Below are 144,179 nucleotides of genomic sequence, written 5' to 3'. Positions count from 1 at the left end.
AAATATATGTTAAAATGCGCCTGATTTCATGAACATGTTGCGCATTAATCAGCTGTTGAGCCCGCTCTTGAGCCTTCTGCTCTGTGCCAGCAGCACACTGCTGGGCAGCCTCTATGAGAAATCCCTGTTGAGGTTTGAGCCTTTGTCTATGGAGGTAAGCAGTGAGAAAGTAGAGCCCTGATTGGAACACACCAAAATACGTCACTTCCAGTAAGTTTGCGATCCCTTGAGCTGAGGGATCGCAAACATCCCTCAGCTCAAGTCGTCAGTGGTCAAGGATCTTGCAAAGCAGGCTGCTCTGTGAGGACTACCTGCAGCACACAGTGCTGGCTTTTGTACAGTAATTTTGATTTTTAAAGACTTTTAAATGCAGCTGGACATTTTTTGTTGGACTCTTGTTCAACCGAGGAGAGATTTATGCCTGCATCACGACCCACCCCTGCTTCAGCAGTGATCATTCAGTTAGAACAGTCATCTTGCCGTGGTTTCTGGGGTTTGTTATTTCAGAGCGCTTCGCATCAGCTCTTTTCACATGTTGGAGTACTGCGTTTTATACATTGAGGGCCGGATTTATCAAGATCCAATTTTGCGTGCATTAATTTGCACTCGCAAACTGGAATTTTGCGCGAGGGGCTGAACCATAATTTAACAAGAGATTCTTGAGTTTATTTTCCATTTTGTGTTATATTTAAGCTGTGTTGCTTTTTTGTGTTGCTCTCTGTCGCCCCCTTGTGTAATTCTCCTTTCCCCTCGGCTCCCTTTTAGTTACTTCTATCCACACCTGCTCCATGTTGGCCCATTAGCCCATTCTTTGTTCTGTCCCCCACATATACATCTCCTCATTGATGGTTTTTTGTTTTTACTTAGCTCTTCATATGTGCTTCCTCCTGACATCTCCTGGTTTTTGGTTTCCTACATTTTGGTTTTTGGATTTTTCGTTTCCGTTGCCTTTTTTTTTATTAACCAGCAAACCATCTCTGCCTCCTCTTCTCTGCTTTTGGGTCCTCAACCAACCTCCACCCAACTTGACATACCGAGCCTCCCCTGTTTCAGAGAGCAGCAGGGACCGATGGATAGCACACATTAATCATTCTACATCTTATACATGGAAACAGGTAGATACAACAGCACACTTTGAATGGAATTTAACACAAATGGATGAGTAAATAATTTAAATAAAACATATTAAAATTGAACAGGGGTGCATTTAGGAAGAGCATTTTGAAATGGAGACATAATTACCAAAATAAGACACCTTTTTGTATTTAGTTCAAAAGGGATAAGGATAATCTGTAATTAAAAAAACCAAACAGTTATAAATACATAAATAATAATAAACTGTTATAACAATAAATCATATTTAAAGCTACACAAAGATAAAAGAAAAAGATTTAGAAATTCAAGTTACCAAGGAGTGCTAATAGTAGAAAAAGTAAAGATTAAGCAAATTTTTTCTATCATCCGCATCAGTTTTTATAGTCGTTCAACACGATTGCCCCCATCTGCATGACTCCTATGTGTGCTAACTGCTTTGTAAATCCAAAGCAAATAGAAACAAATAGCAAAAGGCAAACCATTATAAACAAAAGTACTTAATGAATTTCCCCTTGCTTTTTTTTTTAATAGGCTGAGCTTAACTTTTTGAATTTAATCCCCAAAATCAAACATTCTTTTGATAATAATTTAATTTATCAAGATGCATCTATAATTAATCAGCTGAAACATAACCTAGCTGATGAATAACATGACCTAGTTGTTTGAAACAGGGTGCTTATGTGGTTTATTAGTGATTAATCAAATATCTGGATTCAAACAAAGGCTCAACATCCAACATTTACATCAAATGACAGCAGATTCTTTGATTGAACGATACCATCCTTCAGCAGCAGTCTGCATGTTATCGGGGCTTGATGCTGGGAAAAGCACCTGCGTGGTTGTCAAACAAGGCAAATGAGGGCAAAAAGAATCTCAGCTTACTTTAGGTGTTCCACTTTCTGTGTGGGTTTCCTTTTGTGACAGCCCGACACATTACTGTGGAAAATAACAGCAGGCATCATGGATGAACCTGATTTATTGTTTTTGTTGTGTTTTGCACCTCAGGCTGATGCTTGTCCAGCATGGCTGCCACTGTTACAGTTAAAGTTACAGTATGCCACTGATACCTTCATGCAGCATTAGGTGGAAGACATGAGGTATAAAAATATAGAATAAAAAAAACAACAACCTTCTGTTTAAGTTGACAGTTTGGGCTGAAACACATAGAATGACTCATAATATTTTCCCCTTTTATACAGCCTGAGATACATAAAACTCTGCCGACATTTTTAAATAATACGGTGCTAAAAAAAAGAACATAAGACGCATAATAACATTTAAATGATTTCAGGAGTTCAAATCTGTGTGGGTCAAAATTTCTTTGTACAGGTTAAAATATTTACATACACTTGCCCTAGTATTTCGATAAATGCAGGGCAACAACTTTCTGTCAAAATTCTGAATAAACAATAAATCTCTTCTCCTGGATTAATTTATAAACGCAAATCGCCAGGTGTCCAGATTATAGACAAAAATAAATTCTTAATATGCCTGAGCTCAATCAAGGACTTACAGTATCCTGTGTTTTTTTCAGTGTTGGGAGTTTAATATCAACTTGTACTGTGAAGGTTTCAATCGAAGCATGAAGCTCCTGCTCCATTATGTACATCTTAATGGTATAGTGGAGGATTTTTGCCAATATTGAAAAAGACCTCTTTACTTGAAAAAAATGCACATGCACAACCATGTACTCGCTACTGAGAGGGAACACTTATTAAATGTGCACGAGAGCATGAACAAGCCCATTTCTCCTTGAGGAGGTACGAGGAAACAATGATAAAACAGTCGTACGGATGGATTTCATCTAACCCATGTTTATATATAAAAAGTTTCCCTGCAAATAAGACTACTGGAACAGTAAAAAATTCATGACCTGTTTGTATGTGTGTATGCTACAGTGGATATCTGGACATGTTTGCAGGGTAAAAACGGATATGTCGCCAACATATAACTACTAACAATGCAAAATACAAAATAAATAAACTTATCTTCCCTGGAAAATTACAATATAGAGGTAGATAACTTTTACTAGTGGTGATGTGAAATTGATTTCTCCAAATAGCATGCCAAACTTTACATGTCCAGTAGAAACTTTGCACAGATTGGGCTTTACCCCTCATGGGAAACCCGACCTGTGCTTTCAGTGTACTCCATCGCGTGAAAGAATCTCCGCAAAACTGTCTGGTCTTGTTTCTCTCTTCTGAGGCCTTTTTCTTATTCTCATAAACTTAGTAGACACTTTTGCTCTCACGGCCATTTTCAAAGAACTGTGGTGAGAAAGGTGAGCTTCAGTGACTGGCTGAAAACGTAGCTAAGCACATAAAGTGTGCATGATCAGAAAAAGATAGCAAACTGAGGAGGAGCACTTACAGTAGGACGGCCTTGCGTAAGCATATCACCAGAATTATTGACAATTAGATGGACCAATTTATTTAGATGATCCATCCAGAAAATAAAAAATCCTCCACTATACCTTTAAGCTTACAATGATAAAAAGAGTCAAGATGTTTGTCACATGGAGGGCTTAATTTTTCATGTTACAGTTTAAGAACAAGTAAGTATTTTGTTTTTCTGATCAACTTCTGTTTATATTCATTTTTTGTCATTTTTCTTGAGTCTGCCTTCCTTTTGCTTAAGCCTCTAGTATTACCCCTTAAGCCAGGTTTACAGCTTAAACCGGTGGTCTTTGATCGTTCACTGTGACAGTCGCACCGACCGCTGCTTCAGCCCTCTCCCTACTAAAGCCAACCTACAACAAATATCAAGCTGTGTCATATTTCTAGGCAAATAATGCAGCGTGACTGCTGCTTTGATAAATGACTGGTTCCTGTCCCTTTTTGTGCAATCACCAGTGTTTCTACTGATGCCTCCTTTTCCTCCTCCTCCTCTCCCTCCCTTTTTTATTCAGCAAACTCTAATTTAGAGCACATGAGCATAATAATTTGCATTTATTGCTGGACTGATTTTTTCAGTTTGAACTGTCAAAGGCAATTTTGACACAACAACAAAGTCCTGTCCATTGTGACATATTTTAATTGCATCTTTAATTTTTTGTAATTGCACAGTGTAATTAGTCCCACTCTACAGTGTTTAAACTATTTGCTTTATCAGCTCCTCACAAGATTCCCCTGTTTTGTAATTTCCTATTGTATTCTTTCTCTCTTGTTTCCTGGTGCTGCTACTTTGTAGGTTTGCTGTTGTTAGTTTCTTAATATCTCCTCCTTTCCTTGCTTATGCCTGCTCCCTCCTGTGTTTAAGTCCCTAAAGGGCTGGTTATACTCCTGCAGCAGTGTGTCGCAGTGAGCTTGACGCAGACATTTTTTATTTATGCCCAGTATTGAAGAGTGCTCTGCGCTACACGCTGTTGGTCTACACAGCCGAGGCGGTGAGGAAGTGGGGGTAAGTTTGTCCGACAACTGAGGGACATGAGGGTGAAAAAGAGCGGGGATGCAGGTGGAAAAAGGATCCCAGCGTTCTCGCGCACCTCGCTCTTCTAGCTGGTCCAACTTCAACCGTTGTTTTCCACAATTTCGGTTATAAAAAGAAAACAAGCCGGTCTCCTGTCTGCGGCACTGTCTGCGGTCAGTTACAATTTGGGAGATGTGCAGTGGAGTGTCTGCGGAGGGGGCGGGGACATCTTTTTGATCACTGCGACACCTACGCAGACGACCTTGTTTCGAAGTATAAATCAGCCTTTAGGCTTTAGGACCTAAGAATGCACTACCTGCTATTATGGAGGGAATACAATGTATGTTTTTTTCCTTTTTTGGGCCTATTTTCCAGTCGTGCGAGAATTCTTTGGACCGGGCCAAGTTTCAATTCAATTTAGTTTATTTATATAGCGCAAATTCACAACACATGTCACCTCAAGGCACTTTACAGTTCAGTCACTGTAAGCCACTTTTCAGTCTCATTGTGCGTCCTGCATCATGTAGTATACTGTACAGGGGGTAACCAGGGGCGATCAGCCTCTCATGACCACCTTCCTATCAGGAATTGTAAGGTTGGGAGAAAGTCAAACTTGTTTGAAATTCAGTCAGCCCTCATGAGGTGTCCGTGAGCAACTCCTGCTTTTGAAGCAGAGCTAAGAACGTCTACGAGCCGATTTACCAGAACCTCACACTCTGTACATGTGCAAACAAGGGAGTTCTTCTTCTTCCAGAGTCCGACCAGCGTCATCTCTTGGCTCTCAGTCTGACGTGAGGTTTTTGGACGTACAGTGTGGGCAGGTAGAGCATTGGAGTAAGAGTAAGAACATAAATCACGAGCTGTGAACTTGCGATTTCATCATATATTTGAGCTGTAGCTGAGTATATAAACTGTACAATATTGAAAATATTGTACAGTTGTTATGTACAGTTGTTATGTTACAGTTGTTATGCCGGCTAAAAGCAGGCCAGCATTAAGTTTTTATGGAATGACCTGAGTCCTATTGAAGATTCAGAACTATAGAATAAAGGTCAGGTGTTGGGATCTGGAGCTGTACCACCTTCCTCCAGCAGAGTGCGCCGTGGGTCCTCCTGAGCTGAGCCTCCAACACACCTGTGGCCCATCTCTTCTTCAGAGGATTCACCACTATTTAACCTGCCTTCAGACCTTGCCTCAACGCCGCAGTGTTGATCTAGTTTGGTTAGCAACCTGAGCCTAGTAAACCTGAGAATCTTTGCTATCTCTAGTTGAGATAAGATTCTAACTCTACCTTGTTTTTGCCTCACAGGAATCCTGTCTCTTCGTGAAGCTCTGGATGAGCTTAACCTGCCGAGCCTGCCCTCGTGAGCCAAACCTGAAGACTCTTCTCTGGATTCCCCTGCAGCTCTTGGTTAAGAGCTGGAAACCCAAATCAAGGTCTGCCCTCAAAGTCAGACGTAAGACGCTGAAGCAGTTATTGGACTCTGCTGAACAAACAGTCTCTGGATCCAACTGTAACCTCTCTCAAAGAGAAACCCGGACTCCTTCAAGGTATTCTTCAGCAAACTCTAAGTCTCATAACTCATCAGTCCCTGAGCTAACTTAACTATCATCCCTGCAGACTCCAGTGAACCTGCCCCCAGGCCTGAACCAGTTCCAGTTGCATATTCATGTGCTTGTGTAACAATAAACCTTGTTAAACTTTTCATCAGCCTCCATTTGTGTTCTGCATTATTGGGTTTACTCTGTAACCAATCATGACATCAGGTTCATGTCAGGAAACCAACCAGTTTCAAGTGGACCTTCCTATCGAACAAGAGTTATCCAGAATGTTGCAGGAAAATCATATACATATTTACTTATGGAAAATAAACATTCATCACACAAAATCACGTAAAATATTTACATTTTTAATTATTATGGCTTACAAATAATTAGTGTTTAAGAAAATTATATTACAAAATGTCCATTAAAAGGGTACTTTTAAACAGAAGTATTAGGTCTCTAAATAGTATGCTCATTCAGCTCACATCTTGCTTAGGCCATTGCATAAATTACTGCATCAATGCAGCGTGGCTTGCAGGCAAGCTTTGCTGCGGTTGTGCTGAGGTGTAATGAAAGTCCAGGTTGCTTTGATAGCAGTCTTCAGATCATCTGGTGTCCCCTTAAATATGCTCCAGGGATTCTCTGTGGGTTTCAGGTCAGGCCAGTTTACCAAGTAATAACACAGAGCGGTGGTCAGTGAACAGCCGTTTGGGCCATTTTATTACCTTTAAGCCAGGATTATCAAAGTAATAAGTACTAAGGCTTAAGATATTTTACATTTATCAATCATTATATGTAACAAATTCCTCTTTTTCACATAATTCAACATTTTTTAAGATGTACTCATAAGTTAGAATATATAAGAGAACTTCTCAAAAGAATAAGAGAACTTCTCAGACAGTTGTGTGCTGCCATCCCAATTCAGGCTTTAAAGAAATAACGATTCAAATGCATCCTCAAACACGTAAAAATTAACTTTTCTTCAAATCCTCTGATTGTTTATTACAGCAAACAAATGGAAAGCTTGATGTGAAAAAATAAAAAATAATCCCCACAGGGCAACAAAAGACACAAGCTTTTTTTAAAAGTACATCTTTATGTTATGAATTTCTAGCAGGATAAGTTACAAAAAAATAAGGCCTTGGTTTGTAAATTATTCTTTTCTCACTTCTGTGTTTATGATTACATGAATTTCCACCAGACACTGTTATGAGGATCGGCTTCATATGAGCTGCAAGCATCTTGTGTTTTCAATAAAACATAAGCTCATAGTGTTCTGAAAGGTATTATAATAAATTTCCAGTTATTACAGTGTTTCTTGCTCTCTTTAGCATTGCAGAACGTGGTCAAAGGACAGGGTTGCCTTTGCCTTATGGGAGCAACGACTCCAACAAAAACAGGCAGTTGGCTGTAAGACAAACATCTGCTAAGGATGGCCTTTAATGTTTTACATCCAGTCTGTTCGTAACTGCCACCATAAATGTATTCTTTGGGGATTTTATGCAACAGACCACCATTCATGATTCTGCAACGGAAGTTAATGGTAGCTGGTTTTATTTTTTCGTTGAGTGTAGCATTCATTTTTATTTAATGTCTCCAAGTCAATCATTTGTAGAAATGCTTCATTCTGCAACTCAAGTACATTTCAGCCAAATATGAATACAAATTATTTCTCAGATAAAGTTTTTGACCTTGGCTAAGCCATTTTAACACAGAGTGCAGTGGATCTAAGCAAAACCATGGAAGCTCTTGCTGTATGTTTAGAGTTGTCATCATTTTGGAGAGCCTATTACAGCTTTTCTTCAGTACTGCCCTGTATCTCCACCCTTACTTCCATTTACTCTGACTAGCTTCCATGTCCCTGCTAAGGAAAATTGTCTTCAAAATATGATAATCAACATCAACTTTTTTGGGGTTCAATGTGCTCCATCCGTTTGGCAATCACTTCCTACCAGGGTTGCTGTCCTTCCTGATGTAAAGCATCCCCACAGTATGGTTCTGCCAATACCAAGCTTTACCATAAAAATGTGTTAAAGGTTAATAAGCATTATGCTTTTAAAAATACATATAATAAATACTGTTACTAAGGAAAGGTTAACTTGTCTTCTTTTCTTCTTTTTAGTTCAGTCTGACCTTCAAGATGTAAATTCAAGCAGGAATTTCAGAAAAAAAAACTGTCAGAACTCCAAAAAGTTACTGAAGCAAATTGACTTTAGAGCCTGACCTTCAAAGCTTCTCTTAGCCTTTATCTTTTGTTCATATTTCAAAAAACATCTCCCTGCAATCAGATATAGCAGAGTGCATTCTGGAGATATGCAGATTTTTCTAGAGGCTATTAGAAACATATTTTTCTTTTGAGTTACCATTGCATCAAGGATAATCACAGGCATAGCAGTGCCTAACATCGATGGCTAAGGTTAATTGCCTCCTGCAGTCTAGTCCTGCTAGGATTAATCATTGGATTGTCATATGGGGTAGGGTAATCCTGTCATATCCCGTGGTGTCTGTTTGAATTTGAGACATATGAGAGCTCTTTCCAGCTTCTCAAAACAAAGATATGCCATTCGTGCCACCTCTAAGAACTCTAATTTCTTCCCTCAATACCCAGTCTGTAAGTCTACCAGCTCTAGTAATGTAAAATTCAGTCTTGAATAGTCCCACCTCATCTGAATAAAATGTTCTCCCCCCTGATGTTGCCGATACTAACAAACCGAAGTTTCCTGATTTTCAGTTACTGATAGTCTGGCTTTAAAAAATATCCTTTTTACCTATCAAAATCTGCATGTGGGTTAAAATGTTTCCATGAGTATCAGAAGATCCCATTAGATGTCAAGAGGCATCATAGATCCATGGGGGCTTTTTGGGAAAAAACCCTGTATACAGTTGGTTTGTTACAACGTTTTAAGTTTTGTGACATTTTAGACGGTTTTAATATAAAATTTAATAAATGTTAAGTTTTGAAGTCATGTTGTCAGACTCAGTATCAAACATTTTAATGCTCCATTGTTTTCCACAAAAGATGAGAATCTAGTTGGTTCCTCTCATTAGAGGCTTCTTCAAGTATGTCTAATTGCAGCCTTTTGTTCTCTTCTATAAATACAGCTTTAACGCCACTTTCAAGGAGAGCAAAAAAAAACTGCATGCCAAAAATCGGAAACATGGCATCACAGCTAAGAGAAGTCAACTGCTATACCAAGGAGAAAGAAAAAAGACTTTTGAAGAGTCAAATGAGAGTGTAGCAAGGCCTTGTGAAACACTGGGAATTGGATCGGTTTCGTTAAAAGTCGAATCAGTCAGACGAGGAATGATGACACCATCAAAGGATCAATACACACAGCTTTGTTCACAGGGATTTAAGAAGAAAACTTTATCACAGAGGCATCATCGGCTAAATAAAGAACACAAGGATCCAATCAGCAAAAAGTCCTGTCACAAGAAAGCTGTCTCACATTGTTCTCAGGGGATAGGCTACAACTTTAATCTATTTCCCAGGAGAGAAGACAGAGCCAAATGTCTGGGAAAAAGTTACAAAGTAACAATAACTTCAGCCTAAGAATTGAAAGAACAACACAAGAGTCTGTGGAAAAAGAGAGTCCATGTTTCAAAGCCACGGTAAAACAGTGGTTTTTGAGGTGTTTTTGCTTCTCTAAAACTGGACATAAGGCTCAAATAACCCCTCTACCTTGACTAAGAGGGCTAACACTTCTTTTCTCATGACACAATCCACCCTCTGGGTTGCCTTGCAGTGGGATAATGAGCTGTAGCTTGTCTCAGAGTTGTGGGAAAATGGTTTTAACACTGAGGAAGACCAAGAAGCTCAGAAAGTCACACTGACGGACCCCACCCACCTCAAAAATATAATACTGCAGCTTAAAAAACTGAGAGTAACATCTAAAATATAGACCAAGTACTAAATTGCTACTGGAGTTGTAAAAAAAATCTGTCACTCCACTCTTTGGTAAATCTGTGGCAGAAAAAAGATGCTATCCAGGCAATCTCTGTGTACCAGATGTAAAAAAATAAAAAATAATAAAATAAAAAGATATTTCTTCATATTTGTACAAATTAGAGTCAAAGCATCAAAACTTTCCAAAAATCACCCACTTATCCTTTTCTCTCCACAAGAATAATGTCTCTTTCTTTAAACAGAAGCCTGTCAAGCTAGATTTGTTTTTTCAAAAATCACTGTCACAACTCGCATCTGTACAGTCATCCTGGAGTCACCAAAACTACTCAAGTTGTACAGACCCGGTTTTGATAGCCAACTCTAATCTCTGACATCAAGAAGGTCATTGCAGCCAGTACCCAGTAGCCTGGGTGCCATTCCGAACTTAGTCCCGCCCACAAAGTTTGAGGTCGGGGAAGTTCGGTCTGGCTCTGCTCCATAGTAGCGCGAGTATTATCGCCCACTGTCAGGCGATCCAATCAAATTGTCAGGGCGGGCTTTATACGATGATGGACAGATGAGCAACAGTAACGTAATCAACCACGTGACCAAAGCGCGCTTGGGTGACAACAATAATGGCTGCTGCCGGAGAGTTGAGGTGAGTAGATTCTGCTATTAGGTCTGTTCTAGAAGATATCGACAGCAAATTAATTTTAAAAGAGGAACAGAGAAACGCGATCAAGTCTCATCTTCTTATTATAGGCGTGCAACTGCACGCTTTGATTTTTGTTGACAACAACTATGCCTCGCTTAACATACGTCACGCACTCCGTTGCTCTTATTGGTTGTAGGTCTATCCAATTGAGTGCAGAGGCATTTTTTTTCCTGGTCCGTTCGAAACACGCTCCATAATCACAGCTCTATGGAGCAGTATCTGACTCATATTCTGACTAGAATTGAGTCGGACTACGTCAGGCTAAGTACCTAGTGCAATCAAGCCAAATCCTGTTGATGGCCTCCCTCTGGCTGTGCAAAACGAAATGTGATTTTGTAGAGTTTTCAGACAGTAAAGGATCAGCAGCTTAGCAGTGAGATGAACATTTCCATTTCATAAAGTGCAGCAGTGATCAAATAATTAAATGGGATAAAAAGAAAAGTGTGCAAAACGCATTGATATGGAAGTTAAGAGCAGAAATATATATGGTGTAAAAATGCGGTGGGAAAACATTTTTTGATTTGAGTTCTTTTTGGTTTGGTGTTATCAGTGTGATGCAGAGTCTGTGAATTAATTTAGAGGTTTTTTTGAACAGTTCAGCTGTCTGATGGCAGGGGGGAAAAGCTGTTGCAGAATCTGCTGTATCTGCTGCAGATGCTGCGAAGCCTCTTTCCAGAGGGTAGCAAGGAGAACAGTCCATGGTGGGGGTGTGAGGAATCACTGATGATGGGATGAAATTTCTTTGATGGAGGGAAGGGGGGCCCCAATGATAGTCTCTGCTGTTCTCACCATTCTTTTCAACTTCTTCCAGTCTGAGGCGCTGCAGCCTTCCCACCACACAGTGAGTTAGCTGCTCAGAACGCACTTTGTGGTGCTTCTGTAGAAGGTCATAAGAATGGGCAGGGGTAGGTGCACTCTCTCCATCCTCTGCAGGAAGTACAAAAGCTTCAGTGCCCTCTGACCCGTTAAGTGGTCTTTATAGTCCAGGTGAGGTTGTCTTGGATGTGCACCCCCAGGAATTTGGTGCTGCTGACCACCTCTACAGCTGAGGTGCCGCCAATTGTTGCCTACCAGCACCACAAAACCCATTAGTTCAGAAGGTGTGGCTCTCCACCCGGGACCTGCCACTACAGGAGAGAGCAGGAAGTTGGCACCTTGTTTTATTAGCCCTTTCCCAATCTCCATGTTGGTGAACCCGGTGGCTGCTCCGTTGGACCATGAGGGTTCATCCTACGTTTTACCTGTCCTGGGTCAAACCACTCAAAAATTGTGAGAAGGTTGGTGACCAAATTTTCAGTGACTTTTTATACCTTCCAAAGTCTCTACATCCAGTTGTTCCTATCCCAGGCGCTGGTGATTCCTCCTCAACCTGCAGCAGTTTACATTCAAGTAAGTTTTACACTCTCTGATCTCGCCTGGCTGATGCGTCCTCTGTTTACATTCATAACAATGGCCACCATTTACCTACCTCAGGCAGTATTAACCCTGTCTTTAGGTAGCACCCACCTTGACTGAGTACAGTAATTTCTGCTTACAGATGGGATGACGTGGCTTTTTTAGTACCCAATCTGCATAGTGATATATCTTGTTAGAGCTAATAAGGGCTGTAAAACCTTTTTCACAGATGTAGCTTTTTTATTAAAGGTAAGTGTCTTTCTTCTAAGTTGGAAGAGAACAACTAATATTTCCATAGAAAAGCCTGTAGTAAAAACATAAAGAGCATGATCTATGACCTTTAAGATGTTTGTGGGTGCTGAACATGCATAAGAATGAGCTTTTATGTGTTTTGCTAATTCTGAAAACAAACTACGGTAGGTGTCAAGTGTCTCTATGCACTGACTATTTGCGTCCATGTATAAATTAAAACAAAGAGGAAACCTGCATAACCGGCACTGCACCTCTATGTGGCTACATGTGATCTTTGTTCTGAAAAAAAATTTGACTATATATTGTAGTCAAGATGCAAAAATGTAAGACTCTCATTAGATATGATCTATATAGATAATTTATAAATAAGATGTTAATTTAATATACACCATGGAGTGCTGTTTATACAAAAAAAAATTTTCCTTCAGAACCATGCACTTCTTTACCATGACCTTTTTTCTACCTTAGAGTTACATTCACTGACTTTCCATTTGCAAATCTTCCAGCACTACCAGTGCATGAATTGCACAATCGTATTTAAATGTTTACACTAATCAGTATGATTATTTCACACCTCATCACAATTTTAGTGTGAGCAGAATCTGATGGTGGGAAAATGTTTCAGTGTTGTCTCGAGTTTGATTTTGACTTTTTATATATATAGGCTATGTGAGAGATCCTTGTGTCTAGTTATGGCTCAACATTGAAGCCATATTGTACAAGATTTTTTAAAATAGAGTTCTTCTAATCCGATATTGCTTTTATCTGCAATGTTTTAGCAAGTAATGTGTATAGCAAGATAAAAGATTAAATCGTGTATTTACTCATTGCAAAAAATGGTTCAGTTACAATTATTAGAAGCCTCTAACCAAAGCAGGGGGGTTTACTGATGGTGCCTGAGGGTAATTTTTTTCTTTTACTTTGCCCCCCACATTTTAATGTTAAAATAGGGCAGCATGTTATGTATTGCAATGTCAATCCAATGTAACAACAAACTAAACATGGGGAACAAAGGGGTTTCAAAATCTGAGTATGAAGTCATGCAGGAATTCACCCCAACATTTTGATATCCATTATACTGAGAAACCTTGATCTTACTAAGCTGTGCAAACATTTTCTGATAATGTTTGTTATGTAACCTGCTTTATCTTTATTCACATGAATTAAATCTTCCTCTGCTCACTTTGCACAAAAATGTACTGAACACAGTAAAATGCTAATCAAATGAATCGTCGGGGGGCATCTGTATTCTGGAGGTGTTTGGTCAAAAACACCTCAAGGGCGAATATAAAAATGTGATAGTTGTAGTGAATTAGAAACTACACATTTGCCAAAGTCATTAGTCTTCATTTGGTTAGTAATATGAATATCTGTGCAGCATGCTGGAGCACAGGCATTTCATAAAAAAAAAAGAAAGGATGAAATGAATGGAGGAAAGGGGAAGAAGAGGGAAGCTAAAAAAAATGCAGACTCTGTAAACCACTGCAGCCCGTCCGGTGTAAAAGGTCACAATTCATTATTTTTTCCCTATAATCATCCTAATAATCAGAAAGAATGTGCAAAAAATTGTTTTTTCTTAAGGTTTTCTTTGGAGTAAAACTTATAGATGACTAAAGCCAGAAATCAGTGTTAAAAAGTACCACAAGTAAAGTTAGTAACTTTTAATTATAGAATAGAATAGAATAGAATAGAATAGAATAGAATAGAATAGAATAGAATAGAATAGAATAGAATAGAATAGAAAATCCCTTTCCCAATGGGAAATTTCTGGTGTTTACAGCAGCAAAAAAGATCATAGAAAAAATTATCACACAAATGTGGACCTTAAAAAAATATATAACCATAATTTATACCAATGATAAGTTAAAAGATAAACAATAAAATACTATACTGTAAAGTGTTTTAGCAATATAAAATATACCATATAATATAGAGATATAATATAATATAAGTAGAAATCTTCATATTTTTATAATCTATATATATTATTTGGAAATATGCAGTACACTGTTTTCACTTCTTAAAGAAACCAATGTTTTTGCCTGGTATAGTTTGCTAAACTGGAACGACATTTTCTTTTTTTTATTTCTTCTAATTACTGTTGGCAAGTTTGGTTTTATATGATCAAAGTGTTGCAAAATTGTGATCTTGCTTTATTCTTGCCATCTAACATTTTCAGCTAAGACTGGCTGAGAAGAAAGGAGCTTTCAGAAAATTAGGGGGAAAAAATCCATAAGGTTGATTTTTTTGGAGGCTGCGAAAAAAAAAGAGTTTATGAAATCAAATATGTCGCTGAGTCCTTTGATTTTGCTTCATTTGGAGAGCGGGACCTCATTTGTGAAATAAAGGCTTCCATGGATACATCTCACACAATCAGAGTGCATTATTTCAGAACTATTCCAGCAGCCACAAAAGGAAGAAGGTTCTGACGGTTTGGGAGCTTTTCTGAAATTTTCTACAACAAAATCTTCTCACGACTTGAAAATATTCAGTCTATTAAATTTAGTTTAAGCTGAATTTGTTCCAGTTGTGGCTCCAATGTAATTGATATTTAGCAGTTCATTTGGTTTTTCACCAGGGATTCTGTTCTCTAATTACAGCAAGGCCTGAACCATAGTAAAAAAAAATTACATTTTATATTTGAACTAAATCATATTCACCCTGAAAAAGAAGAAAGTTTGCACATTGGTAAACTTTAATTTTTTTTATTGGAAATGTGTGATAGTATATCACAAAGAAGCATTTTAATGAGAACTGGATGAAAACTGTCCAAACATTTTGAATTTATCTAATTTTTGCTTGCCTTTACTCTTTAGCCCCCCAAAAGTCTTACAGAACATTCATACCTCACCTAAATAGTCGAGCCCACATGGGATTAAGATGATCTAAACATTAATCAAGCTGTTCAGTAAAGCCATCATTAAATTAAGTTGGAGAACATTAGCTTTATAAAGACAGGATAGATAGATGGATGATGGACAAAATCGAAGAATTACCCTGATTCTAGAGTAAAATCTGATGATGGCAGCATCATGCTTTGGATATTCATGAGGGATAGATCTATTGCTCAGAGTATATGGAAAGATAGATGGAGTTCAAAGAATAAAAAAAAAACTTAAAGAGACTGCAGAAGACTTGTTAGTGGTGCAGAGGTGTTTTTATAGTTCAAATCATGATGTATAGAAGTGTTAAACTGGTCCAGCCTAAGTCCAGACCTGAAATAAATTAGGAATCTTCAGCAAATCTTAAAATCTCTACTTGTACAAAGCTAGTTTAGGCATGGTTCTAAAAGTCTCCTGGCTGGTTTTGCAATAAGTTTATTTTAATGCATGGGTCCTTTCTTCCCCATCTTATAATTAATGCATTGCATTGTGTTGATCTAAAATCCCAATAAAGCACAGGGATCGTTTATAGATGATGCATGAAAAAGAAAATTTAAACTCAAAGTAAAATTTATTAAAACAAACTAACAGCAGAAGCAGTAAAAACTATATCCAAGTTCTTTGACCACTCTCATGGTAAGGTGAAAAAAGATGATTCCAGTCCAGTCCAGTGTTCATAAAGCAGTCACCCACAGATAAACAGTAAACAGGTGCCGGGCATCCAATTCAGCCTCTCTGATTCTCTGTTTGACCGTGAGTGAAAGAAAGTAAGAGAAAGATTCTGAGAAACCCATTGTGAAATAGACTGAGGCAGATGGAAAAAAGGAAAAGGTGAGCATGCACGCTTCAGTGTTTCTATGAGGCTGAAATGAGAGAAAAAGAAAGAGAGCTTGAAGGCAGCAAGGTGTATTAAAGTAATAAGGACTGAAAAGAATACTTGTTGAAAAGAAAGAACTGAGAGTAAAAAAAAGAAGCTTCCATTGAGACCAACTCTTGCACAACAACTGGTTAATCTATGTGTATGATCGTGGGTGTGTGTGTACGCTGGTGTGTGTGTGTTGGTCTTTAACAAAACCATTATTTGTGTAGCAGGAGGCAAAGACTTGGGGCTGTAAAAGTGATAATGCTGCATTTATATTGCAATATTTAAAAACCTCTTCTGGTTTGGAAAGAGGCATAATTTGCATGTCTTTTCAGTTTTGGGGAGTTTGCTGGGTATTCATTTTATTTCAGCATTTTCTGTCTGCAGCAGTTTGATCTATTTTTAAATAGGATAATCTTACCAAAATTTGAAGCTGTAATGTTAAAAGGTTTTCAACCAAAAAAAAAAACAAAACAAAAGAAACAAACAAAAAAAATTATTATAGAGTTGTAAAGAATTTTTTATATAATATAGTTTAGTTTATAATATAGTTTAAAATGATTTGCAGCAGCAACATCAGTTGCTGCAGCCCACGACAGCAACGCCCTGGTCTCCCATCGGCTCTCATCATTGCTGGGAATGAGGAAAATTTCCTTGCCATCAACTGTCCACATGTGGCTGAAGCACACACAAGAACTGCATCTACAAAGGCACAAACAGCGAGAGGGAGAAGCAGAGGAAGAATGTCCTGCGGGGTGACAGAATGAAAGAGAGAAATAAAAAATGAAGGCATACGGCAGACTCCAAAAAGCATTTTTCAAACAAAGGATTCACACCTCCGAAAAGAGCCTAGAGCTACGCTCGAAAATCCTCTCTACTCATCAAAACAACTCTGACATTAAGATTTGCATAATTCATTACAGGTGTTTCAGACTCAGTGGTAGATAAACAATAATTTGATCCATAATCTGCAGGTGGATGGATAGATAGATAGATAGATAGATAGATAGATAGATAGATAGATAGATAGATAGATAGATAGATAGATAGATAGATAGATAGATAGATAGATAGATAGATAGATAGATAGATAGATAGATAGATAGATAGATCGATAGATAGATAGATAGATCGATAGACAGACAGACAGACAGACAGACAGACAGACAGACAGACAGACAGACAGACAGACAGACAGACAGACAGATAGACAGATAGATAGATAGATAGATAGATAGATAGATAGATAGATAGATAGATAGATAGATAGATAGATAGATAGATAGATAGATAGATAGATAGATAGATAGATAGATAGATAGATAGATAGATAGATAGATAGATAGATAGATAGATAGATAGATAGTGGCAGTATCATGCTATGAAAATGTTTTCTTTCAGCAAAGACAAAGAAATCCCTAAATTAGTAGATAAAGCCCACCTGTTCGACACTTTAAACCCAGTCTTTCGTTTTCTATTTATTATAAAGTTGTGCACTACATCCTATTGGTTTATTCAAAAGGTTTTTGGTTGTAATGCGGTAAAATATTTTTGCAAGGTGCTGTAAATAGATAGATGCAATCTCCTCTCTCTGCAGGGGAGAACAAGGAGCATTTCTTTCTGGTTCATCATTCATCATTTCAGCCTCAAAGAGCATTACATTGCACACTATACTAAACAACGGAAGTTGGTATGCTGGGGTTGGAGTGAGATAGCACCACAAAGACTGCCTTTGTCAAATACAGAAGAATAACTGCAATGCCTGGGAAGCTGTTACACCTTGTAACAGCTTGTAGATTTTCAGCTCACAATTCATTCTGCACGGTGCAAATTATGCTTGCAAACTGCCACAAATACAAATAGGAAGGAGGACGGGGCACAATTACTACATAGTGTCTAGTGCTGCAGGTTTTTCTAGGACCACCTCACATTTTTAGACAATCTCTACTTTATTTCTGGATGTCAACATAAAGTTTCATAAAAGTTTCAGAGAAATGATATTAGCTGTTTGAGGATCAAATGATTTTGTGTTCAACCTGTGATACACAAAAATAGGACGATGCTATGTTAATATATTTTCTCATTTGCCTAACACATTATGTGACTTATAAAGCAAGTTTTAGCTTAATTTGAGCTATAATAAATGATTTATCAGGTCAGTGTACAGCACTTGCCCTGCACTAGCTCGTTTTTAGAGGGCTTTAGTCTCTGTTTTGATCATCCATGTGCATTTCCATCTCGTACTGACATCCATAAGAAAAATGGCTATTAGGATTCGGCACAACAGTGTTTTCACTATTGATCCCACAAAAGTTGAAGCAACAGGAGCAAAAGCTTGCCAGTAAGGAATCCCATAACATGGAGAGCGGCTGTTTAACATTATCTGGGTGGGCCCCATATGAAGTACTACAACCTATCCACCCCCGCCGCTACCCTAGACAACCGACCCGAAATGTGCCCCATACATACACACTTCATCATTTCATCATTCTTCACCTTCACTAGACATGGATATACTTTAGTATATTCTGCTGTAAGATCAGTCTTATCGGGCTACCTTGAGCTTCACTGCTCCCCTCCTCACCCACGCTTTCTCCATTCATCTCCTGGTTGCAATCTTTACTCACTGTAGCAGCAACGTCCTCCTCTCCCTCTTCGGTTCTTTGAAATAACATGTTTATTTTGGGAAGCTTTTTCCGTTCTTCCAGCAATACTCAAGTACATTGTTCTTTTAAGATCTTTATTGCGGTTTGAAATATATTATATGAGTGTTTTTTTGACAAACAGTCGAACTATACCCAGTTATTAACATAGTAATTAAAAGTACCACTGTCTGCTTTGCTATTGGTGTTGTGTTTAAACGGCTTACCATCATGTTGAAATCTGCCATGTGTTAGGGTATAAATAATAATCAACTTACTTTTAGGTGGGTTTAAGAGGAATTTTTTGCACCATTACATCTGCAAAGAGACATCCTAGACCACAAGTGTGTAGGGGGCCAACCAGGTGTCAGTGACGGGGCCCCTAAGAGGTCGGGGGCCCGTAAGCAACTGCAGTCTCTGCTTACCGATAGTCACGCTGTTGGTATAGGCTGCGTTCAAATGTCTGCCCTAATTGCTATAATGGGCACTATATAGTAGTTACACCGTTTTAGATGAGTATCTTAAGTCTAGTGGATGAAAAAGTAGTGGACTTGAATTTTCCCACAATGCACCTTGAGAAGCAGTGATCTTCCATGGTCAGTAGATGAGCAGATATATCCCGGAATGCTTTGCGCAGAGAGCTCCTTTTAAAGCATGATGGAATTTGTTGTCACAGTGGCAGGCTGTTGCCTACGGCTGTGCTACCCGATAGTGGCGACAAATAACAAAGATGGCGCATCAGTACTTTTTCTTAAAAGGTAAAGTGGAGGATGTTCTTTTTCCAGGTGGATCATCAAAATAAGCGGTCCTCCTAATTGTCAATCATTCTGGTGATATGTTTATGTAAGGCCGTCCTACGTGCTCGTACCAATTTTCACTTACCTGTGGTGAGTCTGACTTAGTGGAAAAGTTGCTTATCTTTTATGGGACAGTAAGCTTGTGTGAGCGATGCAAACAGCAACTTTTAAACAGAGCGTGCATGAGGAGAAATGGGCTGGTGCACACTCTCGCACGTGTTTAATAGGTGTTCTCTCTTGTAACATAGTTAGCTTAAATGCTCTCCATACATGGTACATTTTAATGAAAAGTGTCATATTTTTAAAAGTATAAAATCCAGTTGTATCATGTTTCCAAGCAACATAGAAAAACAAAAATATTTTCTTCTCATATTTCCTTAAGTGGAATTTACTGGATTTAACTGTATATTTTTGCAAAAAGTTCATAAATGTGAACATAAACATTTTTTATGTTTTTTTTATTCATAAACATGAGTAAAATTGCATCACTACTGTATCATAAAAAGCATCTTGGATGAGAAGTTAAATGCAATCCTATCAAAGGAATACAAAATGTTCTTAGAGTGCAATACAACACACAAAATGGCCAAATCTCAAATCATTTAAAATCAAAATTGGGCAAAATTTTCAAACTAACCCCAGAAGAGTCAATAACTGATCTGTTTTGTATACCTTAGTAAATGCCAGAGGGTTTCCTGCCCCTTTCTCAAAATGTGAACTCTTGACAAGCATCAACATGCTCACTACAAAGGGTGATAATAGAGTAGCCAGCAATGTGTATGTTTTTGTATATTGTGAGAAGACCAGAATACAAGAGGAGAGCTTATAAACACACAATTAGAACGTGCTATCTCTTCACATAAAGCCCTACCCTGGGATTTAAACCTTCTTGCTGTTAAGCAGCCCTAACATTAACTCCACCTATCAGTTCTATGAAAATTAACAGCTTGTGGTTATGTGATTAGGAGTGGTGATTCGATTAGTTGGGTATGAGAGCAATATTATACACATAATATAATATAGAAAAATAATATGCATACATAAATACTCTTAAATTGTTACCATGTGTCAGACTAAACCAGGGTTTTCAATTTAAGGACATCTGCATTAAAGCATATGTTGCCACCAAACGTATATACATATTGTTGAACAGTAATGGAGCCTCCACAGATGTCCAAGTCACTGATGCCATATGTACCATTGCAGCCATAGCGCAGATGCTGGTTTTTAAATTTAGTAAGCATACAGTAACAAGCCATATGGTGCTTCCCCTTCTTAACCCGAAGGACACAGCAGAGTCCATGACTTTGAAAACAAATTTCAATTTTGAGACATCAGACCACAGGGCAGTTTTCCATTTCACCTCAGACCATCAAAAATGAGCTTGAACCCTTTGAAGGCTGCAGCGTTTTCCCATCTGATTTTCCTGTCTCTCTTCCTCTCTCGTGCACAGTCGAGTTTTAACTTGTATTTGTGGACTGTGTTCACTAACAATGGTTTTTCAGAATTGATCCGGAGCCCATGCGGGGATTTTCACTGTTGAATCATCTCTGTTTTGGAAAATTGCACCCATTCAGAGTTGGTTTGTGGCTTTGTTCTGCACCATACAGTTATTTCTTTTGGCACTCTGTGTATATTTGGACACTTCGTTCTGTGAACGGCAAAATCATTGAAATAGCTTTATTCATCCATGTCTGAACCATTTATCTACACTCACTGTTTATCGCTGTGCAGCATGTGTCCCATTTTCTTTACTAAGAATGTTCTTATCTGTTGTCTTATCTTGTCCAAGTTTTGCATTCTTTTGCCTAAATTTCATAAAAATCTCCAACTGTGAGCTTCTCTAGAATTGAGATTTTTGTTGTTGCTTGTTTTGATGCACTTAACTGTATATTTGAATCATCCAGACATAAAAATGTTTCTAAACCTAAGAGATGAACATACTCAGTGCTCTGTCTCACAATGCCAGACAACTTAGCTGCAAACTGATCTTAGACAAAATTTATTCACAATTTGTTTATGAGTAATTCAAAATACCAGAGGTAATGGAGTTTTACAGGTGAAAAAATTCTAATACACATCAGCTGTTTTCTAAAACACTCTTAGCTGAACGCCTGGGCACAGAGTAGATGAAAAGTGAGGCATCGCTTAGGTGTTGTATCAGGTCATTGCCAAATTTCTTTTTGTAAAAGGTTCTCCTCTTAAAGACTATTCAGCCAATTGATGTTGTTTTTAGGCCTAACATTTATTATTTGTCCTCCACTAGTCCATGGTTCCTGCTTTAAGGCTCAACCTCAGCTTAGTGTACTGATGGGACAGAAAATGGGTTTTAAATGTCAAAAACAATGTTAAAAAAATAGAAGTCTTAGATGATCTGGCACCACTGTCATTATCTTGGGCTGATGGCTTGCTTGATTGCTCATTTCATTCACCTTTCTAGCTCTGCCCTGTTTCTCATCACTGCTCATCTGATCCACCTGCTCCTGCTTCCATTTAAACTCATTGGCCCCAGCCATTAGAGCCAGATTATTCTTGAGCCTTTGGTGTCAGAGTTTTCATTACTAATAGTCTTCTGTTTGACTGATTCTGACCTGTTTCTCTATACAGACTTTTAATCCAGCTTGCCCCTGTCTGATCCGTTTGCCTGGCCTTCGGACTCCTGTTGGATTCTTCTATGGACTGAACCTGGATCTGCTTCTTGACTTTGCCCTGTGGATTATCCTGCCTTTCTTTGTCTGCCCAGATCAGTTCTCCTGTCAGTTCTGCAGCCTTCTAGACTTCAGCATCTGAATCTCTTTGGCAGCGTCCACTGTGACTTGTCAGCCGCCAGGCGGTAATCATCCTTATTCTCTGGGCACGGACTGAACTGTCTCACCAGGTTAGTGACTCACGCGTTCCTGATCATCCTCCATTAGGTTATCATGGTCACTAGCCTGTGTTTCTCTCCCGTAGAGGTTCCTGTGATAGACGCCCTAGCCCCTGCTTCTGCAGACCTGCTCGTTTTAATAAACGCTTTTAAGTTATTCCACTATCTGTCTTGCCTGAACTCTGGGTCCTCTGTTCTGATGCCTGGGCAGCTACAAGACAAATCCAATGCAACAAATCACTGCAGGAGCCACCTGATGAGTTAATTTTTATCCTATATGAGATTTCATGGAACTCTAAACCCTACTAATCTGTTAAGGCTTTAGTGAACATCAGGGATCAAATCTGTTTTTTTTTTGTTTTTTTTTTTATTGAAGAAAAGGCATCCTTGCAGTTTGCTTCAAACCATGGGAAAGATGTAGCAAAACATCTTCTCTGGTCAGGGAAATCAATCTTCATACAGAAAACACAAGGTGAAATATAACGTGGTATATTAACCTGAACACATCATCTGGTAGAATTATGCTTTGGGGCTGCTTTTCTTCTAGTCAGTCTTAAAGTGGGATCAGAGTTGATGTAAATATTTATGGGGCTGAATTCACCCTGTAAGGGAATGCAAAAGATTTGATAAAACATCTGAGATGGAGGTTCACATTCCAGAAGGACATGGACTCTAATACGTAGCCTCAAACATGACAGAATGGACCAGACCTAAAATAACTGATTATCCGTGATTATCATTGCTATTCATACAACCATATCAAAATCAAACTATGTTGCAGATAATAAAGGGAAAGTCAGTATAGAAATTGTTTTAGCTGTAGCAGAAGGCAGTTCTACAAACTGGCTTTTATTTAGGGGAATCAATGTAAGAAGGGGGTTATGTACAAACATAGTATAGCTTCTAATCAAAATCATTATTAAGTGTTATACAGAATTTTCTAATGGCCTTTCCCGTTAAAATCACACATAAAATAGCCAACACTATTTTAGTGGTATGAGGTGAAGTTGTTTTCAAAAAGTTTAGGGACAAGAAGACATTTGCAATGCATCTGATAAAGAAGTGTGCAGTGACTTCAGACTTTTGGACAGCACTGTGTGCACAACGCATTAGTAAACGTCTTTGATTTTAGTAATTTCATTTCTGCTGGAGGATTCGGAGGGAGTTAAAGAGAATTCCTCTTTCTTAGCCCTCAGAGAAAGCATTAAATAGATTCCACTGAACACTATAATTGGAAAAATAATTATCATGACAAACAATGCTTGATTATTAAGAAAAGAAAAAAAAAGAGGCTGCCTGACAAACACAGCATTTAATGTCAAGGTTTTAAAAATTCAATCAGGGATGTAATGAAGTTATCAAATTAAATTGATGATGTTTGCGAGTTAATTGTTGGGGAAGCCTTAGTAGCCTGAGGAGGAAATGTGTCCCAAAGCAGCAGCAGCAGCACTGAGTCACATAACAACTGCCTGGTGAACTGTGAACACTCCCAGCCGCTGGGTTGTGTTTGCTATTGTGGCCCCCTGATCCCACTGTCCCGGCGTTGTTAATGATAATGTCAGCAGTGATGGCAGTGCGAGGTGTGCTGTTTGCAGAGTGCTGAAGCCTTTGTGTGGATATCAGCTCACAGCCTTGGTGTATGTGTGACCCAGAGGTGACCCCAGCGGTGTCCCTACTGGTCCAGAGCGGGGATAACACCCTCTGGAGGCAACGCTCATTAATCATCCCATTCAAACACACAAAACGCAATCCGTCCTCCCATCTTCTCCTCCTCCTACTCCTCCTTCTCTCGCCTCCTCTTTCTTCGCCGCTCGGCAACACCGGCACCCTGTAATGGGGTCAGCGCACCCATTTAACAGAGACAGACAGAGTGGAGAGAATAGGGGGAAAAAATGAGGAGTGGATATGTGTGGAGGTGGGGTGGGGGTAAAAATTAAGTAAGATTAAATAAGAAGTAACAAAGGGGGAAGGACAGCGAAGGTGGAGGATATAATAAAACTAGGGGGAAGCTGGGGAAGGAAATAATTACAGAGGGAGGTGTTTGAAAGTCTGAGCGATTAAGAGGAGAGGGAGATGTAATAGCATCAGGGTGAGAGTAAAGAGAGTGGGGGGGGGGGGGGGGGGTATGATGGCCGGAAAGCAGAAAGTTTTAATGCGTGCTCTTTGAAAACATGACAAGAATCATTGGAAAATGCGGTTAATTATGTGACTCGAAGTGTGTGATTCACTCTGGTGCTGCAGGACAAGCGTGTGTACATAACCATCACACAGAGAGGCAGAAAAGCTGGCAGAGGCACCCAGGCGCTCTCAGACACGCACAAGCTGTGGCGAGCAATGCCAGGGGGACGTCTGCAGAACTGAGTTCCTCCTCCTGCTGCATTATTCTCTTTGGAATGTTGTTTTTATTTCCTGGTTTCAAACTGTGGCACACCAAACCCACCACCCACCCCCCGCTGGTTATCCAATACTGCGCATTACGCACACATGCTTCACCAGTCCTCGTTGTCCCACTACGACTTTCGAGAAAACAGTCTGTGACAGATGCCCCAAAACAAAATCAGAACTCAGAGGCTAAAAAAGAAAACATCTGACAAAAAGTCTGGCTTTGGGTTGCTTTGTGTGTCCCCAATGTTGGAGGAAGAAGGCCTCCTTAAGAGTTGAACTTGAAACAATTTTTTGGAGAGTAGTGCTGCTTTATCCAGAGGTTGTAAACATTAGTGAAAAAAAAAACAGCATTATGAAGCAGCATAAAGGCCCTCGTGGCAATTCTGGAGGAGTTACAGAGACTGGGTTGAAAGTTTGGCCTTTTTGAAAGAAAGTGTGAAATAAAAAGTTCAATTTGCAATATGCTGAATGTAGACATCCTCAGCCTACCTACCAAAGGTAAACCCTGGAAGCGGCAGCATCACGCTGTGGGTGTGTCTTTGTAGCAAGGACATGGTCATTATTCAGGAGAAGATTATTTGAGCTGAATACAAAGACACCCTGTTAGAAAATCAGGTAGTAAATAAGGCAAAGGATCAGCTTCCATCTGTAGAGCTGGCCAACAAATACATCCATAACTACTGTGGAATAATCTAGATTACAGCCTATTAATCTGCTGGAATGACACATCATCAAGACCTAAATCCAATTAACAATCTGTGGCAAGATTTTAAGACTAATGATTAGAGTGGGGATATAAGAGCAGTAAAGTGACGGATGCCTAAAAGAAAATCAGAAAGCAGAGGAAGAAAAAAAAACTGCCAAGGAGTACTGCTTTAATTAGCTGTGGAAAAGAACAAAAGCCCCCCAAAAAATTGAATTTAAATTGCCACTGCTGTTGAACCAGCCTTTATTTTTTTGACATATTTCGTTGACAGCCCCTCTTTTTATGCTTTTCTTTGGAGCAAATAAGAAACAACCAACTGACTTTATGCATCATTTTCAAATTCTGCCTAGCAACACCCCTTCAATAAAGTATCTTAGCATGCAATGCTTTATCCAATATGTGAGAAGGGCTTCAGTGAGGCATTATGGAAAGTAAAGAGGGAGAAAAGTGGAGATACTATGTGAGGTGGAAGGGACAGATGCATGTCAGTGCACTGATAACAGTTTGAAATTATTATGGCTTGGCCCGCTGATTTGGCCTGCTTATCAACACAGTGAGCAGCTGGAGCGGAAGCAGAGGCTGTGACACACAGCTCACAGCAGCAACCGAGGTAGCCTATTTTAAACCCTTTGTGCAGCACCTGCTTAACAAGGTTTTATCAGGAATACCTGCCTTCACAGGGTCATACGGTACATCAGTCCTATATTTGATATACATTGCTATAAGTACTGATTGTTACCAAAACCAGGAAGAACAAAAATGGGAATATAAAAGATTCAATCTAACGTTGAGAACACCTGTCTCACACTTGCATTCATATTCATACATATTTCCATTCTGAATAACCAGGAAACATAGATGTGAACATATTTGTTATGTAAAAAGACTATGTAAAAAGATTATGTAAATAAATTAATGCCTAAATGTCAAAAAATAAAGGATACACGCATTTTTAGTGGTGAAAAAAAGCTCCACATTAGAAATAATCATTAAATATATGGAAGTTTGGCTTAAACACGAAACATGATCACCATTCATGAAATACATTTTCTAAATTGGCAGAAACTTTGCTCTCAAAAACAGAAATTGAAAGAATCTGTCCTTATGTTGTTTGAAATCAAATGCATGAAGTGCATTAATTTGAAACTGAATTCAACACTTTAAAAACTGATTTTGATTTTAACTTTGAAAGCATATTTTGTTGCACAAATTCATTCTTTCTTTTTTAGTTTTAGTTCTATATTTAATTTTAGTTCAAAAAGTCTGTCTATTTGGACAGACATTCCATAAGTCACAGAGTCATCAAACATATTCACAGTTTAAGATTTTACATCAAGTCAAATGTATTTTTACTAAATGCACTGGAGCATTTATGATCTTAGAGTTAAATGCCATGTCATTTGTATCCATTAGTAAAGACAGAACAAGTGACACCAGCGGCATACCATGCTAATTTACTGTAGCATTTTAAGCTATTAGCTACAGGTGTTATGGTTTGCCCCAGCCTATCTTTTTAATTTTCCTCTAACATGACACTTCTTACACCTGATCATTTGACATGGTTAAGACATCTAAGCTCCCCTGCTGCAGCTGGAAGGGGCATATAGTACCTTTAACCTACTGTAAATCAGTGAATCTGTGTTTGATCACTCTTTGGCTCAATGTAGAGATTGTCTGACACACACAAAAAAAATTACAAACTGAAATTAATTAATAGAACTTTATAAAAAAAAAATACAAATTGAAATTTCAATGTGATCAAATTCATTTTCAAAACAAACACATTCAGTTTCAAAGCATTAGTTTCAGTTTCGATTAAGTGGGATTCATTTTCAGATCAATGCATTGATATCACATAACATGAATGCAGATTCACTCAAAATGATTAAAGTTCAGTTTCTAATGGAACACGTTTCTTCCCATGAATGGTCAGAGGTCCCTCTCTAATGTGAGTCCTTGTGTTTAACCTTGTAAAATGCTAGACGTGAAGGAAAGGTCCTTTCCTGTTGGCAAATACAAGTTGTAAAGATTAAGAACAGGAGTCTCACTTTTGCATAATGAATTTACTTAACTTTAAGTTTTTAATTTTTTTTTTTAGCTTGAGATTCTAACATTGCACTAAAACACAAATCACACATATTTTCCTGTAGATCCTTGTGTTCCAGAGCTAAACTGAATGATCTGCTTAGGGAACCAATCCAAAAACAAATCAACTCACAGAAAATAAATACAAGAGATGGTTATATATTTTCATTTTTATGTTACTTACTTCTTCATTTACACAAAACTAGGCAAGGCTGCTTGTTCTAGATTTATAATATAAAAGTGGAGGAAATGTTTTCTGTTTCTTGGCTGTTAAAGCTTATTTTGTCATATTTCTTGTTATAACTGCTACCTGCAGTTTATTACTGGGTCCACTCAAAGAGGTCTAGGTTGTAGTTAGTCCAGATTACAGTCATTTTTTTAAAATGGGGGAAAAAATTCTTTGAATAATTACTCAATTTGTTTTCTTCATCCAGAAACCCCCCTTATCTTATGTGCTTCTGTTGACATAAACAGTGTAGATTGTTTATCTCAGCTGCTTGATGAGATCCTTGTGATTGCAGCCACAGCACTGGTGGGACATCCACACTCCCAGGACCCTGACATGCTGCCACCATGATAATGGACCACCACTATCTCATTACAGAAGTCTTTGGCAAAGCTTGGGGAAATCTCACAGTTAATTACACATAATGATGTGTGCACTGAGTTCACAATGCACCCCAGAGTACCTTTTCGAGAACTTACATAGACCTTCCAGGTTCTGGTTGATTGAGTCTTAGTGTGAAAGGAGTCCTGTCGATGCGTTTTGTCATTGCAATATCAGTTGATATTCAACTTTTAGCACAACGTTTCATTCATGAACGCAGAAAAGCCAATAAGATTGATAAAATCCCGTCAATCATCCACATTAAGATTTATGTATCTGGTTTGCATTGAAATAGTGTGAGAAGAAAGAGCAATTCAAGGTGAAGAAAAAGGATTTCTAATTATTTTTTAAATAAGTTAGAACAGTTCTCTGCCCACTCAGAGAATACGTGTATTTCCCTGAAGGTCTATTGTTTTTCTGCTGGCCAAAGAAAAGATCATGGCTGTTTCGTGTAATGGTGGTAATTTCCCCCAACTGAGTGTATAGAGGTCTGGGCATCTGGTGTCGAAACAGAAAGCTCTGTCTGCCAGATACGAGGAAGCTAATTTATATAAGAATGGGATGGAGATTAAGACCTCTGAGGGTATTATGGATTTGGGGAATTAAGTATAATGGATTTCATGTCGGGCTTTCTTTTACGAGTCCCCCTTTGGAGAGAGGTGCCCAGTCTTTTAGAGAGCAGATCTGATTCATTTTACGACTTTAGCAGTGGCATTGAGTGCAACGCATGTACACCCGCACATAAACACACATGCATTCGTTATGGCCAAATTAATTCAGTCAGCAGCAGCTCCATAATGAAATATGGCTCAGAGTGGTTGAATTAAAATGCATTTTGTCATCCCGAAGAGCATATTTATAAGATATGATTTTTTTATTTTGTATTTCAGTTTGAAATTCCCCAAAAACTACAAACAAACCCTCTGCAGGATGTGACAAATGTGCAAATGTGAGACTAAGTGATGCAGCCAGACGCAAAACCAGGCAATGGTGTTATCAAACAGACTGAATATTGGCTCCCATGTTCATATTTCCCCAGCTGACTTTTAAAAAACCATGAGCAGATGGATTAAATACAGCTCAATTGTCATGCAAAAAAACCAACAACAAAAAAAACACAACAACATGATTTCAATAGCATTAACTGTCAAGGTGTAGCATATTAATGAGGTTCTGAATGCTTCAATTAGTTTATGCTTTTGGTTATACTCAAACTCCAGTGACATTTTTGGATGATGAATACTAATGAATGTAGGTCTGCCTCTCTTCATCACACGCACATAAATATTAAGTAAAAGAAAACTTTATGGATATTTATGGGGCTAATTCAATTGCTAGGTTTTTCTTAATTAGTTTAAAATGTTTCGCTCAAAATTTCTCTTATGCTTAAAGCCATTTTCATTTTTCTTTTCTTTCTGGCCACCTGTCAGGCCAATGTCTGCATGTATTACACTGATATACAATAATAAGCTGCAGGGCCAGATGATTCATCTGCATTAGGTTTTCTTGCCTGATAAAACCTTAATAAACTGGGAATGACCTGATAGTTTTAAGATACATGAGCGGGGTACAACAGGTTTTAATTAACCACATCATCTCATTCTTTGAAAGATATGTACTTTATCAAATCTGACTCTGAGGAACCCAACACAGTTAACTTTGCATTAAATCCTTCACCCATTCATACACACATTTACACACTAATGGTGGCAAGCTACACAACATACTGGCCGGTAACATCTAGATAAGAGGAAACTAATTTCAGGGGGAAAAAAGAAAACAATAGCGAGACAATAAACAAATTACTTTACCAAAACAATTACACAATGCTGTTAGCCACTGAGCTGCTAGGTATTTGGTTTTACACTACCTCATTATAAGGAATCTGTGTGTTCAAAGTGGTTAAACGTAACCCTGTGATTCTCTATGAATCTATTTATGAAGCTTTTATTCTTGCTGTAGCAACACAGAAAAACAGGCAGTTTTAATGTTCCTGTTGAAGACATCTTTAGAACTGATGTGACTGCTAATGCAAGATCACTGAAATGCAAGCCAGGGTTAGCATATCTCCGACAAACTTGGGATAGTTTTAACCGCGACATAGTGAAGCACAGCGTTGCCTCCTGAGGCATTTAATATCAATTTTTGCTTGATTAGCAAACTTGAAGACATGACAACAGGCGGCATTTTTTTCAGTAAAGTTATTTCAAGTTATTGAAAGAAAGAATCAACATTAACAGAGAGAAATGCTGATATTTTACATACACTCCATTTTCATTTTTGGAATATAATTATCTGTGTTCCTTGCTGTGGATATTTCGGTGTGTGTCTGAGTTGCATGCTTCCCACCTTTATCATTTTATTAAATGTTTTTTTTTATGAAATTCCAAGTTCTGCTATGCCTTTAAATGAAAATTCTTCAAAAAAAACTGACAGAGAGAAAGAGGAAGTTAGGCTAATCCTGCAGGGAAAGACTGTTTCACTTCAGAACAAATCGGGATGGCTGATTGGTCAGTTGCTTATGAGCCTTAAAGACTGATTGACAGGTGGAGTTATGGTAATTGACAAACAAAACAAAGCATAAATTATTTAAACCTGGACTGGAGTGTGAGCCCCAGCCCCATAGTTTCAATGAAATTACCCAGAACTAATGCTTAGTGTTTCCGCAAACAAACCCAATCAGTGTCATTTCATGCTCCTAACTGAGTGAAATCAGTTTGTAGTTTGCCCCAACTTGAACCAGCAAACCGTAATTACGATGTGGAAGAATCTTACCTGGCCTGAGCCAAAAACAAAAAATTAAGGAATTAGCATGAAAACTGCAAATCACATCTTATCATACAACATCAGTATTTAACCCCGAAAAATATAATTAAAATCCATAAACAAAGCCTAAACCCCTTCTTAACATTCATCTGTATGAGAGGACACACAATTAAATATATTTGGCATTAGATTATGTGACTGTGGATTACTAATAAGAAGTAATTTTGATTTACAGGAACTAAAATTAGAACTTATTTCTTGCACACTGTCTACACTAATAAATTCAGTTTCTAATCTGTGAAACTTTTATTCTAATTGCATAAACAAAAAAGTGGATTCAGAGCTTTCCATAAAATATTATACAAATATTCCAGATGTAGCGATAAAGCCATGCAATTAAATTCATGAGATGGATGCTGTCACAAGACGAGCTTGTATTATAATAGCATTAAAGTGAGCCTCAGTGAAATATTAAAAATCTGCCCTGAAATAGAGGCGCTTATCAGCTTCTCAGTAACTCAGCAGTCAGCAGGAAAAAGTATTTTCGTCATTATGGCCAAGAAAAAAAAATAAAGTTACCCTTTAAAGAAATGCATATAAATTGGCACATGTAAACTTCCTGACATTCACAGGTTGCAAAAACTAGTCTCATTGATAACACAATAACAATTAGAATGGGAAAAAAAACATTGAGCTGTGGTTTGAATTTAAATCAAGAGACACTAAAATAACCTAGAAAATAATAGAGAGAAACTTTTTAGCCAATCAGAGTATTTAACCTGCAAAGCATACAATAAGATGATTCCTCAGGAAAAAGAGCTTATCCACATGTTTAAGAGTGAACTGAACTGAGCTGGCGACATTCATGGGATTTATCTTCCCAAACAGTAGAAGATACTCCAGACTGCAGAATATGAGCAGAAGAATAGCCTACAAAAAACATAAAACATTCAGACATTAACGTTTGAAAACCAGGCATTAAGTTTTCACAGATAAGTTAATCAAATTCTGCTGATAAAATCCCGTCAATCATCCACCTGTCCATGAATTGGTATAAATTGATAATTCTGTCTCTTTCTTACAACCATAAAGCGTTATTTGTTGTTGACAAAAAAAAGTATTAGCAGGCATGTCTTCAATACCTATTCATGACTCTTATGTCTTCTTTACTGTTGGTGGGCGGGAGGGTCACAGCTCTTGGCGGAGTCAATTGTAACAATATGATGAATAGGTTGACCAAACAGCTGTAGTCCCCGCAGTGCTTTCACTGTTTGGTTTCTATGAGTAACATTGAGTCATCAAACCCATTGTGCAGATTTGTTTTTTTTTAATTCAAGGATGAGAGGATTAAAGTGTTTGCCCATGAATGGCTGAGATGATTGTATTACACTATGGTGGAAATATGCAAGCTCTGTTTTATTTTTTTTTCCATAACCTACTTTGTTGCCAAACCAAGAAAATTAATGCAAAAAAGCAACTCAGAATAAGTTAAGTTTGAACCTGATTGAGTAAAAACAGGATTCATTACCTTGCTTTGATAAAAACACTGTGCCTCGCTTTTAAATCTCAATATGCAGAAAAAGTGTTTGGTCTTCCTTCATCTTTGCAGATGCAGCATTCTGACTTTGTTCTCATTAGATCTGCATCATGAGGATTTCTCTGCAGCAAGGCTTTTTTTTAACCGATAAAGTAACAGGTTGCGGGAATTTAGATCCTCTAACACTGCACTGGAAAAAAAAGAAAATTTAATGCCCTGTTCCTGAAACCTACCCACCGCACAGGGCTAATAAATTTCTGCTATGGCCGTGCACCCAGACACATATAGGTAGTGGTGCACCTAGTTTCAGAGAAGCACCATGAGGGACAGGGAGATATCCAGAGTTATCTTTGTATACGGGTGCCTTCCCTTGGCTCACGCTCCACTCTTGGCTTCCCTGTAAGATAAACATGTTGTTCCAAACACTGGTTCTACATGCAGCATCAGGCAAAGATTAAGACCGACTTAAGTTTATCATAAATGAATTGCAAAGTCGACAGTTGTGTGGCCCACTGCCTCTCAGTTCTAAAGCCTCCAGCTGTGGTATTTTGGAGGTGATGGGAGCTGTGCTAAAGAAGCCACGAGGCATTCCAGTGCTGAGGTGGGCTGTAATCCTCTGCTCCTGGCTCGCTACCGACAGAGAAGAAAGCAGCAGGGGAACATTCGCAAATCAGAATTTATGGTGCCCTCAACACTGCCACAAAGCTGTTTCAGGGAGATGGGGATTCTATGCAAGGTGTAGAATTTCTTACACATCTCAATCCAGCATTAAAGAGCATACAGGCTGCAGATCTACTGTTAAACTGCATTTGGTTAATTATTTATCCTCCTTTGAAAAGAAATGGCACAACTAAAAAAGGTAAAAAAGAATTAGCCATCCACCTAATCTGGCAGAATGGCTCCCGTGAGAAAATCATGCAAAATCCTTCTGGAGGACAATTAAAACTAAAGCTGCACATAGACCTCAGTAGAGCATCCACACAGTGAAACATGGCAGTGGAAGGATCGCGCTTGGGGCATTTTTTTTCTGCAACAGATACTGGGAAGTTACGGTAGTCAAACTTGGTTGAAAAATGGTTGGAGATGACACATTTTTAAAAGCTTCAAAAGACCTGTGAGGGCGAGTGCAACAATCCTAAACTTACAGCCAGAGATGCCATGGTTAAGATCAAAGCATATGAATTTCCCAGCCCAGTCATAGCTCAGCCCAACACCTAATTGAGAGGATTTGGCAAAATTAACAAAAAGCTTTGCTCAGACACTCTCGGACAAATCTGGCTGTGTTGATGTGGATTTCTCCCAGAGAAACAAAAGTTGTGCAACGCTATCAGAGATATACCCCAAAAGATTTGTGGCAACAAAACGTAGTTTTACCATGTTCTGATTCTAGAGAGCTAAATAAAAATTTACACCAAATGCCATAGCAGAGAAAGGAAGCAGAATGAAATAGGTGTTCTTGCCAAATAAGACTACTTTAAACTTTTTTGTCTAACAGACATGTTTTGTATAGCAGAGAACTAATACTGGACTCAGTTCCATAAAACTTCTCCCTTAGGGCTTCCCTAAGCATTGTCTGACTCGCATATCAGGGGTTTTATTGGTGCAAGTATTTTCTGAATTTGGAAAGATGAATCTCAAAAATCATTGGATTAAAATGCTAGCTGCAGAGAATAATCATCATGCTTTCCTGTCCATAACACGCTCCAACCTTAAAACCCATAGAGACATGTGCACTGAACACATAGCAGACACCTAAGCACTGTGCATGTAAAGCTCATTTGACGTTTTTCAGTCTCAACCAGACTGGTTCCTGCCATCTTAGTGTCTTTTCACCAGCTTACTGCAGCAGCAGACTGACATAGTAACAGGCACATATCAGCTTACTATAATAACACCTAACCAACACGCCAAGTAATCTGCCATTTTGCCTCTGCGCTCCGTAAATAAGTATTGTCATGCTGCTCTGCAGGCAACCAAATCTCCATCTTTTAACTGTAACCGTTTGGCAGACGTGGAGCTGAGCTCCAAGCCTTGGCAAAGATCATGCGGGTTGACATTGCGTGTCTGAGAACAGAGACAAATATACAGAATCTTACTCCATTCACACACTCCTAGACCCCTTGAATGAACAAAGTCCTCCAGCAGCCTTAAGCCTGGAATCACCTGCTTGCTGATCTCTCACACCTTCTTTTCATCTCCTCCCATCCTCTCTTAAATCTCCCTCTGTCCTCTTTAGTCCCTCTCTCCCTCCCTGTACCTTCTCATCATGCTCTTCCTGCTGTCTCTTGCTCAATGCACTTCAAGTCTCTCGCTCTCCTGCTAAGTATTCCCCATGCTGATGTAGTCTATTGAGAGCCGGCGATTCTCTTTGGGCGAAAGCAGAGAAAGAGTGGGGCAGATCACTGCAATGCAGAGCAACATTGCACAGCAGCGGACTCTGCATGCCTGTGTGGACAGTTTATGTACATATTTAACTGTACTTTGTTTGCTCTCGAACTTTGTGTTTGCAAATGGAGGAGAGTGTGCACATTTGCAGTGGCGTTAACGCCGTTTACGCGTGTCCCTCTGTGTGTGTTTGTGAAGGATGACCGGCTCAGCCGTAACTATTTATCATGGCCGAACACCAAAGCCTCTGCAAGCTATGCACCATGACTTTTAAACAGATCTCTTTTCACTCACATCAAACCATGCCCAACTGTGCATTTTTAATACACGGCATGTTTATGCAGAGAAGAATATGGTTTTTATGCCTTCACATAAACACTCATGAGGGATCCGCCTATTGCTGCTCCGGCAAAATCTATCACAAGAAATGGCATTGTTTTAATCAGGCTAATTGTCCCGCTCCTCAACACGTCTCTGCCATCTCTACTTAACTGACGCCCCAGCCTCATTATTTTATTTATTTCTTAGGAATAAATGACACGATGGAGAAAGAGCAAGAGGCAATCTAAGCCGCAGAGGCCCACAGGCGTTTGAAGTCTAAAGACTCTTTCATCCTTGACTGTGGGAAATGTATAATTTTTTTTTCTACATAGTGATGGGACAGTTCTGACAGGACCCAAACACATGAATCATGGCAAAGCTGTAAGACAGGGAAAACACACATGCATAATACAAATACGAAAAAAAAAATAAAGCGTGCAAAGAAAACATTCACCTCGCTGGAGCCAGTCCAGAGCAGAACAGTAGTGTAAAAAATGAGATGCCACAGGCGAGGAAGTGAGAAGGAAAACTTTAAACGTGAGAGGAGGAAAAAAAAGTGTGAAAAGGATAGAGAACGGTGCTTTAATTAGCCGTTTGTTACTTTAACTGGCATTTAGTTTTAACTGCACTTCTTTTGTCTGAGGACACAATGGGGCTGATGTGCAATGAGTAAACTACACAGTTTAAAGGATTAAGGCTGGACTGAGGCTTTGCTCACAAAAAAACAGAAGACTGCAGAAACTTCACACACTTTCCTTAAGCACACACACCCACACCTACAAAGAACCCCCCCCCCCCCCCCCCTTCAAAGCACAAACACACCCAGAGTCCCTAGTGTGTGTTATTTGTGCAACAGAGTTCTGAACGCTGAGAGTGAGGAGGCATCTGAAGAACGATGCTCATGGCCCAAGAGAGAAACACACACACACATATATATTTTCAGTGGGAGCTACCTGTGCGCTGAGCTGCATATAGAGCAGAATCTCTCTATGTCCGCCCAGTGAGGCTAAGATGACAGCCGGAGCGTTGAGAGGGAAGGGGAAATAGAGGAGAGGGGAAAGAACAAAAGCAAAGGTGAGCAGCAGAATAAAGAGGCGAGGAAATGGAGAAAGATAGGGAGGGGAACAAATCAGACGGAGAGATGAAAGAAGAGGAGAGATCTTTGGGAGAGACACACAGGCTGGAGAAAGGGATGGCGCAATGTGGCACCTCTGCCCCCAGGCCACCAGCCTTACATGTCCTCATTTCACAAATAGATTGTATTGATTTCATACAGTTAATGTGGAAGATTTGCCTCTATTAGCTTCTCTCCCCAGCCTTTAATGTGTGAGGAACCCTGCAGGCCATTACCTTTGCCCAGCTTTCATCTGATCTCTCTAACACCCTGCATGGACAAGCTTAGCAGACCCCAGGCTGCTTTATTCATGCACTATTAAAGGAAAAGTTCAGGATTCTTGCAGTAAGGATCTTCAAAATGTTATAAGCAGTAGATCACTCTCTTGGCTTTTTCATTTAGGAAAAATCAAGGCAAGTTAGTCCTGGAGGCTAGAGCTAGCAGCTAGTCCAAGAAGATCAAGGCTCAGCCTTCTTTTTGTCCAATTTTATCTCAGTTTAAATAATTTCTACTGACACATTACAAACATCCAATGAATATATTTTATTGTTTAATTAAGATATTTAATTATAATTGAATTCATAAATTGACCTCAGCCTATTGTTTTGAAGCTTAATGTTTTAGAAGATACGTAAATTTGTTTAAATCCATCAAACATTCTGTTAGTTAGTTCAAGCGCTGATATTTCAAAAACCAGCTGTTGTATATGGTAGCAAACATGCCATCAGAAATGTAAAATGCTCTTATTACTGTGTCAGAAATTAACAATGATATTTACATTTATAGCTAAATATTCCAAGCAAATTCCAAGATTTTGTTTTGTTTTTGATTTGAATTTGTTTTATTGTGACTGTCCTAAAATAGGAGCAGCCTATAACTATACAGTTATTAAAGACTTTTTTATTAGTTACTAAAGGCAGAACATTTCTTAAAATGTGTTGTTTTGAAATGTTCCTGAGGTTTTTCTAAAACTTTTCAATTTAAAGACATTTACTCAGGTTTCAGATAGCAATTTTTTCATTGGTTTTAATCCAAAAAGGGACAACAATTACCAGAATTTTCAGGAATTTTAGCTTTAAAAACATGACAGATATCTTAATCTTTTATTAATAGGGTATTTTTGTAGCATGTAAGTTCTTGTACTGTTTGCTTTGATTTGCAAACATTTTTCTAAATTATGTGTTTTAGCATAGAGCTAAATATTGTTTACTTCTACTTCCTTAAAAAAACTTCCATCTCAAAAATATCAAGGTAGTATTCGCAAATGATATTTTGAGTCTTTCAACCATTATCATGTGAGTCAGTTATCTATCTATTAGCATAATACTTTGTTTGAAATGATAAAAGTTATTCATACAGGAAAAAGACATTTAAGGCGGTACACCACCAGTGATCTTCCTATCGCAAACAGATATAAAGACTCTCAGGACATCTAAGGCACTTTTGCTCAAGTTAAATTATTATAAAGAGAAAATAATTATAGAGGTTAAAGGGAACACTATTTTATAGATTTTATCACAAGTTACTTTTTTGCAATGAAGTGTAATGAATTGCAAATGACATACATGACTGTATAAATAAGCAGTCATATACACTACAATGATGCTTGTGGAGACTGGTGTTATTTTACGATAGTAGAATTTCACTTTAGTCTTTGCTCTGCTTACACTAGCCATTAACTTCACCATCCAGGACAAACTATTGTGAAAGTATGGATCTGTCTCTTTGCATCGCAAGTCAGATTTTAAAAGTTTCTAATCAAGAATATAACAAGATCAAGAATATACATCTTCTGTAGAAATTTAACAAAATAGGATTCACCAAACAGCCTGGAGTTAAATGCCAGAAAATCTGGCAGTAGCACTTACCAAATGTCATGTATCTTTAAACTAGTGAAACCCAAAGCATTGTGTAAGCAATTTAGTGTTTGAACATATAAAAATCCGAAAAATACACCACTGGTTCATTTAGCAATTAGCAAGTAATGCATAAAAAAACACAAAACACATAGAAAATCCTTTTAACCTACACCAAAATGGTGTACTATCCCTTTAAGGCAAAGGAGATGGAGAGAGTGAGTGCCTACAGTACTATATGGGTCAGTTTATGTGAGAAGTGTGTATGAATCTGTAACATAAAACTTGTCAGGGAGAGTCTTTTTTTATGTAGCACCCTTTATTGTACTTGGTGGGTCGACGGTAAGAAGGCTGAACCAGATGCAGAATCATCCTATACATTAATATAACATGATCCCTTGCAGGAGAGCTTCAACACGCAAAAACTAAGAATAAATATATTCACAACTGCCTCTACTATTGTTTGGAGACTGAAAGCATAAAAAGTATCTCCATAAAAGATATTAACCAGTAGTTGATAGAAGTGTCTTTTTTTTGTAACCGCAAAAAAAAAAAATGTCTCAGCACACCCCTCGTTTTTTTTTGTCCTTTGTCTTTGTTGTTCAATTTTTCCTCTGAGAAATACTTTAAAGAAACAAAACAATACAATAACCTCTGCGCCTTAGTCGGATGAAATAAAACATGATACAGAGGTCCTTGTGGCCCCGTTAAGTCTGACAGATAAAGAAATCCAAAATGCATCCATTGGCTCAATGTCCTTCTGTGGTTCTGCCTTCCTTGGATTTGTTTTCCATTAAAATGATAATAACAATAATAAGGTCCTCCACATCCAAAATTTCACTCTGCAGAAGACAATTCCAAATTAGTTGCCATCATAGCCCTGTAAGGAATTCCAGATAAGCAAACTAAGTTTAACTGAATGAGATGAAGAAAATGAACAGAACTGCAAACAAACGACTCCAATATTGACTGGGTAGGGACTTATTTTTGGCTCATCCAGGGAATGCAATTACTCTTCAGGTTTTCAGTTAGTCTCAGTTGTCCATCAGCGTCCCGCCCATTGTTAGTCAAACCTCTTTGTTTAGATAAATAGATCTGTATTTATAGAAAAATAAGCATCGACCATACTGCTGGCTGTTCATTGCTAAGGCACTTGGCTATTTTCATTCTTCTTGGGTTTTCTTGGCCATTTCTCTATCTCCACGTGCAAACCCAACTCGCTCCACGCCTTTAGGCTGTCCTGGTTCACGACTCTTGTGTTTGATGTTGTTAAACACATTTTTGTTTTTTTGTTTTTTATCCGTACAGGTCCTTCGAGAGTGATAAAGTGAACGTCAGCGCCTACAGCCGTGCTGCATTCTGCTAATTGTGGCATTTTGGTGGAGAAACTGAGCCGTTACATGTTTAGTATGATTGTGGAGAAAAAAATAAAATGCTGTTGTATGCAGCTGAAGTGTGGCCCCCAGGCAGAGATCCTGGTTCAGCTAATCCTTGCCAAATACTAACCTATGTGCCAGTACTGGTGAAAAATACAAAAACGGATCTCAAGTCCAGGAATAAACATGGTTTGTAGTGTATCCAACTCTCCCACAGGCTTCTCTGAAAACCGACCTCTGTACAAGAGTCAGGGTTACTGGGTGATTCATCAGCAGAAAGATAGAGAGATGACGAGGAGACTAGAGAAAAATGGTATTTGGAAGGAGAGTGTTAAAGGGAGGAGGAGTTTTAAAACTGATAAGAGCGGTCCAGAACCTCCATGTAGTCTGGCGTTGTCCTCAGTCTGGGTCTCTGCTCTCCATCTCCCTGCTCACTCTGGCTGCCGTGGCCACCTCCTGCTGAGGAGCCGGGAGTGGTGACCACAAGCGTTTGCTCAGGTCTCACTTCTTGCTTGGAGTCTTGGGTGTGGGGGTAACGGGGTGGAGGCCTCCCGTACCTGTCAGGCAGATCTCTGAATTCAGGGGTTGGGAGTCGGAAGAGGCAGTCTACGAGCTCCACCTTAGGAGTGGGGCCTTGGCTGTCGATGACTGTGGGACACAAAATGCCGTTCCCGTGGAGTCCGGCGAGCGCTCCCATTGCTCCTGTGATGGTGTTAATGGGGGATGAGGACACCTCTAGGGCCCAGTCCTTCTCCTTCTCTGGTGTGGGGCAGTATCCCCCTTTGCAGTCTGTTGAAGATGGAAATGTCTGTTGCTGCTGCTGAATTTGATGGTTCACCTCTGCATCCTGTTGGTCTTTGAACAGCGGGTTGCTACACATGTGCGAGGCAGCAGCAGGGTCGACTCCTTTAGCCGCAGCCTCTCGGGGCAAGATGGTGTCATAGACATGGTTGTGTTCCGGCAGAGGTAAAGGGGGCTTTTCTGGGAGGCCATGGTGAAGGTGGTGGTGGTGATGTGTCTGCTCGGTGAAGATTCCACACTCCATCTGGATACCAGCCAAATCTACCTCTCCCTGGCGACGGAACGGCAGCTTTTCCCTAATCCTCAGGGCGTAGGCGATTAGTGCTGCTGCTGCAAAGAAGGCAGAGACAAACAGCACCAGCAGGCTGAGCACCAACACTGACAAAGGGATTGAATCTATCCATGGAGGGCTGAGGGGTCCCAGCCCGGGGGTAGGGTAGCCAACCGATGCACCTCCTCCCGCATCTGTGGAGTTTGCTGTCTGCTCCTCTTGCTCCCGTTCCTCCTGGGGCTCCAGCTCAGGACATAGTAGCTCCATGGAGAGGGAGCGTAGGTCTACGCCTTTGGTCTTCTCAGGCGAGTGACAGACCGCCTCCCCCATAAAAATCACCGTACTGAGCCCCTCGAGCCAACGCTTCAGCGGAGCTGCTTCACAGTTGCACTCCCATGGGTTTTGCTGCAGATCCACCTGGAGAAACACATCACACCACAGCACACTGTCATCATGCAATAGTGAAATAATTACTGATCTTCAATGCAAGGGAAATTCATGAATAATTCTAGTATATATAGATAACGATATATAACTTAGAAGCAGCCATAAAAAAAAAAGTATTAGTAATCTTAACAAATATATCAAGATGCAAGCTGGAGGGAAGTGCTTTTGAGATGAACAAGGAAGAATGATGTTTTCTAAATTTATTTCTTTTTTTTTTGTATCAATATGATCTATACAGGGCCTTAAGACAATATCAAAATCCCCTGAATTTTTCAACTATATTTCAACATTAAAACCACAAACAGAGACCAACACAAATGAGAACTTAGAGTGAACTCATGCATGCTTTCTTATTTATTTATTCTACAATGTGAAATCGTATCTAATATAGCCCTCATTAGTGAATGCTTTGCAGAATCTCATAGAACCAGACTCGTTAGTTTTCCCAATACATGTTCTTTTTTGTTTTCTTTTTAACATGTTGGGCTGAAACAAAACAGCTTTGGGTTGTTTTTTTTAACATTTGGGTGCCTCTTTTAAGCATTTGGCTAAAGTAGTGTTTTCAGTTAGACAAATATTTAATTTATCTTAAAACAGAGGATCTGTCAAACATGACATCATTCATCAGTGAGGGTTATTTGTTAATCAGGTGTAACTTTGAAATAATATTGGTCAATTGTTCACACCGAAGATCCTGCCAAGAGTTCATCAAAGACAAACTGAGGTGCAGCCTTTACTGTGTAAAATGTTAAATAAATGATGAGGGACAGCATCAGGCTGAAGGGGGAAAATACAAAAGAAAGTCCAGAAAGTCCCAGCGGATGAGTCCAAAGTTTGTTACCAGTATTATAATGTAAAAATCAGAGCAAGAATAAATACACACAAAAAAAACTATAAGTCCTGTTGTGTTCAAACTGAACCTTTTGCTCATCATAATGGCCAGAAGCATTTTAGGTGGCAGGCGCTGAAGCCAAAAATAAGTCACACATTGCCAAAAAATATTTATAAAATTAAAATAGACGGATCTATTTATGTGTTTGTGTCCTCTCTTTTTCAGTGTTATGCTGTCAAGTTTGTAAATGAGTTACCTCAATGTTAAGGTGTGCATAATAACCGGCAGTGATTTATTGAATCTCCATAAAGCTAAGAGTACTTATGTGTTTTGCAATAGTTTTCTGACAGAGCTGAATCACTGGCCAAGCAATACACCATAACCAATATTAAAATAGCTTAATAGACTGTCATGGAGGTCAATTTAACATCTACCTTAATATTTTTGCTTTTTTTGTCTCACAAAAAAAAGAAATCTAAATAAGTCTTTTTTCTAAAAATAAGTGAATTTTTTCTTGAATGGAGGAGGTGAGAGAGACACTTTGCCAATGGAACAATACAATTTACATAAAAAAAAAAAAATGCATTGTCTTATTTCTAGTGCATATTGTCTAATTATCTTATTGTAAAAATACTAATTCCATTGGCAAATCATTCTATTTAACTTAACTCAAATTTAACTCAAATTAAGGGTAAATACACTTGATTTAAGTAATGTTTACTCATTTCTAGATTGTTTTCGCGGTGTACCCTATATCATAGAACATTATATGTAACCCCCTACACCAATTAATTTGTATAGTTAATTACGAGCACAGCAATGCTTCAGCTGTTGAAATATAAATGCAAAGAACTCCTTGACTAAACAAATCTTCTTGTTCAGTAAGCAGAGTTTGGGGTAGGATGCTCTAATTATAAAATGTTAAATGTTTGTTTCTATTTCCAGCTCTTTATTATAAGAACTGTTTCTCATTCTCATGTAAAATGATCGTGGCTACTGTTCTTTTTTTTTTTCTTCAAACTTTTATATCAAAGCATTAATGAATTTAATTTAAACACATTTAGTGAAGTGGGTCCAATTTCATGAACATGGGAGTTCAAATTATGTAGACTATATGTTATATACCTATGGAAGAAAAGAAGCAAGGTAATGTTTTCAGCAGTGCTACATATAATGTTAGGCATTGTGGTTAATTTTGCATCCACCATTGTTGAGGATTCTACAAAATCTGTCATTACCTTTCCAGGATTGCGGATCTTGTGGTTTGCCCCCCGGTGTTTAAAATGAGAAGAAGGAGGAGGGAGGGAAGGAGGAGGGAGGAAGGGCTAAGATGAGCGTTTGTGCTGTGACTGAGAAATGCTTCCACAGCCTCACACCTGGATAACAACAGCATTGCATTCCATGGCTGACAGAACAAATAGATGCTATATTTATATTTTTTTGTTGTAGAGTATTTACAAAGAACCACAAGAGATGAATCGCTACGACGAATTCAGCAAAACTTTACTTCTCCGACAAAGTTGAAAGACTTGAGTTCTGATCCTTGTCCTCCCGTTACCAGTTTTGTATATCTAGAGATTATTTTACCTTATTCATCCTTGAAAAATAGATCAAACTCTATTATGTTGGATAAGGAGTATCTGTTTACATTTATCACCGCAGATTTTGGATCAACTTGGTTGTGAACTTTGACTAGGCCATTCTGGCAAAACCCCTTTGATCCTGGTGGCATGTTAAGGCTTTTTTTATCCTGTTTAAAGGTAAAGGAAATTAAATATGTTTAAAGGTCATAACTTTTTGATCTCATTATTTTTTTTCAAAATTAAGACAAAATTTTACTGAAAAAGTGGTTAAAAGATAATAATTTAACACATTTTGACGGGTCCAAACAATATAAATATAACAACTGGTTACAATGGCAATGTTGACATGAAAGGATCCTGCATCATTAAGCAGGTTAATGTGACCTAATGAAGCAAAGCGGCTCAGATGTTATACAGAGGTTGCTACTTTCTTTCCGGGCTGATAGGTTAAATGTCGGCTAGTGCTAACCAGAGGTTACCATAACATTTGTTTACCTCTGCTGTGGATCTACCCTGGCCTCCTCTGGCTTCACCCCTTTATGCTCACCATACCTGGCCTGTAAATTCAGGTTCTCAACCATGTGAGCCATGATTTTTAAGTTTCATACATCTTCAATTTTTTGATTATCAATTGGGCAGTGAGATCTGATGTTATAAAACCTGTCCTAGCTTTAAAGGATAGGCCTGTGTGTTTTACAGCTTTTATAAACCTGCTGTCGTTTTTGTTAAGAGAAAGTTACACATACAGTAGGTGCACTTATTAAAAAGCGTTTGGTTGCAGTACATTTTATTAATGTATATCAAAGTCATGGGGGATGAATTCAAAGGTGGCCTTCACTTTACAGATTTTAAAGAAAATTGTAAAAAAAAAAAATATTTGTTTTGTTTTCTACTCTAGCCGGGTGGTTCCTATTGGTCCACAAGTACGCCTGTCCTGCATGTTTTATCCTTGCTGCCACACACCTGACTTATATGAATAAGTGACTAACAGGCTTCAGTACTTTATGACTGCAGAGGAGGTCATCCAATCATTTAAATCAGGTGTGCTGGAACACGGAGATTTAAAACCTGCAGGGCGGGCTCTGAAAAGATCAGAGCTGGGAACCACTAATCTAGCCTTTCATGAAGAGCAACCATGTAAATTAATTTAAAGGATGTAGCTTAATTTGAAAAAAAAATTTATAAATAAATTATATATATGTATATATATATATATATATATATATATATATATACTGTACATATATATATTAAGGGTCATGCAAAAGTAAATTACCAGTTTTCATTTTTTGGAATGAATTTTTTGGGGGAATTTAGTTTACTTTACAGAAACCCAGGCTTTACATAGGGGCCCTTGCAAAAAACCTTCCAGTTAGACGAACATGCAAGACCATCACTGTGTCTGTCTGTAACAATAGGCATGATGTAATGTAACTCTCTCCTGTACCATAATCCAATAGGTATGCTCACAAATCTATTTTCTGCCTCCCAGCTATTGACTGCAGGTGCTAAAACAAACTCAAATATTCACTTTGAAACACTTTGAAAAAAGCTAAAGCAGATTATGCACAAAGGGAATCACATCATGTTGTATTGTCTGTAGGACTGATCTGTTCCGTGTCTTTAGCAGCGACACAGGCAGTGAAAGCAGATATTCTCTCTGTCACATTTCCAAGGAGCTCACACAAATGTTGTCACGCTAATTTGGTTAGGCCATCTCCCTGGCTTGCAGAGATAGATGGATGATTTTTTTGTCTTTTTAAAGAGATGATTCAGCATTGCTGTTGTGGGAGCCGCTCCTTCCCCGGTGCCTCGCGTTCAACAGCAGGATGCTTTCTTTTTTTTTTCCCGTTCATTGGCGTCGGTCCACTGTGGGCTTTCACAATGATAGCTAGAACTGATGGGTGACTAGAAACAACACCAGGCTGCAGTTCCAAATCAGTTTCAACACACTCCCGCTAAATCCAAATTTCCCTGAAAAACGATTTTTACAGTTTCTTCAGTCTTGCAAAACATCTAGCAAATGATTTAGCATGAATGAGCCAAATGACACGGAGCTATGTGGCTTGTTTTTTCTCTCGGCTTCATAACTTCCATGGTAATGATCTCACATCTGTCTGAAACTCTTGGAGCATTTTATTGCATCCTTTCATTCAAATCCCTGGAACTCTGTCACCCATCTCTTTTTCAAGCATCTGTCCAACGTAACCAAGAGTGTTTACCGTTTACAAGCCTGTTCACAAGGTGTATGATTTTCTGTCAACATGTCAATCAAATCACAACTGTGATAAGAAATTATAGACCTCACTTATCAAAGACAGGTGGTTCTAGTATATCAGAGCGTGTGCTTTTGTTAAAATAGAGGTCTGTTTATGTCAGTTATGTTTTATGTTTTTAATCTGGGCTGCCTTTCATAATATATATATCTATTCAGACAACTCTTATAAAAAAAAAATTAAGGTTTAATAGATTATATGCACACATGAAATATCAGCTGTGTTGCTGCCATCAACACCTTTTTTATAGATATTTGAGCTCAGCCTGTTGGATGGCTGGATGTGCTCTCTTTGTAATTTTACGTGGGGACTTCCTCGGAGCTCGTCTGCCTGGCTGTGTGTTTCCTGGACGGGGGGCAGCCTGTGGAGCTGATTGACAGCTGCCTTTTGTATCTCTACTTCTTTCTGTATGTCCGCTTCTGTCTCCTTGAACCCCAGTCGGCCTCAGAAGATGGCCGCTCACACTGAGCCTGGTTCTGCTGGAGGTTTTTCCTCTCCACTGTCGCTACAAGCATGCTTGGTTTGAGTTGATGCAAACAACTGGTTTTCCTCAGATAGAAAACTTTTAATCAATTTGAGTGTATGACCTGGTTGAACTATAAAGGGCCTTCAGATGATCTGTTGTGAATTGGTGCTACACAAATAAATTGAATTGAATTGATTCATGCTATTAATAATCAATCTCAATACGTTAATGTTTAGTTTGTAGGTTTCTCTGGCTGTTCAGTAACTGCCTTCAGGGGGAATATGTAATGGGAGAAACCTGGAGAGATACTTTTGAAAGCAGCATTATTTATTATATCTAATTCTTTTTATCAACAAACTTTTTGATCATAGACAAAAGTTCCGGTGCAGGGGTCAGCAGGTCACTGCTAAATATTCCCCCACTGGAGAACTGTTAATAGGTTATCTATTCATTCTCCCTTTGCATGATCTCACATTATGTATCGAAGGACTTAGTATCAGTAAAGGTATAAACCTGTTTCTGAATCCGAGAATGTGCTCTGTGCTTTTTGTCAGAATAAAACCCAGGAATGCTGAAGATGTATCATTCATTTGGATGGGCTCTTAGGGATTTTTAAAATTTGTTGAATCACATAAAGTGAACCTGTCTGCAATGAAAGAGTCCATTTATTCCCTGTTACTGGCCTTCTCATTAACACCAAGATCATAGATCAAGCAATAATTATCCCGGATTTATTAAAAAGGCATCAAATTTCCCACCAGTGGAGAAATTCTCAACTTTCTCAGCAAATCGTGTGCCTTCTAATTGATCGGTTTGCTCAAACAATATTATTTTGTCAGGTTTGTTATGAATAATGCTTCTAGAAGTTAAGTTGATATGAAACATGTTTTAAAGATTTTGGCACAAGGGTTTAACAGAAGTCTCTGGGGATCAGATCTTCTTTCAATGCTATGATAAATAACTTCCATTGTTTTATGAATAATAAGACCAAAAATAATTCTGTAGAGAAATTTTATCACCATTGATTTAAGATGATCTTATTCTACATTACTTAATTGATCTCTCACATCATCATTGAAGGACCCGAGGCTATTTTTTCTTTACAGGCATTCATGAACACCCATTGATATGCAAAATCCCATTACTTTGACTGTGCTATAGTGTAAACTTTGAATTTGTTCACAATCTGCTGTTATCTTATAGAAGATTATCTTATTGGATACTAGCACAAATTCTGCGGTCAACATATCCCAAAGTAACATTTCTGATGATAATTTTTGTCTTTGAGCTCAGGCTCCCTTATGTTTCCCTGCAGGACAACAATCTGAAACACATTAGTGACTCTACCTCTAAAAAACTTTACAAAAATGAAGGTCTGAGAATGGTTATTTGAAGTCTGGACTTCAATTTCCTTAAGATGTTGTAGCATGTACCTGCACAGGTGGTTCATCCTTGAAATTCCTCCAGTTGGGCAGAAATAAAACAATCCAGCAAAGATTTGTAAAAGGTTTTGCAATAATGCCAACAGTAAAAGCCATTGCCGCCTATGGCAGTTGTTGCTGCCAGTTGTGGAACAGCCATTTATTAGAATAAGGGGCCAATTCATGCTGGGCCAAGTTTGGCTGGACAGTATTTCTTCCATAATAAGAAAGATTTTTATTTGAAAATAAAGGTTTATATTCAATTAAGTTATTTTGGCCCTCAGATGTAGTTTTTTTGATATTATGAAACATTTAAATGTGACCAAGCTAAAGCTAAAAAGAAATGTTTGCAGATATGTTGTTTTTCATTTATTGAAAACCTTTTTTATTATCACTATCCAGATATAAAGTAAAAATATCTTCAGAAGCAATCTTACATTTACAAAGTCAAAGAACCATGTCAAATCAATTTCCTCTTTGAAAGTCTACACCCAAACAGTTCGATTTTAGGAGTTTTGTGATCACAGCACATCCCAGGGAATTTTCGTCTTTGCTGCGGTATTGTTATCAACTTTCATCATGTATTCAAGCACGTTTGCTTATTCCCCTGAGCAGTTTCCCCAACACCCCCCAGAGGAACGCCATGAACTTGTTCTTTGCAGCCGTTTGCCGTTTCTTGTAGACACAGCACAAGCGGATGTAATAGCAAAGAGTGAAAGTTTCTGGTCCATTGAGGCCGCTGTTGGAACAAGAACAGGCGCCTCTGCCTCTGTGTGATCACTAAACATCCCTGCAACATGCTGAGTCTGGAAAGAATCCTCTGATCTTTTATTCCGTGGGAAAACAAATACAGACTTTTAATGTTGCAGTTTCACATCAGTTTGGATATTTGCAACTGGAATGTGTTGTTAACTCTTCAGTTGCATTGAAGTGCGCTCATTCTTACTGGTCCTGGTTTTAAAAAACGGCAAAGAAATGTGTTCAAGGGCACCACCATGTCGCTATGAAGTCATGTTAACGCTAAAATAATACTATGATAATTAGCCTACATTAATTATGTCCTGGCATATTATCCACCCTTGCACATAATTAAATAGCAATGGTTGTTAACAGTGAATTACTCTTATCTCTATGGTTAGAAAATGCTGTCTTTATTTAACAAGAGAAAAAATTTATTACTGAAGTTAAAAGAGCTTTATTGGTATGTAATGTGAAATCTGAGACTGAGACCCATCTTGTCTCCAGAAATAGGAAATGCACGCAAGTATTGTGGTCAAACTTCCCAGCACATAAAACCTATAATGACAGGGGCTTTCTGCTGAGCTACACAATTTAGGTTTAAAACACCTATAGAGCTGCGTTTTATGCTGTGCTGCACACTTTAAAGTAAAGAAAACTGGTTCATGTTACAAGAGGATCTAACTTATTTTCAGCTACTTTTATTCTGCTGATAAAATTAGACACACAGGATATGCAACCACGTAAAAGATGCTACCAATTACTCTTTGTATTACCTTTGTATTGATTGTTTTTGTTTGAGGGTCTCAACTTAACATCAGCTACAGTACTTCCCATCCAATACAGAGTCATACGGTGTGGAGCTTCTTAACAGACCATCACATTGACATCTTAATAGGAGATATAAGTTCACACACACTTATAATCTAGGATATTTTAGGTTGAGATGCACCGATCCAGTTTTTTTACGATCCAATTTAATACCAATACTTGGACTGAGCGTTTCGGCCGATATCTAATATCGATCTGATTCAACTGTTGAATGAATGAGCCATCTTGTAATTTGATTCAAAGCTTTAGCTGTGATATAAACATTGTTTAAAAAAGGCAACAACTTAAAACAGATATAAATGTACTTTATATTTTTTATTAACAAATAAGCAGCAAAATGAAAGAAATAACAGTTCCATGTAAAGTGCACTGGATTAGATCTTTGACATCCAATATGAAATCACTGATATCAGATCTAGCTAATTACATGATATCAGAGCCGATCAAAGTTTTGGATCAGTGCATCTCTAATTTTAGGTACCAGCTGTCATACCATGTGGTAAGAAAGAGAAGCACCAGTGCCAAGCAACCATACAACATAAACATCTACATGGCTGACTTCACCAGGCTTTCCAAAACTTAATTCCAACCCAAACTTTGAAGTATTCTATCTGCAGTTTTACAATTTTAACAGTGTAAAATTTTATCTGCAGGGCAACTTTTAACAGTTATCAACTGTTTATGCGACTGCCTTAACTTGGCAACCCCTAAAACATCTTTTATAGGTTGCAAAGGAATAACGTCTGAGCGGGAGGTTCACCTTACATGACAACAACAACCCCATACTCAAATCCAGTCATAAATCCATATAGCAATTTTTCCCAAGAATTACAATTCACATTCATCTTCACTCTACTTTAATTATTACTTCCATTATTTTTGTAAAAAAAGAGTAGGAAAGAATTTTGAAAACATAAGCTGTGTTTCATTTTTAATTTGTGCACTATTTACAATATACACATGAAATAATAATTTCAACAGGCCAAACTAGTCCTTCTTTTCTAAATTCAACAACTACAATTACACTTATTGTAAAAAACTGATCAAAGACATATCAGGGGTGTTTTTTTAGCTGTCAAAACCACTAATGTTGCTAACCAGCAGCTGACCACACAAACCACTCTAACCTTTGTTTTGTTTACATTTACCAGCAAAACAGTACCATGTTGCTCTTTTCATTTTATATTTAGTCTTAAGAAGCAACCTGACAGCCAGCTTAGCCAGTCATTGCTAACTTAAAAGGTCATGCTGTTAGATATCACACAATCTGTTTGTAATGCAAAGTTTCGACCAGAAGGTTCTAGGAAAATACATCTGGACTCAAAGACTATCTTTCTTTTCTTAAATTTATGTGTTTACATAAATATGTTAAAACAAGACTGGAAACATATTTTTGGTTTAAACCCCATTTCATGTGACGCACTATGAAAGATAGTGAAAGAAGATGGATGAAAAAATGGAAAACGATGGTACATGATGTTTCATTATTTTTAACTGTACTGTCAAAAATCATTTTCCTAGTATGATATTTTCAATTTTTCATTCATTGCTTCAGTTTAAGGCTTCACAATAGCCCAGTTTGTAGCACTATTATGTTGCAGCAAGAACATCCTGGGTTTAAATCCTAGCCTAGTATCTTTCTGCATTAAGTATGCATGGTAGCCCTGTGCAAGTAAAGGTTCCCCAGCTTCCTCCTGCAGTAAAAAAACAAACAAAAAAACATGGCTGTTAGGTTTAATGGTGTCTCTAAATTGTTGTGTGTCTCCATGTTGTCTTATGGACAACCAACCTATCCAGGGTTTACCCTTCTTTTTGCATAAAGACTTAAAAATATGGAGGCACCAGATTCTTGCAACCCCCGAAGGACAAGTGCTAAAGGATGGAAGGTTCCAGTTTTAACAATTAATAGCCTTATTTTATATACTTTAAAATTACACATTTATGTCTCAAGTACTATTTTCAAATTTGTTGTATTTATTCATTAGTGCTTGAATGATGTGCTAAAGCTAAAAATGTAATTATAATACTGGAGTGCTTAATCATGGTTAATGGTGTAGCACGTTTATATAGCTTCTTATCTATTATGTAATATTCTTATATTTAAATAGTATTTACACATGGAAAGACATTACAGTACTGCCATGTATTACAAGTTTTTTTATTTATCTCCAATTATCTTTAATCTATAAAATTTTAAAGTTATTATATAGATTATGCTATAAGTAATCATAATAGGTCAGTTGGTAGTTAGTTTGTCAGTTGCTCTCAATGCTAAATAACCACCCTCTTGTTGGAGGAACAGGAGAAAAACAGCAGAGATCTCTTCTTAAGCAGAGTTTTTGATTAACAGCTTTGTTTACTCCGTAAAGCTTTAGAGTCGCTCATGAGTGAATGTCAGTTTGGCAAAAAAAATTCTCCTTATATCAACAAACTTTTGAATCCTGAACAATAAGCCAAGCTCACTCGAGGGCAGGTCATTAGTACAACATAATAATAGCCCCTGTATTCTATCCATGCTCTCTATGAACAATCTCACTGACAAATTGCCAAGATTTGACAACAGTAAAGGGTATAAATTTCTGCATCTTAATCCATAGATCTGGTTTTTGTCTTTTCCTGATTTTTTGTTAGAGCCTGACAGGGTTTTTTTTTTTCCAATCATGCTTCCATATGGTCTTTTTTTAATAACAGTAACCTTGAATTCCAACCATTTCTGGCTTTCTCTGCAAAGCTAACACATGAACTGGCTTTAAAATCATGCTCAGTGGAAATTCATTACCCTTATAACCCACAATATCAAGTTTTGACAGAGAGTGAAATTCTCAACAGGAACAGGGGCCCTGATAACACTGGCACCAGGATATACTGTATGTGAATAATTCAGCAGCATTTACAGTGAATACCTTCCCTTTAATCTGTCAGAAAACCTCCCACATTGCTTCACTATCATTTTTGTACGATCAGTCTTTGTCTCAACTTTCCACACTGGGGCATAATTGGTTCCTTGTTGTGCCAGTTGCATCAAGCTTTTCAGACAGAGATACGTTTCACTAAAAGCCAAACCTGGCCACAGGCAAGTTTCTTGATTAATGCTGGCAATGACAAGCAAGTGTCTTCCTGAAACCCGTCATGTTCTTAGCACGTACTGACAAAGACATATGTGTTCCTGGGCTGTCTTTATTTTTGGCCTCCATTCAAATGCGGCTTCGCATAAGTTGATTTTATTATATATTTATGTTTCATTGCTTTAAGGCTCAGTTGCTTTACTGCTGGCATTAATTTTCCAGATGAGAAATTGCACACACCACAATGATTTTAATTTTCTCTTTAACGTCAGACTAATATTTATTTTTTTCTAACACTACGCTGAGGGAAATATTTTTTATATCAGTTAAGTGGCTGTGACTGCACAATCTTGCTCTTGACGACGCCGCTGCCTGTAAGCTTTATGTGCTGCTGCTTTATCAGAATTGCTTTTTTTGTTTGCTTGTTGTTTTTTTTAGCAGCTCTGAGCTAAATCCTGCTTCCAACAATGTTAGCCTTTGATTTTACAGTGCAAACTCTGTCTCTGAAACACACAGCAGCACCCACTGAAGCCCACGCCCCAAGCTTCAAACAGCCCACCAGTAACCCAACAGGTTATATCACTATCATGTTGTTCTCTGCAACCAACGGGTAGCACTAATATGGCTTTGTTAGGGAAATAACAACCCCAATAAATGAATGGATTCAGTTACTGTGGCACAGATTTCCAGCACTATAATGGTAAAACAGCTGGGCTCCATGAATACGGCCCACTGTGTGCATCCAATTTGTGAAAGCTTGAATTCTCTTGAACATAAGAGCATTGCACAATAGACACAATGCATTTATTTGTATGTGCATGGTTCCTCCAGCCTGTCCCCTTTATGAGAAAATAGTTCGAAATTGCTGCTAAACTGCCAGTCTCACCCACACAAACCTGGAATCGAGGACTTTATGATTTTCTTTCCTTTTTTACATCGAGCTAAATAAGAACAGATATTCACAATGACATTCAGGCTAATCTACACCCACTTTAGCTCATTCTGCTCTAGCTGTCTAAGAAAAGCTTACATTAAATTTGCTGAAGCCTTATGAGGCTGGTTGAAAGGATTTAATATGTGTCCTTATCTGTGTGTTGCGTGCTGCAACCACTCACTTGAAGCTGTGGTTAAATGTGAAGAAAACATAAAACAAAAACAAGCTGCATTTCATACCGTTTATTTACTGTAAGTTGCATTAATTGAAACCATGCTTAAACACCTCAAGGTTTCAGCTTCCTGCAGTTTAGCTTTTGATTTATTAAGACCACTTATGCAAATGGAGTCAATCGCAATTTTCCGATTGGAATACCTGCGGCACAACCAGAGTCCCAGATGCTACAGCAGAGCTCTCAAAACAACAGATGATGGGAAAAAACTCCAGCTGTTTCAGAGGCCAGCAGATCAGGGGCTGCCAGAAGTTTAAAAATACAGCAGGGGCTTGTCAACTCTTGATTCATTAAGATGTAATAACACCAAACACTGCTTCTTTAGAGTATATTAGATCTTTGTCTTGAAACAGATTAATCATACTTTTGTTAAGTGAAGCAAAGGGTGTGACAGAGTTACGCTGGCTTGGTTCTACCACTGTCAAATAACAATTCCTCAGTGAATTTGGCCAAAATCCGTTTGCAGACCAATGCAAGGTCATGCACTGTATGTAATTAATTTATCTATGTAGAAGGTACAATTTTAAGTTGCCCAATAAGGCCAAACTTCGATTTATTTTATAATAAGATAGAAGTATACAGACTTTACTTATTTTGTTTAATTAATACAAAAAAAGGAAAATATCAGCAGTTTTTTTCTTTTTCAACCCCAATGTGTTTATTTTCTAGAACCACCTGCAGATGCATTTGCAACACCAAGTATTTTAGGTTATGTTTCTACCAGTATGTGAAATTTAAAGACTGATATATTTTGCTCATCTATGATAGCAAAATAGATCTAAATCTCAAATCTTGGCTCTAACATTTGCATGTGATTTTGTTTTGAGTCTCAAAGAATGTGAAATTTCATCCCCCTGTCTAAACTAAGCAACAAACCTCTGAGGCCTTCACTGAACAGCTTTAAAACTGAGATCACATTGGATAGACTTATTTGATGAGGTAACTACTTGTAATGACTTAATGAGTAAAGAGGAGATTCAAATAAATGTGAACCCTATACTCAATTCAATATAGCGCCAATTCACAACACATTTCATACAACTTTTATCTGGAAAAAATGTTAAAAACAATGGATGTTGTTGAGTGTGATCTCTACTGCCATCATCCGCTGGGGTATTAGCATCAAAGCAAATGACAAGCAAAAGAGGGCCGACTCTTCTAGAAACTCCTCTAGAGATTCTAGAGTTTATTTCACATAGAGTGATTCGAGAAGTGAAGAAGATCAAAGTAAACAGGGAGCATCCTCTTCAGAAGATTTTTAAGCAACAACAAAGTGTACTCAGTCAGAAACTTCTCCAAATGCGGTGCAAGACGGACCGTTACAGAAGATCGTTTCTGCCTATCAACACCTACAACACCTGGATAAAAAATATACTATGAGTTAATGCAACCTTTAAATTCCCTTTGGGATTAATAAAGTGTTTTTAATTGAGGTGAATCTTTCTCCTTTAATTCATCACAAAACATCATTGCTGTTCTATCATATCATTTAAAGACACTGCATTTTGTAGTTGATGAAAAGATGTGATAAAGCTCTCCGAATACTTCTCCAAGGCACTATAGCAGCTAGAGCAAACCCCCCCCCCCCCCCCCCCCCCCACTGCAGAAAACAGTGTTTAGAAGAAGTGAATTATGGGTAAACACCAACCTGAACCAATCCTCTGAGGTGTTCCAGCACACCCTCCATGGGAAGATGCTGGAAGAAATTGTTTCTCAGGTTAAGACGGGACAGATTGACTCCGGAGAACACGCCAACAGGGAGGCTCCGCAAGATGTTGGAGTTGAGAAACAACAACTGCAGGGATGGCATAGAGTCAAAGGTGCCGGGATCTACAACACGGATGTAGTTGTACTCCAGGTAAAGGAACCTAAAATCAGGAAACAAAGAGGTGGATACAATCAGTGTTTACAACAAAAAAGACAAATAAAATGGGCCACAGTATTATAACATAATATAAAAAAAAATCCAAGCTACGGGTTGTGGAGCCCTCTTTTATCTCTCCATGACAAATACACTGCTGAATATTCATGTTTCAGTATCATAGCAGGAATTTAATTTAATCTCCTCTCTGCCTGTTCACAAACTGATCAACATCAAATGATGTCAAATTTCACACAGAAGTCTGTTTATCAATTTTTTTTTTTTACAACACTGCTGGTTTGTGTTGTTTGTTTGTTTGTTTTTAATTAGTAGAAATATATGGGATATACTTTACTATGCCAGTCTGGGATTTAGCACTCTTTCGTTTCTGAAGAATCCACTGAAATAAAAACACATCTCTTAGAGAAAAGAAGTGTGTTCAAGAAAAAACCTGCAACACTTTGTTTATATAAGCATCCACAATCTGCTTATACTTTGTTCAACCACCCTTTGTTTCATTTGTAGCATTCAGTTTTCTCAGGAACACATCTGCAGTTATACAGCATCTGATTACCTATTACTGAAGCTCAACCATCCCAGCTGGACTTTTGTTGCATTTGTTTATTTGCATACTATAGTTAACTCAGAAATTCCAAGGGATCAAGAGCTATCTTAAACAAAAGTATGAGACAGGGAAGAACAGTAATAGTGCAAAAATTGGATGCTTCTCCATAAGGGATAAAAACACAAGACAGATTGGTGAAGGTGGCTGCCAAAAGCCTAAACTATAAGAATAGCAGGAATCATCTAGTCAGGTACTAAAAGATGCTTTTCTTCTAAACAAAATATCTCCAGCTCGCTAGAATCTCCCTAAATCTACTTTTCAGGAAACAAAGAGGCTAAGTTTTAGGTTTGGTTGGGAGCACATTTCTTAGCCAGATGTATATACTGAAAGCATTTAAAGAAGGCAATGTATGGAATGTCTGCATTTCCTCAGGAGGAGCAACATTGCAGAGTTACCTGAACAAAATTACACCAAACTTAAAAGGTTGAGCCATAGATCCAATTGCTATTTTGCATCTTAAAGCAACACTGCAGCGCTCCATGCCTACAGTGGTGGTACTCTGAGGAGCCATTTTCTTGGTTTGGACCTCGACTTTTTAATAAGGTATGACAAGTCACAAGAAACAAAATAGTTCTGATAATTTTGACCACCTAAAGAAGGCTGTGGATAGGAGTCGTCCTTACAGCCTGACAGATATTGAAAACCTCTTCAAGGTAGAATGGGCAAATACAGAAGATTGAAGTCATTTTTAGGATTTCATTTTAAATTGACAGAAACCAAGCATTTTAAAGAGGGTGTGAAGACTTTCTATATCCACTGTAGACCCAGTTCAAAATACTCATAGTGCTCTGTCACCATTTAGCACTTAACAAAGGCTAACGAGAGGTTAAGAGGAAGACATTTCCCATGTCCGCAGAGGATCTTTATTATTGATTAATAGTCAGATTAATGGCTGCAGATTTTCTTAAACCTGTCTGGAAATATAAAGACGCTACTGCTGAGATCTGAAGCTTGAATGACTTATCATTCTTTAGATAGAAAGTGTATGAGTTCTGTTCTGTTGTCCATATTAATGTTTAATGCACTTACCGAAAGTAGATATGCATTATGTACGGATGAATCATCTCTTTGAGCTTAATCTGACAATTATATACATATGCATCGATGTGACAAGCCTTTTCCTAAACACAAAATCCTGCCATCATCCTGACACCTTGCTGTCTTATCAACACCTCTGTATCCAAATACCAAAAAACATTAATTTTCACATTGTCACTCAGAACCAGGCTTACAACTCAACTGGAGCATTGCATCAGACAGCGTGACTAAGTAATGACAAACATGGTGGGGAATGGGAAACCTTTATTTCAATCAAACTCCAGCATTATAGTAATCAAGGTTTTCAGCTCTTCAATTCAACTCTTTTAACAAACAAATCTCTAAGTACCTTAAGCTGACGTGTGGCATTGGTTTAAGAATTTTGTTTGAAGTGCAAAGAGGGGAAGGGTGTGTTTGAAATGCTGAGCGATGCAAATCTTTCTCACCTTAGGCTCTGCAGGCCTAGGAACATGTGGGGACTCAACCGATCCAAGTTATTTCCATTCAGGAAGAGGGTCCTCAGGTTCATTAGAGTGGAGAAGGCCCCCTCCTGGAGGTAACTGATGCGGTTGTTTCCAAGGTTAAGCAGGTCAAGGCTGGAGAAGTTCCAGAAGTCCATACGATAGAGCTTTTGGATTAAGTTCCCCCCAAGGAAGAGCTTCCGGCCATTGAGGGGCCGAGGTATGAGCTCAGACATGTTACGGAATCCGCTCTCTTTGCAGTTCAGTGTTAGACCCAGATCTGCGATGTGAAGGTTGCAGGTGCAACGGATGGGGCAGATGATGGGTATGGGGGGTCGTGTTTGGTAGCCTGCAATAGGGGGGTTCTGGTTAGGCATCAAACTGCGAGCTGTAGGGGGAACCCTGGAGGGCCGAGGCCTTTTAGTCGGCCGTGGCTGCCTCTCTCTTTCCTTACGCTCTGATGAAGAAGAGGATGATGAAGTGGAGGACGTGTGAGTGCTCTGTCGGGAGCCATGCACCATAGATGATGGCTTTGTCGGCCTGACCCTCCCCGCATGGGAGTTGTGTTTAGAGTTTGGGGGCAGAGGCTGGGGCTGGGATCCCTCTGATGGAGTGCCTCTCTCTCCTTGCAGCTCTTTATCCGGCAGGTCAGCACACAGCTCTTTGCGGGGGATTTCCCTCAGGTCCTTTCCATGCAGATGAAACGGGTATTCACAGGTAACATCCCCGACTACAGCCGTGTAGGGGATCTGACCCAACCACTGCAGTAGCTGCACTGCCTCGCAGCTACAGTTCCAGGGATTCTCCTCCAGCTGTAGCTCCATCAGGGATCGGCCAATGTACTCCAGCGTCCCAGCATATGCCAAGCTCTTCAGACGATTTCCCCGCAGGTCCAGATGAGTCAGAGACACAGATCTGGAGTAGGAGGGAGAGGATGAATAAGATTAAAGGACAAACTGCAATAAAGAAAATTCAGTTTTTATTGGATAATGAATTCATCTGCTGTGATGTGACATATAGCGCAGTGCAAAAGCATTCATATCTTTTGTGCTTTTTCACATTCTTTCGCATCACGACTGCAAAATTGTATTTTAGTTGAATTTTATTTGATAGACCATCACAAACAAAAGTAGTAATATTATTGGAGGAAAAATACAGTCTTCAATATTTTTGCAAATGAAAATCTGAAAATGCAGAATGTATTTATGCTCAGGAATCAATACTTCCAAAATCCTTTAATTTTGTCTGGGCGTAATGTTTAGTTTAGGATAATCGACATGCAGGTAGGTTAACTTGGCTCAGGTTAAACTCTGTTGCAGTATCTGAAAAAAAATCTTCTTTTCTATAATAACCTGTTATTGAGGTCCAGTTTTTTATTTCAACTCATACCAATTTCTTTACCTGTCCCTGGTAAGAAAAAAAAAATCCCCTGCATGATGTTGGTGCCACCATGTTCCAAATGATAAGTAGGGTGTTTAAAGTGATTGCAGTGTTAGTTTTCCTGCAAGACAATTTTGGATTGAAAAGCTATATTTTGACCTCATCTCACAAAAACACTTTCTCTCACACATTTGTCATGTCCTCTATATGGACTGTAGCAAATTGGACTTCTTATGGCTTTCCTCTTGCCACTTTTTCTTAAAGGAAAAGTGAAATGCAAGTCTTATGGTTGATGTGCCAGCCCCACTTAATATTGTTTGAGAACCTAACCTATCTGTTTGTGCTTAAAAAAAAACAACAGCTGAATTTATATAGAGAATAAATCCCACTCAGATGGACTTTGTTACCTGTTTCTGAAGACATCAGTAAAAGGTCAGAACATTTTTTTATATTCTTATCTATAAATCTTCAGAAAACCAAGTGTCTTTCCACTTGAATAATGAAGCACTTTACATTGGTCAATCACATTAGAGCAGTTCCAATATAGCATGTTAAAGTTTGTGGTCGTGACTAATTGTGAAAAGGTTCAAGGGATATGAGTGCTTTTGCAAGGCGCTGTGTATGCTCTAGAATAACCCTGCCTCAGCAGAACTCTGACTAACCGTGCCTGGCAGTGATATTTCTACAGATCGGTCCTTGCAAAATTAAAAAGCTTCGGAGTAAAATAATCAGAATGTAACCTGAACAGATGAGCAGGCAGGATGGGAATCAGATTATCATTCAGTATGAGAACCCGAAGCTTGTAGAGAAACCTTAGAGCGCCGCTGTCGATTCGTTTGATCACATTGTAGTCGGCCTACAGGAAAGAAAAAAGAAATTAAGCAATTTGGACAAAGCTGCCATTGCTGCTGACCAGGACTTAAGGACTCTGTATTTCAAACTTACACCTAAACATTCTTTTACCCTGTTTCAACCAGACCCCCTGCCGATTCATGTCTTTTTCTGGCATGAAAATGAATTGTACTCTTGGGCAGACTTATCAATAATAAAGTCAATCACGGATAATTAGGACTGATTGTGTCCTCAAGCCTACCTGGAGGTATTCCAGAGCCTCTAGGCCAGCGAACGTGTCATTTCTGAAGACCTCCAGCTTGTTCTCATGGAGGTACAGGCGCCTCAGTTTGGCTAACCCGTTAAAAGCCCCCACTCGGATATCCTGAAGTCCATTGTTGCCAAGGTTCATCGAGACTGCGTTGCCAAGGTGCTGAAACCCGTTGCTATAGAGACGTCTGAAAGAGTTCCTCTGGAGGTTGAGTTTGAAAGGGCGGATCCATGACTGTGACACCTGGATGATTAATTACAGCTCTGATTACTTAGTTTATTAATTATGGGAGGGGAACAATAAGAACAAGCCATAAGACACAACAAAGGCAATATATTAGCAATGGAGATTCGGCATTTTAACAAGATTAATGACACTGTTGTGAAGCCTGTGATAAATGAGGACAAAAGGGGTACCTGGCTGGCATTGGTGAAGCCCCGCCCATCACAGTGCACGTGCAGCACGCCCTCTTTGACTTCGCATGTGCACGGCTCGAAACACGGCTCGTCCACTTCCTCCTCAGAGTTGTCCACCAGAGGGGTGTGAGTGGAGGTGGGGGTAGGGGTGGGGCCGTGCGACGCCTGGGACAGGCACACACACCCCAGGGCCACCGCCAGAGTGACCCACTGCATCCTACTGCTTCTCCCTTTCAGCTCAGCAGCCTGGGGCTACGACGCGGCATCAGGGCCTTTATCTCACTGCCAGACCAGGGAAACATGCATACATTTCAATGAGACGCACACACACAGGATCAGGAAAGGACAAACAAACAGGGAAGTAGAAGGAGAAGTAATTTCAGGATGAATCAGATTGGTGATACATCATAAGCATATTCAAGCAGGCTGGAAATAAATGTTAAATCACCCAGGCTGTTGAGCCATGCATGGGGAAAACTTTCCTTATATAGAAATAATGATGTATAGACCCGCTGCCGGCTATAGTTCGCCATGACATGAGTCAAACTAGAGGAAACATACGGTGCCATGCAAAAACATTTGCATCCCATGATATTCTTTACCCTATCTCCTATTCCAACCAGAAACCTCACCCTATTTTATGTGATACACCTACACAAAATGCTTCCTATTTGTAAAATGGAAAAATACTGAAGCATGGTTTGAGAAATATTTTACACATCAAAACCTGAAAACATTTAGCATGCATTTGAATCCAGTCCCCAGGAAGCAATCATTCCTTCAACCATGGTTCTGCCCTCAGTGGTATTAACATTGATAAGCAGAGAGACACTCCTTGGCAACGTGTGTTGCAATAATAACTGACAAACAAATGTGCATTCAGATACATTCATAATGTAAACATTCATTACAAAATAGACATAAGCAGATGCTATAACAAGTGGGCAATAAAAGAGATGCTTTTCATCTCATGCCTCAAAAGCAAATGGAAACAATAACATATATTAGATTATAGTAAATATATGCAATAGCATAAGTTTCGTAACTGTAAAATAAACAAAACATTCAAAAGAGAAATGTAGCCTATATAAGTTTTACATGGCTTGACCAAAAACTACTCTGCATGTTTGCTGTTAACAAAATCTCCCAGTACAAATGACAAATTACTCATAAACTAGAGCTTCATAAAGAGATTAGTTCAGAATAGGTTAATAACTCAGAGTATTTAAACATGGTGATTTAATTGAAGTAACAAACTAATGGAAAGAAGTGGATTGTGCAGCATTAATTCTTTAGTCTCTTATAAAGTACCAATTGTGAAAAACGACATGATTCAATCATTTTTGAATTTTCACTGTAGATGAAAGCCATCTAAGAGAGAGTTTGGCTTTGTTATATGAAACACATCCATTGGTTGTTATTCAGGCTGCTTTTGCTGCAATATTTAGAAAACAAATCTCCAATCAACGCGGGGGATTTAAGAAGTGCACAGTCTATTTTCTGGACAATCTTTACAACTTTAAAAATTCTGGATCTGGTGAAAGAGATTTGTGAAACAGCGTGGCAGATCAGAATGACCTTGCTTTAACATCAGGATTGCTGGTGACTCAAAGCAAACGCTCTCCATGGTGCTGAAATGTGATGACTTGTAGGTTGAAATGTTAAGAATTTGACCTAACCGTTTTAAGTTTTTCTGCAAAAGAGCAACCTGTGTGTGGAAAGGAATTTCTTATGGCCCATACATAAAAATTTAAATGACAGGAATTTTTTTGATTCACTTAATTTTGTGTTAAATTCTTAATTCAGATGTATTCTTGTTATTGGATCTTCAACAGAAACGTTCTTTTTTGTTGTTTTTACAGAAAAGCTAGCCTTGGTTCTGATAGCCCATGCATTGAAAAATAACCTTTTTAGGTGTCTTAATGGTCCTGCTCTGAAGGCCTCAAAAGTTAATGCCTATGGATCATTAGGCCATGAAGCTGAATAAGCGGCTTGATGACCAAAGGTTTTGCATACATCATACAACATTATAGAGATTTAAATGTCTAGGATCCATAACATAACAGCTAGTAAATGTATATTGATTAGGATGAACGCACTAACAATTTGTCATGGTGTGTTCCATAATGTACCATGTTATTACCTTTTAATACAAAAAAGAGCAGCTGCTGCGATTTTTAATAGCAGCCACAAAAATTAACCGCGCTACTACGTAATGCAGGAGAAACTTAAAAAAATTGTGTTCATGGATTTTATTACTTTTTTCAGAGGTTATATTGAAATGAAGATTAAATGTTATTTCATTAGTTTATGAAACAGGATCTATGCCATCATTACATAATGCGGCAGAGCACTACCTCTTTGGCAAATTTTATTATATGTCAGCTCAACTGCCTTGGACATTTAGGCTGAAATTTAAAACACTTGCCTGTTTTCTGTGCAAAAATATTTTTGAGATATCAGACAGTAGAAGAAAGAAAAATAAAAAAATATAAAAGACAAATATAAAATATAAGACTAAAATATAGTCTAACAGAAGCTTCATTATTGGTTTTAGACCTGGACTTTGACTGAGTAACTGTAACACATGAATAGGCTTGGACATAAACCATCAGGATCGAGCTCTCATTGGAAGGTCAACTTTTACTTTTACATCCTGCAACAGGTTGTCTTTACACCATCTTCTATTTTCTTGCTAAAGAAGCGTAAACCCCTAGCATGATGCTGCCACTTTGTATTATCTCTGAGGTTTTTCACAGAATGGCTGTATTTAGATTAAGCATGTTAAGATTTAAATCACACTTGACTAATTAGTTGATTTTTTAAAGCTCTTTAGTATCAGAATTCAGTTTTTTTTATAAGCAAATATAAAAGCATGTAGTGTTTGATGGCACTTTAGCGTGATGTGCTACTTTGTAATTATCTAAGGAAAGAAACAAAAGAGAATTACCTTTTTAGGTGGTGATTTGACAAAATGTAGAAAATTTGAGCAGTTTAATATTTTTTTGACAGCTAAGACTAATCCACCAACAATGCTTTGGTGTCCAGGTGATGCAATGAAAGCCATTATATTGCCAATTCAAATACTGGCATTGTAAATGCAAAACTAAAACACGGACACATGGGCTAGCTCACTTGAGAATCACATTCTACCATGTTCAGGATGGCTTTTTGGGACAAATAGGGGACGAAAAACAAAATAACAGCTGTGATGAATATATTCATCTGTATTCTCAAATGGCCGGCAAAGCTGAAATGTCACGCGAGTGTTGTTTTAATGTATGCAATATGAATATGAGTAAATGCAAATCAGATTCATAATGCCTCAGTCTAATGAACTGCTCCATTTAATAGGATGAATGGCAATCAGGGAACACAGAGGGGGTGAGGCTCAAACTACCCGAGATTATCAATCAGCAAAAATATGTTGGGTTATCAACAGCCATCGGGACCTGTCATAGTCATTACTGTGATAATGACAGTGGAGCTGGAGCACTGCTGCAAATCAAAACTCTTCAAAATTTTTCAAAAGCGGGTTGATGTGGAGGCAGCATGTTGACAGGCTGAAGCATGGACCAATACTGATAGTGGGGGTGATGTAATAGGAGCAGGATTACTGCATGTTTTTCAAGGCCAAATCCAGTACTTTACCACAGTCAGATTAGAAGATTTCTCCATTAACGAATGGATGGATGGATGGATGGATGGATGGATGGATGGATGGATGGATGGATGGATGGATGGATGGATTGGTTGATTGATTGATTGATTGATTGATTGATTGATTGATTGATTGATTGATTGATTGATTGATGGACAGTGAATTTCTCAATGCTCTGTTTTCTTATTCCTTCTTTCTCCAGACCTGGCAAACAAATCAAATTCCCGACCCATACAGTCTGTGTTTAAACACTATAAAAGGGAATGCATGATTTTGCAAAAGAAAGCAGAAAACAGCTGAGATGCAGAGTTTTGCATTAGTATATTTCCTCTCAAGCCTTAACGAGATCTAAATTGGATAAAGCATCTCGATCTGCTCATAGAGTGTTGAACACTGGCACACGGAATGCAATAATGATCATGATGGTTTGGTAGCTGTAATCATCCTGCAATAATCTGGCATCGGCGGGTTAGACAAGAAGGCTGCAGTGAAAACATCACCGCCTGGGAGAGGAAGAGCAATCACAGAGGTGATTATAATGGGGGGAGAGAGATGAAGGGAAGAGTGAAAACCAGAGGAGGAGGCAAAAACGGGAAAAAAGGTGAAGGAATGGAGAATTAGACAGACCAGACAGATAAGGAGAGAGTAATGGGTTATAGAGTGGGTGCAAAAGGAGGAGGAAAGGAGTGGGATTGCATAAGCAGTAAGAAGTCAGTCAAGTCTGCCACTCAGGATGAGAGCTCACAGTGAAACAGCTGAAATCTGATATTGATTACATCAAAGCCCTCCTTCTGCTCTGCACACAATGTACGCCCGCCTCAGAGAGAAGCAGCTCCTGAGCCAAGTTTCTCACACCCGTGTGTTTGCGTGTGCAGGAAAACAATGCAAGAAAGGTCAAACCATATCCAAAAAGTATGCTTTTAAAGCCAGCCAGGGAACAGAAACAGGTGGCGGGCACACGTGTGGATTGAGTGTGAGCTTTCGTAATGCTGCAAGACGTGCTGGAAGGCCTCAGGACGGAGAAAACTCACAAATCTAGACCAATGTGCTCAGTATACTGTCAAACAAACAGTGATGCAACTCAGTCGACTCGCAGTTGGTCATCTTTATCTGAGGGGTTGTCTTGTTGTTCTTTTGTTTTCTGGGCAAAAAGAAAAACAAACCCACCCCACCTCCTATATAAGGAAGATCAATACTCAGTCCAGATAGACCACTGGGATCCCTCCTGTTAGACTCTGCCTTGATGGGAAGCAACATAGTCAACACTCAAGCCTCCTTCTCAGATCAGCCAAGTGAAGTAGTCAGCAGTCAGCATAGCTCTGCATCATTATGGGAGCACGAAATGACTCTGGCTGAGTGTGATTGTGCATAAGTCTCTTGCTCTTTTATTTATAAGACAGTCCTGGCACAGGTGTGGCTTTCCTCCTTGTCTCTCTTGACTCTTTTATTCCTCCCTTTTTTTTCCTCTTTTGCACACACACACACCCACACACACACACTGACGCAAGCCAGCCAGAGATGACGGTCACTGCTTCTCCTTCCCCATATTATTCATGTCACATATTTTCACTGTCTGCCTCTGTGTCCTCTTTGGCGGTCAGAAAACACACTCACAGTTTTTTTCCCCCTCTATTTTATTTTAGGGCCCCTGCTCCAGGCAAAGCAAAGCACAGACCCCGCACTATATCAGGCAAGCAGCATCACAGATCAAATACATGAGAAGCTATAACTCACAGCCACTCCAGTTTAGACATTGCAATAGTTAGTTGGGGGGAAAAAAGCATGAGCAGTTTAGTCACTATTAAGAGGAGCATGTTAAAGCATTTACCAGGCTAGGTATGGAAATCCTTGGCAGAGTAACGCAATCCAGTTGCATTCCTCATTGTCTCCCCCTCTCTCTCTTTCTCCCCCCCAACAGATCCACGCAGCGATGATCGGCACAGCTCGGATGCAGGAACTACTCACTCTGTCCGCCTGCAAAAGGAACACTTTAGTGGCTGACTGTCGACATGTCGTAAAGGTCCAGCCGCACTCTTCTCTCTCTGTCTCTCTCTCCTCTCCTGTAGCGGCCGAGGCGGATGAGGAGGATGAGGGAGGGTTGGGGATGGTGGGGGGGACGTGATAAGACTGCAATGAGGTAGAGGATGAAAACCGTGTGAAGGAGAGAGAGAGAGGCGAGAAAGAGGGAAGGACTTAAAAAATAAATAAATAAATAAATTTGGCTTTAGGGTGTAGGGTCCGCTTCTCCACAGTGCAGCCCGTGGGAGCTGCGGCAGGGAGCGCGCAGAGCCGGCGGTCGTGCGCTGCGCGGAGTTGGAGGCTGCGTAACGATGGAGGAGCCTCTCTTCATCTCTAATACAACTGGGTAATTCACAGAGGAGGAGAGGAGATGAGAAAGGAAGAGAGATAGAGAGAGAGGGAGGGAGGGGGGGCACGGAATTAATCATGCAATTTAAACCTTCCCTGTTTTTAGTTCATAAACAGATTACAGGAGAGTCACACGGCAGTGGGGGCCCCTAGAAACTTTTCCCTCACGGTACCAGAGTGAGCGGCGTGCTAAAAAAAAAGAGAGAGAGAGAGAGAGAGAGAGAAAACTGTTCCGCTATACCGACAATAATTTATAATCTCATTATTCATTTCTTCTCTTGCCCTTAAGCACCTATACGGATTGCGCTTAAAAATGGAAAGAAATAACGGTTTGTGTTACCATGGCGACTTGGTGCCAGCTGTCTTTGGCTGCGGAGGAAACGGTGATGACTTTTTAGTAGGAAGAAGTGTTTACAGAAAGGCCCGAAAGTCTGCGCTAACTTCCTCTGAATGGTTTTTGAAGTAGAGCAACAGATGGAGCACTAACCCAGGAGCCACCAAAGCTTGTTTAGGGGTCCCTGCAGAATGTTGTTGGGGTTTTTTTTAGTATTAAAGCTACAGTGTGTAATAATTACAGGCATATAAATTCAGAAATTTAATATATTATACATAACTATGTTATTTATCATCACCTATGAGCTCAGCCTTTTAACCATAACATTTGCGTTGCCTTAGAATTCGTTATTTATAATTACATAGGAGCGGGTCTCGCAGCCATGGAGGCTGACATCTTTGCGCTACGGCAGCGCAGAGGCAACAAACTAGCGATTGCGAGATCTCCCATGACGCTCGAAAATAACTACGGCAAGTTGAGAGAGATGAACTGAGACGGTACTGAACAGTAGATGGCAGTATTATGCCTGAGAAGCGTTTAGTCTGCCTGAAACCAAAGAAGAAGAAGAAGCAGGTATACTGCGCCTCGGTAACAAGAAAGGTAAACAAGGCGGCAGGCGTGAGTGACTTTGCAAACTGTTTGGCACTGTGTGGCCAAACATCAGACGAATGGAGGATCATGTCTACTCTGTATCACAACGAAAAGCGGCGGACACCGAACCCCCGTCATCTAAGAAGCGGAAACACGACGAGAATAAACGCAAGAGTGACAAGAAACGACAAAAAACACGGATCAACATTGGCACGGCATTTACACGATGGAAGTCACTGATGGAGGAAAAAGGTTTTCAAAGTGACGCTCAAGTTGCCAGTTTTCTCTTGGACAGGTAATTAATCCTATACACACAATTGTCTAATATCACTGCAGTTTTTGGAGTACAGGATGCTCAGACCTGTCTAAAACAATAACATGCTGCGTGATGATGCTGTTACTCTCCAGTATACTTATTCAGCAACGTCCCTGACGTTTCACAGGTAATGATTCAGTAATTTTCTGTAAAATAATTTTCTGGATATATACCTCGGTTACTTCTCTCCGGCTCCTTTGGAGATCTTCAAGCCTTTCCTCCTCTGCTCTCACCCCGCTGGCTCCCCTCTCTCGCCTGGCCCCAGCTGCACGCTCACCCCGGCCTCTCTGCCCTCTTCCTTGCCTTGTAACCCCCGTGCCACAAACATGACTTGGACTCTGTAAACGGGGAATATATATTCTTCCAGCGAACACAATCTCGCTGTTAAACTAATGACTACAATTACTTCGTCTGTTTATATCACCATGCAAAGCAGCTCACCAAAACGTCACAACGACGTAGAAAAAATAACGGGTATATTTATTATCTTAAGTCTACATGAAATCTATACCCTACACAGACTAATGAAATACTATCTGTAAAATTATCTATGTAAACAAACCTCATCACTTGAGAAGGTAGGTGATGCGGACGTCGTGGAAGACATTTTGTCCCGTAACGCTCGCCGTACTGTTGGGGGGGAGAAGCGGTGGGGGGGAGACGTTCATGTTGCTGCAGTCTGCAGTCTGACCGCTAGATGTCGCTGAAAATTACACACTGTAGCTTTAACTACAACTCATCTGAAAACTCCTTTTATGGTTGTTTTTTTTTTTATTTTGTTTGAGTTTTTTTTAACCTTTTTAATGTAATTGTATTTTACTGGTGCATTTCAATAAAGCAGAATATGCCATCAGTGGAAAGTTGATTCATTTAATCCATTCAGTATTGAAATTCAAGTTCAGTTAGATTAATTTAACAAAAAGCAAGACATTTTACAAAGTTTCTTTGTACATTTTAAGGAATAGTGGTTTAAAAATCTAAAAGAGCCAATTTTTCTGTAAATCACAGAATTACATAATATAAATAAAAATTATTCAATTTTTTTTTTATGCAGATGTTACTTTATGGCCATGCCATTCAAGAATAAGGCAGCTGAGCTGACAGGTTTCCACTTGACAGTGATTGACATACAAATCTGCTATAATTGCGAGGGGGAAAAAGTTGGATCCACTACTAAATAGTGCACAAGCAACACAAAGTACCTGAACTCTGAAAATATGCCCTTTGTTGAAAATTGGTTAAAAAAAATCAGTTGAAGGGGCTTGGATTAAACAAAAGCTATGGTGATGTTTTTATCCTACAAGAACATGGACATGAGTAGGAAACTACACGCCCTGAACACTTTACCCCCACTATTTAACATGGTGGTGGCAGCATTATGCTCTTGAGGTTTTGTTTAACCCTATAATGCCAAATGTATCATATTTGATACATACGTTTTCTGAAATGTTTTGCATCTGACACCTTTTGCATATTTAATGGTAAAAACTTTGCTCAAAATCCTATTGTACACAATCAGATATACCTGAAAACAGCCAGTAGAAGACTACACAAAAAATAATCTTGACTTATCGCATAGTAATAAATTATTAATATCAAAAATGTATTTCTGTTTTTTCTTTTTACATATTTTGTTAAAAGGGCAAATAAGGATTTCAAACCAAAAAAAGGGAAATTTCTGTTTTGTTTTATTCTTGGATCAGGCTTTAAAGGGTTAACAGAAATAGGGAAGCAGATCAGACTAGATGGGCAGATGAATTGAGCTAAACACAAGTACTAAAGAATACTTGGCTTGGGTTTTACCCTCCAGTTACATAGAGTCAGTTACACAGTAAAGTTCCCCAAATGCTAACTCTAAATCCAATTAACAATTTATACTAAACCATAAAAATAATTTCTTTAAAATCTCTATTTGTCTTCTATTGTATGTATTTGATTTGTATTTAATACAGTTTATGGTTACAATGTGAGATAAAGATATCCAAATTTGTGTTGCTCAGGCAAGTAATCTTTTTAAGGTTTATATGATAATTTAAAGTTCCCAACTCCATAATGTTTTAAAATTGTCTGGATTTTATTTATGAGAGTTACATATACACAAAAACACTTTTGTAAACAAGACTTTTGTGAGTGTCTCAGGTTTCAGTGAGGCCCACTGTTGGAGTAAAGCTCCAACTAGCCTGCTTAGCTTTCGCCTTGGGCCAGCTCTGCAATCACTCCTGTAGTGAATTTAGCTCCCTGCTTAGGCTAATCACAGCTTGCTAGGTGGTTGCTGCTCCATCATATGCCTCCAAGTGGCAGCTGCAGGGGCCACCGTAAAGCCTAGGGTCTCCTGTAGGTCTCAATCAGACATATTGTGGCACCGCATTGTTGAAAACACACATTCACAGGCGTCCAAAGAGCAGTCGGCCAGTTTCACGGCTATAGAAAAAGATTTAATAACAACATGTCTCCCACGTTACTGAGCTGAAAGTTCAATTTTCAGTTCAATTTCACATTGATTTCTGCGTGCATTATAAGGTGAATCACCTTGAGGAAATGGAGAGGTGCATTTCTCTCTCTCTCCACTCCTTCCACCCTCCCCACCATGTTCCTCCCAGTAGCATGGAGGGGAAAGCTCTCCCTGGAGATTCCTATCAGAAACAGCAACAGAGACGGTTCCAGTAATATCAGAAAGATGTAGATGATGGTTATAGATCTCAGGGCTCTCAGGTGCATTAGTCTTTATTACAGCCTCCCCACAAGACTACTTAACGATAGCTTGCAGTGGAAACAAGCAGGCGGAGACAGAGGATGAATGCATGCCCAGCCACATGGATGCATGTTCTTGTTGAGAGTGCATAAGCATTGATGCACAATGCACATGATTGAACATTCAAAACGTGCAGGAATTCTACATTGCAAGTCTGAGGCTAACTTATACACTCATCATGCATGTAAATATTAAAAGAATTTGGCAATTTAAAGGCTGGAATATTCATATCACAGCAAACATCAATTAGTTTTTTTTTTTCAATTTTGAGAGCTTTACCATGACTTTTTTACAGATTTGTTGTCATATTGCCAAAAACCTAAATCTTTGTCTCCTACAACCCTAAATAATATATTCATAAAACCTTCAGCATTCAAATGAGGGTTTGTTGCTTCTTGTTTGTTTGATAACCTCTTAGTCCATGGGGATGACGACAAATACCGTGTGTTTATGTCATGCTCTCAGGTCTGGGTGCGGGCCCAGGTTCTCTCTCTCTCTTCTCTGCAGGCTGTGACAGGCAGGGGCTCCCCATCGCCGTTAATTAGAGCATTTCTTAAGGAATGGAAACAAGAAGGAGGGCATCAGTTCTTTCTTGCTTCCATGGTGGTATTTGAGCGAACAAAGTATTTTCTTAGTAACCTTAAAGCCAGTTCCTAATTACATGTTTGTGTTTCCTTGTAGAGGTCCAAGCCTGGACCTCTACATAGGTATAAAAAAAATCCTTTGATCACCAGTCTGCTTTTGTCCTCCCTCACCTGCCTGTCCACCCGCCAATACTATCTGCACAAAAAAGAGAACCACCACATTATAACCTTGCCCTGATGCAGAGTCTGTCTTTTCTAAACATGACAATTTAAGTGTTTTTCAGTTGTAGTAAGCTTGGGCTTTGATAGTTTTTAGATTTTTTTTTCTCAATCCCCCTATGAATTTTCTTTCATCAGATGGTAAGAGTTTGAGTCACATTTTTTGTGTTTCCTTTGGGGGGGGGGGGGGGGGGGGGGGATACCAGGCTGGCAGGGGGAGAGACATGTGGCAAAGGACCACAGGCTGGATACCAACCCTAACCACTGTGCGCTAACCACTCTACCACCAAAGCATAGTTACCGTATTAGTATTTTGACCCCTAACACATGTGAAAAATGTGTTAGTGTTGATTGTCACCATCATATCAAAGGTTTGTGTTTTTGATATTTAAAAACTGCCAGGAAGGAATCAAAACTATAAATTAAAAAGTGTTTGAACACCAAGAATTCAGCTTATTATCAGCATAGGCTGATAGGGTACCAACTAGGAAAAAGAAAAAAAATGCTTTAAAGTTGACAACTTCACCAATATTAGCTCATTTTCTTCACAGATTAATAAAATGCCTTCTGGAGAGATCTTGTGATCAGATAAGAAAGACTGACATTTCAGTATTAATACGTGTGTATACAGGAGTCAAATTGCCACTTCCAACCGAAGAAGATCTTACTAACTGGTGTTGGCATCATATCATGAGTCTATTTTGCTTTCAGAGGCAGTAATGCACCTTAAAGCCTTGAAGGAATGATGCATGTGGAAAAACTAGCACCGAATTCTTCTACCTGACCAGTAAGCAGCTAGCTTAGAGACATTTGGACACTGAGCATCTGTAATGACCCAGTCCTAAACTGTGATAAACACTATTCTTTAAAAAAATTGGCAAGGACTGAAAGATATAAATTAGCTTTACAACATTTACGGGGAGGTGTGGTTGAATATTAAGACCGAACTTTGCCAAGATCATGTTAATGGTAGAAAAAGAAATGCATGTTTTCAAAATCTTATTTGGGACATTTATATAAATATTAGTGAATTATGTAAATGGTTGTACTTGTATGTTTTTGAGTCTGTGTGAAACAGAGCCAATAAGAGTAAGCATTTTTATTTTAGGTTAAAAAAAAGACAACTTTTTTTTTTCTGTATGACTATCCTTACTGCAACAAAAAGTTCAAATGTTTCAATAATAGCTCCGAAAAGTCTTACTTTTATCCAGTGTATATAAAAGTGCTGCAACATACACAAGTTTGCGATTACTTCCATTTAGGGAGGGAAAAATTTGAAACTTGAGCTCATGCAGAACATATTATAAAGAGAAGCTGTTGGAGAAAGATTGACTTTGCTCACTGTGGTGACGCTGTTGAACCGTGGAGGCTCCCTAAATGAAGAAAACAAATGGAGAGGAACTGAAAGACGATGGTTATCAGACCCCATCAGATACCTGTGTGTCTTTTCTTTAGAGGAAGGAGCCGCTCTGAGCACATAAAGTAGTTTTTTGGGGGTGGGGTGGTTGACCGGCCTCTAAAGTAGGGGATCTATTTATAATGGCCTAGTGCTGTCGCTGGAGCTGTCCAGTGCTGAAATGGATGGGGATTCATGCTGTTTCATTTCAACCACATCTCCTCTCTTCATATTCTGACTCTTGGTCCTGACTGAATTATTTCTTTCTGATTATATTCAGACTCCCTATACACCCCCCACATCCCCACCCCATCCTCACCCGCCCCCACACACACACCCAAACAAACACACACACACACCTCCACCCAGTTGTTTTCTTTTATCTCTTCCTTCATTCCCCTTCCCTATTTTGACTCTCCTGTGGACTCTTATTAATTTGGGCTGGTTTCTCCACCACACTTTCTTTGATTTAATCCACTTTGTTTCCCTCCACAGGCTCTCTCCGTCTTCCTCTTCCACTGAGGACATATTGCAAAAAGTGGTCATCTCTGTTTTGTGGCTCTCTCCAATTATGTTCTTGCTCACAAGATATCCACAGGGATGCACGAGTGCACACACTCGAGACTTGAGGGCAAGGCAACACGTCAAGAGAAACGGAAGACGTGGATTGTTCCTCCTCTACGCCAATCCACGGATGTCCTTTAAAAATCATATTAAAGCTACATGTTGTTTTCATACTGCCTTGGGTCCCTGAATGCATTCTTCGATTCCTTTAGGGGTCTACACCGCTCCTCCCAGTGTCTTGTTACCCAGGAGGCTGAAGAATGATAGAGAGAGGAAGAAGGCAAAGGCATGCTCGGTAAAAACAAGAACACTGAGGTTTTTACATTTTGACATACTTGCAATCAAAATATTTGCCAGTTTAACTCGAGTATGCTGGCACTTCAGTGGGCTTAAATACAGCTACTTCAAAAGAAATATTTTGCTAAGTATAAGTTTATCTTACATTTAATTTTGGTTATTTATTGAGCATTTTTGTGTGCAAAAAGGAAACCACTTAAAATATAATAAAGAACAATTTGGCAGAAGGTTATTTATTAAAATACTTCATTTGATGAAAACAGAAATATTTTTTTACTATGAATACATTTGGAGCCTACTCTAACTTTTTAATATATTACAAATATGCCTGCATGGGCTGTGCCTTTATCAAGGTAATAATATAGCCTTTACCCCTTCACCCTATTCCAATTAAAGTAAAGTTATACATCATTAGTTCATTACAAAGTTACTTTATAACCTCATGCATTATTTAGAATTAAAAACAAAACTATATTACTAGTACACTCAAGTCAATTTCTCTGCTGCTATAGGGTTTACATGTAGGTATGTATATGCAGACTAATTAATATGCTTAACAGTGTTATACTGCATTAAATAATTCTAAAATACATTTCTGTAAACATTTCCTTTGCTTTTACTTTTTTAACACATATGTTTGACACAATCAAATGTGTTTTATTATTAGACAGATATAGGGTTAATCTAATTTGTTTTTAAATATTTATTTCATTTAGAAAAAACTGTCCAAACCAACCTGATCCAGGTTGGAAATGTAATCAATGTCTTGACAAATGTCAAGATATTGACATCTGTCAGTCTGGAATGGGGTGCAAATTCAGTTCTAAGGATTTGGAACTTAACCGATATATTTATAACATATTTTATCCACAAATGAAGAAAAGGACTCTCTTGCATCAGACTTCAGGATTCAATCTTAAGAAATAAACTTTCTTAAGATATTCATTAATCACAAGGTACCAAGAACAAATCCATTGCTGACTAAAAATAAAAGCAGAAAGGTTTCCCAAAATGTTTGAGGTACACGTTTTTAGAAGTTGAATTGTTGGAGGATATGCTTCCCACTCCATCTGTCATGAATCTAAAATAGCTTTTTTTTTTTTTTTTCATTTTTTTTTTTTTTTAGAATATGCTGGTAGTTGTATTAGGCAGTTCATCAGGGATTGCTTCACAGATTAGACAATAGAAAACTTGGTGTAATTGACAGAATTATGATTGCTGCTCTTTTCATGGAAAAAGTCCAGTTGTCAACCTCAAGCATTTGGAGTAGGGCATTATTCTGAAGCACACACTGGCAAATGCACAGCTGAATGCCTGAAAAACAGCATAAGGAAGGTTTTGGAGTGGTCTAGACAATTTATTGACTTAAATCCGACTGAGATGCTATGGCATGACCTTAAGCAGGGTGATTTTTGCCTTTCCCACTATAGGTTCATAAAACAATTACCTTGCCATAGGCAACTTAGGTTTCAATAAGTCATTTCCAAAAATGAATAAAATCCTCATTAAAACACCTCTTTGTAATGTGTGAGGTTATTGTTGGATATGAATATACATTTAATTATCTAAAACATTTAAGTGAGACAAAAAAAGCCATACCAGTTAGACTGTCAAGAGCCAACTCAGAATTTCAACTCAAATACTTCTTCAATGTATTTTCTAAGTATATTGACAACATATGACTGAATAAGTTAAAGCACTTTTTTGTTTGTATGAATGAAACTAAGAAGGAGAAAGCAACTGAAGGAGAAGAGAGGCAGATGGAGGGTGGGGAAATAAACAGATCGGCTGTGGGAGAGAGAAGACAATGAGCGGTGGGCATTTGAGGTTTTGTGAGATGTGGAGGAGGACGAGGACGGCCAGGAGGGCAGGTGGTTCTGTCATTAGCTCCAGATTAAAGCAGAGGGCAACTCCAGAGGACTCACCTCTGATTCACACAGTAGTTCTGCAGGCAAGGACAAGCCTCCTGGGAGACACTGAACACATGCACACATGTGAGCACACATGCTGCAGACACTGTAGTGTTTCACAGGATTACCCACAGGCCTATGATTACACACATAAATACACACATATAGCCACATAACACCCCCTCCTCATTTACACCGTGACTCACAAGAACATGCCAACTCCCACACACACACATGATCTCTCACAGACACACATGTTGCTGCACCACTTAATCAAATCTCCTGTTTTAATTAGGATTCAAATCAGTTGCCATGGGAACCTTGCCCCCTTGAAGTCTTAAAGGTAACCCCCCCTCAACCCGCCTCCAGTAATTCTGCGGGAAGCTGTCCGAGGAGGGGACAAATTCATAATACCTACAGTGATTCAGCCGGCTGCTTTCCACAATGCATTTTGCACACAGACAATTTTTCTAGGGAGGCCCGAGGTGGCAAATCTGAACTTCAATTTGGGCTCAGTCACAGGCAGGGGCACAGAAACTGTGATAGAGGGGGGAGGGCGGCTGAACACGGAATTAGGATGTCTCACGCTAGTATTCCTGATGATAGGACATACTTGTTCATGAAAAGGCCATACACTGGCATTAAGAAGAGGAGGTTTTTTGGTTTGCAGAGGCCTGTCCAATCAATCGGCGACACTGGAAGTTTTCACATGGTAGGGCACGTAAAAGCCTCTTTGCACAGCTCATATAAGTTGGTTTTCCTTCCCATTACAGAGGCCATGCTTTCAAGAAGCTTTGTGCTTGCATGCATGTCGTACAACTCGGCTCTGCAAAGTTTGAGAGGCTTATTGATCAAAAGAATGTGTTTGACAAAAAACACATACAACACACTTCAGAAATATTCCCACAATATATATATATATATATATATGTATATATACATATATATATACATATACATGAAATCATATTTATTGTTTTACTGCAAGGAAACATATTTATAGTGTTCAGAGCCATGGTTTCAAAATCCAAAAAGTGTGATCACGGATGCAGTGGGTAGCATTGCTGTACATGGAGTTTGCATGTTCTCCCTGTGCATGAATGGATCTTCTCCAGGTACTCCGGCTTTCTCCCACACTCCAAAAACATGACTGTTAGGTTCATGGGTTTCTCTAAATTCTCCTTAGGTGTGAGTGTGTGCATGAATGGTTGTTTGTCTCTGTGTTGCCCTGCGATGGACTAGCGACCTATCCAGGGTGTACCCCGCCTCTCGCCTGTTGACAGCCGGAGATAGGCACCAGTACCCCTTGCGATCCCAGCTGGGATAAGCGTGACAGAAATGAATGGATGGAAAAGTTTGATTACACTTCATATTCAGCCATTTTTATTCTAGTGCTTCTCAGCAAATTAGAGTACCTGTGTGAAAACCAATCTAAGAATAAATACAACTGTTCTGTTAAACCCTCTGAGAGCAAAGATGTTGGTGCCGGCATCCTGCTTTGGTGATAATTTGTTGTGTTCTTCATGAAAGATGTCTAGATTTATAGAAACCTGAATTTAGCTTAATGCTGGGCAACGGTGGAAGAAAACCCTTTTAGGAGCCGCAAACATAGGAAAATGGGTAAAGGTTCACCTTCTAGCAGGATTATAGCCCTTAACATCAGCCAGAGCTGCAATGGAGCAATTTAGATCAAACTGCAATATTCTGCTAGAATAGTCTAGTGAAAGTCCAGACCTAGATATCCACAGATATATATATATATCCCCAAAAAATTAATTGAACCTTGTGGTTGTGATGTGACACATTGTGTAAACCTTCAAAAGTGTATACTTTTTTCAATGAACTGCATTAATTTGCAGGTCAGTACTTTCTCTTTACCCTGTCAGCAAGTCTAACATTCATTTTAATATTAATCAGACTGAGGAAATATTTATTCAGTGTCTAATGCCAGAGCTCTGTTTAAAGTGATGTGGAGGCTTTAGTGTTAACACTAGTGTTTCATCTCACATGCTGATAAGACGAGCCAGAGGCTTATCGTAAAAAGACTGGATGAGAAAAGCTCAAAGTGCAGCAGAGCCGTGCCACCTTCATCTGTCCCGAGAGCCTTAATATCAGCTCAGGTGAAGGCTGGACGTGATGAATTAAACGAGGAGGGGATGCCAAGTGAAAGCCATTAGGATACAAGAACTCGGGCGTTCTTCTGGCTCGCCGGTTGTCATGGTTGCTGTTTATCACCTCTTTCTGCCAACACCGGCCCAGGGGCAAATCAGATTGGCTTCAGACTGAGGGAGAGAGAGAGAGAGAGAGAGAAGGAGACGGTGAGTGAGGGGGAGGACATATTGGCACAGCAGAGGGGTGAAATGCCAACACTCTGCAGAGTGAAGGCTGAAGAAGAGCACTGGACAAATGTCAATGTGGCTCATTCATGATAAGAGTGTGTTTCTATCCATTTGGATCAGATTTAAGGATTGAGACACAATTTGTTTACTAAGCTGGAGGCTTTCTGTTTAGCTGATTTCTATGCATAATAGACCTTCAGCAGACTTGGAAAGCTTAAAAAAAAATAACTGAAGAAACAGAAACGTTAACCTATAACTGATGTCTGAAGAGGCATCTAATAGGAGGTAAAATCTCCCCATTCCCTGTGGCTTATGCCTGCCACCTACAGGCCAAAAAGCATCCAGGGCCTAAACATTTGCACTTGAAGAAAGGTTTGGTAATATTGCATAACTTTCATTTGAAGCAGGGCAAGCTCACAAAAACAATTATCATTTTCAGTCCTCCTAAGCTGATTTAGATTCCAAAAGGATCAATTATAAAATTAAGCGGTGATGACAAGAGACCGGCAGGACATTCTCAATCAGGCATCTATAATAGGTAACAGATGGCATCGCCCTGTCGCCGCTGCACGTCCCATCTCTGGGCAACTACACTCTAACCACTGCTGACTGCCAGACAGGCGCACACGTGGGACCACCTAAGTCCCGCCCCGCTGATTCTGTAGAGCCAACCAGCGCACGTCGTGATATCCTCTCAGCCAATCACAGCCCTGCTTTTTGGAGAACCCGGAATTCACATGATGCCGAAGCCCTGCTAACGGCGAGGAAGAAGGTACGGATCTATTATCAACATACCGGCTAGTTAATCTTATAAAAGTTGTTTTAAAAGAAACAACAGTCTCGCCCAGTCGTGTGTTACACCTGTTAAGCTTTTATTAAGTGGAGGGGGCGCCCTTGTATCCATTTCCTGCTCTGTATTGTGTGTTATTTTCTATGTAGAGTTGTGGGGCCAGTTTCAGGACGGGTAGGCTTTTTAGCTGACATCAAACTAAATGGGTTAAAAGCACCAGACAGCCTCTCTGAATAGCTCTATTGTGTTGAAAGCTTAGGCTTTGTATGTGTGACAAGCTAGACCTTAATCCCTTGTTCCATGTATCAAAAGTCCTACTTATTATTTGTGTTTACATAGTTTGTTTTATATTTGTCCTACCTGAAGGGTCTTCATCATTGCCCTGTTCAGGCTGACACGGCTTGTTGCCGCTTTAAGGACTAAACCCCCAGCAGCACCGAGCTGTCCTGTGTTTAACAGCCAAGCCCTGCTGTCAGCCCGCCGGACAAAAGCGTCATCACTTCTCCCCAGGATGCCGCAAACAAACAAGTCAAGAAACAGCCCTGCGGCGGACTCTCCGGGCTCGGTCCAGGCCGAAGCCCCGGCAACCTGTGAGGAGAACCGGGCTAAAGGGGACGGTGGAGGAAGGGAGGACAATGTTGGAGACAGAGAGATCATCAAGTCCCCCAGCGACCCCAAACAGTACAGGTACCAAGCTTCACTATGGCCTGTTCAATATACTGCTAAAAAAAACAACATCAAATCTATTAAATTAAGTCTGGACTTTTCCGATCTTCCTGGGATAAAAAATCCCAGCAAGATTCAAGCATTGATCTCTATTTATTTTGACCCTCCAGCTCCTCTGTTCTTAATATAAGGAAGTATCCCACAGCATGATGCTGCTGTGTTTTACCATTGGGTTGATGTACATGCATTTGTACCAGTTGTACTGTTCTCTTCTGATCAGTTAACCTTTTTTTTTTGGATTGAAGAGTACTGTTTTGGGGTGCTTCCCTACTAGGGCTGGGTAAAAAAATCGATTTAATCGATTTTGAATCGATTCCGATAAATTTTTGCAAAATCAATGTCTTAGTTTTATAGTGATGCAAGTGACGCTCACATTCAAATGAGCAGGAAAGATGCACTCAAGCTTACTTCAAGCCAGACAGCTGCAAAGATAGCCAATAGGTTGACTAAAGACAACAAATAGGGGCTGACCGGCAAACACCCTGTAGTTGTTACAGACAACGCTACAAATATGGTTTGTGCAATTCTGCTTGCTCGAGTGAGGCTTAACTTTTTCACTTTTCACAAAGAAGTTTGCACTTAAGAGACAGTTTTGTTCACATCTCAAGTTTAAACTGTCAGATTTACAAGTTTGCACTTTGTGTTTAATGTGACAGGAAAAAATAAAATACATGAGTTTTTGAAACACAGTTGAACCACTTTCATTATTGTAAATACAGATCGAATTGAAATTAATTGATTTAGAACTGTATTAATCAAAATTGAATCGATTCAGGACTTACTACCCAGCCCTATTCAGTACAACCTTTGTCCCAGTCCTGTATGCTGTGTTGCACAATCTTTAAGATGCCGTTTGTTCATTTATGTTCCCTAACAAACCTCTGAAGTCATAGAACAGCTGTTGTTGTAATGAGATTAAATTTCACATATGGATTCTGCTCACTTAATATGTGACTTCTGAAGGTTATCTGCCGCGCTGGGTTCGTTCTGGGCTCCGCAGACTGCACTCATTGCCCCATGACAGTAGTCTGTCCAGGGAAGTGAGCCATTAAGCTCATTCCAAACACTGTGTCTGTGCATAGCTTGTAGAGTTTTAGTTTATTCCCTGCCACAGTGTGTGATTTCATTTTATATTCACTGACTTCTATCAAGGAGTGCTGGTTTCTTGGTTCATAACTGTTGAGTGTTGTAAGAATGTTGTGAGAAAATGACCCACATCTACTAAAAGCCCAATTCCCAAATGATATTGAGCTTCTCCTCCAGCTGGATCAGTTCATTGTTATTATTTTATTCTTATGATCTGATTTCATGCTTTAAGCACACATCAGTGCCCCAGGCCCCCGTGGTGCATAGTCTAAAAGTGTGCTATTGAAAAGAAGCACAGAACAAGCCTCAGAGCGCTAAAGATGCAGCTTTCAAAGTCATACATGATTTAAAAGGACGAGAGAGGGGAAAAAAAAGCCTTTGAAAGTTGTGATGTTGGAGTTCCTCAAATGTTTTGTGGTTTTTTACATTTCCTTTTCTGCTCCTCAGGTATATCGTTTTGGACAATGGCTTGCGCGCTCTGCTGATTTCTGACTACAGTGGTCCAGTAGCAGCAGAAGATGATGACATGGATGTAGAAGAAGAAGAAGAGGAGGAGGAGGATGATGAAGAGGAGGAGGAGGAGGATGAATCTGGTGATGAAGAGGATGATGATGAGGAGAGTGAGGATGAGGGGGAGGTTAAAAAGAAGAAAGGAAATGCAGAGAAGCAGGTATTGAGTTTTCCTTAAAGGGGATTTATTATTACTTTGACAAAGTTTCACTTTTCTAGATGTATTAAAACAAACATTGAAAAATGTTGAATTATAAAAAAGTGGGAAATAGAAAAACATAAAGCACCAGAGAAGACAGTTGTAAGCTGCAGGAGATTGAATAATTTATGCTTGGATTGCCAGATTTAAAGCTTATCACAGCAGATTGTTAACCTAAAGCTAAAATTATGACACCAAATCTCCCATTTGAATTAGAAAAAACAATATATATACCATAATTCCTCTAGTGGTAAGGATAAAATCAGGACTGATCTTATTATATTAGCTTGGATACCCAGCAAACTGGCATGGTATGAAGGAATTTAAAAGCACCCTGTTGCTAGCACAGTCTGTTTGAAAGTCACCACAAATTCTTCTTTTTTTCCCCTAACCAGCATTTTTAAACCAGTGTGTTCAAGGATGATCCCTTATATAACTTTACATTACTGAGCCATACAGCAGCCGTGTGAGTCTCCCTTTGTGGCACTCAGCTTATGTTTTATTAATGAGGGTTCACCTACCCTCTAAAAATAAAGTTAAACAAAAACCATTCCAATGTCATTGCCTCAAACCTCCAAAATCCTTAAAGTCCTCTTGAAATTGGTTTAACCATGTGAAGTTTTATTTTAAAAGTTATTGTAGCAGAAGAAAATAAGTTAAAACACTTTTACAGTCAGACACTCAGAAAAAAGACAGTTGAAACTGAAGATCTGTGAAAATCTGCTAGTTTTTTTTATAAACTGAGACCACCTAAAAGTACAAATCACTATTACTTACAATAGAAAAGTGGATTATAATTAATTCAATACATGTTGCTTTCAATATTCAGATGTTGTATGGCTCTAATTTCTTTTAATATATTGACTCTGAATAGAATTAAGAACAAATTATAATTTATTTGACTGTGCCATTGTCGATGGATCCTGAAACTCTCTGGCTTGTCTGTCTTGTCTACATCTTTCAGCTCTGTTTTTGTTCCCTCTCAAACTCTCAAAGTTCACTTTTTTTTTTTTTTTATTCCCGCAGTGGGTCCGATAAAGACCCCCTAATGCATGATTCAAAAAATCCATTTAAGCACTTGTTGGAAAGGCAACAGTCAGTTCTTGCAGTGCAAAATTATGCTGAGCGGTGAAACAATGAATCAAAGAACAAAGAAAATATGGTCAAAGCTCACCAGGCTCAAATATTTTTATATTATTCAGGAAATTCCAAAACCCTAACCTTAAAAGTTTCTTTTCTTTTCTTTTTTTTTTTTTTACCTGACAGACAGTACTAGAGACTAGTTCTGTTTACCCTGAAACCAACTCTGCTGCCTAACTACTACTTAGTGGAAACCACATTTTTTAAATTAATTAAAGATGCTAATCTTGGACATTGGATGAATTTCACCCCCCCACTCAGAAAAAAAAAAAAAAAAAAACTACACTTTTGGTCTCTTGCCTAAAACCATGAATATAAATTGCCATATTACCGAACTTTACTTTGAGGTGAAGTCAGAAATTCAGGTAATCTGTAAAAATAAATGTAAAAATAATACTTTTGCAGATGAACACCTGTAGGAATTTTGACATGCTGTGTTTTGTCTGGCATATTAAAGCAATGCACGGCTCCTAACAGAGAATCTTTTTTATCTTTTTTTTTTAATCTAGAATTGATTTTGAGTGTAAGCATTTCTCTGCTTTTATTTTTCTACTTCAATTATTATACTTTCTTATTTCACTGAAACAGCAAGCAACCGAATTGGGTGAACATGTTTTTTTATTTTCTTTTTTTTTACTCTAATGCACACGGGTGAATAAGCTGGAATTTGCACATGTATTCCCTATAATATTTGCTTAAATGTCATGTAGGAATTTCTCTACAATGATTTCTTTTTTTTTAACCATCAATTAAATCAATTTCCTACATGGAAATTGATTTAAGTCCATTTCACAAACTTTCTGGAGATCAAGGTCCATCTGGAAGCCTTAATCTTAACCTACTCTATCTATACTTTTAAAGCATGTCTCAGATCATTTTCCAGTTGGAAAAGCCATGCTGGTCCAGGTTCCTAACAACTAGAGCTGTATAAATAATAGCATTTGCTATGTAATTGCAATCTAGCAAAACTTAACAGCAAAGGCTCTCACATTTAAGAAGAGTAAGACACTAAATATCTCCCTCCAACCCTTCAGATGGCAATAATACACTTAAGATGGTTTTGCTGCTGCACAGCAGGGGAAAGGGAAATCTTTGCATGATAGCAGAAGTAAGAACTTTTTCATTGAAAGGTTGCAAAAGAGTCCAGCAACAATGGACTCCGGACAAGCAAGCATTCAAAGTCATAAAAAAAAAAAAAAAAAAAAAAAAAAAAGATACCCTGGTGTCAAACATCTACATGCTTTGGTCAGTGCAATGGAAAATAACAGTACTGGTTGAAAATAATCACATTTTTTAATTTCGGCTAAATAATTCAGCCCTACTAACGACTGGCTGCTAAATGAGCTATGAGCAACTGCCAAGCTTAAACATGTTTTGAAAAGCAGATCTTTTTCTGTTGATATTAAACTAAATTCACTGTTTAGCGTTAAAGCAAATACAATGATCCAAATGACACATCACTTGCACTTAGATACCAGAATAGCCTTCCAAATTGACCAGACCTCACCACAGCCATATTAGGTATGTAGGTAACACTCAAAGTCTGAACGATAAATGCAGTTTGGCTGCTGTTTGTCATCAGAGAATTAGTAAAATATGAAGCTAGAGTTATGCTTCAATCTTTGTGGCTGGTATCAAAAGTCTTTAATCAAAAACTGATGGGGTGCATGTACATGTTTGAAGCTGTGTGCCATAGAAGAGAGTTCATCCTTTTCACTGCTACCACATGCTTGCACAAGTTGGATTGCTGGGAAGACAAAAGCTTGATTAATCTTCTTGGTTTCCTTATACAGATACCGATTTTACTAGTTTGTATTATGATTTGAACTTAACTGCATTGTATGACAAATTGGGTTAAACACTAATGTATGTAGTTGAATTTAACTTTGCTTTAATGATACTAATGTATTGGATTGAGTTGGTTACATATTTAGGGATTTAAATCTGCATACTTATCATTATAAATGTTGGAATAAAACTGGTTATGAATTAATAAACATTAGATGATTGAATCAGGGAGAAAAATGTAAAATATTCTGTAATGATTACTGTATGGTGGTCTCAATGTTTATTACATTTCTGCCGTGCCTCCTCTTTGTTCTTTTGATAAAATGCTAGTTTGTGGCTATTTGACAATCCTGCTTCCCCAGCAATCAAAGGTAATTCGATTTTTTTTTTCGGTTAAAGTCTGCGGCAGCTCTGTGTGTCGGTGTGGGCAGCTTCAGCGACCCCAGCGACCTCCCCGGCCTCGCTCACTTTCTGGAGCACAGTGAGTAATTAATGCTAGAGACATCCAGTCGAGTCTTTTCATTTCATGGCCCTAATACACAGCTGAGACAGAGAAATTGAGGGCTGATTTAGTGGGTAAAAAGTACAACAGAACAGAGGATTCTGTACATTTTAACTGCACCATCAATCAGGACATTTAAAACTGAAGTAGCTTTGGATTTGTTGTAACAGAAAGAGACTCCTTACTGAATGAGGCTAATATGAGATTTGGTTGATTCCTCCAAATAAGGAGAAAAAAGCTTCACCTTTCCTTTTCTCTTTGAAGGGAAATGTAACCCTGTCACATAATCCTTTGCTGTCACGGCTTTTAAAGCATTTTTAGTTTTATTCCACTACACATATTGGTGCTCATGCAAATGACTACAGAGACTGGAGAGTTATTACCTTGTGCCTATAGCTTTACTTCAATGGCTTGTTATGTTATTATAGACTTATCTAGTTCAAATAATCCATTTTTAGAACACATCTGTAGGGCCGGCACAGCAAAGCAGCATCAGATCCTTGTGTTAAATGTCAACTTTTCTTTGTTGGATGCTCGCCCCTGAGGGGTTTCCTTCCTATGTTCCCCAGCCTCAATGGAACATGACATGTGGTTGTAGAAAGATGGCAAAAGAAGATAGTAGCCCTCAACGTCTGTTCCTTCTTTTTACTCTCCGTCTTTTAATGTCGCCACTGATCCTAAATCATGATAGACTCTAGATAGATTTTGTTCCTCTTTGTTTAGTGGGACTTGTAATTCTGTTTCGTCAAGTTCAAGATCAGCTAACAGTATCTGACAAGTCTTAGAATAACTCTCTCCTTGGGCTGTGGTCACACAGTATGGGGGGCAAAGGGCCTACATTTAGCTTTGGGGCTTTTTTGACCCACATTTCCTGGTGCTTTTATTTGTATCCAACTCATCACCTGCAAGAAAACATTTGTACTTACAGATGCAAAACCTGATATATTTAGGAAAAGTAAAGTTAAATATTTCAGTACTGATGTTGGATTTATTAGTCATAGCTGTAAACTGGACTTATGGTACCTCGCAAAGGTATTGGGTGTGCTTAACTTTAGCATGTTCTGTTCAAGTTTTTATCACTTGAAGATTTGTGATATACCCAGTTAAATGTTTTATAATGATTTGATGGGTATGAATCTGGAAAGAGGGACATGTTTCATTTCCTTAAATTTAGACATATTCCTTTCTTCCTACTGTTAGAGCTGCATGTTGTTCTGCATCCCCGCCGGTTTTGCACAGCTAGAGGCTAAATTATTTGATAGTTTCTTTTTTGAAAAATATTTACTTAGAGAAACGGATCAGTTAGCATGTTTTCATTTTTGTAATAGGTGGATTTAGGTGTGGACTATGACTCAGTCAGATTTAGCCCTGTGGTTGGTCAGAGAAATATGGATAATTATTAACAATTATAATACTGTGATTTTACATATATCTATTTATTTGAAAAACAATGCCTACTTTGCAGTCTAGTGTGCTGTGAATGAACAGCAGACCCATCAGTGCTGTTTCCAGCCCTGCTGCACAGGGTTCACCTCTTGGTCCAATGTGGGACTCATTGCACGTCACTCTCTGTCCGAATGCCACATAATGCTCTCGTTCCTCAGGGCTCTTGGTGGCCTAGACCAGTAGTTCCAAAATTTTCAGCTTCTGACCCACAATATAATACCAGAGGGGACTCATGACCCAAACTACTGGCTGGGTATACAAAGACTTCCAAAAACTCAATAATTCATAGACGTAACTAAAACTCAAACAGCATCAACAACTAATGTATTTTTTTCTATTTCTAATGTATGCTTTTATCTCTTTAAACATTAATATATTTTACAATTATGATATTTTAGGTTTTATGTTAGACACTTTTTGCCTTTTTTGTGTGTTAATTTTGGAAATACGAAGACAGCCTCTGCACATGGGTGTTTGTGTAACTCCTGCGCCACTGCTGCTCCGTACCATTATCATTACGTGTGCCAAGGAGGTTATGTATTTAGGCAAGTTGGTGAGTTGTCCATCTGTACAGGACAACTTGAAAAGTTTAACGTATTTTAATAAAATTTTTACCAAAGGTGCTCCTCAGTCCAACGAAGAATCCAATTTTCGAAAATGTTGGTACAGATCCACATCACAATGTGGATGCAGGAATATTTAAAGCAATTCTTAAACATAATTTGGCAGACCAAGCAGTTCCCTCCTAAACCAGAGAAGGGGGGCATTGAGTATCGACAGCTTAAGCATCAGACTCATAAAAGTCTTCAGATGCTGTCATCGACCCTGAGTGCGTGCAGGTGTGTGAACACATGAGCTACCGCAGGCAGAGAACCAGCTTTTAAGGCAGGTGTGAGGTGGTCAGGTCCCCAAATGGCCGGTTGGATCGATGCATCGATACAAAGCGATTATTATTTACACCCCTACCCCACACCCTAAACCCCGGGTGCCACACAATGGCATCCCACTGCTCCCCAAGGGGATGGGTTAAATGCAGAGATAAATTTCTCCAACCTGAGATCAATAAAGTTCAATTACATCTGTACAGGCTTTTTACCTTCTAGACCTTGATATCCCACCTCTGCCATCACAATCTCTAAATAACAGCTTATGCTATGGGCCAACTAGATGACCCGATGCTGTAAAGAAGTAGTTGAATGGCACCAGGATCTTAGATATTTAGGCCGAGACTGGAGCATGGCGACATGATTAAAACTCTACTCTGATTTTTTGTTGTTGTACTAAATCCAATAATATTTTTTTTTTCTCACTTTTTTGCTTAAAAAACTAGCTTTATTTTCAGTCCTCCTTTCTGGGAGGTGATCTTAATTTAAAGAGCAACAAAATTCAAGTTGTGGAAAAAGATTTTAAAATAATAATGATTGAAAAAACAAGGAAAATACAACAAACTTGCAGCTGCTGTTATCACATTCTGAGCTTGTTTATCAGTCATGAGGAAACATCTTTGACCAGAAATTGATGAACTGATGTCACTTTGAGCTATGAAAGCCCAAGTAGTGGATTAGTTAAAAGAAAATCCAGATTTTTCAAATATTAGGTCCTCATGACTAATAAAAATTTTATCTACAAAACGCAATAGAATCGAACAAACTCTGTTGCCTTAATGTAACGACCTGGAAAGCGTAGGCCAGATTAATTTAGTTTAGCTTTAGTTAAATGTGTCCCTCTCCTTCTATTAGCAATGATGGACTGAATGTTACACTCAGATTAAGGAAATATAATATAATTTGTATAAGTATTACTAATTTACTACTAATCAAATTATATAGATTGACTAAGGTTTATGACTATAATATCTTGCTCGTTTCTGCAACAGCGGCATATTTTCCATTCTGAAGAAGCTAGTGTTGCTCACTGCCACACATCTTTTGGATTGCATTCTGTTATATGGCTGATATAAGCAGAGATAAGCCAACATTGTTTTTAAGTCATTAGTCATAAAAGACAGCTCATGCTTATTTTTACAGTTTGTCATCCAAACTGTCAACAAATGCTCAAAGCTTTATTTAGCGCTATGCAAAGAGAGACGAAGATATCATTTTCTGAATACGTTGTCAGACTGTCTGTGTTTGGCTCATTGTCCAGGAAAACAAGAGGAACCATAAATAAAATACATATCTTTCTTTCTCAAAGCAGCCAGGATTTTTCATTTATGCCTTTTTACTTATTTATTCAATCGTCGACATGCAGTCACTTTTCTGTTCTTCTCCCATCCGATTTCCTTGTTTTCTAGTGGTGTTCATGGGCAGTGAGAAGTACCCGTCAGAAAACGGCTTTGATGCTTTCCTCAAGAAGCACGGTGGGAGCGACAATGCCTCCACCGACTGCGAGAGGACCATCTTCCAGTTTGACGTCCAGAGAAAAAGCTTCAAAGAAGCTCTTGACAGGTTTGGAAAAGAGAGATTTCCTTTGTTTCTTTGTGTGTTGGTCTTTTTTTGACGTGTCGCCCTTCAGAGGGGAATGTGTTAAGAGGCAATGTTTGACTGACGGATAAACATGAAAGAGAAAGACAAAAAACATAATTGAAAATATCCATTTAGCACTGTAAGAACATGTTTTTATACCCGTTTTATTAAATTTAATTAAACTTTGTATAAAGAGAACATGATTGTTAAAAAGCTAATTATTCCTAGCTTGACTTCAGTGATGTTTTGCAAATTGGATGCAATGCCACCTGTGTCTAGAGGATGAAGATTATTAAATATGTGGCTTTCTTACATGTTAAGGACACATGCAACCTGAACTTTTACAATATCTAGATCTTGAAATAGCATCAGGTCGCAAAAATGTGCAATATGCCCATTTTTAAACTTAAATAAAGACAAATGTGGCCCTAATCCAATTTATTTATTTTTTATTTTTTGCCCTGATCTGACTCGGGTGATAATTTTTCATGGCTGTGTGAACAGGTCAAGTCACAGGAAATCAGATTTTTTTTCACATCAGATCCGGCCACGTTTGTATCTGGTTTTAAATCTGACACAGGCCGGATGTTTTGGAATCGGACTGCGGCCTGAACAGCCAAGGGACCCATGTTGGAATTGGAACGATGATGATGTCATTCAGTACCGACAGCGCAGGGACAACAACAATAATACAAGGACATTTTGGAATTAATTCGTATTTTGGCGGATGCCACAATCCAAAAGAAACTTGAGGGGTCATACCGTAACTTTGATGCTGCACCCACATATTTCTCCTCAGAGATTTCACTGCCACTGCTCCACAGAAAGCCATAATTAATAGCTTGGCTCGCTTTCTCCTCTGTCTCTTTTCCTACATTGTCTGCTGTATCGTCCAGTTACTTCCTCTGATAGACACAAGATTTGGGACAATCATGTGAACAGCCTCAGAAAAAAAATTCGGATCTCACAAAAAAATTGGAATTGAGCATTTAGACCTGCAGTGTGATTTTAGCCTTGGTCCTGATTGTCATTCAGCTGCATATGTACTTTATAAGGGACAAAAAAATGACAAAAAATGAAAATGACTAAATGTTCATATTAAGAAATAAATACACTTATGATTGCATAAATGAGTACATAAATAAATATATAATATATATTAAATTATAATTAAATAGATTAATAAATACATAAGCTCATGAAAAAGACAAATTCTTTGGGGCATTTCTCTTGTATTTTTCTATTTATACATCATCTATTAATACATTTATTTATTTATTCATATGTACTTTATTTATTCGTATATTTATTTATTCCTCATAAATTTATTTGTATTTTTTCTACATTTTCACATTTATTTGTTCTAGATTTCTGTCTCCGTATGCTAATGGGGTTGGTGATTCTAGCATTTGTCTTCAGCACTACTGGTTTACTGGAGAATCACCTGGAAGCACAGGATGAATAATTAAGTATATAAATACACAAAAGGAGAAATTACACACATAAATACTTAAATATAGAAATACAAAAAAAAAACCCCCCAAAAGAATTGGCTTTTTTTATGACCACAATCCATTTGTTTATGCTTTCATACGTTCATATATGTACTTGTATGTATTGTGTAGATTTGAGCAAAGTTAAAAAAACAAAAAAAGGACATGAGATTTATATTAATATGTGCAATATTAAAAGAATTATAGCGTAAGACTAAATTGAATTATTGTTACCTTTGTCAGGACTGTTGCAGCAAACCAAAAAACAGCATTTCTAATGTCCAAACATTTTTATCTATGCAGTTATTGGAAAAACAGCCGTATTTCCATATATCTGAGTATCTGATCTATATCTGAGAATCAGAAAACCATTCAGATTATACCAAATTCTTATTTATTTTATTCAGAAACGTTATTTCACTCTTAAAGTTTTGAGTGGCACCTCATTCTGTGTAATGATCTGAAGCTGTTTGTATCTTGAATTTGACATGCATAATAATTTGACCCCGCCTGTTAGTTAGGGGTGTCCACACTGTTGGTTTAAAAAGTAAATTCCATCATCTGGTGATGGATTGTCCTCTTTCTGCAGGACTATTGCTGCTTCAGTGATTTAAAGAGATGCTTTTCCACCCATCGCCAAAGCAGAGTCCAGAAGCAATTACAGAACAGAGGAATCAGACTAATACAACAATAATGTGATTACTTTGAAATGGCATTGCTTTAAAAGCTAAGGAAAGTCACTCCAGGCTCTTGGAAATACTTAATGGATGGCAAAGGAACTGTGACAAGAGAAGAAGTCGAGAAGAAGTCACCAAGATAAAAAAAAGCCTTTGATATTCAGTAATAAACCAAGTTCCTGTTAAATTGATTCCACATATGTAGAACCCATCCAACTGTTATAGAAATGGGCAACTGTTATAGACCTGATTTGAAGCAGATGTCTGTGTTTACTCATAGCAAAGAAGAGATGATGTCCTACAGCACCAACTTAGTTACTTCAGGAGTGTTTGTTTCCAGTTTACACTGTGTCTGGTTCTTCTGCACTCAGCTGTGAATGGTGCAGCAAATATGTCGCCATTTTCATCAGTGAGAGCTTTTCCATTGCCTGGACAGGGCGTCTGCAGGAAGAGGGCTGTATATATTAACTAAAATGATAAAAAATAAAGCGTAGTCTTTAAATGCACCATATTAAGGAAGATGTGTAGCTTCTCTGCACTCATTGTAGACTGAAAAATATTTGAGATCCCAGCAGTTATAAATAAAAAAGCTGAAACAGGTCATTTAAGTTTTAGTTAATCAAAGTTGGGATGCAACCATCCACTTGTTTTTCCCTTCTTGATCCGATTACGTTACTCAGATTTCAATATTTACAGATCCTGATACAGACTCTGTTTGCTTAGATGCAACTTTAGATTAGTGTCAGAACACATAAAATCGTGTTAACAGGCAAATTTCCTCCTGTAAACAAAACTTTAAAACTGCAATGGTGTGTTTACACCGAGGGCGATTCCAGCACATTTCCAGTGTCATTGGTTTGCTGTTGCTCACTTTACATCTCGAAAATAATTCACATGGCAAATGAGGCCAGTTTTTTTTTTTTGCTTTGCCATGTGATCGTTTAGAAGGAGCTGCTGTCAGCTTCTGTTTGCTTGCTGGTTTCAGCTCATCATGGCTGACTTGGATTTTACTGAGTGACTCACAGTGCTATTTGATCTGGAAAACCAAGAAATGGTGCTGGCATCCCTGGGTATCAGATCCTCCAGAGATGCTCCCAGTTTGAAAAATCTGGATCACAGTTGCTTCCCGCCGTACTATCATCTGGCATTACTACCATTTCATTAAAAACAAAAGAGCTTCTCCTTTGCTGCGGTTCTTCCCCCTACATCACAACCACATCCAATCTCTGTTTGGAGGTGGTGGCCTAGTGGTTAGAGCAGTGCACTTGTGCTCTGAGAAGGTTGCAAGTATCCGGTTCGATCCCCACAGCCTGCACTCTGGCTCACTAATGAAGACCCTTAACTAGGAATGCACGATATAATCGGCACCTTATCGGTATCGGCCTTAAAACTGAATATCGGACATCGGCCACCCCACCGATATTTAACCCGATATTTGATCAGCTGCTGAGTTTCTAAAGTCTAAAAAAAAAAAAAAAATACTACTTCTTCTTCTTCCTCAAAAACTTCTTTTTTACAGACTTAACTTCTAAAGACGAGGGAAAAAAATATTGATACATTAAAATATCACAATATCTTCATAAGCTGATATATTGCCATTTAAAAACACCATATCAATCTCTTTTACTAATGAAATATTGCTATATGTCATCGTTATACTACGAAATCCCCCGAAAATTCACAAAATTTTGCCATATTTTTATATGTTGATATTCCCTTTGATCTCCTCCTCCATTTTAGATGTGATTAATCTATCTCTGTTACAGGGATATGTACCTAAAGCTTTTAAGATTGCTGTAATTAAACCTCTGCTTAAGAAACCGTCTCTTGACCCAGATGACTTGGTCAATTATAGACCTATATCCAATCTTCCTTTCTTATCCAAAATTCTTGAGAAAGTAGTTGCCAAACAAGTTTGCGATCACTTCCACCATAATGAACTTTTTGAAGAGTTTCAGTCTGGCTTTAGAGCTCATCATAGCACTGAAACAGCTCTGGTGAAAGTCACTAATGATATTCTCATGGCCTCAGATAATGGACTTGTATCTGTGCTCGTCCTGTTGGATCTTAGTGCTGCATTTGATACAGTTGACCATAATATTCTTTTAGAAAGACTTGAATATTTTGTTGGAATTAAAGGAACAGCACTAGACTGGTTTAAATCTTATCTATCTGATCGAATTCAGTTTGTTCATGTTAATGATAGATCTTCAACACGCTCAAAGGTTACCTGTGGAGTACCACAGGGATCAGTGCTAGGACCAATTCTCTTTACTTTATACATGCTCCCAATTGGTAGAATTATTAGACAGCATGGGATTAATTTCCACTGTTATGCTGATGATACCCAGCTATATCTGTCTATAAATCCAGATGAAGCTAACCCATTACATAGATTACAGACATGTCTTGAAGACATAAAAACCTGGATGACTCTCAACTTTCTGCTTCTGAATGCAGACAAAACAGAAGTTATAGTCTTTGGACCAGAGTCTCTGAAAAAGAAACTGATTAGCCAGTCACTTCATTTGGATGGGATTAAACTGATTTCAGATAATAAAGTAAAAAATCTTGGTGTTATTTTTGATCAGGACCTGTCATTTAAATCCCATATCAAAGAGGTTTCTAGAATTTCCTTCTTTCATCTGAGGAACATTGCAAAAATTAGAAATATCCTGTCCAGGGGTGATGCTGAGAAACTAGTCCATGCATTTGTTACTTCAAGGCTGGACTATTGTAATTCTTTACTATCAGGAAGTCCACAAACTGTAGTTAAAAGCCTTCAGCTGATCCAAAATGCTGCAGCCAGAGTTCTAATGAAAATAAAAAAGAGAGATCATATCTCTCCTATCCTGGCTTCTCTTCATTGGCTTCCTGTTAAATCAAGAATAGAATTTAAAATCCTCCTTCTCACATATAAAGCCTTAAATGGCCAAGCTCCATCTTATATCAGAGATCTGATTGTTCCTTATGTTCCTAACAGAGCACTTCGCTCTCAATCTGCAGGTTTACTAGTGGTTCCTAGAATTTCTAAAAGTAGAATGGGAGGCAGATCTTTTAGTTATCAGGCTCCTCTCCTGTGGAACCAACTACCAGTTTTAGTCCGTGAGGCAGACACCCTGTCTACTTTTAAGGCTAGGCTTAAAACTTTCATTTTTGATAAAGCTTATAGTTAGGGTGGCTCAGGTTATCCTGAGCTATCTCTATAGTTATGCTGCTATAGGCTTAGACTTTTGGAGGACATAGGGACCCCCATTTCATCATTCTGCTTCATTCTCTCTCTGTTCTCCTATTCTGCAGAATCTGTTAGTTCAATCTCTAACCTTCTGCTCTCTCTGCTTTTCCTCAGAGTAGCTTTGCCTCGTCTGTTCCTGTTTGGCTGTGACGTCATCCTGGAAAAAAAACATCAGCTGTGCTGCTTCTATCAACACCCTTGTTAATAGATGTTGGAGATCGGCCTGTTTTCCAGTGTGGTCCTGTTTCTCTGACCGTGACTGAGTGGATGTGCTCTCTTCGTCCTCTGGCATGGGAGCTGCCTTGGAGCTCGTCTGCCTGGCTGTGTGTTTCCTGGACGGGGCCGCCTTTTACAGCTGCTTTTTGTATCTCTGCTTCTGTCTCCTTGAACCCCAGTCGGCCTCAGCAGATGGCCGCTCACACTGAGCCTGGTTCTGCTGGAGGTTTCTTCCTGTTAAAAGGGAGTTTTTCCTCTCCACTGTCGCTACAAGCATGCTTAGTGTGGGGGATTGTATTTGAGTCAATGAGTCAATGCAATCAACTGGTTTTCCTTAGATAGAAAACTTTGTATCAATTTGACTGTATGATCTGGTTGAACTGTAAAGTGCCTTGAGATGACATGTGTTGTGAATTTGGCGCTATATAAATAAACTGAATTGAATTGAATTGAATTGATATATTGACGCGGTATCGATCTATTTTACTAACAAAATCTCACAAGAATTTGCAAAATATCACGAGAGTTTGTAACAGAACGATGAAATTTCACGAGATTTTGAAAGTAAAATAGATCGATACCGCGTTTTTAAAAATCTATTTGATATCAGCATATGAAAATATATTTGAGTATATTATTTTTCAAAGTGTCGGAAATGGATAACAGAACTGCTATTTTCAATGACTACTTATTTTTGTCCAGCTTTAACATCGGTATCGGTATCGGCTACATGAGTTTTAAAATATCGGCATATCGGATATCGGCCAAAATCCCAACATCCTGCATCCCTACCCTTAACCCCACACTGCTCCCCAGGCGCCGCACAATGGCAACCCACTGCTCCCCAAGGGGATGGGTTAAAAACAGAGGTGAATTTCTCCGATGTGAGACTGAGAATAATAAAGTTCTATTATTATTATTATTATTATTATTATTATTAATTTGTCTAAAAAGGTCAGACTTTCAAATTCCTTTGCATCACTTTACACTTGAATGCACCACTACATACAGTAGGGATAACATGTAAATCAGTCGCTTTGTCGTACATTTACATTCGGTGCGAACGCACCATCAGGTTTCAAATTGACTTTTTATTGAATTAAAACAGATGCAAATGACGACGTTAACCTTTGTGCTGTTAGAGATTTTTAACGTAACCTGAATTCATTATAGTAATAGACTAAATACAATGGGCTCTATGGCTCTATGCTAAAATATCGACTCATTAGTTGGATCGGATATCTGATGAATGACGTCGATCCATCGTTCTAATCCAGTGATTATTAATATCATACACAGCAGTTCAGTTATAGCGAGTTTCACGCAGCTGCTATATTTTCCTGTGTATTACATTTTAAAATATGTTTACAGAGAACTGTACAAGGAAGTGTTATTTCTTTCTTTTTGATACAAATGTGCACTTTACTTGTAGATAAATCCTGATACCCTCACTTACATTTAAGCTACACGATTCATTCCTTTAACAGTGGTTTCGGATCAATAACTGTTATTAGCCAATACTTTCAGCCCATTTATTGGTATCAAATTAATAAAAAAAATTAAATCAGTGCATCTCTAATTAGGACCAATACCGATATTAATATTGGATCAGTTTATCTCTACAGAGAAGTGGATTTCTGTATGCTTTGTGGATGTGATTTATTAAATGGCCGATACGTTCAAAACAATGTTTTTTCTGCATTTTGGTCAACTCGATATATTGATATAAACAATGTTTAGGCCTCCGGAAAACTGTCAAGAAGGCTGAAAAATAGAACCCTTTACAAACTTTTAAATGTTATTATCCTAGGTCCATGAAATATATATGATTATTTATATCTGATTTTGCATCATCCATATCTTGTCTTTAGAGGATGTGCATGCTGCTCATTAGCATCTTTTTACAGTCTTTCTCTACCGACTGTGTTTAAGTAGTTAGAGTCAGAGAAGATTCACTACCTAGTTCTATGCTTTGGCGAGCTAAGGAGGAATGTTGATAACATACTGGTTTAGACCAGAAACGGCTTACAGCTTCCCCTTCCTCTGTGATGTATAAAATAGTGTGCACACTTTCCTTCAATGCTTTTTGCCTCTTAGAGCAGTAGCCTTCAAACGCTTTATGGCTTTGAATAAATTTGCAACGACAAAGATCGATCTTTCCCTGTTGTTTGAGTGGTGGTCTCGCGCTCTTTGATAAATAAAAAATCCACAACAGCGCGAATTGCCTGTGCCCGTAACATCAGTCAGTGACAAACATAACCAGAGACAGCAGAGCATATCGAAATACTGGAAATGTTTTTTAATGTCACTTTAACCATTGATCAATGCAATCATATTGCAGTTTATGTTGATAATGAATTATTACCCAGCCCTTTTTCTCCTAGTATGTCAGTATTTACAGATTTGATGTAACCTGCCCTCATAATGATTTATGGGTGGTGAGAAGCATATATGCATTAACGGACATATTTCATTAGATGTCAACATGTTTTATTGTTTGTATGTCTTCCTAATATAAAGTCTTTGTGGTGTTTCTTGTTCTTAGGTGGGCACAGTTCTTTATCTGCCCCCTGATGATCCGAGACGCCATCGACAGGGAGGTGGAGGCCGTTGACAGCGGTGTGTGTCACTGCTTTGTTCCCATAAATTGTGAACATCTGTTCTGATGATAAACTGCTCCTCATCCATTTGAGGTTATATATGTCGCAGTTGCACACGTAGCTGTTTTACACTCCATTCATTGTTTTTTTTTTTTTTTTTTTTTTTTTTTTTTTTTTTTTAAATCCCTTGTCTATTTCTCCTTTTGTTTTTCTTTTTTTCCTGTCAGAGTACCAGCTGGCTAAGCCGTCCGACTCCCACAGGAAGGAGATGCTTTTCGGCAGTCTAGCTAAACCTGGACACCCTATGGGCAAGTTCTGCTGGGGTAAGTTTGGAAAAACCACCACTGGGACACTTAATACACACTGGGCCTCCTTGGAGAACCTACAGCAATAACAAACAGGTGTGGCGAGTAAAGAGCCAAGTTTCTAGCTTATATCACTGCATTGCATCTTTGCTGTTCCAAAACTATACTTAATTGCTCTTTAACTCGTCATAAATCTAGGTAATGCGGAAACGTTGAAGCAGGAGCCGAAGAAGAAGAAGATCAATGTGTACAAGCGGCTGCGTGCCTTCTGGAAGAAGCACTACTCTGCCCACTACATGACTCTGGCTGTTCAGTCAAAAGGTCAGAGAAATCCATCCCATTTATCATTCATAAAGAACCGTTTAGATTGTAGAAATGAACTTCATCCTTGAACTTATTTCACACAGTGAAAGAAACTGATTCTTTGAAAAGGCAACCTGCAGGTTCATAAATTAATCTGGCATTTGCAGAAATAAGGTTCCTCTTCATCCATGTGCAACCAGGTGGACATAATTGCTGTCAGATAAAAATTATCCAACTGATTTTCAGGGTTTGGAAAGAAAATGTCAAGCAAGTAATTAACTAGTTTATTTCAGTAAAATATTGACATGTGTTGAAATGATTTTTTGTGCTCTGAACTATCATCCTCATTAAACCAGTGAGTTAACCGTCCTCTGTATGAATATGACTCTTTGCGAATCTGACGCAGTGGAAGGTGAAACCAAGATGTTACAAATGCTCCAATTAGAGGAGCAGGTGATAGAAAATCAAGCATCAGAAAACAAAAAACATGGTAATAAAATTAGGTTAAAGCGGTGTGACAGACACAGGATGAGTTTTTCTTTTCTTCTGTTTGCTGCACTGCCAAATGTTTATCTTCTAGCTTGATAGTTAGTGTTTTAGTAGTTTTTAGAATGGTTTTATTAATTTTAACGATGTGCAGCAGCAATACACTTAAAACGTAATTATGATTTTTTTTTTTATATTGCAGTACTGTGTGCCACCAACAGCTATAACCATACCAGGAGAAATTGTATTTAGCATGTGAAGAAGCTCCAAACTCTTTTTAATATAAATCTGGCTGATTTTGAGACCAGAGCTTTTTAAAAAAATGTCATCTGGGGACTGGAATTTGTAAATTGCGCTCCTAATATCTGATACTTTTAAGACTATCCTGAGTTTTGAACCATATCGCTAAAAGGTCATGCTAACAGCATCACTCTGTAGTCTATCTGGTGTTACCAATACTTGAAGGTTCAAAGTTGAGGCTGCATGAGAGAGCAGAACACTTTCAGCAGGTGACTGAATGGAGTCCTGCAATGCTGCCCAGTTTTGGGCTTTAAGCTTTTGTCTGTAATAGAAAATGCTGTATTAGGCAGAGTTGGCAGCATCTAAAAAATCTTAATTAAACATCAGGTCTTAATTTAAACAAAACTGTTAACAAATAAAACAAAACATTAACAATGAAAAGCAACTAGAAGCTGCAGGAACAGATGCGCTTCACGTGATCTCAAGGTATAGCTGCTAAATTAATTAGTTAACTGGTATCGGCTCATCCTGATTCTATGTTCAGAGCACACGTAATGGAAGCAGTAAAAGCAGCTGGTTTACACGCAAAGTCAATGGAATCGCAACAAAAAGTCCTGCTGTGCGTCTAGAGCAGCAGGGGCAGTGCATCAGCTTCTGAGCATCTGAGATGCTTGATTTCTAGAGTAGGAAAAATTTTACTTTTGCTGCTCAAAAGCGCTGAATCAACCAATCCGAGAAGCTGATCTGGGAGCTAGCAGAGAGGCAGATACAGCACTGTTGGTGCACTGAAACTGTTTAATAAGGCTTAAATTAACTTAAAATGTTAAAACCTGCTGGCAAAATATGTTTGCTTTTATTATTCTGGTGTGTGCAGTTTGGATTACGAACATGAAAACCACTGTCGGGTCCTTCCAGCCGCGTCAAACAGTAGCTGAAAAACCCCAAGAGGAAACCGGGCCATAGGCTGCTGTTGCTGGGGATTTAAGTGACAGAATGCCGCGGGTGTACGGGGGTTTCGTGCTTGTCCGACAGCGAAATTATATTTGAACATAGAATCGGAATCTTTATGAACTGACTAGACTAGGGATGCACAATATAATCAGCCCCCTCTCGGTATCGGCCTGTATTGGCCTTAAAACTGAGTATCGGATATCGGCCACCCCACCGATATTTAACCCGATATTTGATCAGCTTCTGAGTTTCTAAAGTCTAAAAAAAAAAAATACTACTTCTTCTTCTTCCTTAAAAACTTTTTTACAGACTTAAAAACTTCTATCGTCATATACTGATATATTGCCATTTAAAAACACCATATCAATCTCTTTTACTAATGAAATATTGCTATAAGTCATCGTTATGCTACGAAATCCCCCGAAAATTCAAGAAATTTTGCCATATTTTTATGTATTGATATATTGACGCGATGTCTATCTATTTTACTAACAAAATCTCACAAGAATTTGCAAAATATCACGAGAGTTTGTAACAGAACGATGAAATTTCACGAGATTTTGAAAGTAAAATAGATCGATGCCGCGCTTTTAAAATTCAATTTGATTTCAGTATATGAAAATATATTTGAGTATATTATTTTTCAAAGTGTCAGAAATGGATAACAAAACTGCTATTTTTAATGACTACTTATTTTTGTCCAGCTTTAACATCTGTATCGATATCGGTTATCGGCTACATGAGTTTTAAAATATCGGCATATCGGATATCGGCCAAAATCCCAATATCGTGCATCCCTAGACTAGGCAGATGATGTTTGGAGCTGGACTTCCTCATTTAAAACATATTAAAACTACTTTTTACCCCCATATCACAGCAAATATAGCAAAGCCGCTCCCTGCCATTGATCACAGGAGCAGCAGAAACATCAGACGCACCTGGACACACTTTACTGGATGCGTTTCAGGAGCATCAAGGATGCACTTAAGGGGTGTCTGACCTTAATGTGTACAAGCATGCTTGCATTCATTGTGCTGCTTCAATCGCGTTAGCTGTGAATGTGGCATGATACATGAGAAAAATGCAAATATACATCTGAAATATCAGCCACCCAATGTAGCTATCTAGCACATTTTTTAATATTCCTTATAATCTCACATAAATAAATGTTTTAATGTTTTATTATGCTTTTATATGTTTGCATTTTTATCTTTAGTATTAGGTTTTTATTCCTGTATGTTATCACAAGCTTGTCAAAAATACATTTTATATTTGAGCATCCTTATAATGCTACCATATATGAAAAAGTAGAAGAAATGAGTTATCAGTACTGTGTTTAGCTTAAATCCCCAGAATTAAGTCAAAATGATTGAAATGTACTCGTTCTGAAATATATGCCCCCTTCACTCTGTGGGTCTCTTAGAGAAGCTGGACACTCTAGAGGAGTGGGTGAGAGAGATCTTCAGCAAGGTGCCGAACAAGTGAGTATTGGAGAAGAGACTCTCGGCTGCTGTGAAGAGGTGCTGTCGCTCCCTAGATTGACTCTTAACATCCTTCTCATAAATGTGAATGTCAAATTGTCCTCTGTCACTTTCTCTGCACTCTTTGATTAATACATTGATCTTTATTTTCCTAATTATCCTGAAATGGATCCATTTATGTTAGCTAAGTGTGTTCTTTTAGAACTCCGGCTCCCTTTGCTTTTTAAGTCAGTGGCTCCCCTTTTTCAGGGATCCAACGCAGGCATCTTTGTAACATGAAAGCCTCATAACCTTTATGTTTTAAAGGCTTTCATTCCAACTAAATGATGACAGGATGCTGCATTTGGCTAATGATATTTTTCCAGCTCTGCTTGGGGAAAAAAAAAAATTCCTTTCATGTTATTTGAACTCATCTGGCAGAACTAAACTCATTTTCATCAGGCTTGAATTCATGAAAACATTTCCGAGTTATGCTTTTAAAATAGAAAAAAAATCCCTGACATTGGTTCTGTCAAGAAGCTTTAAGATTTAGCACCCAGCATTTTCTGAAACAGTAAAGCTAAGTTGTTGGTGTCCCTTTTGTTTTTGTTTTTTATAATCCTGGGTGAAGATGTGTGAAAATTGTTAAACTAAAATTGTTTGTTGTTTAGAAAGCATAAGAAGAAATAATTGTTTGGAGAAAATCTTTAACGTTGTGGCCATTGATCACAGATCAACAGTCTATTACCGTATTTTCACGACTATAAGGCGCACTTAAACGTCTTTTTTTTCCCTCAAAATGTGCGGTGCGCCCTATGGTGCGGTGCGCCTTATGTGTGTTGTAACTGCGACTTTTGAGACCACCTCATTGAGGAGATGATGAAAGAGTGGCTGAATGTAAGGAGACCAGGTGTTTTTTTTCCACTCATCACCATCGCTGTTAATATGTAACTCCATGCGTGCCCATCTCACAGCTGATGTGAAAAACATGGGGAAACAAATTAACGCTGTGCTCGCTGTTCAACCGCTCGACATCGGTGTGAACCGGACCCAGCAGATGCAGCAGAAGCAGCGAGTTTACATGCAAAGTCAATGGTTGACGCGCGTATAGGCACAGCAAAAGGTCCCACAGCGCGTTTTGTGCAGCAGGTGCAGCACGTCGGGAGCGTTTAAGCATCTGACGCACCGCCAACGCGCTGCTGCTGCTCGAGATGGAAAAATTTAAGTTTTGCTGCTGGACGCGCCGCATCAACCAATCAGAGAAGCTGATCTGGGAGCTGACAGCGAGACAGACACAGCGCTCTGATGACATTAACGCAAATGAAAAAGGCTGGATGGATGAGGAGATGATGAAAGGCAGGTGTATGTGAGGAGACCAGGTGCTTTTTTCCACGCATCACCATCGCTGCGTGCCCATCTCACAGCCGATGTGAAAAAAAAAGGTGAATCAAATGAACGCTGTGCTCGCCGTTATCCCGGGGGTCTGACAAAGGAATTTCAACCGCTCGACATCGGTGTGAAGCGGCCGTTCAAAGTAAGGCTGCGAGCGGCGTGGGAGCGATGGATGACAGACGGAGACCACAGTTTCAGGATAAGTGGAAGGCAGCGCCGGGCAAGTTACGCCACCGTTTGCGGATGGATTGTTGATGCTTGGACTAACGTGTCTGCTGGCTCTATTGTTCAAGCTTTCGCAAAAGCCGGCATTATTTCTGAGGAGCCGCGCTGCACGGAAAGTGACTCTGACAGCGAAGAAGGGGAAACTGGCATGTCTGATTTAGCGCAGCTGTTTAATTCAGAAACAGAGGATGATGACTTTGATGGGTTTGATTAATACTTTGTAATAAATACATGAATAAAGCACAATCATACTCAGTTTTGCTCCCGCTGTATTTTTCTCCCTGAAAACTTAATTCAACAGCAGCCTCTGGGCGGGTCTCCTCCTCTTCACCGCGGTGGCTGGCAGGTGTTTTTTCATATAAATAATCTAAATCTTGCAGCTATATTTGCTGTGATCAGTGGGAATAAAGTAGTTTTAATATGTTTTTAAGTGAGAGAGGCCACCTGAAAACTTAATTGCAGTCAGTTCATCCAGATTATCTATTTCTGTCGGAGGCGCTCAGACCCCCACATACCAGCGGTGCACCGACAGCAGAAATCCCTTCAACAGCAGCCTCACCGCGGTGGCTGGCAGGTATTTTTCATCTAAATAATTTAAACTGCAGGCACCAGGATACCGGCAATAAAAGCGAACATATTCCGTCGCCAGGTTTCAGGATTTTAAGTTAATTTAGGAGTGATCACAGCGCTGTGTCATCTGCGATGTGTCTGTCTCAGGGCCAGCTCGCAGGTTTGATTAATACTTTGTAATAAATACATGAATAAAGCACAGTCATACTCAGTTTTGGGCCCGCTGTATTTTTAAAATACGCAGTAGAGCTATTTAAAGGTAGTAGAGGACATGTACCTGTATATAAAAAATGCGCCCTATAGTCCGGTGCGCCTTATGTGTGTGTTAAATACAGAAATGGGACACATAACTGAGAGTGCGCCTTTTAGTACGGTGCGCCTTATGGTCGTGAAAATACGGTACAAATCAATTTGTTCAACCTGTTTCTGCGTTGAATGTTGCAGATTAGGATCATTGTTTTACTTGATTATTTTCCTTTTAAAATAAACTGTAGTTCAGAGGTAAATGCCTGTAAACTGAAAAAGTTTTATTTGAAACCAGTTTAATCTCTTTGTTTTCCAATTCTCATCCACTGGTTTTCTAGCTCGCTACTCCTAATGATTTCTGTTGCCTGATGCCAAACCTACCTGAAAGCACACAAGTCCAGTTAAAGCCAAAAAAGAGTTAAGGAAGTTTTTTTGTTTTGTTTTTTTAACCATTGACTCCAGAACACTTGTTTGCCGTTGAGATCAGGTCTTTTTAATACAGGTTTGGTGAGACCAAGGCCAGATCCCAAATCCCTAAACACTAAAGCACTAACCCTCATGTTCCCGTGGAGGGTACACCACATTAAGGGCCGTCCCAAATCATGTAGCGGGTAGGATGTTCAGCTCTTAAATAGCGAGTCTGCCTCAGTGCATGCTTGCTGGAATTTAACAGCGAGTGTAACTAGTGCAGGAGGAAGCATGTGCATTTAATGTAAGTTCTGCTGGTTTGCTGCATCTTTGTCACGCTGATAATAAGAAAAAAAACGCATCATTAATTCTAAAAGGGAAGGTCCTCTTTAAATTGTTTTTAACTGATTTTTTTTTTTCAAAAAGGGGCAAATGTTTGATTGCAAATCGACCTGTGCATCAGAATTACAGCCACGCACATGTTGCCATAGCATTGACTGCTTTCCGTTGAAGAAAAACAGGAAGTCCCATTGTTGTTTATACCCCCTACCTTCAATCAAGGCGCCTTCCACAGCTATGAGTGGGACTTTGGGAGTGACCCTCAATAGTTAAGGGTTCGTGCTTAGGGGGCAGTTTGTGATTGGACCCTAGACATCTCTTTGCTGCAGTGACTGGGTTCTTGGAAGACACAGGCCCGCAGCATCACAGAACTTTTCTCATACTTTACCCTGGGAATTATGTATTTTTTAACATATTTGCCAATATTAATATTATATAACAATCAGAATGCGGATATTGCTTCTCTGCTACAGATAAGCGCCCACAGTCCTGAGCTGGATCAATATCTCCGTCACATGACCGAACAAAGCCTACATGACCAATCCCCTCCACACCCTCTCCTAAAACGAAAACAGTATCTAGAAGGAAATTCACGTTGATTTTCTTTTTATATGTGCCCAGTTTTACTCATCAAACCACTGCTGATATATTTAAATAGGACCAACATAGATCATTACGGATGTGAAGTCTTACAAATTGTCCATCCCTACTTTAATTTAATAACACAAAACTCACTAGGGGTCTCATTTATAAAGCATGCGTACACATAAAAGGTGGCCTAAAACTTGCATACACCAACTTTCACTAAAAGGTTGCGAATATGCAGTCCCTCAGGCCAACTCTAAACCTGTAGATATATTTTGATATAAAAATATATTTTGGAGACGGGGGAGATTGGTAAAAAAAAAAAAAGGATAGAGTCAGAGATGTGGGAACTAAAGTCAGATTGCATCATAATTTCTCTCAGATATTTCATGTAACTTCGTATTAAACTGTAATTCAACTTTACTAGGTCCGAACCCACAGTGTGAAACATGCTGCCCTGTGACACAAATTTTTAAAAAGGTTCATAAACCTGTTTAAATTAAAATGAAAGTAAACAATTCCTCAGAACCACATTCATCTCCCCTGTTCATCAACAGGGCAAGTCGTACCACAGATCAATATATATCGATGTAACAAGGTGTGAGGAATTCACAGGGATTGCTGTAAACATTGAAGTACTGCCAAAGCATGATGGAAGCTTTGATATGCTAGATACTCTGATTCAGCAATGTTTGATGATCGGTTATCAGTTCATCAGATTCCATAGAGAATTGTTCATAAAATGATTTGCTGAACTGGGTCCAGTATTGAAGAGTCTGACTCACACCATACCTGTTCATCAGGAGGAGGTCAGCGCACATAACTCTGTAGAAAAAAGGAAATGATGGGTGTTCAGTTCTAAACACAAAAGAGTAAACAATTTCTGGTACATTTAGAGTTCAAAATATATCCATGATTGAAATATCCAAATAATTTTATTTGTTTAATATGAGTGTAAAATAGACAAAGTTCATGAGATCCATAATAATCCACAAAACATTAGGAAACATCTAATTAAAGGACGATTTAGTTGAAACGTCACCATTTCTACCATTTGTTTTCTTATATAGATGGGCACTGCTTCCCCAGGCTCTGGTATTTTATTTTCACCCCACAGGCTTTATGTCATAAACAACAATTAATCAACTCTTTTTTTGTTGTTATTTAACCTCCTTTACTTCCTGTTTATTGGGCATGATGGCTAAAGAAATGCAGTTACTCATCCAGCCTAGTTCTCTGTCAAGTCGTATTTGTACTTTGGGAAATGTCAAGGATTACTAATTGAATTTCCTAGAAATTCAAATTAACTAGAAACGTATGAGTCAGTGATGGTACCATCTGTGATTTAAAAAAACCAAAAACAAAAATGTTCTCACTGAATAAATGTATGTTAAGGATAGCTGCATTTCTTTTCATATTTGTTCCTTTATATTATCCCACTGCAATCAAATAATTCGTAAACTTAAAAAAAAATTTTTTTATGTCTTTATCAGCAGTTTTAATAGGTGACGCCAGAAGTGCATAAGTATGAATGTGGGTTAACTAACTTGTATATCTTTACACGTTTTGTTCCTACAGTGGTCTTCCTAAGCCCGATTTCTCTGCTTTGTTGGATCCCTTTGACACCCCAGCCTTCTGCAAGCTTTACAGAGGTACTGATCCACTTGGCTGCCGACGCCTGCACACATCTGGCGTGTTCCAGCTCAGCCCATAAATAAGTCTCGACGACTTGCGAGATTGTAAAAACAGGTTGATGGTCGACTTAATGATGGCGTGTGAACATATGCGAACTGACGAGGCGTTAACCCGCTCAGTCTTTCAGTGTCTGCTGTGCTCTCTCTCCCTTTGCAGTTGTTCCTGTTAGGAAGGTGCATGCTGTGAACATCACCTGGGCTCTTCCCCCTCAGGAGAAACACTATAGGTGAGCCGTAGTTTATGACTGACAAAGCTTTCACCTCTTTTTAGAGGAATTGCATCAAACCTGTATCTTGTTTTTCTTTTTTTTTTTCCCCACATTATGCCGTCTGCCTGAAGCGGGGTGTCTCTTCATGTAAACATAGATTTAAACCAAACCAAACATGCCATTGTATTGCCCTGTCTGTAGATAGATTGCATCATTTTCTTCTCTTTCTCATTTTTATTTTCTTTTCTACTTTCAGGGTGAAGCCTCTTCACTACATCTCATGGCTGGTTGGCCATGAGGGCACAGGAAGCATACTCTCTCTGCTGAGGAAGAAGTGAGTGTTATTGCTTTTGGTCTGTTTGTTTTTGTGCTTAGAGGGCACTCCAGATCGCAATTAAAACCTCCTCAATTTGCAGGGTGTATGCAATCCTTTTCTCGCTCCGAGTAAGCTCCCAGCGTTTGAGCCTGATCTTCAGTTGTATAGACGCTGCCGCTGCCACCACACTCAGCAGTGTGATTCATACATTTTCATCCTTGGATGTGGCTGCACGAGAGCATGTCAGCCTCTCATTGCTAAGTGGAAGAGTGATTTGCCAAACCTGGTGAAGTCCCACAATGCTGAGAGCCCTTCCAATATTCCCCTTACCATCTGCGCCACTTGGAGAGCTCCTTGATAAAATATTCCTGTTTAGTCTGTGCGCGCAGTTCACTTGTTGATAAATGGTGGCAGTGAATTTTGGAGCGTACTCGCTCTCAGCTTCTTGTCAGAGCAAGCCACTGACGCAGAAGAGTGGCTGTGCAGAATTTAATGAAAAGCCAAGGGCGAGGTTGGAAATTGGGCAGATGTTGTCCCCTTTAGTAGAAGTGGGGAAACGGAGGTACATCTCTCTAATTTAGGATGATAAAGAATATTTATTTAAGCATTTGGCTTAAAAAGTGAAACTATTATTAAGTCTAGATTCATTATACAGTTTCTATATACAGAACTCAAATATGTATTTCTGATCGTTTTAATGACAACTGAATGTGTGGAAAATGAGATCTAGTCTGGCCTCCTCTTGTATTAGTTCCTGCATCAACTACACCAGCTCATGACAAAGCTCCCAAAATAATTACAAAATATGGGAAGCTTCATACTGAACATCAGCAAAGTGGATTCTGGACCTCCTCACTTATTCCCCAGATGCTTGGACCTTGATTATCTCAAGAAACATTTATTTTCATCTGAAATTAGTAGTTTAGACCAATGACTGGCCGTCGAACAACTGTTCTCATTAATCCATCTAAGATGTGTCTAATGGCAGCTTAGCATAAGGAACCAGGCTCCTGTAGCCCATATCCTGAAAATGATACACATATAGGCCCCGCCCAGATGAAGCCATTGGGCGTGTACCTCTTAGTCCGATAGGGGAACCCATCCAGACAAAGCAGCCGTGAACCACACTGCTGTCCAGTAGCATGGTGTAAGTATTACAACTAGGATTGAAGCAATTAAACTGATTAATTGATTATTGAAATAATTCTCAACTAATTTTGGTAATCAATTAATTGTTACATAAATATAGAGACTGTAAAATATGTCTTTAGCTGATAGAGCGAGCCACTTAGAGGAGTAATTATATAAAAACTGCAAAATATGACCTATCCAGAACTCCTCAAGTGGTAAAATTTTAGTTTCAGCTGGTTATATTTTGTAAAAAGCCTTCTTTAAGAAACCTTTGGCTATCTGAATATTAATCGATTAATCAAAAAAATAATCAACAGATTAATTGATTTCCAAAAAGATCATTAGTTGCAGCCCTAATTACAAACCTTTAAGTGCTCCTAAGTCTTAAGGCGGCTTCATCTTTTGTGAGGATAGGCCTGTCAAGATAACAAGTTTTACCACACAACAAATTGTCTCAGAATTGATTGGATCCAAAGCGATGGACAGCATCACTTTTTAGCTGGACTATTCTTCTTTTAAACCAGTTTCATCTCTTAATTTTCCAAATCCCGTCTAGTCTTTTTTTTGCTCACTATTCCTCAGTCACGAGGCACTTGTGCTTACTGTAACTCGCTATGCTAAAGGAACGATCAGGGGAGGGGTGAGTGAAGAGGGATACACTGGAGTGAAAGCTTTTGTCATCCAGACTCTTTGGCAGAAGGAGGGGGAGACACAAGGACAACAAACAGGCGTGCAAACATAAATTATTGAGCTCATTTAAATTCATCAAGTGATTAAATTTTGTCATGTGATTAGTTGATTTATTGTGACAGGCTGATGTGAAGATACCTTATTTGGCTCCGTGTAGCCTCAGTGGCTTTGCCACACATCCTTGCTACACTGCTATCTTTATTACTTCTACTCTTCCTTTTTATCATACTTTTCACCTTCCACTCAACCTTCTATTGATTGTGGCTGAGTGAACACTCTGCTGGAGGACAGCGGTCTTCTTAGAGTTGTTTAGGTCATAATGTGCACATAACATTTTTCGCATTGAACAACAAAGTTTTTATTTTGGGGTTGATGTACCTAATTTTACTGCTTATAAAAGCCTTTCCACCATGAAGGATGAATAACATGACACATCATCTGCCTAATTCTTCAGGTGTTTATTTATTTTATTTTTCCTGGATCCCTCTTGCAGGATAGCAGCCAGAAAATGTGAAGAGTTATTTCTGTCACCTAACACCACTCACACATTTCAGCACTTAGTTTGATTACTGTCAGGAGTTCTGTGTAAACGTGTGACTGACAGTCGGTGTCTTTCTGTAGGTGTTGGGCGCTGGCTTTGTTCGGGGGAAACAGTGAGACCGGCTTCGACCAAAACACCACCTATTCCATCTTCTCCATCTCCATCACACTCACTGATGAGGGCTTCCAAAACTTCTACGAGGTAAAGAACAGAGCCTTTTTAGCTCTTTTTTTTTTTTTTTTTTATCTAGAATAGAAAATTTGCAGCCTTGTCTTAATGGTTTTAAGCTGCCTCTTCAGTTTCTTGCTTTTGTTGTCAGATCCTCGATTTTGTTTCTATGACAGCGATTAGACGTTCATATTGGAGCCAGTAAGCGATGGGAATCATGACCCTGCTGGCTTGTTTCTCTTGTTTCCACAGGTATTCTTAAGGAAGCTGTGTGCATTATCAGTTGCTATGCCAACCAACTTGTTAACCTCAGTCACAATGGATGATTGTTTGGAAGGGTTGCTGTTTGCCTTCCTTTCTTACCTAATTGAAAAAAATATAAGGCCGCCAACCTGCATCAATAACTGCTGTGAGGAACTTTAGGCAACCTTGGAAACATTATTTTCTTACTTTGGACGAGAAACACTTCATTATTCAGGATATAGTCTTAAGGAAATTGGTCATGTGTAAAAAGGAAACTTCTGTTAATTGTGTAGTTTTAAAATCTTCCTCTCTGAGGACGTTTTCACATCTGCAATCCCTGAATTGTTATTTTTTCAAGTGGCAAGATTTGAGCGTCTTAAAACATGTGCAGACATGTTTGCACGAGCAAAGCAGATCTTCAAAGAAAGGACAAAGTGACCTGCGTTTGCAAATAAGCAGAGAAAATGAGCAAACATTTTTTATATGTGTGTGCCTTCACCAACGTGAAGATCATATTCTAATGACCAAGTTGTGCAAATTCATAGGTGGAGGTTATGAAAGTGGACACAGCTTCGAAATTTCAAACTCTCGCAGCGTTTGTGGAAACGATTACACCAAAATGAAAGAAAAAATGACTGAACTTAAAATATTTTTGCATAAAATAGACTATTAAAAGAAGCTACAAAAGGGGTGAAAGTCAATTCGATATAATTATTACCTCCCTCTCCATGGCTTAGAGTCTCATCTCTACAGCCAAACCGATTTGTGCAACAATCATTGTCGCTCCCATGCAACATGCATACTTTTTGCACATGCAAAACATTGTCTTTGCATTTTAGCAGCACCTTTTCAAATATAGTGTTCCAATAATGACATTGGAGGTGAGATTATGGCCTGTATTTCTCTATATTCACGTTAAACGTGATGTCTCTGGATAAAATCCAGTCTATATGCTGTATAAAATCAGCTACTCTGTGAAGGTTTAATTAGTTTATTAAGTAAAATCAGCAAACTAACAAATTGTAGGGGATTTTAAAGCAAAAGGAAAGACACCACAGCTCAGGTAGGAGAATATGTTGAAAGGCCTTTGTTCAGCTCCACGTGTGACCTTAATGTAAATGCAGCATGAAGAAGGCCATTGTCCCTAGAAAAAAAAAAGTCTTATATAGCTTGCAATAAATTGAGCTGTGGAGAAATGTGAATAAAGCTGCTAAGATGGAATTTGAGTAGAAGTTTCAGGTCTTTATGTAAAACTTGTTGTAAAGCTGAAGGCCAATTCTGCACGTTTATAGAGACTTAATCGCCAAAGTGTCCCATGGTGAGGATAGCGATGGGAATGCTTTTCTTTCACAAAGAAAAGCCAGGAAAGATGTAAAAGATCAGGTGAATATTACATTGAGAAGATAATTAGCTAAAAAACTGGAAAACCTGCTTAGAGGCTGCAAAAGACAAAAGGAGTGGATGTTCAGCTTACAGCAGTACATAAACTTTTAAGTGTACTGGCCCATAAAATCAAGAAGATTTTTTTTAAGGTATACTGTATACAATTCATGTTTACAGATGTTTGTAAAGTATCTGGATTTCATACAAACTGGTTGAAAAAGAAGAATAGGAAAATAATATAGTCTACATTTGCCTAGCTGATGAGACACACCCCTAAAAACCTGGAGCTTGTAGTAAAAAAAGATTTTACAATAAAATTAAATGATGGCTTCTGAATCCAAGTGCACAGCAACCTTTTCAGTTTAATATATGTAAAAAAAAAAAAAGAATAAACATGTTCAATACAGTTCATCACTTTCCTTCCACTACACAATAATGTACCAGCTTGACTTGAGCTGTCATGTAAATTAGTAATACAATACTTTATATTGTATCTAAAAGTCTTTATGGAGTGTAATTTATTTAGCAAGGGCCTCTGTGATTGTTTATCTTGATAATAGAAAGACTGGTATTTTTTGACTTGTTTTTTTTTGTTTTGAAAAAAGACTAGTATACTCAGAGCATTTTCATTAGGAGGAAAATGTCACTGTGGTGCTGCAGCAGCAGTATGTGTGTCTAACACACTGTGTCTGCCGAGCTTCTCGTCCTGTACGTCATACAGCATATGAGCTCTAAATGAAACAGATGTTTGCAACAAAAGAACTCACCGCAGCACAGAAAAGTCCTTCCAGCTCTCAGCTTCAAGGCCAGTTAATGTCCATAACATCTTGGTAGTCGTTCTAATTTTATAGTTTAGTCCAGACATAAAAAACACTGAATATTAGCAGTGTTATCATCATACAGACAGAAAATTATAACATTTTGATTAGAAGTTGACAGCAGTGCATTCTTTAGCTAAGCTTTGCTGGGAATGTTCCATCCTGCTCAAACTTTAATGTCCACTTTGCACCTGATTATGAAGGTCTTCATGCATTCAGGCCATTCAAAACCTGTTGGATCATAACATGAGGAAAAATATGAAATATAAAGTTAGCAAGATCCTACTTATAGTGTTTCTGCCACTTACATGGTTTGTAACTGTTACCCTCTTTTTTATGCTATTGCTCAGTATAACTACCTGTGCAAAACGTTTCTTTGAAGTCTGCAGGAATGTGTTATTGGAGGTTTCTGTACCTCTATCATCAATTTCAGTCCTACTTTTGATGGCTGGATTATGAGCAAAATGAGAGAAAAGCACCTCAGGGAATTGGGCTGGAAATGGTTCTGTTCAGAGACCTCAGTAAATTATACTATAAACCACTGTTTCTCTTTTTTCCTGCATCGACATGTATTTTGATTTAAACTGCAGCTAAAAAATGTTAACTTCTCTCCTGGTGCCTTTTATAAGGTCAAAAAGTTCTCCAACCCCTTAACCTGGATGGTTGTGTATGTAGGAGCTGACATGCATCAGGAGGAGCTATCCTGTTGTCTTTCCTTTGCTGGTGTCTTCTCTACAGATGCCAATGCTATTGAAAGGAGCTTGTCTTTGCTTGGATGATTGGGGACAAAAATTGTATAATGAGTTTCAGCGAGGAAGTACTCCTGAAACGTGATCTGTGCAGTCAGTTCATCAGGATCATGCTCCTACTTTTCGTATTTTGTTTTCTTCTTAGAGCGGCAGACCTCTGCAAAGCTGCCAGGCTGCCAGAGATTTCCTGCTGCCCTTCATAGCATCTGAGATTAAATACAGAAAATCAGTATATGTTTGTGGTAAATATTTTTATAGATATGAAGATGTTTTTCAACACCAAGTTTTGACATTTTAAGTCAATGTAGGTATTATATTTTCTATGTTTCATGAGAGTTTAGTAACAAAATATAGTGGAGTTATCATAGCACACTCTCTTTTGCTTGAAAAATGGAAACCTAGTAGTTGGAGTGTTCTCCTTTATTTATTTATTTGTTTATATATATATATATATATATATATATATATATATATATATATATATATATATATATATATATATATATATATATATATGTATATATATATATATGTGTATATGTATATATATATATATATATATATATATGTGTATATGTATATATATATATATATATATGTATGTATATATATGTATGTATATATATATATATATATATATACACCGGTGTGTGTGTGTGTATATATATATATATATAAAATTCTTAAAATAAGATAATTAGATGATATGGACTCGAAATAAGACGATGTAATTGATTGTTTTTCTTATTTAAAATGTACATTTTCGTGTTTCATTAACAAAGTGCCTCCCTTACCACCTCATTTCTGGAAAAAATGCAAAAATTTTAAAAAGAAACAACTTATTTAGATTTCAGTAGTTTTGCAAGGCAACATTCTATCCAGCACGTATGATTACTTCTAACATTCCACACACGGCAGGATTATCTGTCTTATTACTGGGACCAAAAGCCCCTGATAATGCTTGAAAAGGTTCAGTCTAGGCAACTGGACATAAAATTTAATAAGACATTTCATCCAAGGGCCTGCTTCAGTTCTAACCAGTGGTGGGGAGCACTGAGATTAATATACTGTAGGTCTAACAAAGGGTTATGTGGGGACAAAAGATGGCTTTGATCCCTCCCACTGGATTGGCCAAAAGGGACCCTTGGGGGCGGTTATTGGTGGTAGGGGGGGGTTCTGATGGGCCGTTGACTTCCTCATCAGAGTGGTTTCGGTAACATTGTAGAGTGAGTCAGGTGAGTGCGGGTGGAAGGTGAATCATCTGGTATTGTTCCTAAAAGTACTTTGTAAGTACGTGAAAGGTTATGTCTAAGACCAATTCCTTTGTTGAGAGAGGACTTTTCCAGACAACTGCAATAATCCAAGTCAATTACTGTGTAGTCTTTCCTCAGCTCTCCACTGTGCAGATATTTTTATATCTTAAGGACATATATTCCAGGACATTACAACTTTTTTATGCTCTTTTGTACTATATACACTCTTTTTATATTGTCTGTTGTATTTTTATCTTTAATGGCATCTTGCTTTAACTCTATATAAGCTATATAAGCTACTGGAACAACAATATCCCTGAAGGAGTAATCCCCAGGGATAAATAAAGTCTAATGGGGGCTCCAAGGAAAAACCAGCACGATTATCTTAAAATGGGAATCACTTTTATTCTTGTGTAAAGAAACTGAACCAAAAGTTGTGTTTATAGCTCCTATCTATTGATGGGGTTTTACCTATTCTTCAAATTTTTGAGACTGTTTTTGCTGGAGCAAACGTAAAGCTTTCAGATTTTGGCAGCAGGATGAGTATTCCTGGCTTCAGCTAGATCATTTACACACAGCCAAGAAGTTATTAAAACGTTTCTCCATCATGGACAGGCCTAACACCACATTGCTGCTGAGACATACTGAACATGCATCCCTGACATACGTAGGAAGCACTTCATCAAAATGATGTTATCACTATTTTTGCTTTTTTTTTTTTTTTTTTCAACCAAGACAACGTTGATTTAATCTATTTCAGTTCCTTCTAACTTGGGATGTTTTCTTAACTTACTTTTATTTTTTTCTGTTAGTAAAAACCAACCTAATGCTTATACAGATTTTTTTTTATGCCCTCTTTGTGAAAAAATATATTGATGATTTGCAACAATTAAAAACATAAATGGAAAGTAGACCTTTTTTTTTTTATTAGTACCAGAAAATGGCCAAACCGATTTCCCCAACTTTGAAATCATTGGGAGTTTACATTTCTAGCAAGTTAACTGATGTTACACAGCCATAGATGTAGCTGTGTTACTTTCTGCTCTTTGCAGATTGAGAAAGCTGGCTGTTCTCTTCTTTACTTGCCTGCTTGAAAATTCAAAAACTCTTTAAAGAATTCTCCTTTTTATGGAGCAGAAGTCATAAAAAGCCATAACACACTGGAGAGAGAGGATCTAATGCACGCGAGCATCATAATTATGTTTATTCTTCCATAAATACAACTTGTGGAAGGCAACTGTTTGGATTGTCATGGTTACAATTTTCTATTTATTTTTTCCTATTATTCTAATATAAGACAACACTTTCTTGATGGCTGTAAAACATTCCCTTTATCACACTAAAAGGTCATCATCCAAAAGGTGCTTTTTTAATGCAGTGCTTAACAAGCAGGAAGACAAATATTAATATTAATATCTTTCACACCACAAAAAACCAGAGATGTCGGGTTTATTCCATTTAAACTACAACCAATATAAAATCTGCTGTGGTGAATCTTTCGTCTGACTTATTCAGCTTTTTTACAGTTTGAGTCATTAAAACAATTAATCCTGTGAATTTTCAATAGTTTGGCGGCTGTTATTAAAGCACCTCACTATAGGGATTATTATCGTTCTCGTCATTCACATTCTCTATCTTTGTAACAAGGTCAATGCCAGTGACCTTTCTGTATTTCTCTACTGGTTGCCTGGCAACTGCTGTTGGCCAAGAAGTAGTCTGGTACATAACCCCTGTGTAAATGAGACATAATGTGTTAATTAGAGAGACTGAAGGGTTCCCAGTCGCAAAGATGGTGCAGCCAATCAGCTGCTGGCAATAGATGCATGCTTTGCAAGCTGACATATAAACCGTGTCGGCCTCCATTTTTAACAAGATACAAGTCGGATCCCTAAAAATTATTGGTGCAATCCTTCAAAATAACTAGATTTTAGTTGACCTATCAAATCCTTTCCATTTAAAGGCAGTCGCTGTATTTTGTTGCTCAGGTGTAAAAAATGATAAAACAAACAAATTGATTAAATGCTATTAGGAATACCAGTCATATCAACATTAGACTATTAAAGTCATTTCTTTATTCTTTTTTGTTGCAATTTTGTTTTAAATATAACAATATATAAACATTTATGTTTTGGAAATATGACCTTTAAAAAAAATGAAAAATCAGTTCCTGGGGATCATCTGTTGGATAGAGTGGATATGAAGGCTAGGTCTGCAGGTCTTTTTGCTGAATTATGATGTTTTTGCTCAAATCCAGTTTTTATTTATGCATAGTTGCTTAGATTACTTGAACGTGACCACCATCAGACTCTATTCTGATTGATTTAAAGTCCAAACGGACCTGCATGCTTAGGACAGTGTAGGCATCACACCGTAGCCCAGTGCTTACAGAAGTAATAACGGTGTTTTTAAAATTTGTTGAACATTAAGAAGCTGACAATAATATGATCTCACTATAAAAAACAAAGGAAGTAAGAAAAGAGTAAGAAAAGAGAGCAGAACTGTTTACAGAGTTTTTGTGGAGCCATGGATGCTGCGCGGGAAAGGCTTCTGGATGATAACATGAAAGTTAGATTTAACGCGTCATTACAGTTAAGACCACAGACGCCTCAAAAGCTGTCGGATACATATCTGATTTAGCATTAAAATGGCATAAATCTGACTTTTTTTAGAGGTAAAAAGATCCAAATTGAACCTTTCTTACTGCATTGAGTAAGTCAGATTGCTGCATAAGGGAAAAAAATCTCACTTGGATTGCATTTCCCTGGAATGTGAATATTTATTTTCTTTTGGGGTTTTTTTGGAAGCTACATTATTGACCATACCATGTGATATTACATGAAGTTATGTAGATCTGATTTTCCTTTCCCTCCTGGCAAACTTAAACACCAGCTTCTTGTAACTGGTGACTGCATAAAAATCGTTCCTCTGCTCTGGACATCACCTTTCTCTTACAAAGCTAATATGAATTAGAATATAAACATTTATGCTTTAAGTAGGATGACATGACCAAAGGTACATAATATGCCGAGGTTGCAAGTATGACCTGAAGAGATTGGATCTGACATGTTTTACCGACATTTTTCTCCGACTTATAAACTCTACTACTATGAACGAAAATAAGATAAAATTATTATCTTAATTATTTAGTGTTGACCATTCATATCTTTGCACTGAAAATACCTTTTTATTTTATTTAACCTTTCTCTAAGATAGAATTTTCCTTTGCAGGTTGAGAATGCAGTGATGAATTATTGCAAAGCCAAAGAGAATGCAGCTGTGCTGCTAGCTATTTCTGAAACCTAATATTATACTTGAACTTATTTGTCTATCAGTCCCCTTAAGAATTCAACATTTTTTCTTTGGTTGTCTGTTGTTAACCAAGCTCAAGACATGAAAGGATTTTCCATCCCCCTTCAGCTTTTAGTTAACCTTGTGTCGAAGTTTGGCAGTCAGATCTGTGTTTTGCATGTGTAATGTGGTTAATATCTGACTATAGTATTATTTGGTTCCATTAAAACACTAATTTCGTTGTGATGGAATTGAATAATACATTATATTACATGATTTTTGGACTTCATGCTGAATATGCAATTTGATGTGCCTATTTTTATACCATAACTTACAGTAATCTGTTGATTCTATAAAACAGTGAGTGTGTGCCAAAGGGATGACTTTATCTTTATTTTTAAAGTCTTAAGTACTTTCAAAAGGAATTACTTCTATACTTTAATTTGAGTAGATGTTTGACTAAACCAGTCTAACTAGGGAGTACCAATATGGCTGCTGGTGGCTTCACAGCACTGTGTACTACCAATGGCCTTTCAGCAATCTAGTGAATAAATAGTGATCAGTGGATGTGACTGTCACTTTAAATAACCTTAGATATCTAGAAGACCAGTTAGCTTTGGCCTCTGAGACCATTTTATCTACGTCCTATTAATGGATTATTTTATCCATAAGCTTATAAGATATATGTTTAAAAGTGAACATTTATGTAATATTGCCTTATTTTGGTTGTCAACAGGTCACTCATCTGGTGTTCCAGTATCTGAAGATGCTGCAGACCCTTGGACCACAGCAAAGGCACGATAACATTCACAGTATAAAACAATAACGTAAATTATATGACAAAAGGTTTTATAAAATGCATATAATTTGTGTCTACTACTTTTGGTATATCCTTGATCTCAGATAAAAAAGTATTTAATGAGGCAGTAGTCTACACTAATATTTAATGCGTTTGGTTTGCTGTCTGCTCCTTTATGTTTATTGCTTTTAGTTGCTTTAATCTGTCTAGATGATGTTTGCTTTGGGATGTCTGAGGTTTTCTTTTTGGTGAATAATGTTAGAACTTTGCTGTTTTTGTTGATGTCCTTAGAATATATGAGGAGATCCAGAGGATAGAAGCAAACGAGTTTCACTACCAGGAGCAGGTAAGGCTGTTAACACAGACGTCCATCCACAAATGGAAGTAACTTGAAATATTGTGTTGGTTTAAAACAAAAGCTTTTTGTCTCCTTGTTGTCAGATTGACCCCATAGAGTATGTAGAGGACATCTGTGAAAACATGCAGCTGTTCCCTAAGGAGGACTTCCTGACAGGAGATCAGCTTATGTTTGAGTACAACCCTGAAGTAAGTAGCTCAGTTGTTCTGGGATTCTTTATTCTGAAAGGTAGCAGCATTTCCCTTTTTAGACAGAGGTGTTAATGAAGCGGGTCACACAGATGTTTAAAAAAAGAAAAATCTGGATTTTATATAAGGAATTTGCTGGTGGCATCTTTTTAAATCAGAAACGAAGCTGTTAAAGTTGTGCACCTGTCGCCTGTTATGGATGGGAGCTGCGATCTTACTCTGGCTTTTCATTTTGTCTGCTGTCTCAGATACCGTGATATGCAGAACTCTTCACTATGCCGTGCATACGGATTTATCCGTCTTGAACTTTTTTTCATCTTTATGCAGAACCAAAAAAATATATATATCTGGGCAGTCGTGGGTGAGCGGTTAGGGTGTCAGACTTGGATCCCAAAGGTTACCGGTTCGACTCCTGACCCGCCAGGTTGGTGGGGGGAGTAATTAACCAGCGCTCTCCCCCATCCTCCTCCATGACTGAGGTACCCTGAGCATGGTACCGTCCCGCCACACTGCTCCCTTGGGGCGCCATTGAGGGCTGCCCCCTTGCACGGGTGAGGCATAAATGCAATTTCATGGTGTGCAGTGTTCACTTGTGTGTGCTGTGTCACAATGACAATGGGAGTTGGAGGAGTTTCCCAAAGGGCTTTCACTTTCACTTTCACTTCATATACATTTTTGTACAAATAAACCTGAAAAGTGTGACAGATTTTTTCTCAGCTTCATCCTAAGTCAATAGTTTGTAGAACCACCTCTTACCTCTATTACAGCTCGACTCTGTTAAATTTGCATATCACGAAACCAACATTTTCATTTATTGCTTTTATGAAATGGCTTAAAGTCAGATGGATTTATTAGAGACCATTTAATAAAACAAAATTCTTTGGGTCTGATGCAACTTCCTGATCTAATCTGGACTTTGACCAGGCCATTGTTATAAAATCTATTGAAATGCATGGGGTAAATGTGTAACTCATTGGAAGTGGTCTAAAATTAAAGGTTTAAAAATGAACTTTTTTGTGTATTTAGGTGATCAGTGCAGCTCTGTCCCTGCTAACCCCAGAGAATGCCAACCTGATGCTGCTGTCCCCAGAACATGAAGGCCAGTGTCACCTCCGGGAGAAGTGGTTTGGCACACAGTACAGCGTTGAGGGTAAGTGCATTATTCCCTTTTTTATTATGCATTCTGAAATAAGAACCCATACAGTTGTTGAAAAGCTAGCACAAACGGAGCGTTTCAATTAAAATGTGTGCAAATGTAGGCGGAACGCCCCATCTTTGCCACTATAAGGCCATAGATAGATTCTTTTTATGCATCCAGCAACTTTTGTTTTCCGTGCTGACGAGTGTGTGAACTTTACGCAGACATACAGCCAAGCTGGATGGAGCGATGGAGTGGAAACATGGAGCTGAACAGTGACCTCCACCTTCCTCCAGAGAACAAGTTCATCGGTGGGTGAATAAGCGCCTCCAAGCCCAACAGAGTGAGAAAGTGCCCGATTGTACATAACAAAGGGTCAGGAGTAAACAAGATTGTGCTTTTGCTCTTTATTCATCCATCCAGTAAATGGAGTCATTACTGCAGTTTGTCGGGAGGTTTTTGTGTCGAAGTGTTGGAATTTAAGCTAAAAGAGCTGTAGGCTCTCAGAGCAAGGGCCATTGATTTTTGTAGCTATTTGGGGAACTTGATGATCAGGAAAAAAAGGGTCCATTAAAAAAGAAGGGAAAAAATGAAGAAAATTAAAATTCAGTCTATTTAAATGTCCCTTGTAATTTATTCTTTTGGCGTGAGTAAAATATAAACATTTTCTGGAGTTTGGGTAAAGTTGAGCAGAAACTGCCTTTTGCCTTACACTAAAAAAATATAAACAGCAGACCTCTAAATAAACCGAAACAGGTTTTCCATAAAAAAAAAAAAAAAAACACAAAGTAAAGATGTCCTGATAAGGATTTCAAACCTTTAATCATCTGATACAAGTTTTAGCCATTTCAGATAATGTTTTAAGGCTTTAGTTAAGAGCATCTAAAAATATTATAGCTGTGCAGCTATAAGAGGTCTTTGTTTATTTATGTTTGGAAGTAGAGATTATACCCGTTATACAATGTGAGGAAAACAAAAAAAGGAGTTACTGTAAAATTATTGTTTTTATTTTTTAAATATCAATTAAATAATTGCTGTTCTCACTTAAAACCTCTTTTTGCATAATTTCATTATTTGCACGATTAGTACCAATAGAGTTTGACTGAATAAATAAGATTTCCAAAAGACAGCCGTGTCCGGATCGACCATATTCCATGACCCTGTTCAAAAGACAGATTAACAGCTCAACTTTGCTATAATCTGTCCACCTACCTGCTGAGGGTTAAGTCACTGCCCTACAAATCTGAAAGTCACATTTCTGAACTAGGCACAAATTACTTTTTGGTAAATTTTTCAGGAAAACACAGTTTAAAGTACAAATTTAACAAAACTTTGAGTGTTTTTTTTTTTTTTCCCCCAGCATTTTTTTGTCATTACATTGTCCCAAGTACAGAGCAACGAAATGAACTCTCTGCATTAAACCCATTCCCTTGAGGAGCAGTGGGCTGCCATTGTGCGGCACCCAGGGAGCAGTGTGGGGTTAATGACAGCCTGTTGGAGTGGGACTCGAACTCAGAACCTCAGGATTCCAAACTCTATACCCTAACCAATAGGCTGCCACTCCTCTTAAAATGTTTTTTTTTTAAGAACACAGCTAAATTGGGGGATGTTATGACCACCCTTTGCTTTGAAAAGCATTTGTCCACTTTTGTATTTTTTCTGTTTTTGATTTTCTGTAACACATTTTATATTTTAAAACAGTTTTGAAATTAAAAACGGTAAATTACTGAGTTAATGAATAACTTGAAGTTGTCTTAAAAAAAATTAAGAAATTGTATGAAGCATATTGTTGTTTAAATGCAGTCTTTTGGGAGAATCTTTACTTCTAGTGACAGAATCGTTTGATTAGATTTGTTTACCCTCTGTTTATAAACTATTATTTGGTATAAGGGTTTGGGTTTTAATTATCTTTGATGGAATTTGCTTAAAATCAAAGAAGTGTGATTTTTAGAAAGGTGCAATGACAGACTGAATGTATAGCCACAGTAAGGACACCATACTGAGACGGGCCTGTGGAGATTTATATTAAAGTAGAGTTTCAATCTTTGGACCCAGGAGGTGTCAGGTTACGCTGCATTAGTTGAAGATTTTTAGGAGCTCCTTTCGCGGCCAAAAAGAGACTTTATCTTATTTGGAAATTTGCACCGCATGCTGTCACCACACTTTGACAGATAAGAGCGGTACATCCTCCTTAGACTTGACATAAAAGCTGCCAGATGTGAAGCTCATCTGATTTTTGACTCTGTGTGTGATAATAAAGGAGGTCTGTAATGTTCCAGCCTGCTGCTGTTAGACCAGCCTAAAACAGATGGACACAAAAAGGTTTTTAACAAATTCACTTAATTTTAGAGAATGCACTGACCGAGGAAGGGAACATTAGGTCCAAAAAAAAACATCTGCTTTTAATGGTGGACCAAAATCCAGTGTTAGTCTCTGAGTGCTCATCCCCAAACTGATTAACTGGCTTGTTTCAAGTAACTTATAATTGAATCTGCTTCTGAGTGGCTCGTGATGAACGGTTGTTGTGTACCATTGATTCAGCCACTGACTTCACCCTGAAGCCCTCAGACTGCCCAGACACAGACTTCCCTGTCAGAATAGCCGAAGGCGACAAGGGCTGCCTGTGGTACAAGAAGGACAGCAAATTTAAAATCCCTAAAGGTGTGTATAAACCCGCACTGCTTCTTTCTGTAGCCTGTGAGATGTTTCCATAGATACATTTAATATCGACTGAGACGAGTTGAGACCTGTTTTCCTTCTCTCCTGCAGCCTACGTCAGATTCCACCTAATCTCTCCAATAATCCAACAATCTGCAAAGAAGTAAGTTCAGGCTCAGATATGAGCTTGGAAAAGAAACCCCTGAATCCTGCTTTTATCTACTTTATCAACCGTCAGCCTCCCGGCATATATTACGGTTTATTATTATTATTTTCTTTAGGCCCTCTGCATGTTTTTTTTTATAATTTTAACATTTTTTAGTCCTAAAGTTGTTTCTTTATTACTGCTTTATATTTATCTCCTTAGTTTCTTATTTTTTATTATAGTTATTTATTTATTTTTTTTTGCATTTCTCTTGTCCTCCTGTCGGCCTCCAGTATCGTGTTGTTTGATCTGATGGTCAACATCCTGGGCCACAACTTGGCCGAGCCGGCCTATGAGGCTGAAGTGGCGCAGTTGGAGTACAAGTTGGTGACCGGTGAGCACGGCCTGATCATCAAAGTTAAAGGATTCAACCACAAACTGCCAGTGAGTAAGCTTCTCCATACATAAGGAGACATATGTTTAGGAGGATCTAGACACTGCATTAAGGGTTTTCTAATGTGTTTTTTTTTTTTTTTTTACCTCAGAATCACAAACTTCAAATAATTTTTTTGTGAGTAGGGTGCATTTTTTTTTTTTTTTTTTGTATTTTTAACTGTTCAAATCTGTGATTTGAATTTTTTTTAGCTCCCATGAGACAATCATTTGTCAAAACACCTTTTGATGCAACCCAATCCACAACCTCTAAGCGTATGTCTCAACTAGGGTTGGGAATTGAAAAGATTTTCACGATTCCGATTCCCTTTTCGATTCTATGAAACGATTCGATTCTTTATCGATTCTTTTTTCAATTCCAATTTGGGGAAAAAAGGAGAACAAACAGTTTGATTATCAGCATCAACTTTGTTTACTTAACTATTGCACAATCTTACAAACTCAACAAGATCAAGATGTCCACAGGAAATGTGAAACTGGAGTAACATCTGTGTTTAAATGAAAAATGAATACAAGAACAAACTTAATAACCAACAATGTCTAATAACAAATGATGGGATAATAACCTATTTTAAATAACAAAAAATACTAATTATAAAACAGTAGTAGGGAAAATTAACAGTTCTTTTGCAGAAAGATGAGCATATCTGCTTTTCTGGAAGGATACGGGATCTTTCAGCGCTTACGGTGTCTCCAGCTGTGGAGAACACCCTCTCAGATGGGGTGGAGGAAGCCTGCACACAGAGGTAGTTTTCAGCCAGTCCAGATAGCAAGGGCAGCGTATCTTGCTTGTTCCACCACCACAGTGTGGCGCTATCCCTGCAGGGGATGGAGGGCAAGTTTTATAGAGCTGGATTTCCTGGTCTACCCTCTGGGCTAAGGAAAGACGGGGCTTTGATTCACAAAGTGACCGCAGCTCGTTGTCTTCCTCCTCGAATAGTTCTTCCAACTTGCGTAACTTGCGTAACTTACGTAACTTACGTAAAAAACATGACGTAAGTCGTGCTCCCGAGAGCCGGCGCTGTAGGCTCTGGTGCTGCGGGAATCGAAAAAAGAATCGTTCAGCGAGCTGCCAAACGATGCCATGGAATCGGAAAATACGGAACCGGTTTTCGATTCCCATCCCTAGTCTCAACCCGTCCATCTTAAGGTTCTCAGATGGACTGAAGTCTGGACTTCCACTGAGACCTTTGGACTCTTAAATATGTTCAGAGCAGTCGATATTTTAAATCCTTTAAAGCCTCTAGCAGGACCTCTACCAGACTATCCTCATTTTTATTGGCTCTGATCAGCGGCTCTGTTCCTGCTGGAAGATAACCTCCCCACAGAATGATGCTGCCACCACCATGTATCATTGCAGTGAAGTGTTCTACTAAAGATCCTCTGATTTTCTTCCATGCTTACTGCGACGTTTAACATTATTCTTTGAGGACTTTTGTTCTTTCCACCACCCTTGTATGAGTTGTTGCTCTTTGCAGCTCCTCCAAAGTTACCTTTAGCCTCCTGGCTGGTCTCTGATTAAGGCTGTTCTTCAGTTAGTTAGAGTTAGATCTCACACTTTAGCTAATTATTAATAGACACTAGAGCTGAAACAATTAATGGTGATTTAACTAGCTAACTAATTTAGTAATCGATAAGGTGTAGAGACTCTAAAAGATGCCTTTAGCTGACGATGTGACTCACTTAGAGCAGTAATGATATCAAAATTGTAAAAAAATATATATAAATATTTTTCATTTAAAATTAAGTATGCTTCATCAAGAACTCCTATTGGAAACATTTTACTTTCACTTGGTTTAATTTCTTTAAAAAAATCTTTAAGGAACCGTTGACTTTCCGATTATTATTTTAGAAAATAATCGACAGATTAATCGATTTTCTAAATAATTTTTAGTAGAAGCCCTATTAAACACCATTCGGTAATTAATATAGAAAGTTAGTTTAGCTGAAATTCATTTAGAGGTATATGAATGTTGCATGTTTCAGATTTCAGTTCAGTTCAAAAATACTTTACTAGCCTCAAAGGGAAATGAAAGTAGTTCCAGAAGGACCCATCCAACAACAACAACAACATATATGAGGGTACAGGAGCCTGTGGCTGCAGCCATTGAAGGAACAACCCTTGAGTTAAAGATAGTAACTTACAAACACAGGGAAAATTAGGATAAAGTGATTGAATCTCACACTGTGCTCCTGACAAGGCATGAGGTAAGGTTGCCAAAAAAGCTCCTCATAGAGCCAATGGAGGCCAGCAAAGGCAGCGGCTGTGTGGATACATGTATCTGTATGAGAATTGTTCCATGAGCCAGGCCCAGAGCCTCCTCACAGCGATAGATGGTTCCTGATGAGATGTGTCCATCAGGGTGACCTTGGTTGCTCCTGGACACCAATTCATAGATGTAGGAAAAGGAATGTTGGAGGGAGCAAATCTGATGTGAGATAGCCTGCCTTCAAGGGAGCCAGATTCCGATGGACGCATTGTTTTTGTTCAGGCAGACATTGTTGATTTTATGGCTGCAACTAACTATTATTTTGCAAATCGAGTAAGCTGTTTATTTTTTCAATTAATAATCAGGTAGCAAAAGATAAAAAGATTTTTTTACGAAATTAAACCAGATGAAACTAAAACTTACACTTGAGGAGTTCTGGATTCAGGATATTGACAGTCAAAAATATATTTTGTATCTTAAATGCAAATTTTTATATATTTATTTATTTTTTACAATTTTGATGTTATTACTGCTCTAATTGGGTTGCTTTGTCAGCTTTTAGAGTCTCTATACTCCAGTTAACGATTAATCCGATGAATTGTTTCAGCACTAGTTGATTTATGCTCTTTGTTGGTGTTAGCTGTGAACTCTTGGTGGCGAGGTTGCGATCATCTGAGTTTGTGGATCATTCTCGTCTTGTGGAACAAAATGCTTTTACCTTGTTCTAATTCACTCTGTCCATCAGAACCATAACTGGCCTGCGAACCTCAGCAAGGCTGGTCTTGAGCCTTCCGTTCTGACCCAGTAGCGCTAATAGCTCAGCATATTCCATCGCAGAGACTGGGCACCCTCAACATGGCCTGAACGGCTGCCAACGCCTTCTAAATTTAATGATAGACCAGATATCAGCCAGGTCCAATGAGCGGAAATCCTGCTATCAACATCTTTGATGTCCTCAACTGACCATAGAGACAGGCCCATAACACGGCCGACAGCATGTCGGACCCTCCTCTCGCCCAGTCTTCTAATGGAGAAAATCTGATCAATAGCGTTAAGAGACCGGGTCCATGATTTCTAATTTTCAGAGGATATGAAAAGAGGGGCTCTAAAAAAAGACGGTGAAACAGGAAATAAAAGGGAGAGCGTCTGCCTTTACCGAGAGTAGGAAGAATTATTTTAATTTAAAAAATGTCAAATTTACATCTATGCCAGTAATTACATTAAAGTGTCCCTTTAAACACAGAAGGGTTGTTAGAGAATTTCTCGCTTTTCACTCTGACCACGTTTCTTTCTGCAGTTGCTCTTCCACCTGATTGTCGACCACTTGGCTGATTTTTCTGCCTCTGATGATGTCTTCAGCATGTTCTCAGAGCAGCTGAAAAAAACCTACTTCAACATCCTCATTAAACCAGAGAAACTCGGCAAGTACGTTGTGTACCCTGCTTGTTTTTTAGATTTTTTTTATTTCGTCCCTTCCTCCTCTGTAAGAATTAGTCCCAAATACCCCCCATCCCACCCACCTATTCACATCTGTCTCACCTTCCTTTATCGTCTCTGACTCACCAGTCCATCTGCCCTGTTTCTCTCAGGGACGTGCGTTTGTTGATTTTGGAGCACTCTCGCTGGTCCATGGTGGAGAAGTACCAGGCTCTGACGGCCGGGCTGACCAGGGAAGAGCTGATGGAGTTCAGCCGGAGCTTCAGGGCTGAGCTGTATGCCGAGGGGCTGGTGCAGGGGAACTTTATCAGTGCTGTGAGTCAAACAAGACACAGAAAAACTGACTGAAAATGATATTGACGAATGACAATGAATCTACTGATGTTCACCTCTGCGTTAATCTAAAGTGTCCTTGACAGTTTCTCTCATCTGTTCCTATTAATTGCGCCTTATTGTGTTTCTTTCACAGGAATCTATGCAGTTCCTTAAGTACGTCACTGAGTAAGTTCATCATTGGATCACATTGTTTAGTTTCCAGTTTTCCTGGCTAATTGCCTTTCATGTTTTGTCGCCGTTTTGGCAGTAAGCTGCAGTTCTCTAAGCTGCCAGCAGAGGTACCGGTGACCTTTAGGGTTGTGGAGCTTCCAGCAAAGCATCATATCTGCAAAGTCAAGTCATTGAATAAAGGCGATGCCAACTCTGAGGTCACCGTTTACTATCAGGTGACACATTCGCAGCTCGTCTTAAGTCGTTTTTCTCAAAACTTTACAACTTTATAGTTTCATTATAATTTTGGTTCCCTTTTTTTTTTTTTTTTTTTTTTTTTTTTTTTTTTCTCCAAGTCGGGGCCGAAGGCTTTAAGGGAGCACACCCTGATGGAGCTTCTGGTGGTACGTGTTTATAGAGACGTCCTTTCATCTTATCAGCCCACCTGCTTCCCCTCCCTGTGTTACTGACAGAGTTGTTGTTTTTTCAGATGCACATGGAGGAGCCCTGCTTTGATTTCCTCCGGACTAAAGAGACTTTGGGGTGAGTGTTTGGAGCAGCCTTGAAACCCTTCCCAGAGAGCAACCCAAACTCTGATTGGATGCACTGTTCTTTATCCTTTTCATTCTGTCTGTCCAGTTATTTTATCTGCAAACATACAGAAAGCAACAAGCTGGTATCGTTCCATTAGAAAAGTAAAACCAAACCAAAACAATCTCTGTTATAACTTCAAACTGATTATTTTTGACACTATCTATGATCTTTTATCTCACTTTGCTTTTAGATTATTAATAGGTTGAATATTTAAACCACTCAAGAAAATGGCACAGGCTAATAAGGTGCTAAATGAAATGTTTTGTCTCTCTCTCCCCACTGACAACGGATCTCAGTAATTAGTGTAGCCAACTTTTCCAGAGCCACCTGGTCAATCAGTCTCACATTTCTAGATCTTTCCATGCAGTAGATTGTTCATTGGGAGGAAGATTTGGGCTCATTTGAGAACAGCCCAATGTTTACAGGCCATTTAGCACTGATAGCACGATCATTACAGCAGAAATGTTTACTTTTGGATGTGTAAAAAGGTTCTTCTAGCCCTTAATATGAGATGAAATCAGCATTGAAGCTCATCCAGCTCTAATTCATATATTTTAATTTTCAAGTAGCATAAAGAAATACTTTCATTTTAAAAGATGTCTTTGGAACATTAAGAAAAAGTCGGGTTCTTTTCACCTGAGTTCATCTTAAAAACGTCCATTGTTCTTGTTCAGGATAAGCTTAACACAATAAATATCAAACACTTCTGCTGTCCACATCTTATGAACCTCCATAAAAATCTTTTTCTGGTGTTTGCTTTACAACACCCTTAAAACTGTGACCACCTCTGTTTCTTCTGCATCATTTCTGCCACATATTTTCCTTCCGCTAAACTTTCCATTAATATCCTTGTATACAGTGTTCCTTAACAACCAGCTTTCTTTCGCAGTCTCCTAATATGGCCTTCATAATTTATTCAGGGTATCAAGGTCTGCAGTTTTTCAAATGATTGTGTAAAATATTCTTTTCATTTAATTTTTTATCCATTTTAGAAACTGGATTTTAGGGTTTCAATACGTTTAAGCCACAGTCATTAAAATAGACTAAATTAAATCCTTGAAAGGTATCACACCGTGTGCAATAAATGAGGTTGACTTTTTTTTAAGTGCATTGCTCAAATAAATGATCTTCTCCGTTATATTCTTCTTTGTTGGGATGCAGATATGTTTCAGGAGAAATTAAGCTTTGCTTGAGCGAGCTGTGAAGGTTCCAACAAATTGTCTGCATCTGCACATCCTGTTTCATATTTTCTTTTTAGTCCTGTTTGGAAAGAAGCTAATAGTGTGTTCATGCTTGCATTAGATGCTGCAGTAACAAAAGTATGAGTTTTTTTTTTTTTTGGTAACTTTAAAAAATTTCATCATAAGTTTAAAGATTTTCATGCCTGGATTTATGTGATCGTTGGAAGCAAATGTAATTTACTTCTCAACTGTTTCTCTCTCCAAATCCTACCTGCCTCTGCAGTTACCATGTCTACCCCACCTGCAGAAACACCTCTGGTGTTCTGGGTTTCTCTGTCACCGTGGAAACGCAGGCGACTAAATTCAAGTGAGTCCGCAGCCCAATTTTTACCCCTTTAAAGATCCGATCTATCTTAACCACTTTCCTCGGATCTGGGATGTGATGTATCTGACTGTTCACCGTTTCCCCACCTACAATTTATCTGCGTGGCGCTGGGAATGGAAGAAGGGGAGCTGATGAATGACTAACGGGATCAAATTCAACCCACAGCCTCTAATATCTCCCCCCTCTCATCTCTCCGCAGCTCCGAGTTGGTGGAGTTAAAGATTGAGGAGTTCTTGGTGTCATACGGGGAGAAGCTCAGAGCGTTGACAGAGGAGGCCTTCAACACTCAGGTCTGTGTGTGTGTGTATTATTTTAGCTTCAATACACAGGGAGTTTAAAAGAGGCTGCTTTTATGTTAGCTGTTTGGTCCAGCTAGATTTGATATATTTGTGAAAAGCGGTGTGCGTCTGTGTCCGTGCAGGTGACTGCTCTGGTGAAGCTGAAGGAGTGTGAGGACACACACCTCGGGGAGGAGGTGGACAGGAACTGGGCTGAGGTGGTGACGCAGCAGTACGTGTTTGACAGGCTCAACAAGGAGGTGAGAAGGACGCTGATCACACATCTGTACATTTTCTCCTCCCTCATATTGTTTTTTTTTCTGCGGCTCGTTCATCGTTAATAATCAGTTCTGAAAATGTCAGCTGTGACGGACCAGTTTGAACTCATTGATTCCGATCTGTTCAGGATTTTTGAACCTTTGGTGCCATCTAGTGAAGCAGCTCACATTTCTTCTGATTTAAAGGAAGCATTTTGTAACCAAGCTCCTATAAACCTGAATCTGCTGCTTCCAAGCCTCTGGGTTTAACACAGGATGAACTTTTCTACACAGTAACATATCATTCTGTTGAAAGGGAAAACATCAAGTGCCTTAGTAAACATTTTACCAACTTTAATGGGTATTTTTTCTATTACACGTTATATAAAAACTCAACTTAATGGATATCTAAGAATTACATCGAAGATATAAAAACAAAAAAATGTGGCATTTAGTCTCCGGTATTCTGATACCTCTTAATATATCCCAGTTTAGGGAAATATTTTTAATTAAGCAGCATCATGAAGGCCAGATAGTCACAGGTCAGGGAGAAAGTTGTTTTGAAGTTTAAAGCTTCTAGCGCTGCTGTGATCCAATAAAACATGGCCACCCACGGAAAATGACTGTATATAGGCATGGACCTTAGCAAAGCTCTGTGTGCGTTATCAGTTTAATAAACACTAATTTAATTTGGTGCGCTGATAAATGTCACCAACAAAGAGTGATTATATGCTGAAATGTTGTGCTGTTTTTAGATCGATGCCCTGAAGCAGATGAGCAGAGATGAACTCATCTCCTGGTTCCAGGAACATCGAGGCGCAACCAGCCGCAAACTCAGCGTGCATGTAAGAAATGTTGTCAGGTTCAGAGTTTAAACAGAGATGAATAATTTCACCATGTTGCCCGCGCATTTATGCCCCTCTGTCTTTATGAAGGTGGTGGGATTCGGCGCTGAAGAGGATGATGAGGAGGAAGGTGGAGGTAAAAAACAGGAGGGAAAAGCAGACGAGGGGGAGGGTGTGAGTGAGTCTACATATGGGGAGGTGTCGAAGCTCACCTTCCTTTCTGCCTCAAGCAAGATAGAGGGCGCTATCTCCATAATGGATATACCAGCTTTCATCCAAGACCTTCCCCTCTTCCCTTACCACAAGATCCTCCAATGAACGCGTGCAAAACTGTGAGACAGACGGATGGCTGAGTTCGACCTCTGGGACTCTGCCGCTCTGTTGATGTGGACACTGCAGGTTTTAACCTAACTGTGCAAAAAAAAAAAAAATGGCAGAGAGAGGCAACTCAGTTTTGTTCGGTTTGGCATGCCGACATTACAAGGAGACAAAATACTGCCTGGGAAAAAAGGAGTCTTATTTTATTTCTGGTGCCCAAATTCATTTCAAGGCATCTTTTGTGTTCAAGCCTGGATAAATTTGGGTGATCAGTGCATTGAAATGTTTTAATTTGAGTGGTTTTGTTCTACTGTAATAATGCTGTATTATGATTATGTGTGGGGGAAAAAATGACGAGTTAGAGAAATAATGACAGTATTTCAAATAAAACTAGCAGAATTTTAAGATTTATTCAGTTTTGAATGAGGAAAGTGAGTTTAATTTTATTTTATTTTGGTTTAACATAAAATAAATGTTTGGGTGCTTAACAATACTGCTTGAAAACTGTGACAACAAACAGAATTTGAGCACAAATCAAAATAATGAAGAGCTCAAGATGTCTCATTTCAGCTTTCACCAATAAATGGCTTTTTGAAATAGTTTTCTCTTTTTTTTATTACATTATCACTTAAAGAATGAAGTAAAAGCAGATGGCAAAATGTTGAAGAGATTGAAAAATATATATATAAGAATGGTAAGGATAAGGCTTATTCCTTAATTTGTTATTTTAACTAGAACATAAGTGATATACATTAGATAAACTTGATTTATAGAATTAGTTTGTTTTGCAAATATAGTTTGGGGGGGGGGGGGGGGGGGGGGGGGTTGTAGTTTTATAATGGTCAATACAATTTATTTCAGTTTGATAAATTGCACCAATTCACAAAAGCCGTCATCTCAATCTACTTTGAAACAAATGTCAATTTTTGTGCAGAAATATACAATGAGGTTTAGGCTAAATAAAATTCTGATCAATTCAGTTTAATTCAATTGGGGTACAATTGTTAGACCCAGATCAAAGCACTGAACAGATCATCACTGTGAAACATAGTGGGAGACGCATCATGCTGTGGTGATAATTTCCATCAGTGGAGTTGAAGAGAAATTTGAAGCATAGAACAAAATATATGGTAGTTATAGGTGAAGATTTGCGGGTTCCTGCAAAAGACTTTGGACCAGGTGGGGGTTGGATCAAAGCAGAACTATGGGTTAGATTGGCCTAATCAAAGTCCTAACATCAATCTAATTGAAAATGTTTGGAAATAGTATCTAGGAGCATCATTTCTTTTCATCTTACTAATCTAAGTGAGCTTAAAGCTACAGTGTGTAATAATTACAGGTATATACAGTCAGAAATGTAATATATTATACATAACTGTTATTTATCATCATCTACGAGCTCAGCCTCTTAACCTTAATATTTGCGTTGCCTTAGAATTCGTTATTTATAATTACATAGGAGCGGGTCTCGCAGCCATGGAGGCAGACATCTTTGCGCTACGGCAGCGCAGAGGCAACAAACTAGCGATTGCGAGATCGCCAAAACGTCACAACGATATAGAAAAAATAACGGTTATATTTATTATCTTAAGTCTACATGAAATCTATACCCTACACAGACTAATGAAATACTATCTGTAAAATTATTTATGTAAACAAACCTCATCACTTGAGAAGGTAGGTGATGCTGTGGAAGACATTTTGTCCCGTAGCGCTCGCCGTACTGTTGGGGGGGAGAAGCGGTGGGGGGGAAATGTTCATGTTGCTGCAGTCTGACCGCTAGATGTCGCTAAAAGTTACACACTGTAGCTTTAAACTATATATGTAAACAAAAAATATTTTAGTCTTCAGATGTTTAAACCTAGAGACATCATACATATTGATTTTTGTATCTGCTTTGTCTGCTTGAACCCCATTCCTCCTGGGCAGACAGCCGGTCACACTGAGCCTGGTTCTGCTGGAGGTTTCTTCCTGTTAAAATGGAGTTTTTCCTCTCCTCTGTCGCTGCAATCATGCTTCTTATGAGGGATTGCATTTGAGACAATGAGTCGATGTAATCAGCTGGTTTTTCTTGGATAAAAAAGTGTGAACCAGTCTGACTGTATGATCTGGTTGAACTGTCCCTATAAAGTGCTTTGAAATGATGGCTTGTGAATTGGTGCTATGTAAATAAACTGAATTGAATTAAATTACGGGTAGTTGATTACAAATGTTCAGCGCATATAAAATCCCAATAAAACACTCAGAAGACTGAGGCTGTAACCAGACAACATGCTGAAAGGTACAAGGCATAATAATATGAATATATATTAAAAACACGATGAAGCCAGTCGTTGTAAATGTTATGAGGATAAGACATTTTCTCCAAATTAACACGAACATCTGCTTGTCATTACATTTTCCAGCTCACAGAACCTTGAAATGATCTTTCGCTCGTTTAGTGTTTGGTCAGGATAATGCACCCAAATTCAATTAACCATTAATTCACACATCAAGACGTTAGGAATGCTTAGCAGAATAAAAATAAATTATTACAACAGAAAGAATGAAGAATTGGAAGGTTTTTTTGGTTAATTTCCCCTAATATTAATAGACTACGAGTAATTTTTCCAAGCAAATTAAAGAGAGAAAAGAGGATTTGCTGAGCTGGCAGAACATTACTTTTACAGAGTGGAGAAAAGTCTCAGTAATAAGCTTAAAGACTCTTTACCAGACGTGAGCCGGGCAAAAACTAGGGGGGCTGTTAACACCCATCGTGCAAGGAGGCCAGTCTTTATCTTCTGTGCCAAGTTTCCTTTTTTTTATACATTGCACTGAAAAAGACAGTGGCACTTTGCTCTACAGGATGTAATTAAAATCTGATCAAGAGCCCAGCAGAGCGTGTTAACACAACTGACTAATATACCCACTGGAATACCTCCCGTGGTAATAAAGGTGCAGAAAATAAAAAGAGCAGGAAAAATGGAGCCAGTTTTACCTGTGGGATCAATGCTGAAGCTCCACTTTCCACTGATTTGGTGTGGAAATCATTTGACAGGTTCTGGGCATAAGCTTGTAACATGCTGCAGTGCAAGGCCCCAAAGAGCTTTCGTGGTGATGACAAACTGATCTAATTAGCTCTCAGCTTATTGTGATCTGAGCTGCGCCTCCCTGATGGATCGGCTGCAGTCATATCCTCTGGAGACTACAGGATATTAAGCATGGGTTACTTGTCCTACATTACACTGCGTAGACCTGAGATACTGTGGCTTTGATGGTAAAGATGGAAGAAGCGAATTAAGAAACTGCAGCTTTTTTACCTCTAGGAAAGCAGTTCTCTCTCACTACTTCTTTATGGAGCATGGTATAAAAATCACCACAGAATTTTATTGCTTTAAATTACATCTAAAGAAAATTCAGCCTTTCAGCAGATTAATGATCGTTCTGGCTACAACACAGTTTTTAACTTTTGATTGCATTTATTTATTGCAGCAAACTCAATTTGAAAAGTACAACGCAATTACAGTCTTTCAGCTGTGCTGTAAATACTTTAAATAAACACCCCTTTTACATCTTTTTTTCACATTTATAAAAAGTTATACCTTACCATCATCAAGTCCTTTTGATTTTTGATAGTAACAAAACAAACATTTTGTTTTTATTTGGTGAAATCTTTTTAAAAAGTTATATTAACATTAACTGAATTATACACAGAGTGGGATATTCCTGCTCATTTAAATGGTTGCATCTAACAGCTGATGAAAAGTTTTTTTGAATTACACAACAGATCAGCCTGAGGTTTTGCTCAGGTGTTTTGGAGAACCGGGTTGTTTTAATTCTGATCTTTAGCTTATTTGCTGATCCTGATTTTTTTCCTCTTCCTTTAGAAATACTCTGTGGATTCTTTAATGGCTTTTGGACAAATCAGCTGACTTACCATGATCATTAAACCACATATTGATACTTTAAACTGTGTTGGCAGGGGTCACCTCCAGCAGACACATGACTTCTTAATTCACAGACTTTTGTAACTTCACATTGGATGTTGATTTCCAAAGGAAAGGCAAAATTTGGTTTAGTTTCAAAAGAAAAAAAAATAGTAATCTCCATTTTCTGTGGACCTTAATCTATCACAATACTGCAGGCTAACAAAGACCTTAACGACTCCCCATTCCTAAAGGGTGGAACTGTTATTTCAGTTTTGTTTTAGTCCACTTTAGAAAGCGTGGAACTCAACACTGATTCTGACATTATGAATTGAAAATGCTTCCTGGATGGGAAGCTAAACATCTTTGTACTTGGAAAACAAAGTTCAGTGGATTGTTTTTTTGGATCTTTTTGGAATGACTATGACCTGGATGACTGGGATCTTCACCAGGAATCTACCACATTGTTTCCTTCCACTCAACTTTCCATGAATACATGGATACAGCATTCTGAGCTGTATCCATTTAAACAGCTTTTCTTTAAATGGAATAACTTTACTTATGGGGGGGTTGGGCATCGCAAACAATTATCTGCTAGAAAATGTCAACATTCTCAGAAATATAACGTTACCAATCTTCTTTTCATTGCTCTGCTGTAAACAGAGTAGTTATCTAATGTAAACCTTAAAACATGGATATAAACATAATTTAGGAAAATTGTACAAACGAGCTGTTTTTTTTTTTGTTTTTTGTTTTTTTGTTTTATTATTATTTTATCCCCTGGCAGAGGTTTTTGGAAACCTGATGGTGGTTTTTGAAAATGATTGTGAAGAAAGATGAGTTGCCTTCTAGTTTTTTTCCCCCAACCAAACAAACCGGTGACTATTTTTGGCCGAATTCAAATTCAATGCCAACAGCATGCAGCCAGCTTCCCAGTTAAGCAAAATGATAGGTGTTTGTGTCCAATTTTTTCACTCTAAATTTAAATTTGGCCTCAGATGTGTTTACATCCATGTGACAAGCATTTTTCAGTCCAGAAACAATAAAAAAATATATAAGCAGATGCTTGATTGGCTTTTTTAATTTTTAAGTTGTATGAACAAAAAAACTGTTTTCACAGTATCTGAGGTGCTGGAAGATGCATTCCTAGAAGGAAATCATCCAGTTATGTAAGAAAGGATGAGGCTATTCCCCTTCCAATCATACATGAACAGAGAAGAAACTTTAGTTAGATATAGTAGATATAAAATGAACAATAACATTTTTTCTTCTTTTAAAATATGATTTAAAAAAAAGAAATCTGGTTAGGTACACATTAAGAGACCTCACATTTAACCCTACTTAAACATCTCACATCTGTGTATTACCCTAAGATCTACGGGTTTAGTACATAATTTCCATACATTTTGTAGGCGGTTTGCTTTGTTTGAACCTTAATCATTTAGTTCTCTTCGTTTCTGACTGTGGCAATCAAAGGAAACTCCACAGTGGTTTGATAGAGCTGTCTGAGACCTTTAAAAAGATTGCAGCTTGTGAGTCTAGTAAGGGATTTAGAGAGGTCTCAAAACAACTTGTAATCAGCCACTCAACTGAAAAACTGCACAAGTGGAGGACAATCCCAGGTCTGCTCCCCTAGGCACGTTAACCTTGAGCCAAGATGCTGAACGAAGTCTCCAAACAACCTGAAATGTGATCATGAGACCTACAGCAGGAGAGTTGTTACTGTTAATATGACAGTGATGACTGTAAAATTAGCTTAACTTTCTGAGAGGAGGAAATCATTTCAGTTACAGGATCTCACACCAGCTGTGAAGCGTAGAGTAAGAAGCATCGTGGGACGCTTTGCTGAAGCAGGGTTCATAATCATGAGTTCTATTGTTTTACCAGAGAGAAGTTAAGGAAACACTAGAACCTGGAAAATTGTGGATAAAGCTGCAGCAGAATTTTGCCCCGAAATTTTGTGCAGCAATAGCCAAAAAGTTAGCAGTAAATCTGCTAAAAACTGGATGAAGTTGAAGGAAGTCTCAGACCTTGATTTCAGTTATGTGTGGGGACTTCAAATACAGTCTATAGGCCCTTCATGCATACCCCTCAAACATATCGCTGCTTTATGTTGATAGATTATATCTAATGCGTAAAAGCATAGCTTTTATTTCACACCACTTCCCTTTTCAGAGATGATTTTAAACTCAGAAATTCAATGAGTTCTTCTGAAAGAACGGAATATTTATCAGGGTGTCAAGGGAGAAAAAAACCGACAAACTCTCAAAGGGATAAACAGCATTTCCACATATCCTCCCCGCCTCAAATGTTTTGTCTTTTTCTTTCTTTTTCTCTTTCTTTGTTATTAGAGAAGCTGAAAGGAACATCGTCACCAGTTGCTGAGTGACTAAATGAACTCGGGCAGCTCTGTCCCCAGTAACTGGTCCTGCTTAAAGAGCCATTGTTACTTGTCCCAGAGCGTTGCGTTCGAGCTGTGTTCCCCGTCAGAAGCGATTCTGTCTCCTCGCATGCTAAAGTTGATCACAGATGCATGCAGACAAGCTTGCTCATGAATCAACTAAGATTAGATTTATCCGTCAGACGCACACGCGTGCATGCTCTTGATTTCACCCCTTGTAAACGTCCTCCTGATCCACTGTGATTCCTGTTGTCTTTCTAATTTCATCGGAGGAACCCTGCCAAGGATGTAATGAACTCTAGTCATGAAAGGCTGTGGGGGGAGGTTGTGAGACACAGCAGACAAAAAAAGAACAGGAAGGATGCACAGACTGTTTTAAGCGAAAAGGGCCAGCCAGGTTAACAGAGCCCATTTGTGTGATTTGTGTTTGTGTGTCTCCATGAGCTGTGCGTAATGTCGTCAAGGTTTTAAATTAATCAGTGCAGTGGGTTGGATCATCTAAGCTGGTGTAATGTGTCGTCTCTTTTATTCAATTTCAGCAGTAATCTTAGAGTTCCCCACTGGCGCTGCCTTCATTAGCCCCCTGCTATAAAACTAGCTTTGCTTAGCTGCAGACAGACAGAGGCAAAGGACTGTTAAAGGATGAGTCATTAACAGGATCAGGATGATACTTAAATAAGAGAAGCTATGCAGACTAAATCTTCTCATTATTTAACATTATACTCAAGAAGGACCTTGTTTGCATGAACAGTTTGAGCTCTGTAGTGGGAATTAAATCGATATGGACAGTGCTACTATATTTCATTTCAAGGCCTGTTAACCAGGATTTAAAAAATTACTAGTACAAGGATTTTTCCCCTTGTGGTTGCCCCTTTTTAAGTTTTGACCCAAGATTACAGCTCTCTGTAAGGTCCCCTTCACATCACACAACGGTCTTCATCTTGGGGGAAAATTTGAAAACCTTGTTTCATTATTAAGGCAAGTAGTTCCAAACTTTATTCTTAGTACCTGGCACATTGGTGAGTTCCTGTTAATTTCATGACAATCTTATTTCGTGACAGTGGATATCACATTTCATAAAGTTGTTACAGAATTTCCCTACAAATGGGAGAATTCTGCACCTCAGCAATCAGTTCCAACCTTTCTGTGAAGAAGATCTGTTACTCAGAGATGTGTCATAAAAAAAAGAGGTGAAATATTGCGACTTACCTCAGCAAAGCAGAAGTCACAGTTCTGTTGTAAAATCTCCAACCAAACTAGCAGCAGCTTTCAGAGTGGCAACCCTGCCATGTCATCAGCACACGTTATATTATAGATACATCTCCTTTCTTTAAAGCACAACTTCTGTATTTATGAAGTACTTCTTTATCAAGTCAAAGGACCCCAAAGTGCTTCACCTTACAATCAGTCTTGATGGTGGTCGGCAAGGTGGGGAAGTGTCTTTATCCAGCTGCATCTCAAACCAAACAAACTCTTAAAGCCTGAGGGAAAAGATGAGAGAGTAGACTTTCTGCTAAATCCCCTTCTATGTAAAATATGACAGATTACTGAATTAAAGAAATTTCTAGTATACTACATGCTATCACATATAACAATCCCCCTGCATAACATGGAATTAAATAAATTTACCTGCAATTCTTTAACTGTCTTTATTCCTCTCTATATCAACAACAAACTCTGTGGATTTGGAGACGTTTGATCATTATTTGCTAAAGTTACCAGAGGGAAATCAAATACTTTAGCCATCTGATATAACCCGTTCCCCCCATAACATGGGTGAATGTGAATTTTGAAACTGTTATTTGTCTATGTTATGTTTGAAACACTTATTCATTTATATTTTGAAATCCAAAATATTTAAAATAAATATGACTGTTGGTTTGATGTATTTTCAATCCTCAGTTGCTCCAGTCTTCAGCCTCTGATGCCCTCAGAGAGCAACCGAATGAATGTATCATTCCTTTTACAGACAGACAAGAAGTTGTTTATAGGTGAGTGACTTTAAGACAAAGACCAAACTTTACTGAAGAAGTTATATAAAATATATAATGTAATAATTATGATTAAAAAGTCCACATAAATAAAGGTATTTCTAGTTTCTCTCTACTGAGCTGATCAAACCAAAGATAGCTTAAGAAATGTCCCATCCATCCATCCATCCATCCATCCATCCATCCATCCATCCATCCATCCATCCATCCATCCATCCATCCATCCATCCATCCATCCATCCATCCATCCATCCATCCATCCATCCATCCTTCCATCCATCCATCCATCCATCCATCCATCCATCCATCTTTTCAGATATATGACTGTACTTTGTCACAATGTTTGCCTCTGTATTTTATTTCCAGAAACTGCCTTGAAAAGCATTTTTTTTTTTTGTAAAATTGGTTGGTTTTAAAACAATTAAGCATTTCATCAAAAAACGTTTAGTCCCACTAAACGAGGCTATGATTTTTTGTGACTTTTTCAGGAAAGTCTGTTTTATGCCCATATGTAAGGCCTTTCTTTTCATTGAAGCAACTGGCTTTAAAATGGCCACAAAAAAAGCAGGTAAGCATTACATGAACCTGGAAAATGTCCTTTTTTTATCCTCAAAGTTTTAATTATATTTAGCAGTCTGGCTTTAGTTTCAAGCTGCAGGGTTTGTAATGAAAACGACTGCATGAGGTTTATTCTCAGCAACATCCTCTGATTGCAAATGTCACACTTTCGATTGTTTACAATATCGGCTTAATTGATGGAGAGATAATGGAGGAATAGCCCACGCAAGAGCATGAAATGGCTTTCTAGTCAATTATCTAATTAAAACTGAACTCTAGTAAAACGGCGTCCTGCATACCGAACAGCAATAATGCCTCAACATTTCATCCAGTCTAAAATCAAATCTGAGAGTTAAATTATCTTTTGAGATGAACAAATATACCAAAAAGTTTTAAGCATTTTATGCCAGCAAGATTTTGTTGCTTGTTTTTTTGTTTTTTTGTTTTTTTTTTGCCCTTTGTAATGAAAAGAAAACAAAGGTTGCTAATTCCTTATGGAGTCTCTATTGACTAAGATATCGATTTTATACAGCTCTTAAAGCCAGACATCCCTGTACTTAGGAGCACTTCACTGAATGATCTCTAGGCTTTCCCAGGCCAGGAGGGAGTTATGAACCCTTTTTATAAAAATATCACATTTGCATGCCACTGAAGGGACAATGTGTGTCAGCCTATATCAGCTCTGCAGCAGACTGGCCTTTAGAAATATCAGGGGATTTTCTGATTGAATTGCTTTATGAATGGGCCAATAACCTATGCCATATTAAAATAAATAGAAAAAGCTGTTCAGAATTGACTTATTTGAGCATTTAGCGACTAAGTACGCCATAAAGGTGCTCAGTTTTAATGGTCTCGCTTACTCAAACTTGGAAGCAAACACAGCCCTTTGATGGTACTGATCCGGATCAATCTGTGATGTAACTAAGAGCTGAGAGTAATTGGATAATGGAACCTAAACAGTAGCTAAACTGAAAGATTTAAGGATAGGTGCCATTGCATTGAAGTTCTTAACATCACAAATGTTTTGGTGCTGCTTCTACTTCTGTCAGCTAGAGAGGAAACAATAGCTGAGGTAAAAGTCTCAGAGGGCCAATTGCTTTGGATCAGACAGTAGAGGTAACAGCAACGATCAACGAAATCAGTTGATAAAGCCAACAAAGCGCCTTTACTAAGTCTGAAAAGAGAATGATATATTGCTATGAGAAAGTATTTCTCCCTAAAAGATGTCATACTTAGATTTTTAAAATGAAGGATATCATTGATGGTGAAGACAAAATTTAACCTCAGTATAATGGAAAAGGAAGCCTCCTGTAGCCCTTTTCAAGACTCATAGCAATTCACTTCTTTTTGATTTTTTATTTTGATGTGACTTATTGCTTTTAGAGATTCCGTAAAAATTCAAAAAATATCCACTGGACTTGGTTTTCAAGATTTGAAGACGTTTCGCCACCCCTCCAGGAAGCTTTCTCAATTCAAATGTCTGGATCCGCAGTGCCTGTAGGATCAAGAGATCCCTTAGACATCATGAAGTAGGCTAAAACATCTCTAAAAGCAATATGCTGATGAAGGTTCTCAGTCATCCAGGTCATAGTCATTCCGTAAAAATTCAAAAAATATCCACTGGACTTGGTTTTCAAGATTTGAAGACGTTTCGCCACCCCTCCAGGAAGCTTTCTCAATTCAAATGTCTGGATCCGCAGACATCTCGCTGCCCATGAGTTACCACAACATTTAATTTCCCTTTGTGATTAACAAAGGGAAATTAAATGTTGTGGTAACAAAGTTTGTGATTAACAAAGGGAAATTAAATGTTGTGGTAACTCATGGGCAGCGAGATGCTATAGATTTTGATAGATGTAGGCAAAAAGGATCAGAAATCTATCCCTCCATTCTGGTTCTTTGTGTAAATATTACTGGGCTCTTACTGAATCACACATTAATGGTCAGTATCTCCATTTTCTTGGTTCATTTTCATAACCTGCACCCTTATCTGATAACTGGTTGGCCTGTAGGATCAAAAGATCCCTTAGACACCATGACACAAAGGATTTTTTAGTTTAATTGAATAGATTTTTCAACTCAATAAAAAAATATCACTATTTGAAAATCAACATTTTAATTCACTTAGGTTATTGAGTTCCTATATTAAAATCCGTTTGACCACCAGACATTTAAATGTGACAATAGAGAAAAGAAATCTGCAATAAGAAAGTAATTCATCAGGATCTCAAGAAAATGTTAACTGTCCATTGGTTCAGGGTAATTAGGTAGTTTCTAAGTAAACTGGTCTATCCACGGTGAAAGAGCTATTAATTGTCTCCTTCAATGTGCAAAGTTTGACAAACTGCCAGAGTGCCAGACTTTGCTCTTTGGCCAGAGAAAACCAAAATAGAAAATATCTGGCCATTATTAAAAGTGCTGCAATCCAACCACAGTGGCAGAGGGATGGTTTAGGAAATTTATTTTGATTTCACAGGAGCTGAGCCAATAACAATGAAACCATCCACAAGTTTTCCAGAGTCAAACCTTAAGCCATCTGTCAGACATCTGAGACTTCGTAGAGAGAACAGGGATTGTATTCAAAGCACCGGAGTAATCCAACAGCAGAGTGTCGAACAAATGGAACAAAAAAAATAATAATAATTATGTCTTACAATTTGGCCAGGCCAAATTCTAGGCCACAAGCTGATTGCAAAGCTTTAGGGAGGATGAGAGGCGAATAATTGTGTGAACAAGTGCCACAGATTGCTGTTTAGTGAAGCCTGGATGGAAAAAAACAGTTCCAATTTCTTCTCAAAGTATTAAAAAAATACTTTACTTTTTTTTTTGCTACTGGGGGATTTTGCAAGCTATTGAACAAGGTGTTGATTATAGTTTTTACATTCTGCTTATAAATTTAGTTTTTTATTAGAAAAAAAAAGGAAGAACAAAGAGCTTCAATGATTCTAAATGCCTTTAGGGTCCCTGGTCCTCTGTCCAGCTTCATCTCAATCAGCTTTAAATCCAGACTTTGACTTGACCACAATTAAACCTTTTTGGGGTTGTAATTTAGCCAGTCAGGGTCGGAATTGCTGCGGGGATTCTGATCCTTATTCTGCTGATTTATCCTGAAGTATTTGAGCTTCAGATCTCTAACTGCTAGCATTTTCTGATAAAAAGCTCGATTTTTGGTTCAATCAGTAAGTAGAGCAACACCAGACCACCATGTCTGACTATCAGTACTGTTCTTGAATGCAGCTTTAGTTTTACATCACATGCAAACCTTTTTGAAGCTCCACTTTTGTCTGATCTGCCCACAGAAGGTTGATCCAAATTTTTGCAGGATTATCAGAGTTTTTTTTGTTGTCTCTTTCTTAATACTGAATCCTGCTGAGATAGTTATTGTTTTTCTTTCTCGGGGACCTCCTAAGTGAGTTGTTGATGAGCTGTTTGTGTAATAGACCAGCTCACCTGAAAGGGTTCACCAGTATTCATTGTTTCTCCATTTATAAATCACAAAGGGTTAGGGACAGAGATGGGAAGTAACGAAGTACAAATACTTCGTTACTGTACTCAAGTAGATTTTTCTGATATTTTTACTTTACTTTACTACTTATTTTTATGGCGACTTTTTACTTCTACTCCTTACATTTTTACACAAATATCTGTACTTTCTACTCCTTACATTTTTACACAAATATCTGTACTTTCTACTCCTTACATTTTAAAAACTTGGCTCGTTACTTTAGTTTTGAATCATTTCAATGGAGTTACCGTTATTATTTTTCACGTCATCAATACCAAATTCAATCTAATCTAATCTACGTTGCATTTGACGCACCGCTACAAGATGAATCGACAGATTCGGCGGTATTCATTCGCGGCAAATCATTGCAGCTTGGTGGCGGTGGCGTTAGCATAGTAGCATGGACGACGAGATGATTGAAAATGAACACAATGGAGATCTAGTCCTATTGGCAGACGTCCATTTAAAATGTAGGCAACGGCATGAAAAAAGTGGTTTCTACTTTTACTTTTATACTTTAAGTACATTTACAAGCCTGTACTTTGTTACTTTTAGTTGAGTAAAGAAGTTTAATCAGTACTTCCACTTTTACCAGAGTATTTTTTAACACAATTATCTCTACTTTTACTCAAGTACGGAAAGTGAGTGATCCAAGGGATCCAACTCCATAAGAAATGACTCATGAACCCTTTCCATCATGTTGTTAACCTTTTTCTACATTTATGTAGATTGGGGGTATTATTTTAGCCTACTTCATGCAGTCAGACAGGTTCTACTTAGGTGATGTATTCATTCTATAGTGGATAAATCTTTTACGTCCACACTCACAAAACTATTACACTCAAATTTTTAGTTTTTTCTAATCTTATTACACAACAAATCCTATTTACTTTTTTTGTTGATAATTTTAACTCAAATCTATTAAATAAACCCTAAATAATGCTAATTAGTCAGTTTAATTCAACTTATTTAAAATAGATAAATGTCAGGTTTATGTATTTAGAATTAATAAAGTATAGTTACTCAAAATTTATTCTAATGTGTGTATTTATCATTTTATTATTTAAATTTCATAATAATCAGAGTACCTTTATGCAATCCAAAGATTCAAATGTATCTATTTGAAATAAACACACTCATTAGTAATTATTTTGAGTAAGCATATAGTCTACTAGATGCATAAACCCGATGAATATGTATTTCAAATAAATAAGATTTATTATAAAATAAATATGTATTATTAAGATTCTTTGATAGGTTTTTGTTAAATTCATTTTAAAAAGTAAACAGGAATTAGTTATGTATAAAAAATTACATAAATCGTGAAATTTGGATGAAATTGTTTTGTGTTGAGTATAACATTAGCTGCAGATTAGCTACTGGTTTGAAAATATGTTACTGTGTTATAAATTAAAACCTTATTTGCATTTTTTTTTATATACATATTTACCCAACTACTCTGGCATCACATATAAATGACACAGTGGTTAACCCTAGGTGGGTTATGCTGATCGTGCCTAACCACCATGGGCAGTTCTGGTACAGGGGCCAATGGGGGGGCCAGTGCCCCTATAGAACTGGTCCCTTTACCAAAGACTTAATGCAGAATAAAATAATGATTAATAAATTA

The 144,179-nt window shown here is 38.4% G+C and overlaps 2 protein-coding genes across 5 annotated transcripts; one reads left to right on the top strand and one right to left on the bottom strand.

Moving 5' to 3' along the window:
• Positions 1-38,407: 38,407 nt before the first annotated feature.
• LOC119775631 (SLIT and NTRK-like protein 3) lies at positions 38,408-66,284 on the bottom strand. Of its 2 annotated transcripts, none has more exons than XM_038273684.1 (7): positions 65,753-66,284; positions 60,264-60,545; positions 59,839-60,090; positions 59,486-59,601; positions 57,351-58,280; positions 55,029-55,248; positions 38,408-40,972 (listed from the first exon to the last, which is right to left on the bottom strand). In XM_038273684.1, exons 2-7 carry the CDS (start codon positions 60,477-60,479, stop codon positions 39,833-39,835), a joined length of 2,874 nt encoding a protein of 957 aa, XP_038129612.1. In that variant the 5' UTR covers positions 60,480-60,545; positions 65,753-66,284; the 3' UTR covers positions 38,408-39,832. The 2 variants fall into 2 exon arrangements, with proteins under 2 accessions (XP_038129612.1, XP_038129620.1); XM_038273692.1 differs by having other exon boundaries at positions 65,890-66,284.
• Positions 66,285-78,228: 11,944 nt separating this feature from the next.
• Positions 78,229-130,302, top strand: nrd1a (nardilysin a (N-arginine dibasic convertase)). 3 transcript variants are annotated; one of them, XM_038273659.1, is made up of 32 exons: positions 78,229-78,365; positions 78,750-79,070; positions 80,643-80,865; positions 84,232-84,313; positions 88,074-88,227; positions 96,412-96,485; positions 96,694-96,789; positions 96,970-97,092; positions 100,175-100,232; positions 105,555-105,628; positions 105,828-105,897; positions 106,136-106,213; positions 108,638-108,758; positions 117,196-117,254; positions 117,550-117,604; positions 117,700-117,804; positions 118,831-118,954; positions 119,167-119,253; positions 121,484-121,603; positions 121,712-121,763; positions 122,039-122,189; positions 125,706-125,833; positions 125,998-126,160; positions 126,315-126,346; positions 126,429-126,567; positions 126,688-126,735; positions 126,822-126,874; positions 128,390-128,473; positions 128,691-128,781; positions 128,913-129,029; positions 129,782-129,871; positions 129,962-130,189. In XM_038273659.1, exons 2-32 carry the CDS (start codon positions 78,895-78,897, stop codon positions 130,187-130,189), a joined length of 3,255 nt encoding a protein of 1,084 aa, XP_038129587.1. In that variant the 5' UTR covers positions 78,229-78,365; positions 78,750-78,894. The 3 variants fall into 3 exon arrangements, with proteins under 3 accessions (XP_038129587.1, XP_038129594.1, XP_038129603.1); XM_038273666.1 differs by having other exon boundaries at positions 78,260-78,365; positions 78,774-79,070; XM_038273675.1 differs by lacking the exon at positions 78,229-78,365 and having other exon boundaries at positions 78,895-79,070; positions 129,962-130,302.
• The last annotated feature ends 13,877 nt before the right edge of the window (positions 130,303-144,179 follow it).

The sequence above is a fragment of the Cyprinodon tularosa genome, unplaced genomic scaffold (assembly GCF_016077235.1).
Source record: "Cyprinodon tularosa strain WSP-4 unplaced genomic scaffold, ASM1607723v1 ctg120, whole genome shotgun sequence".
NCBI classification, from domain to species: Eukaryota; Metazoa; Chordata; class Actinopteri; order Cyprinodontiformes; family Cyprinodontidae; genus Cyprinodon; species Cyprinodon tularosa.
The sequence above is the reverse complement of the archived record's forward strand: the minus strand, read 5'-3'. Positions and strand labels throughout refer to the sequence as shown.

Bases quoted from the DNA above. Each gene is read 5' to 3' on its own strand.
- LOC119775631 (XM_038273684.1), bottom strand. From the start codon at position 60,479: ATGCAGTGGGTCACTCTGGCGGTGGCCCTGGGGTGTGTGTGCCTGTCC. The intron at 59,602-59,838 runs GTAGGCTTGAGG...TCTTTCCTGTAG, and splicing joins AGGCTCTGGAATACCTCCAG to GCCGACTACAATGTGATCAA. The intron at 55,249-57,350 runs GTGAGAAAGATT...TCCTGATTTTAG, and splicing joins CTAGGCCTGCAGAGCCTAAG to GTTCCTTTACCTGGAGTACA.
- nrd1a (XM_038273675.1), top strand. From the start codon at position 78,895: ATGCCGCAAACAAACAAGTCAAGAAACAGCCCTGCGGCGGACTCTCCG. The intron at 117,805-118,830 runs GTAAGTAGCTCA...TTGTGTATTTAG, and splicing joins TGTTTGAGTACAACCCTGAA to GTGATCAGTGCAGCTCTGTC. The intron at 128,474-128,690 runs GTGAGTCCGCAG...ATCTCTCCGCAG, and splicing joins ACGCAGGCGACTAAATTCAA to CTCCGAGTTGGTGGAGTTAA.